General features: G+C 51.5%; 2 protein-coding genes and 1 long non-coding RNA gene across 4 annotated transcripts; 2 read left to right on the forward strand and 1 right to left on the reverse strand.

Annotated features, from left to right (window-relative positions):
• Positions 1 to 8,350: 8,350 nt before the first annotated feature.
• On the reverse strand, positions 8,351 to 102,387 carry TDRD9 (tudor domain containing 9). The gene is made up of 36 exons (XM_066276422.1): positions 102,280 to 102,387; positions 86,350 to 86,456; positions 81,869 to 81,966; positions 80,395 to 80,616; positions 79,225 to 79,347; positions 77,886 to 77,966; positions 74,435 to 74,599; positions 70,421 to 70,524; positions 58,888 to 58,952; positions 58,209 to 58,263; positions 57,966 to 58,050; positions 56,732 to 56,789; positions 54,281 to 54,385; positions 51,006 to 51,103; positions 49,607 to 49,738; positions 47,840 to 48,005; positions 47,698 to 47,761; positions 47,133 to 47,196; positions 46,851 to 46,895; positions 46,195 to 46,248; positions 37,955 to 38,071; positions 36,168 to 36,275; positions 35,330 to 35,430; positions 30,977 to 31,150; positions 27,888 to 27,996; positions 26,927 to 27,139; positions 26,541 to 26,630; positions 25,844 to 26,104; positions 24,578 to 24,733; positions 23,912 to 23,982; positions 21,989 to 22,098; positions 21,369 to 21,465; positions 16,856 to 16,994; positions 11,534 to 11,652; positions 10,211 to 10,283; positions 8,351 to 9,001 (listed from the first exon to the last, which is right to left on the reverse strand). The coding sequence occupies exons 1-36, from the start codon at positions 102,372 to 102,374 to the stop codon at positions 8,900 to 8,902; spliced, it is 4,026 nt and encodes a 1,341-aa protein (XP_066132519.1). The 5' UTR covers positions 102,375 to 102,387; the 3' UTR covers positions 8,351 to 8,899.
• RD3L (RD3 like) lies at positions 95,641 to 98,578 on the forward strand. 2 transcript variants are annotated; one of them, XM_066276433.1, is made up of 3 exons: positions 95,641 to 96,095; positions 96,488 to 96,793; positions 97,146 to 98,578. In XM_066276433.1, exons 2-3 carry the CDS (start codon positions 96,495 to 96,497, stop codon positions 97,438 to 97,440), a joined length of 594 nt encoding a protein of 197 aa, XP_066132530.1. In that variant the 5' UTR covers positions 95,641 to 96,095; positions 96,488 to 96,494; the 3' UTR covers positions 97,441 to 98,578. The 2 variants fall into 2 exon arrangements, with proteins under 2 accessions (XP_066132530.1, XP_066132529.1); XM_066276432.1 differs by lacking the exon at positions 95,641 to 96,095 and having other exon boundaries at positions 96,390 to 96,793.
• A 12,843-nt stretch (positions 102,388 to 115,230) lies between the features above and the next one.
• Positions 115,231 to 120,493, forward strand: LOC136335830 (uncharacterized). The gene is made up of 2 exons (XR_010731317.1): positions 115,231 to 115,354; positions 120,367 to 120,493. It is a non-coding gene; the product is annotated as an uncharacterized lncRNA (long non-coding RNA).
• Positions 120,494 to 134,033: the final 13,540 nt, after the last annotated feature.

Here is a 134,033-nt window from a genome sequence, read left to right on the forward strand (position 1 = left end):
GATTGCTTTCTCATATATGCCTTGACCGCAGGCCTTCAGCAGACCAAGTAACCCCTTGCTCGAGCCAGCGACCTTGGGTCCAAGCCGGTGAGCTTTGCTCAAACCAGATGAGCCCATGCTTAAGCTGGCGAAATCGGGGTCTCGAACCTGGGTCCTCTGCATCCCAGTCCGACGCTCTATCCACTGCGCCACCGCTTGGTCAGGCAAAAGCAGGGTCTTGAGGACATATTCGCACACCATGCTCCCAGCAGCACTAAGTCACAATGGCCAAAAGGTGGAAGCCATGCAATGTCCTTGAAGGATGACTGGATAAACAAAAACTGGGGATGTGTTGTCCATACAATGGAATATTATTGAGCCTTTACAAGCCTGTCACGTGCTACCATGTTGGTGAACCTTTAGGTCATTACACCGGTCACAAAAAGCAGCTGTTTAATTCCATTCATATCAGGGACCCTAGAGTAGTCAAAGTCAGAGACAGGAAGTCGAAGTGGGGTGCCAGGGGGCAGGGGAGGGCTGAGAGGGAGGTGCTCTTCAACGGGACAGCATTTCAGACTTGCAAGATGAAAGAGGTCTGGAGATTGGCTCACAGCAATGTGAACACACGTAACACGTAAAAATGGTTAAGATTGCCTGCCCTGCGGTGGCGCAGTGGATAGAGCATCGACCTGGAACACTAAGGTCGCCGGTTCGAAACCCTGGAATTGCCTGGTCAAGGCACATATGGGAGTTGATGCTTCCTGCTCCTTCTCCTTTTCTCTTTCTCTCTCCTCTCTAAAAATGAATAAATAAAATCTAAAAAAAAAAAATTGCTAAGATGGTACATTCTATGTGTTTTTACTGAAATAAATAGGTGAGGTAGACTGGGAAAATATATGTTCACAGAACAGATCTGACGAAGAGCTTGTATCCTGAATGAACAAAGAACTACAACTCAACCCTGACTTGCAGGAGGTGCAGAGACTGTGGTCGGGGCAGCGGGACACCGCCCCCTGCTGGCAGAAAAGCAGGAGGAGCCATAGGGCCCCCTTAGCCCTGTTGCAGAGTCCTCCGGTGCCCTCTGTTGGCAAGTTCTGGCACTGCACCCGCTCCCCAGGAAAGAAATGTTTGTATGTCCACCACCATGACCAGGGCCAGCAAACAACAGTGGGTTGGGAACCAGCAGGGAGCGGGTAAGGGCGACAGCCACTTTGGAATATGTGCTAGCTGCCCATAAAGTCAAACCGCCACTCACTCGACCCAGCAATTCCACCTCCCGGGTCTGTACCCGAGAGAAACGAGAAACAAAAGCATCCTGCTCGCCTGACCAGGCGGTGGCGCAGTGGATAGAGCGTCGGACTGGGATGCGGAAGTACCCAGGTTCGAGACTCCGAGGTCGCGCGCAGGCTCATCTGGCTTGAGCAAAGAGCTCGCCAGCTTGGACCCAAGGTCGCTGGCTCCAGCAAGGGGTTACTCGGTCTGCTGAAGGCCCACGGTCAAGGCACATGTGAGAAAGCAATCAATGAACAACTAAGAAGTCGCAATGCGCAACGAGAAACTGATGATTGATGCTTCTCATCTCTCTCTGTTCCTGTCTGTCTGTCCCTGTCTATCTCTGCCTCTGTAAAAAAAAAAAAAAAAAAAAAAGAAAAAAGCATCCTGCTCATAGCAGCTTTGTTCACCATGGGCCCAACCTGGAAACAAGTCAAGTGCCTACAAGGAGGGGAATGGAGAAAAAGAATAAAGCTCAAAAACCTGATGTTGAGCAAAAGCAACCGGACAGGAAGGAGAACGTGCCGCCGGAGTCCGTTTCCCTGGGCTTGTACAAGAGTCAGGACGAGCCCGCAGTGGAAGGGGTCGTGGTGGGGACTTGCTGTGGGACAGGACGTTGTCCTCAGAGGCTGCTGTACGGGTGTGTGGGTTCATCAGAATGCACCGAACTATGACTCAGACCCACACGTATATAAATTAGACCTCAAACAACTTGAAAAGGAGGAAAGGAACCCCCTATTTAGAGCTCCATGGAAAAGGAGGGGCCTTAGGAAGACCTGGTGATAGTCTTCTGGTTTTGTATTAAACCACAAGGTGTTCTAGAATAAACCTCAACATCCAATAACACGTATACCACACTGATGTAACAACTTCCAACTGGTTTATTAAAATGCTCTGCGAAGTTGGAAGTTCTGCTTTGTCGCAGTTTATCACCAGTATTTCCAACTTTTTTCCCCCCATGTTTACCACTATTAATAGTTCACAGGCTAACATTGAGACAAGCTTCCAGTTTGGCTGCAGTTCTAGGAAAAACAGGCTAGGTGGCAGCGTGTCACCATACCCGAGAGGACATCTCGATTGACGAGGAAAAGAACCCTCCCTGCACTGGAATTGCTTTACTGAAACCCCAGTATAAGGAGCACATTCTGAAAAGCAAGTTAGGCCAGAAAAGGTTACGTAAGAGCTGAGACGCAGTTTCTAATTCCGGGTCTTCACAAACACACCCTCATTAGAGATTTTTCTCCCCTCCAAAAAAAAGATTCTTCTCCTGGCCAGTTGGCTCAGCGGTAGAGCGTCAGCCCAGCGTGTGGATGTCCGGGGTTCAATTCCCAGCCAGGGCACACAGGAGAAGCGCCTATCTGCTTCTCCACCCCTCCCCCTCTCCTTCCTCTCTGTCTCTCTCTTCCCCTCCCGCAGCCAAGGCTCCATTGGAGCAAAGTTGGCCCGGACACTGAAGATAGTTCCATGGCCTCCGCCTCAGGTGCTAGAATGGCTCCAGTTGCAATGGAGCAATGCCCCAGATGGGCAGAGCAGTACTTCCTGGTGGGCATGCTGGGTGGGTCCCAGTGGGGCACATGTGGGAGTCTCTCTGCCTCCCCACTTCTAACTTTGGAAAAAAAAAAAAAAAAAATTATCCAAAATACCCATCTTTTCACAATGAGGTACTGCTTCTGTTAATAACATTTTTCTATTTTGCTTAAAAATGATCTTCTCAAGTTAATGGTCTAAGGTAATTACTCCTATACAAAGTGAGTGTGGGGCACACTCTGGAGCACCATGTCCATCCACACGGGCGGTCACACTCGGCTCCCGTGCGCCGGCGTCTGAGTCCTCTCACTTGCTGTTGGGACTGGGTCAGGGGCGTCTTTCGTTAACATAAAGCAGAGGAGGCCCCAGGCGAGTAGCCCAGTTGGTTAGACTAGAGCATCATCCCGATATGCCAGGGTTCCCGGTCAGGGCACATAGGAGAATCAACCAATGAATGCATAAATAAGTGCAACAGCAAATTGGTCTCTCTCTCTTTTCTATCTAAAGTCAATTAAAAAAAAGAAAGCAGAAAAGTAACTTCACAACTTCACAGTGGAGAGAAGAGGCTTAGTGACATCTACCTGAATGCTAATGACCTGGAAACTGTCCCAGCTTCTATGAGGAAGCCTGGATTTCCGGGCGAATGCCCACAACCACACAATCGGGGATATTTCCATCTCCTGTTGGGATTTTTAATGCACCTTCTGCAACCTTGCACTTTGCCCATTGAACTGGTATTCTTTTCCTTTTTAACTCTTTAAAAAGTATATACTGGGCCCTGGCCGGTTGGCTCAGTGGTAGAGCGTCGGCCTGGTGTGCAGAAGTCCCGGGTTCGATTCCCGGCCAGGGCACACAGGAGAGGCGCCCATCTGCTTCTCCATCCCTCCTCCTTTCCTTCCTCTCTGTCTCTCTCTTCCCCTCCCGCAGCCGAGGCTCCATTGGAGCAAAGGATGGCCCGGGCGCTGGGGATGGCTCCTTGGCCTCTGCCCCAGGTGCTCGAGTGGCTCTGGTCTCGACAGAGCGACACCCCGGATGGGCAGAGCACCGCCCCCTGGTGGGCGTGCTGGGTGGATCCCGGTCGGGCGCATGCGGGAGTCTGTCTGACTGCCTCCCTGTTTCCAGCTTCAGAAAAATACAAAAAAAAAAAGTATATACTTGATCAAACATAGCCACTACTTTGGCTGCTTGTAACAGACTAGAAATAACAGAGGCTTTACAAAGTGCATTTCTCTCTCAGAAAAGAAGTGTGGAGGCAGGCAGCCCAGGAACGGACTGTAGGGATGGCAGCGTGGCTGAGCGGAGCCCAGACTCTGCCGCTGCTCGTGCGTGGCGTCCACCACCGAGGTCCTCCCAACGCTGGAGATGGCTGCTGGAGCTCCTGCCACCGTGTCTGCTGTCTGTTCCAGGACAGCAGCAGGAGTGCGGCTGAAAGAAATGGGTCCACACCGCATCTCCACCCAGGGGACACAGGTCATTATCACATCCTCCCACACCTTTCTCTGTGCTCATATCCCATCCAGACAAGCCTGAGCATGTATGCACATCACACCTGTACAGGGGGTAGGGGTGGCTACTGAATATTTTGGAGATTTTTTTTTTTTTTTAGCAAGAGACAGAAACAGGAAGGGAGACAGATGAGAAGCACCAATTCATAGTTGCATCACTTTAGTTGTTCATTGATTGCTTTCTCATATTGGCCTGAATGGGCAGGGGAAAGGGCCCTTGCTCAAGCCAGCCAGTGGCCCTTGCTCAAGCCAGCAACCTTTGGGCTCAAGCCAGCGTCCATGGGGTCATGTCTATGATTCCACACTGAAGCTAGCGACCCTACACTCAAGCTGGTGAGCCTGTGCTCAAACTGGCAACCTTGAAGTTTCGAACCTGGGTCCTCTGCGTCCCGGTCCGACGCCCCGTCCGCTGCACCACTGCCTGGTCAGGCGGTTGTGGTGTCCCTTGTCAAACCAAGCTTTCTACTGCAGAGTCACATAGGTTTGTATTTTTTGGTATAGATTTCTGGCTTCCCAGCCTACGTTAAGAGTCCCTGAAGTCTATAGAATTCTGTTTATTCACCCAGATCAATCTTAAGATATTGCTATCCAATTCCAGAAATATACTTTACTAGGATCCTAACTGAAATTGTGTTCATTTTGGGGGGGGGGTGTAAAACCTCCCCGAGCTACAGTTTGCCATCTGTTTCCATCTTAGTGAGATCAGAGTAGGTCTCCTCATGAGGGTGTCGGTCCAGTGCTCTCGTTCTAAAGCATTTCTCCTCACACAGGGAGCATTTTCCAGGTTCTTATGGCCCCAGTGGGGAGAGCCAGTGACTTCTGTACCTTCAGGTTGTACTCAGGAACCACAGCACAGCTGACTTAGGCTAGGGTTAGGAGCATGGACCCCACACGTGCAGTCAAAAATCCACGTGACTCTGAGTGCCCCAAAATGCAGCCATCCCTCGGCATCTGAGTGGGGTAGGTTCTACGACTGACTCCCTCCCATCACCCTGCAGATTCTGAACTCCGTGGATGCTCCCACTGTATGCAGCAACGCATACAGTCGTCCCTCGGCACCTGGGGACTTCCAACCACGGATGGAAAGCAAGTACAGGTATTTATTGAAAGAAAAACCTACGTGTAAGTGGACCTAGGTCGTTTACACCCGTGTTGTTCAAAGGTCAGCTGCATCTTATTACAGCAGAGGGTCTCCAAGGAGGTGCAGATGAGCGTTCACCCAGCGGGCCTGGCCCCGGGCCCTGGGAAAGGCCTGCTGGCTGGGCTGGCCCTCGACTGGTGTCCGGGAACGTGGCTGCCAGAGGGCTCCCGCCTTTCCCTGATGAGATGACTCCTTGTGCCTGAACACAGTGTAGTTTATGCTGAACCAGGAACCCAGCGTTTTGATACAGGCTAGCAGAAGGTGCCCTGTGACATCGTGGGGGCAGCCCCTGGGAGGGTGCCCCCGTCTTTTTCTGGCCTTCACCACTGCACCTAGGGCCTGTGCTGACGTCACGTGGTATCCTTCGTTGTATCAGATATCAGCTGTGAGGACAGCCACACTGCGTCCTGCCAGTACGTCCTTCCTTCTCGTGAAGTACCAAACCTGGAGGTGGTTCAGGGACCCCAACACCCAGGTACATGTAGTGGCAAAAGAAGCACCTTCTTGTCTGGTGTTACATCCTGTACTTCATCTCCCGAGTCTTCCCTGCACTTGCTAGAGCCTTCAAGTAGTTGCTAAGAAACAGTGATGGTGGGACACCCCTGACGGGTTCTTCGTTTTAACTTGTGTGGCTTTCATGGTTTACTATTTAAGACCACATTTACTGCCGGTTTCTGGTTTGCACTAGTCTCCCAACCCCGCAGTTCAGATGTGTCCACCACAGCTGGTGAGCTGTTACTGCTCAGAGCTCAATCCAGCTGCTGTCTGCTCTGCAGCCCACAAGTCACTGCCAGAATGACAGAGGCACGTGGTCAGTGACTGGTAGGGTCACTCTTGCCCCCCCCCTTCCCAATAGTCACTTCTTTCAGTGACGGGTAACCATGCAGCACTCTAATCTCTGCATCCTTCCCTAGGTGGCCTTCTTCTGTGTCCTCTGATTGTCTTTCAAGGATGCTTCTCATTGGCTTTGGCCCACCCAAAATCCAGGTGACAACTTCATCTCCAGATCCTTAACTTAATCACACCTGCGAAGACCGCCTTCCCAAACAAGGTCCCATTCACAGGGGACTTGGGCATTTAGGATGTCGATTTACCTCTTGGGGGACCACCACTCAGCCCACTACACCGGTGCCCCCAAGAACGCTCCTCCTTTCTGACTGGTCGGACCTGAGTCCCCCACCCCGTGTCATCCCCTCCCCCCCACCCCGTGTCATCCCCTCCCCTCCCCTGCCCAGCCTGGCCACCTGCCCTCAGCCACCGCACCTGTCCCGGGGCCCACGCAGCAGCTGGATGGGTCTCTCTCTCAAGGCCAGTCGGCACGGGAGGACCATGCTGGCGTCCCTCCACCGGCTCCGCCTCGCCTGCAGCCAATGATGGCCCAGGGCTGGGCCTCCCTAGATCACCCCCGATGGGTCTTCACACCTCTGGGGCTCCACCGCTGTCCCTGCCCCAGGAGGCCTGCCCCGGCCGCTCTTGAGGAGACAGCGCCGGGCCCGGGCGAGTGGTCGTGGGGCTGCAGGAGACCGGCAGCACGGCTGACACTTGTTCCTGCCGAGCGTGGCTGGGTGGTAGCCTCACTCCCTCACTCGTGTGCTGGCTGTGGCAGCATCCGAGCTACAGCTGCAGGGTGACACCAGGAGCAGGGATGCCGTGTGGCCCTGACAGCACCCACTCCACCCTCCTCTCCCCCCCCCCAGGGCCAGCAGTCACGCATCTCACTGCCCCCCCCAGCAAGCACTGTCCAGGAACCCCAGTGGCACGCAGGAAGCCCGAGGCGGGTGGGGGTGGGACGAACTGTCACCACACACCCTTCTAAGTTTTCATATCGTATCACGCCCACATGTCACTGAGACCACAAGTAACTGTTTAAAAACAAACGTGAATAAAGAATTACATCCACGGAAAACAAGGGGCTACTCTCCCACCCAGTGATATAGGAACGGTGGTGCAGTTGGGTCCACTGGGGTTCTGCAGAACCGTGTGAAAGCCTTCAACTACCATTGCCGAAATCAACCATCTCCAGGGCAAGGACAAAGCACAGCTTATGGGACAAAAGACCAGCGAGACAGTGGCAACTCCAGAAAACGCAGGGGAGAGAAGGGTTTCCCCAGAGGGCTGGGAGCAGAGAGCGGAGGTGCTGGGTGCCCCGTCTTTCTTAAACCAGCACTGGGAGCTATCTGACCTCCGTGACCGCTCACATAACACTGAATACAAAACAGCCAGCAGAGCCCCAACGGCCCGGGACTGTCCTGTCTCTGCCATCCCTGCCAGCACCTCGGACCACTGCTCACACCCACCGCCGGCCAAGCAGAGAGCGAACGTGGGGTTGCCCACCCTGCTCCCTTCCGGAATAGTGGCTGAGATCTTAGGGTCGAGGTGACCGCCGCTGCGGCTGCACAGAGCGTCGCGAAGGACGGGTGTTGTGCTGGTAGCAGCACCGCCTGAGGCCGGACGCCCAGCACCCAGCTCCCCCAGAGCTGGCCCAGAGCAATGGTGGGGGCACAAGCGAAACAGAGGCGCTGACGCTCAGAGGGTTACGACGGGGCCCCGGGACCCACACATGGAGCCGTTGGCTGTCTGAGCTGCACGGATGACCACAAAAGCCTGGCAGAACACCTGACAGGCCCGAGTTCTGGTCATGACCCCACACGGGTGACCCAACGGTGTGCTTCTCCCGTTTTCTCACAAGCACAGATGAACAGCTCCGACCCTCCCCCTGCCCCGCCCACGGCCCTGCAGGCAAGCGCCAGCTCAGGCTCTCTCGTCACCATGGCTACCGGGCTCCATCTTCTGACAGGAGTTGACTTTTAAAGGGAGGTCTACATTTATTTGTCAGTTTTATACATCGGAATGTTTTAGGATAAAATACACTTCAGTCTCCTGACTAAAAACTGTCTGAAACAGACACTTAGTTCAATGCTTTTATTGTCTTAACTGTAACAGATATTCTAGGTAATCTCTCTGATTTCTAAAATGTGGACTAATAAATCTTAACTCAAGTAAAAACCTAAAATGTACAAAACTGAAGTACTTTTACCAAAAAATTAGACATTTTTCCTCAAGGAAAAAGAATGAGAAAATCCCACATGGTTTTGCCATGTGGTCGTGTGTGTGCGGGTTAAATCACGGTAACAGAACAGGACGTCCCGGCACATTCTGGACTGTACACAGAAGGTGGCTACTGAGATTTATCTTAGTATGTTTAAAGCAAAATATGGCTCTTCTGTCCAAAGTCTTTCAGACCATCTCCCAAATGCGTAACACACTGATTTTCTGCTTCTAGAAAAAAACAGGCTTTCCAACCTTTCGCACTGGAACAAAGACCGCTACCCAGCCAGCACCAAAGAGAACCGGAGCCAGGATGGAGATGCCTGCTGCGGCGAGTGGGCTGGCACTGGGAGGTGGGGACTCGGGCATGCCACCTGCAGACAAGGCCCTGGTCCTCGGTGCTGCTGGAGCACGGGCACCGGCACAGCTAGGAGCTGAGCACGGTCAGTCTGTGGAGCTGGAAGAGGAAGGTGTTCCTCCCTCTGCTGCCCTCCCAGTCCGCCTGCTCCATGACCAACTTCGGGTCCACCTAAGGGGCACAAAAGGGTCCGTCAGGCTCAGCACTGTCACATAAAGTAGGACAAAATGAATAAATAAAATTATATGCACACAAACACAGGTGTGTAAAGTAGCAGAAAGCACTCTGAGTTTTCCAAAAAATATTTACAGAACACCTCTCTACTCTCACAACACTTAAATCTATAGATCTGATGACTTGTCTTCAAACTCATTGCGACAATAAGTAGTCTCTACTCAAATCTCACCCCCTTCCTTCCTGTGTGGACGTGACCAGAACCTTCTATATGGGCACACTGATCAACCTCAGCATGAAACACCGCTACCAGCTCCAAACATGGGGAGCCTGCAGGAGACCCAGCAGCACGCCCTGGGGTAACCCCGCCTGGCACAGCAGACCGGGCTCCAGCTGGTCCTGAGGGCTCGGGACCAGCAAACCAGTCAAGGGCACGTGAGGTGAAGGGCGCTGCAGCAGGGACAGTCTTCAGCCTCGGGACGGGAGAACCACCACTTGCTTAGATTGCTGAAGGACAAAGAACTACCATCTGCTGCTGTTTATAAAGACACACCTGGCTCTAGAAGTAAAGCTTACAACCCTCCCTGGTACCTTTCCTTGAAATCACATTTTATCCCATTTTCTACAGTTTACAGCTAGGAAATGTCACGGTGCCCCTGATGAGCCCCACCCTAGTCCACAACCACTATGGGCTGAACTGGGTGGGTCCCCAAGTTCCTGTGTGGAAGCCCTGACCCGCAGTGAGATGACACAGGGATGGTGATCAGGGTTAGATGAGGTCATGAGGGTGGGGCCCCAGGATGGGGTAAGTGCCCTTATTAAGAACCGGAAAAGGCCCTGGCCGGGTGGGTCCATGGATAAAGCACTGTCCCGGCACATTGAGGTCACAGGTTCAATCCCCAATCAGGGCACGTATGAGAAGCAACCAACACATGTACAACTAAGTGAAGTGGTGAGTTGATGCCCCTCTCTCTCCCCTTCCCTTCCTCACTCTTTTTCCTTCTCCCTTCCTCTCTTTCCCTCTTCCTTCCTCTCTCTCTCCCTCCCTTCCTCTCTCAAAGAAGAAAAAAAAAAACCACAGAAAAAGACCAGAGCTTTCTCTCCCTGCCACACAGCAAGACGGTGGCCATCTATGAGCCAGAAACTGAGTCCTCACCAGAACCTGACCTCATTTCTAACTTCCAGCCTCTAGAACTGCTCACTCACCTGGTTCCACTCGTATGGCTTTTCATACCACTTAGGGACAATTCTCTGTCTAGGTTTCAAACGACAGAACAAACTGAAATGAAGGAGAGAAGTCATCCTGATGATGTTAGTAATGAGAACACCACTGTGACAGTCTAAGAAGACATACCCCACGCACTTCCCTCAGAACTGTAACTACAATGAGTTTAAAAGGTCAAAACACAGTACAGTTATGATCAGAGGACATTCAAATCCATGTACATTCAAAACCAAGCTAAAGGGAGTGGGCAGGTCCCAAGGCCAAGTGCTCTCAGCTCCCACAGCCACCGTGGAGGCTGCCCCACCCCCCGTCAGTGACAAGCTGGGGACATCACCAGCTTTGAAGCATGCTAAGTGTTTACAGCACTGATTCTGTAAGGTGCCAGTCATCGGGCCTGTTCGCTTAGTGCACACACACGGGTGTGACCCGTGTAACTTACGTATGTTAAATGTCAACACAAATGTGAAGTATTTTATGGAGGAAAACAAGGAGAGAAACTAACATCAGCCTTTCTCACAGCTGCTAAGATAGCTGTGTACACTGAACACCTTCTCAAAGCACTGTGCCGCCCTGAGAAGTCAGGCACAGCGTGTGTGCGGGGGAGGGGTGCTTGTGCGGCCCTGAGAAGTCAGGCACAGCACATGCGGGGGCGGGGGGGGGGTGTCAGGGCGGACAGGGCCGATGCCATCAGATGCCACCTGCTCTTGCACAGCTCGAGTCCCAGCCGCCTAGGACGCTATGCTGAGCACGGAGGAACGGCAGGCACGCAGGCCTAGGTGCGCTGGGGCCTATTTGCTCCTCAGTGACCACCACCTGCTCTGCCACCTCCTCTGAGCCCCCAGGAGGACGTGGGCTCACAGTGGCCCCCAGGAGACCTGCCCTAGGGTCCTAGCTGGGTCGGGCCTCGGGAAGTCCAGCCAATGCTGATGGAGGGATCAGGATGCCTGCCCCCACCTCCTTCCCCGGGGTAGCCTCCACAGAGGCCTGACTCTCAGTCCTCAGCCCCCACCCCCGGCCACCAGGGGCCCCATGGCTGAGAGTGAGCACTGCACCCACGGTGGCTTCCCTTTGTTCCATTATTCTCAAATTACCCATTTGAGAGTGCTCACTTGCTCCTGCCTGGGCCCTACTGACACACAAAAGGGCTGCCCCACAGTGAACTGGCACCACCGATGGGCACCTCCTGGGTGCCAGCCCAGCCCTGGACTGTCACAGCAATAATCAGCCTACCCCGCCCCCTGAACACTGGAAACACGCCCAGACAGCTAGAAGACGGAGGGGGGTGCCCCGGTCACCACACTCACCCCAGAAGCTCCTGGCGTGCACCATCCTGCAGCTGTGCGACCCTCTCTGGCCCCAGGTACTTGAGCCCGTTTGGTCCGTCGCACACTAGCTTGTTAATAGCAGCCCTGAGGATGTTAATCTGTAAATAAATGGCAAGAGAAATACTCATGGCTCTACTCTTGACCGAATTTCACTCCACTTTGAATGAGGAACAGTGGAGTTCGTGGCTATCACCTGTGGGTCCCTTCCTCCCGTCTGCTCTTTGCCCATCTAGTCACCCTTACGGGCTGACGCCTCGCCCAAGCTGCAACCCAGCCCCGGCTGTGTGCCGTGCCCTGGCTCTGGCCCTGTGCCCGTGACGCCCCCATCTATGAGGGTGCCTTTCCTCCCTGGCACCCCAGGAAGCTCCAGGCCCATCGCCCCGTTGCCCTGCCTGGCCCTGGAAAACATGTCCCTTAAGGAGCTCTGGTTCCCCGTGCGGAGCAATCCCTCCGGAAGCCAGTCTGGGCAGGCTTGTGCACATCCCCGGGGCCCTCGCTCTTGGCACATGCTCTTGGCCCTCGTGGCGCTCGCTCACCCATGTACAGACAGGACTCCTGCAGCTCAGCGTCCATCCGTTCAGCAGAGACCACACTGACTGGCGTCAGACCCTGCATCACAGGGCCCCTTCCAGCCTGCTCCCCGCTGACCCCGCAATGAGAAACCTGCCCCCACGTCCAGCCACGTGTTCCTCCGCGGCACATGGAGAGCAGCGCCGGAGCCACACGGCACTCCCCGAGAAGCTACTGCACCCACAGCGCATGTGTCTGCAGCCTGTTTCCCATCAAAACACGGTTTCCAGAGCTCCCTTTCCCGTGCCTGCAGGCAGCCGCCATGGTGCGTGTGCATGTGTGAGTGCACACACATGCACGCTCCCTGCAGACACTGGTGTTCGATCTCTGAAGAGGGACGGTCTGCAGGGTGACAATGTGCAGTCACGCATCTGCCACCAGCCTCCACACGGCAGCTGCCCCACTCAGTGCAGTCGGTCACTCCCCGACCCGTGTCCTGGTCCATGTGTGTCCCCAGAGTTCAGCTCTGCCATAAAGTCACGTGCGTCAAGTCACAACAGGAGCCCGAGCACTGGTGTTCTCACTGTGTAATGTGTGTGTCACACTCAGTCCTCTTCTGGCTCAAAAGGGCCTGTTGTCCAGCCCGCCGGTCTGTCCATCCCCTGCAGGGGACCAGCAACAGCTTCCGGCTTTAGCAGTGGTGAACTGTGCATGCTGCGGTCAGCAGTCAGGGGCTCCGTGCGGGTGGTGAAGTGTGAGTGCCGTGGTCAGCAGTCAGGGGCTCCGTGCGGGTGGTGAGGTGTGAGTGCCATGGTCAGCAGTCAGGGGCTCCGTGCGGGTGGTGAAGTGTGAGTGCCATGATCAGCAGTCAGGGGCTCTGTGAGGTGGTGAGGTGTGAGTGCCATGGTCAGCAGTCAGGGGCTCCGTGCGGGTGGTGAAGTGTGAGTGCCATGATCAGCAGTCAGGGGCTCTGTGCGGGTGGTGAAGTGTGAGTGCCGTGGTCAGCAGTCAGGGGCTCCGTGCGGGTGGTGAGGTGTGAGTGCCATGGTCAGCAGTCAGGGGCTCCGTGCGGGTGGTGAGGTGTGAGTGCCATGGTCAGCAGTCAGGGGCTCCGTGCGGGTGGTGAGGTGTGAGTGCCATGGTCAGCAGTCAGGGGCTCTGTGCGGGTGGTGAGGTGTGAGTGCCGTGGTCAGCAGTCAGGGGCTCCGTGCGGGTGGTGAGGTGTGAGTGCCGTGGTCAGCAGTCAGGGGCTCCGTGCGGGTGGTGAGGTGTGAGTGCCGTGGTCAGCAGTCAGGGGCTCCGTGCGGGTGGTGAGGTGTGAGTGCCGTGGTCAGCAGTCAGGGGCTCTGTGTGGGTGGTGAGGTGTGAGTGCCGTGGTCAGCAGTCAGGGGCTCCGTGCGGGTGGTGAAGTGTGAGTGCCGTGGTCAGCAGTCAGGGGCTCTGTGCGGGTGGTGAGGTGTGAGTGCCGTGGTCAGCAGTCAGGGGCTCTGTGCGGGTGGTGAGGTGTGAGTGCCATGGTCAGCAGTCAGGGGCTCTGTGCGGGTGGTGAGGTGTGAGTGCCGTGGTCAGCAGTCAGGGGCTCTGTGCGGGTGGTGAGGTGTGAGTGCCGTGGTCAGCAGTCAGGGGCTCCGTGCGGGTGGTGAGGTGTGAGTGCCATGGTCAGCAGTCAGGGGCTCTGTGCGGGTGGTGAAGTGTGAGTGCTGCAGTCAGCAGTCAGGGGCTCTGTGCGGGTGGTGAAGTGTGAGTGCCGTGGTCAGCAGTCAGGGGCTCTGTGCGGGTGGTGAGGTGTGAGTGCCATGGTCAGCAGTCAGGGGCTCTGTGCGGGTGGTGAAGTGTGAGTGCTGCAGTCAGCAGTCAGGGGCTCTGTGCGGGTGGTGAAGTGTGAGTGCCATGGTCAGCAGTCAGGGGCTCTGTGAGGTGGTGAAGTATGCGTGCTGCAGTCAGCAGTCAGGGGCTCTGTGTGGGTGGTGAAGTGTGAGTGCCATGGTCAGCAGTCAGGGGCTCTGTGAGGTGGTGAAGTATGCGTGCTGCAGTCAGCAGTCAGGGGCTCTGTGTGGGTGGTGAAGTGTGAGTGCCATGGTCAGCAGTCAGGGGCTCCGTGCGGGTGGTGAAGTGTGAGTGCCGTGGTCAGCAGTCAGGGGCTCCGTGCGGGTGGTGAGGTGTGAGTGCCATGGTCAGCAGTCAGGGGCTCCGTGCGGGTGGTGAAGTGTGAGTGCCATGATCAGCAGTCAGGGGCTCTGTGAGGTGGTGAGGTGTGAGTGCCATGGTCAGCAGTCAGGGGCTCCGTGCGGGTGGTGAAGTGTGAGTGCCATGATCAGCAGTCAGGGGCTCTGTGCGGGTGGTGAAGTGTGAGTGCCGTGGTCAGCAGTCAGGGGCTCCGTGCGGGTGGTGAGGTGTGAGTGCCATGGTCAGCAGTCAGGGGCTCTGTGCGGGTGGTGAGGTGTGAGTGCCATGGTCAGCAGTCAGGGGCTCTGTGCGGGTGGTGAGGTGTGAGTGCCATGGTCAGCAGTCAGGGGCTCTGTGCGGGTGGTGAGGTGTGAGTGCCGTGGTCAGCAGTCAGGGGCTCTGTGCGGGTGGTGAGGTGTGAGTGCCGTGGTCAGCAGTCAGGGGCTCCGTGCGGGTGGTGAGGTGTGAGTGCCGTGGTCAGCAGTCAGGGGCTCCGTGCGGGTGGTGAGGTGTGAGTGCCGTGGTCAGCAGTCAGGGGCTCTGTGTGGGTGGTGAGGTGTGAGTGCCGTGGTCAGCAGTCAGGGGCTCCGTGCGGGTGGTGAAGTGTGAGTGCCATGGTCAGCAGTCAGGGGCTCTGTGCGGGTGGTGAGGTGTGAGTGCCGTGGTCAGCAGTCAGGGGCTCTGTGCGGGTGGTGAGGTGTGAGTGCCATGGTCAGCAGTCAGGGGCTCTGTGCGGGTGGTGAGGTGTGAGTGCCGTGGTCAGCAGTCAGGGGCTCTGTGCGGGTGGTGAGGTGTGAGTGCCGTGGTCAGCAGTCAGGGGCTCCGTGCGGGTGGTGAGGTGTGAGTGCCATGGTCAGCAGTCAGGGGCTCTGTGCGGGTGGTGAAGTGTGAGTGCTGCAGTCAGCAGTCAGGGGCTCTGTGCGGGTGGTGAAGTGTGAGTGCCGTGGTCAGCAGTCAGGGGCTCTGTGCGGGTGGTGAGGTGTGAGTGCCATGGTCAGCAGTCAGGGGCTCTGTGCGGGTGGTGAAGTGTGAGTGCTGCAGTCAGCAGTCAGGGGCTCTGTGCGGGTGGTGAAGTGTGAGTGCCATGGTCAGCAGTCAGGGGCTCTGTGAGGTGGTGAAGTATGCGTGCTGCAGTCAGCAGTCAGGGGCTCTGTGTGGGTGGTGAAGTGTGAGTGCCATGGTCAGCAGTCAGGGGCTCTGTGCGGGTGGTGAGGTGTGAGTGTCATGATCAGCAGTCAGGGGCTCCGTGCGGGTGGTGAAGTGTGAGTGCCATGGTCAGCAGTCAGGGGCTCTGTGCGGGTGGTGAGGTGTGAGTGCCATGGTCAGCAGTCAGGGGCTCCGTGCGGGTGGTGAGGTGTGAGTGCCATGGTCAGCAGTCAGGGGCTCCGTGCGGGTGGTGAGGTGTGAGTGCCATGGTCAGCAGTCAGGGGCTCCGTGCGGGTGGTGAGGTGTGAGTGCCATGGTCAGCAGTCAGGGGCTCCGTGCGGGTGGTGAGGTGTGAGTGCCATGGTCAGCAGTCAGGGGCTCCGTGCGGGTGGTGAGGTGTGAGTGCCATGGTCAGCAGTCAGGGGCTCCGTGCGGGTGGTGAGGTGTGAGTGCCATGGTCAGCAGTCAGGGGCTCTGTGCGGGCGCCAGCTGGCCACTTGTCCGGACGCATGCTCAGCAGTGGGGTCGCTGGGTCTCGTGGCAGGCGTGTGGTTAACTTTAAAAACTCCTTCTCTTGCAGAAGAGCCGTCCACTCTGTATCCCACGGCCATGAACAGAGCTGGGGCCGCCCGCACCCTTACCAGCAATGCTTGCTGTCCACGGTTTACATTTCAACCACTCTGACAGCTATGTCATTGTATTTTTAAGCCTAAACTCTCTTTATGTGAAAGAGCAATTAACTTAAATCAACAAAACACAATGCAGAGGATTTCGCCAGCCCTGCCTGTGGAGTCAGGACAAGCACCCTGTGCCCTCCCTCGTGTAGCTGTGCCAACGTCACCTACTCCCCTGGCCCTGCACAAGAGAAAGGCGTCTGAGTGCCCAGGGCAGAGCCTCTCAGATCGGCCAGCAATGCTGTCCACAGTGCAGTGAAGCCAGACCACCAGAACACGAAATGTAAAGGCCAAAGCACACCAGCTGGAAGCCCAGACCCTTCACTATTAGGGTTAAAGGCCATGAAATTGCCTGGCACCTGCCGCACAGGTCCGAGTGCTTCCCCTCCCTGGCAGTGTGGACAGCGCGGCTACAGGGCTGCTGCCCCCGTTGGCTCAGCCAGCCCACCTGCCCACTGCCCGGGAGGGCAGCGCCTGGCCCACTGTATCCCAACGTGCACTACCGAGATGTGCGGCCAGGCCTGCCTTGGGAGGGGACTGGAACAGAGACTCACAGCTGTCCTGGTGTTCACCCACCGCCAGGCCTGCTTACCGTACCAGGGGACACTGACACAAAACCCGGGGCAACATCTTGGCACACACAGTGCAGTGAGACAGGCAGGTCAGGGGGAGCCAGCAGCCCAGGCCCGGGGGGCACGTCTGTGGTTCAAGTCTGTGTCAGACCCTGTGCTCACTGTAGACGGGTGTCCAAGTAGAAGGAGAGCGAGGAATGCCTCCCAGCCAAGGAGGAACGCGTCGGCCTCACCTCTACGATGTCCTCCACGCTGAACTGAACGTCAAACGCGAGCTCGATGTCATGCTCTGGCAGGATAGGGAACCCTGTGGTTGGATTCCACCCCAAGCCACAGAGAACTCCAGTGTAGCATTTTCCATCCTGATCAACCCTAAATGAAAAGTTTTGAGAAGAGTTAATATTTCAAAGTTGGTAAGCCACCGTTTTAATGTTATGGAACTGAACAGTGAGATCGTCCAAAGTTCTGCCAACCCTTTGCAGCAACTAACTGCTTTTTTGCATTTTCTCTTCCAGTTTTCATATTAGAAATAATGGAGTATATATACTGCCCATAAAAATTAGGGGATATTTGCCTGACCTGTGGTGGCGCAGTGGGTAAAGTGTCGACCTGGAAATGTTGAGGTCGCCGGTTCGAAACCCTGGGCTTGCCTGGTCAAGGCACATATGGGAGTTGATGCTTCCAGCTCCTCCCCCCTTCTCTCTCTCTATCTCTCCTCTCTCTCTCCCTCTCTCTCTCTCTCTCTCTCCCCCTCTCCTCTCTAAAATGAATAAATTAAAAATTTTTTAAAAAATTAGGGGATATTTCGAAATGAATATGAAGCAATACAAAAAACAGTTGATTTGTTTTTTACTAGACAAGAACATCAAAAAGCAAACAACAAGTCAAAGAAAGTTGTCTGATTATGCAAATGAGATGCAAAACCAATTTTTATTTCGTTGGTGAAAGTGCACTATACAAAAGGCTGAAAGTACTAGAGTATCTGCACCTTCCCTGATCCCCTCATTTTTGTGAGTGGTGTAGTTATAAATAAAATATTTTCATTAATCAATAATTTAGAGTCCAAATTCTCACTGCAGCAGACATGACAATGTAAGGAGTATTTACATCACACAGTTTTCCCACCTGTGAACTCCTCCACGGGCGGCACTCTCAGGGAGACTTGTGGAGAAGAGGCTGCATATATTCACGACTCATGAACACAGTGCAGCACTTAGCAAACGCTTACATGTTCTCTGCGCACCTTCCATCTGAAAACTACACAACTTACATACAGAGCGTCGGTCGAATCCCTGTTCACCAAAAACTCATCTCCCCCTCCAAGCACCAGCACCCCGTCCCCCCAAGTCTCTGGGTGTCCCTAAGTTAGGTCCTCTCCTCTCCAGTGCCACACCTGTCCACACCACCACTGCCACACACCGACCCTCGTGCACGCTCACCGACAACTTCCCAGTTTACCCTGCTTCCTCCGATCCACTCTCCCGGTGAGCTTCAGATTTCCACACAGACTCGCCCACCGGCCGCGCTCGCTCAGGGCACCCGTGGCCTCCTCTATGCTGAGCACCAGGCCCCACGAGCCACCACAGTCCCGTCCCTGCCGCTCCTCCATGCTGCCTCGAGCCTCCTGTGCTGTCCCCGCAGGCTCCTGCCTCCCTAGCAGGAGCCCCCCAGAGCCTTGTCAAGCCAGGCTCCTGATGAGTTTAATGCCAGTACCATGGTCCACCATGGGTTCAACAAGTCATTATAAAATGAGGACACAGACATGAATATTGACTCCTTTTGAAAATATTTTGCTAATTTTGACTCTTAACTCAGACATTTTTCTCCTCATCTAGATCAATGGAGTTTGATGAAATAATCCAGGCAAAAGCAGATTTCTTCTTAGTCCTAAAGATATACATGCCTACACACACACATACACACTTCATTTCACTTTAATGAAAATGAAAAAGAATCCCACTTTACATAAAGTGGGTTTCAAAAAAAGAGACCAAAAATCATATTATAAACTTGGTGCTGAATATGTCCTTTACCAAACAGTCACCAAATGTATCTTTAAACAGTAAACTCCCATATGTTATTAATAGCATATAATTTATTATTATCTCACATTACAGAAACCTTTCCGTAACAGAAGCAATACCCAGGGCTCACCCAGATTATTAAGAGCACTAGTTACTTCATCAGTGGGAGCAAGGCCCCTATGGCCCCCAGGCAACTGACAGGTGCTAGGGGACACAGAGGGACTGCTCGCTCCTGACAACCCACGCTTCTCAACAAGGACAGTCTGGGGACCCAGCCTAGAACCGACCACACTCGGGTAATAACTCTTTGCTCATCTGCTCTAAATCTTAAATCAATAAAAGTAACAGAAGCACGGGGTTATTTCTTTCCTAGGGATTCTAAATGCTCCTGTGAACCAAGGCGCAGTCCTTCAGACACAGAAACAGGTTCCTTCCTCCGTGAGCAGCGCAGGTCCACAAAGTCCGCAGGGCGGGCGCAGACAGGTCCCCCACTCTGGAAGAATTCTCACACAGGCGCCAGCTCTGCTGTGAGGAGGCCTAAATGCTCTCCAGACAGCTGTGTTTAGAATAAATACCACTGAAGAGGCGCTTCCACTGCAAGCTGACATTCTAGAACTGCCCAGATGAGCAAAGAACTCGACTTTGTCCAGAGCAGCGCCAGGCAATCTGAAAATCCCGCAGCAGAACTCCGTGGAATGTCCTGCAGTGTGCATGGTGTCCGTCTGCAGAGTGCTGCCCAGCAGCAGCTGTCAGACCTCAGTGTATCCACAGCCTTCAGGCCACCCCGTGAACAGATAGATGCTCCACGCCCCACCCCACCCCCGCCACCAGGGTGGCCAGCACAGGACCCACCACGACCCGAGTAGCTAACAGGTGCAGGTGCGCCCCTGCTTCCACACCCCCTGCACTGGGCCCGACACACCTCACTGCTCCCCTGACCGCCCTCGTCTACAGCAGGGCCCTCAGGTCCGGGGGATGCGGCAGTGCCCGAGGGCAGGCCCGGGTCAGTCCACCACGGCCTGCCCCTAGACTTGAGCGTCCCTTTCTTAACAGCCTCATCCCCTCTCACTTCTAACACCTAAAAGGGACCTCTGGTTTACTCTTATTTTCCAAGGCTTTTTAAACTATGGGGTATAAATACATCGAGGTATTCTTTATTGCAAAACCAGGACATTTTAACTCTCAGGCAAGGTGTTGGCACAGAGTGTGGCCGATAGCAGCCTCCAAAGGTGGCGACACAGTAGCTCCCACCCTCCCTGCTATCCTTCCAGGGAGAAGCAGGGTCTATGGTTCCACACCTGGAGTCTGGGAGGGACTGTGACCATGGCAAATCCCATGACGTATCACTTCTGAGGCTGGTCATAACGGGACACAGCCTCCAGCTGGCTCTCTCAGGACACCACCAGGCTAGGCTGTGAGGAAGCCTACAGGGGCCCTGTCGAGCCATAAGGGAAGCCCTCGTGAGGGGACACTGAGGCTCCAGCCAGAACCAGCCCCAGCCTGCAGGTGCTCCTGCTGGAGACCCTGATGCCACAGGGCAGAGACCCACTGTCCCTCGAGGACTGTCTGCATTCGCCCCCCAGCATGAAGAGAGCTGTAGGGGGGTGACTGTCACGCAGCCACAGCAACGGGAACAGACAGGAGAAGTGCAAGTGCCCTCAAACACACTCACTTCCCCTTTAGCCGCTTCACCTGACAGGGCCTCTGGTGGTTCTGAAAGACTCCACCTTCCCGGTCAGCTGCCTGAAAGCACCAGCTCCTGAGGCCGGTCTGCAGCCCTGCAGGGGGCCAGCGCCTGAAAGCACCAGCTCCTGAGGCCGGTCTGCAGCCCTGCAGGGGGCCAGCGCCTGAAAGCACCAGCTCCTGAGGCCGGTCTGCAGCCCTGCAGGGGGCCAGCGCCTGAAAGCACCAGCTCCTGAGGCCGGTCTGCAGCCCTGCAGGGGGCCAGCGCCCGGAGGAGGGAGGGCAGCGCCCGGCAGCCGGTCCTCAGCGCCTGGCAGCCCATCCCGGGAACACGAGCTTGCTCTCTCATCCTGTCACTTGCGCAGGGACCAGCTCCCGTTGGGTGCTGACGCTGAGCCCCCTGGGGAGCAGCACCACCACGCCCACGCTGGCAGGAGAACACCAGGATGGTGGCCAGGAAGGCGGCTGGCCTGGGTCGGGCGGGCGGGCAGCTCCACAGCAAAGGTGGGGACCCCGGCGCCTGAGCTGACAGCAGAGCACAGAGGCTCAGGGTCCCCGGCTCACTGGGGAGAGTGAGCACTTGCCAACAGCAGCTGGCTGTCCCAGCCGGGAAGACAGGGGACAGTGGCCTCTCCTTGCTAGTGGAGGGTGACACAGACCTCCTCCTCCTTTTTAAATGTAAACAGCACGTAAAGCTCCCATTCTTCACTTATCTTCCTTCCCCCCACACTGCAGCTCTCCAGCTGCCAGCAGTGGGACAGGATGGTGACAGAGCTGGAGGGAGAACTGACTGCATGGACCCAGAGGCCGCAGGCTTTGTGTCCACAGAGCCACCTGGAGCTCCTGCTGGGCTGAGCAGGGCAGAGCCCCTGCAGGTGGGCACCAGCACGGGGCTGGGCCAGCAGACCGCCAGGCGCAGTGTGGTACAGTCTGCGGTGACGGCTTTCTCTCCCGAAGGAGGGGGGCCTGGCAGGCGCCCTTCCTCTCACCCGGTTCTCCTTTTGCACAAGCCTGTGGACAGACGGAGGGCCGGCCCTACCTTAACTCCATCACCGGGGCAAACAGCATGCTGAGCAGGGCCGGGAGTCCAGGGATGTGCGGCAGCAGAGAGGTCTCCCTCAGCAGCATGGTGGAACCTGGGAGACAGGCCCGACGAGAGCGGCGTCAGGCTTGGGAGTCACACAGGGCAGATCACTCCCCCGGAAGCTCCCGTCTGTGGACCTGGCCCCACAGACACAGCCCCCAGGAACAAGGGCTCCCTGCTGCCCGTGCCCATGGCACCCTGCTGATGCCTCCACACAATGCTCAGCCCTCACACCCTCGCGAGACCTCTACTTGACTCCCTTCACTCGCTTCCTGCTCATTAGGTTCCTAGGTCCGTCCAGAGCCGAGACCTTGGACTTGACCCCTTGTGGCCCAGCACGGGGGAGTGGGTGAATGCAGCGTGCAGCACAAACAAGGAGCGGCTGTCCGCGTCCTCGTGTGAAAGGAAGGGGCAGTGCTCCTGTCTCACACCCGCCCCAGCCCATCGCTCAGCAAGCGGCCCAGACGCAGCCCAGACGCACACAGCCACACAGCCGTCCACGAGTTCCAGGACAGACAGTGCCAGAGCTGAGGCAGAACTGAAGAGAAGAGCCCTGAGAATGGACAGCCGCTCACCGGTTGCATTGACTGACAGGGAAGCTGCCACCAGCGCCCTCTGGTGGAGGTCCTCTGGGTTGTCGCTGATGGCCACAGAGTTGATGCTCTCCTTCTCTATCCAAACGCGTCTGCAAGGAGTCACGCAGGCGGCTGCAGTCGCCCGCTCAGGCCCAGACCAGCGGGATCCCACCCCATGGCGCAACATATCCTCTACAAAGACGCGGTCACATGCGCCAAGGCAGTAGCCAACAGGGACACATTACCATCCATGCCTTCTGCACGCCCTCTTCCCCCTGGACACTGGAGTCCTGGAGTTGCTCCCTTCTCCCACCCACTCCCCCATGTGACCCCACCCACTCCCTGCCTTGGAGTGCTACCCACATGCTGACAGCACCCCAATCTCTACTTCCCCACAAGATTCTGTCCCTCCATCCAACCTGCGGCACCTCCACCTCCATCCCAGGCAGGCCACCGGAGGGGGACGCACAGAAGGCACTCCAAGCGGCCCACTCGCCCCGCCCTCCCGTCAGCAGAGGCCCTGCAGCAGCCGAGCCAGGGCGTGCTCTGTGCTTCCTGCCCACATCACCCTGCTGGTCCACATCCCAGCACGAGGGAGCAGCCGTCTCTGCACCCTGCCCTGGACTCAGTGCAGTCCGTGACGTTCACACCTGGATTACAGGGACCAGCCTCTCACGATGCCCTTGCCCGAGAAATCCAGTGCCAACTCTGAACACTACATGTCACCTGGAGATCTGTGAACATGCAGGCTCCCAGTCAGCAGGTCTGGGTGCTGGAGCTCTGTATTTCTAACAAGCGCCCAGGGGACACCTATGCTGCTGGTCCTAGGGCACTGAAAAGCCAGGGTTGGCCCTGGCCAGTTGGCTCAGTGGTAGAGCATCAACCTGGGATGTGGATGTCCTGGGTTCAATTCCCAGTCAGGGCACACAGAAGTGCCCATCTGCTTCTCCACCCTTCCACCTTCTTTCTCTCCCTCTCTCTCCTCTTTCTCTCTTCTCTTCCTGCAGACATGGCTCGATTGGTTTGAGCACGTTGGGCTGGGCACTGAGGATGGCTCCATGGCCTCCTGTCATGCACTAAAATAGCTCAGTTGCCAAACGATGGAGCAATGGCCCCAGATGGGCAAAGCATCACCAGGTTGGGGGGGAGGGCTTGCTTGCCGGGTGGATCCTGGTCAGGGCACATGTGGGAGTCTGTCTCTCTGCCCCCTGCCTCTCAATAAAAAAAGGGAGGGAGAAAGAGGAGGTATGGAAGGAGTAAGGCAGGCAGGCCAGGGTTTACCTGCAGCCCAGGTGACCACAGTAAGATGCACACAGTAAGGATTCCCACTGCCACCGCCACCTGGCACCAGCTCTGCAGTCCCTCTGCTTCCCACCGGCTCTCTACCCTCCACCAGTGCAGACTCTCCTCAGAAGGCCCCGCCCCTGCCGCACGACCACTGCCCCCGCCCCTTACCTCCTCCCACCCATGGCTCCCCTGCAGCCTCAGGATCCAGTTTCTCTGGAAACCGAACAAGGGTGACCACGGGCCCTCCCCAGGGCTTTCCAGATGCTCTGTGGTCCCATCAAGACCGTGTCAGCCTGCCACTTTCCCTTGCGCACCCCCACATTATACCTGTAACTTGGGAGGACACTGACTGCTCCCCCAAGTCTGTGCAGTTCCCAGAACACAGTGGGCCATCCCAAGTGTGAGTGAATAACAGTGATAATAAGACAGAAAAAATGGAGTCTTTGCTGAAAGATACTCAAAAACGTCTTACATAAAATGGCTTTTAGATAAGAAAGTATCTCTGATTTGGAGCTAGGAGAGAGGCTGGAAACAGCCAGAAAAGGGAGAGAGTGCCCACACTTTAGACACAAGAAGGTTCGCTCTGTAAACACAGGAGCGAAGAAAAACTTCAGGGGAAACGTCAGTGAGTCATACCTGAACTTGGAGATTCTGGTCAAACTGTGACACTTCAGCTCATAAGGGTTAAAGGGCCCATGAAGTGTTGCCTGTACACACAAAACGTTACCAAGAAGCAAGGTGTCATGTGACATACATCTTTAAAATCCAAAGGTCAGCTCATAGTTTAAAAAAGGGGAAAAGCTACATCTTAAGTCATCACGTTTTCAAAATTCGGTAGGAAAATACCTTAAAGAAGGTATTTTCCTGGAATCCACGGTTTCACTAACCCCCCCTCACCACACACACACACACACACACACATACACGTAACAGAGACCACTGTTGTTCAGGTTGTCTTCTGGCTGCAGCGCACCAGCCCGTGGACTGCAGGCAGGTCGGGGCCACAGCACAGGCGGGTGCAGGAGAAGCAGAGTCCCCAACAGGGCAGGGGGGGAACACCCGCTCCAAACGGGCGGGCAGGAGGGAACTAGGCTTGTCCTGTTTCCTTCCTCCTGATAAACAAGCCAGCTTGCCTTCGGAAAGTGTGGTAAAAAACGGACCAGACCACACAGTTCTCTACAACAAACCCCGGTTTCCCTCGTTAGCCCAGGCCTCGTGAGACAGGTCCCAGCACTAGGGCGGAAGCGCGGCCATGCCCGCGGCCATGCACAGACGTGAGCAGAGTGAGCTGGTGTCAGGTACCTTGTGGTTTGGGGGGCCGAGCTTGTTGGAAAAGAAGCTGTCCAGCAAGACCTGGAGCAAGTGCTTCTCCGTGTCCTTCATGGGGGACGGCACGTGCATGTTTGCCACACTTCCTACTGACTTGGAAAAGAGACTCTTGAGAACTTCATGGCTTTGCTGAACAAAATAAAGAAAGTTCACTTTACTAAAAGAAAAAAAAACTGTATTAAAGCCCTTTATTCCAATCTAATCAGACTACCTCTTAGGCACAACCTATTCCTCGGTAATCTCTAGGGCATTCAGGTGTTAGGAGGCAATTTTATCAACTACACTTTAAATTCAAACAGAAGCGAGGACAGACTTCGTATGGGCTCGGTTCATTACCTTTCCCTGCAGTCCGCCACCGGAAACCTGAACCGTAAGAATCAGTTTCTGAAGCCATGACGATGCTGCCAGGACCCCGCAGTGTTTCCACATGCGGAGCCCACAGCAAGCAGCTCCGGGTGCACGTCCGCCCACCCCCACGCCCACCCGCCGTCCTGGGAACAGGGAGTCACAGAACAGACACCAGCACCCTCAGCAGCAGCTTCTGGGTTGGCACCTCTGAACCCTCAGACCAAGAGAAACAGCTGCAGAACCCATTTAGAAAGTAATAGTTGAAAGAGTTTGAAATGTTTGAAATATTTGTAACAAATACGTTATTACTTACACTAAGGAAATAAATCTTGTAACCCATTTTTTTTTTTTTAGAGACAGAGAGAGGGATAGATAGGGACAGGCAGGAACGGAGAGAGATGAGAACCATCAATCATCAGTTTTTCGTTGTGTGTTGCGACACCTTAGTTGTTCTTTGATTGCTTTCTCATATGTGCCTTGACCATGGGCCTTCAGCAGACCGAGTAACCCCTTGCTCGAGCCAGCGACCTTGGGTCCAAGCTGGTGAGCTTTGCTCAAACCAGATGAGCCCCACGCTCAAGCTGGCGACCTTGGGGTCTCGAACCTGGGTCTCTGTATCCCACCCAGTCCGACGTTCTATCCACTGCACCACTGCCTGGTCAGGCTGTAATCCATTTTTTAAAAACTCCCCAAATAGAGAATGTTTTCACATCTCATTTCCATTCCAAGAAGGAAAAAAAAAACAGCTTAATAACAGGACACCAGCAAGCAGCACCCAGTCACCATTACCTGGCTGTCCGGTCCTGACAGGGGCACACACTGTCCCAGAGTGCCCCTCCACACCCACGCACACAGACTGCCCCACAGGGACGGACGGCCACGCATGCGCACCTGGGACTCGTAGCACTCCTCTGCCAGCTCCGCGTGGCCCTCCTCGATGAGCACGTCCCTGACGTTGATGAGGTCGTGCACCCCCGAGGACAGGTACACATCCACGTGCAGGATGCTGTGCACCACGGAGAAAACCCTGACGAGCAGCGTCTGGCCACTGACCAGGCTGGCAAAGCGCTGGCTGGCCCTGGCGCTCCAGTGCCTGCCGCACACCAGGGACGACGCAGACGGGCGCAGCCTGCAGACCTTGAACTCCAGTGCCTGCGGGCAGAGGGCGGGGCCCAGGTCTGGAAGCCAGCTGGCAAAGGCCCCTGGGGTCTCCCATGAGCAATCACCTGAGCTGAGTGAGGACCAGGACTGCTCAGGAAGGGGCCTGCACTTGCTCCTCGTCAATCACAAACATGCAGAATAACTGTCCTCATCCCCACTAAAGGCCACGTGTCAGCATGTCCCCGGCCCACTGAAACTGTCTGGTTTCAACATGACCAGACACGTTTCACTATGTGTGGAACCCTCCATATAGCTTAACTCAGTCCAAAACAATAGCGGCCAAAATATCTACAGCAGTATGTTTTTAGAAAAGAGCAGAAACCCAAGTTGTCTAGTGTGACAAAAACAAGGCCCTCCCCACCCTGGGCCCAGGGCCCACCCACCACCATCGGGCTTTGATGTTCACAGCACAGGGACTCCACCACACCTGAAACGGAAGTTCAAGAAACTGGCAGGGAATCTCCATTAACAGATCCAGGTCTATGTGAGATTTGTTGCCATAGTCAACAAAAAACACCTAGAGAGTAAAGAACGTGCACATGTTAGTTACCACAGGGTCAAGAGCCATGTCCATCCCGGGTCCCACCTAACCCTCGCCCCCACCAGGCACCGGACTAGGCCATGCAGCTGTCTACTCCATAATTGCAGGATCCCCGCCCCCTCCCCGTGACTGAGGGAGAGACCTTTGCCACCCGCCCGCTCGCTTTCCTAAATGAAACTATCTTGAACTTAGTTTGCACTTGGAGTTGGAAGGAGCATGTGGTCTGCGCCGGGCCGGCCTCACCCCGAGGGACGGCACACACACACGCGCACCTCAGCCGACTTCCCAGACACATACAGGATCTGCGCGCGGAAGTAGCACTGCTCTCTGGAGTCGGCGAAAGGCGCCAAACAGACCAGGTCCGGATGCGGGTGGACAGCCAAGGGCACCAGCTGCAGGCGGTTTATCTCCGCGGCAAGCTTCCTGAGAACCGCTGCGTTCTTTTCATCCATCCTGTACCCCCAGAAGTGCCCCACCTCAACCACCTAGGAGAGGAGGAACAGAGGTGAGGTCGGCGGGGTTTCTGTGAGAACACCAGCTCACAACGAGGCCAACGCACCGCAGCTGCCCTGTTTCCTGCTGCCCAAGCGCTCCACAGGGTTCCAGCGGGCACATGGGAACAGTGCCCATCTACTGCGGTCACCAAGACGAGGATGGCGGTACTGTGTCCCTCTCCTGGAAGTGCAGGCCTCGCCACGACAGCAGCACGGGGGTCGAGGCAGGGACGGCGTGCGGGAGCTCTATGCAGAGACCCCGCCAGGCAGCCCGCCCAGTGTGGCCACCAGGCTTCCCAGCTACCCTGCGCCCAGGTTCCCACAGGGCATCTCCCAGTGCAGGTGCAGGCTCACCAGGAGGCATGTCTGCGCTTCAGCTGAAACTTTATTTCACTTGTACCCTAAAGAATAATGTGCTGATGCTAATTTTGTTGACATAAACTGAACTATACAGGCATATACCATTATGCCTATTAACTTTTTTACATGTATCTTGTGGCTAAAACTGATTTTTAGTGTTTTAAACATACCGAAAATTTTTTAAAGTTCAACTTTGAATCCCGAGTGAATACCTGTGTTTCATTTTGTGTCCTAGCCACACGTCAGCTGAACAAGTAAAGTGATCCCAGCACACCCACGTGCCAGGTGACTACGGTGTGCCACTGTGTGTGTCTGCTGTGCGTGTCCTGCACACACGGCGGTTCTAGATGGAGGGGAGGAATGCTCTGATGCCTCTTACCTCCGTAACATCAACCGTTAGGAGGAGATGTGAAACCATCTGGGATTGGTCTGCGTTAAATGACACGTGGATAGGATCCACCGTCTGCTTCTGGAAGTCCACATTCACCCTATTTAACAGGATTTTTTAAAAAGACAATAAATTCAAGTGTTACAAGAAAAACACATTTACAGTGACTGCCTGAACTCGCCACTGTCTCTATGGTGAATCTAAACGAGACATGTTACCAAAGTGCCCGTGCCAGAGAAGACGGATTTGATCTCATCTCCGCCTGAGTTTCCGGAGACTTCCTGAGCGGCCCTGGAGGGGTGTGCACCCGACAGTCACACCCTCCAGGAATACAGTCTGAGGGTCAAGACATAGAGTCTCTATTTTCAAGGATACAAACTCTAAATCTAGAACCTCAATGTTTTCTAACTTGTGGTTTCAGAGGTGAGTGACTGACCTTTAGAAAACTACAAGAATCCAGGCCTGGCTCAATATTACTAGAAACACACACACGTGATTTTTCTAATAAACCCAAGAACTAGCACTCATCCTTTCAAGCGGTAAGATACTGACTGCTAAGTCCAAGGATATGAAATACAAATCTGGTAAAAATAAAAATTTTCCTTCCTAATGCTTTAATTCTAAAATGAATTAGAATGATAAAAGACCCTGGTCCAACTCTCAATTTTCAGACCTATTTACTAAAGAGTGGGGTTTCTCTGAACTACAAACTGACCCCACTGCACCCTACACTCTCAGAACCAAGATGGCCCAGACCAGACGGCGCTCCACAGAAAACATACCGTCACTGAGTCTGCCAATTTCTCATAGAACACAAACTTTCCAAACAAATGATAAAGAAATCCTACATACAGACTGTGAGAATATCCCCCAAAGGCAAAGTGATCTTTACAAATTCTGAAGGGTGAGTTAATTTGGTTCAAGAGCAGAAAGTCCATGTGCTCAATGGCAGCAGCCAAGTGGAGAGGTCCACAGCCTGGGCCACACAGACCCAGCAGCCGCCCACCCCTCCTCCCACAGAGCACAGGAAGGGCCAGCCTGTGGGCGAGCACCAGACGCACCAACACACTCCACTGTGTCCACTGCTGAGCACAGAGACCCCTACTTTGCTCAGAAAGAAGAAATGAACAACCGTAGGAGGAAAGAAGGAACCTGACCTCAGGTCCAATCCCCACTCTTTACACGGAGCATCACGTGACCGAGCCCGCCCTCCATCCTGCGGCGCTGGACCATTGGCACTGATGGCTCCGTATTACAGAGCCGCAGCTCAGAAGCAAGAGCAAACAACCCAGTTAAGACCTGAGGAGATAGTTCTTCAAAGAGGGACAAGTACACAGAGGTGCTCGACATCACAATTATCAGGAAAACACAAACAAAACTGCAGTGAGCATCATGCCACACCCGTCAGAATGGCTGTCGTCAAGACGAGCTGGCGCGGATGTGGAGAGAACGAAACCCTTGTGCAGTGCTGGTGGGGCTGTTGGTGCTGCCCCTGTGGGAAATGCATGGAGGGTCCTCAGAAACTTCAAGACAGAACGATCAGATCACGACCCAGCAACCCCCTCTGGGGACGTAGCCAATGGAAATGAAATCACTGACTGGAACCAGTATCTGCACCCTGTGCTCACACCAGTCAAGGCAGGAACAACCTAAGTGTCCCTGATGGGTGAACGAGGAAAGCAGCTGTGAGATATATACACACGTCGCATTTCCCCATGTATAAGACTCACCCTTTTCCACAAACTCTGGGGTCTAAATCCTGGGTGCGTCTTTTGCAGTGGTTATGGTTCTTTACTTTGCATTTCCTGCCTTTCCATGCAGATGAAGCGTTGTATGAATTTTATAATGAATAAAACTTGAGTTAGCCTGACCAGGCAGTGGCACAGTGGATAGAACGTCAGACTGGGATGCAGAGGACCCAGGTTTGAGACCCCGAGGTCACCAGCTTGAGCGTGGGTTCATCTGGTTTGAGCAAAGCTCACCAGCTTGGACCCAAGGTCGCTGGCTCGAGCAAGGGGTTACTTGGTCTGCTGTAGCCCCACAGTCAAGGCACATACAAGAAAGCAATCAATGAACAACTAAGGTGTTGCAACGAAAAACTGATGATTGATGTTTCTCATCTCTCTCCATTCCTGTCTGTCTGTCCCTGTCTACCCCTCTCTCTGACTCTCTCTGTCTCTGTAAAAAACAAAAAAACAAAACTTGAGTTAAATAACTTTATGTAATACTTTTTTTTTTCAAATTTCAGGCCCCAAAATTAAGGTGTGTCTTATACACAGAAGCGTCTTATACATGGGGAAATACGTGTGTGTGTGTGTGTGTGTGTGTGTGTGTGAGAGAGAGAGAGAGAGAGAGAGAGAGATAGATAGATTCAGCCATGAAAACGAGTGGAAAGCCTGTCATCTGGGACAGCATGGATGGGCCTTGAAGGCATCACACTAAGAGAATAAGACAGAAAAGGACAAACACATACGATCTCACTTAGATGTAGAATCTAAAACAAAAAAAGACAAAGACCAAACTCATAGAAACAGAGCTCAGACTTGTCACCAGAGGCAGAGGCTGGGGGAAGGAAAACTGGAGGGAAGTGCTCAAAGGGTACAAGTCCAGTTCTGAGACCCCAAGGCCTAGAAATGTGGTCCAGCACACGAGAGCTAGCACCGCCGCACACCACAGGGCGGGTGCGAGGAGTAAGGCCAGGAGCTCCCCTCGCGAGCAGGAAACTTTGTTCTTTTCTTCTCATAGCATCTCTCTGGGAAGCTGGACGACAGGTGAGCCCGTGTGGGGACCACATCACAGTACACATAGACCAAGCCATCCCGCTGTGCGCCTTCAACTTACACAGAGATGTGTTTTCAGTGAAACGGGTGGGGGATGGAGAGCTCTGAGCTTCAGAGAGGTGAGTCATGCGCCCAAGGACACACAGCTAGGAGAGGAAGCCAGGACCCAGATGCAGCGCTGCCTGGCTTCACAGCCAGAGCTTTTAGTGGGAGCGCAAGCAAGGTTGGTCATTTGAAACTATTTGAAAATGTGGAAGCAGATGGAGAGACTCCTGCCCGCCTCCCTCTGAGTGAAAATACCTTGTGTTCCTGAGCTTGGAAACAGCCCTTCCTGGCACCCTGCCCTCAATCTCCTCCGCAGAATGCACACTGAGCTCCAGAGGAACTTTGAGCTGAGACATCTTAATCGCCATGTACACCGCAGGAAGAGTCTTAAATCTCTCCGTCGGGTTCCGGGAAAACTCCACGAAGGCTCTGCTCCGCAATGTAAATTAAAAACAAAGTTATCAGCATCTGAAAACAAGAACTAAGTGCATATTAGTTTCTCTCTGGGCCCTGGCCAAGTTGGCTCCGTGGTAAAGCATCAGCCTGACATGTAAATGTCCCAGGTTCAATTCCCGGTCAAGACACACAGGAGAAGTGACCATCTGCTTCTCTGCCCCTCCCCCCCCCTCTTTCTCTTCCTCTCCTATAGCCACAGCACAGTCTGTTTGAGCACATTGGCCCCAGGCACTGAGGATGGTTCTATGGAGCCTCTGCCTCAGGTGCTAAAAATGGCTTGCTTCAAAGCATGGCCCCAGATGGGCAGAGCATCAGAGCCAGCCTGGGCTTGCCAGGTAGATCCTGGTTGGGGCACATGTGGAGTCTATGTCCCCTACTCTCGCTTGGAAAAAAAGGAAATTTCTCTCTGGATAAAAATATTCATCTATACCACTTCTCAAAACACCAGTGACTCTTCATTTACTTGAAAGAAATAAAAATTACAATGACATATCATTAAACTACTATCAAGTATTCTACATAATATGCAATATTATATGCAGAATAAACTGAGTTTAAATGGAATTTTCAGTTAAGAAATCTTAAAGAAATCTTAATTGTCATGATTAGAATGGAATAGCAGATTTTTGGTTTTTCTTTCTACTTTATTATAAAATAAAACACAGATAAGCAAAAACCACACACGAGTAGTTGGGGGATCCTCGCGGTCTCCCTCCAAACACTAAGCTCATCAGCCAGCAGAGCTGAGGGACGCGTCCCACCCTGGGGGGAGCCGACGGAATCAGGTTGCAGTGGTGCCTGCTCGAGGGGTGCCTGCCCGAGGGGTGCCTGCCCGAGGGCCCGAGGGGTGCCTGCCTGAGGAGTGCCTGCTAGAGGGGTGCCTGCCCGAGGGGTATCTGACGAGGAGTGCCTGCCCGAGGGGTGCCTGCCGGAGGGGTGCCTGCCTGAGGGGTGCCTGCCGAGGGCCCAAGGGGTGCCTGCCTGAGGGGTATGCCTGACTGAGGGGGCCTGACTGAGCGGGGCCCCAGGCTTACACTGGTTTGTATCAACCGCACAGAGCACGGCCCCAGGGCTGGAGGCCTGAGCTGGGGCAAGGGTCAGGCAGGCACAGAATGTCACCAGGAACGCATGAACAAACAGGAGTGGCCTGTTCCAGGCCTCTGCAGGGGACACCTCAGGAACCCCCCCACTGCCCTCCTGCCCTCAGCCGCTTCGAGCCCCCTGACTGACTCCTGGGCAGGGTGCCAACCACGGGCACTTCCCTCCTGCCCTCAGGCCACCACACTCCATTCCTGTCACCTTTCTCCAGAGACTTCCTGGGTGCCTCCTCAGAAACAGTCTCTCTCAAATGCTAGACCATGCTTCCCATATTCTTACAACCCAGGAGTGTATTCAGGGGTGACTTTCCCACCCAGCCCAGACCTCAGCCTGCTCCAGCCCAGCCTCTGCTCCCGGCCGCGGCCCCCCTCTGGTCCCTCTCTCCTCCGTCCTCCACCAACAGCTGCCAGACCCAGCCGGCCCTCCCAGTGCCCAGCTCCTGCGCACTGGCCTGGACGAGACTGCACAGACCCAGCCGGCCCTCCCAGTGCCCAGCTCCTGCGCACTGGCCTGGACGAGACTGCACAGACCCAGCCGGCCCTCCCAGTGCCCCGCTCCTGCGCACTGGCCTGGACGAGACTGCACAGACCCAGCCGGCCCTCCCAGTGCCCAGCTCCTGCGCACTGGCCTGGACGAGACTGCACAGACCCAGCCGGCCCTCCCAGTGCCCAGCTCCTGCGCACTGGCCTGGACGAGACTGCACAGACCCAGCCGGCCCCCCCAGTGCCCAGCTCCTGCGCACTGGCCTGGACGAGACTGCACAGACCCAGCCGGCCCCCCCAGTGCCCAGCTCCTGCGCACTGGCCTGGACGAGGCTGCACAGACCCAGCCGGCCCCCCCAGTGCCCAGCCCCTGCGCACTGGCCTGGACGAGACTGCACAGACCCAGCCGGCCCTCCCAGTGCCCAGCTCCTGCGCACTGGCCTGGACGAGGCTGCACAGACCCAGCCGGCCCTCCCAGTGCCCAGCTCCTGCGCACTGGCCTGGACGAGGCTGCACAGACCCAGCCGGCCCTCCCAGTGCCCAGCTCCTGCGCACTGGCCTGGACGAGACTGCACAGACCCAGCCGGCCCTCCCAGTGCCCAGCTCCTGCGCACTGGCCTGGACGAGACTGCACAGACCCAGCCGGCCCTCCCAGTGCCCAGCTCCTGCGCACTGGCCTGGACGAGACTGCACAGACCCAGCCGGCCCTCCCAGTGCCCAGCCCCTGCGCACTGGCCTGGACGAGACTGCACAGACCCAGCCGGCCCTCCCAGTGCCCCGCTCCTGCGCACTGGCCTGGACGAGACTGCACAGACCCAGCCGGCCCTCCCAGTGCCCCGCTCCTGCGCACTGGCCTGGACGAGGCTGCACAGACCCAGCCGGCCCTCCCAGTGCCCAGCTCCTGCGCACTGGCCTGGACGAGACTGCACAGACCCAGCCGGCCCTCCCAGTGCCCAGCTCCTGCGCACTGGCCTGGACGAGGCTGCACAGACCCCGCCAGGTCCGCATTCGGTTCCCCACACGGAGCTCAGATCAAATGCTCGGGGTCCCCTCACTCCCATACAGTCACAGTCCCACGGGTCCGCTGGAAAAGACGATACAAGACACCACTCCCACCTCCCAGCCTCCCGACAACTTCACAAAGTCCACACAGGCTCCCACCGGACCCATCCTCCACCAACCCCAGACCTCCTCCTCCCCAACGCCACCTCCAACGGTGTCTGAGCAGCCACCAGCCTCTCCACGACGTCTGGGGAGCCCCGAGCCAGGCACACGTGGGGGAGGACTCAGTACTCTCGGCCTCACACAGACTCTGCACTCCAGTGGCCCTGCCTGACCCCAGAAGGACAACTGCCACTGCCAACACGACGTCACGTCATTCGCTGTCTTTAAACACCCGAGGCACTAGGGCTGCTCCTGGTAAAGCAGAACACCATCAGTTCCCACATGGCTGAAACGACCCTGGTGCTGCGACCAGAAGCTGGGCGACACGTAACCCCCATGGCAAGGCCCAGACCGCGGGGCCGGAACACACGCAGAACGCAGCCCAGGGTGAGGATGCACAGAGGCCGCTGCAGCCCCCGCGAGGCCAGACCACCAACCGGGCCTCAGCGCACCCGCGTGACTGCCCCCCCACGAGCCTGCCCAGCGTTCCAGGACAGCGTGGCTGTGCAGTCTGCTTTAAATAAGAGATCTTACATGTGGGATGAAGAATCTGGCTGCCACCTCTATGAGGATGTTTAAGAAAAGCTGAGACACAGTAGGCTGCGTGAGTTAAATCTGTGACAGTAGTTAAGCACCTAAGAAGACCCTGCTGTGCAGGGTTATAAATTTGCCACATGAGACAATTACATGCTCAAAAAGTCCTAAGATCAGAATTTAAAATGTTTGACAAAAGTCAAATACAAAATGCGTTTAATATGTCCAACTGTAACTTGAGTTATTAGACATTAACCCAGAAAAAAGTAAGAATGCTTCTCCTTTACTGAATTTACAAACGACTATAAATTAAATAAAATTTATAGACTACTAGTAAAAAATGTCTAATTTTAAAAATTAACTTAAAATTATTAAGTCTCTTCTGTGTATAAATACTCCCTCTTGGAAATAAAAAGTTATACTACAAAACATGTCATTTGCTCCTTATCTCCAGGTACAGTAAGGTCAACGTAATTGCTTTGTAGTATTTGTCTTCCAGAAACATCCACGCATGTGTCCTAGGACACTACAGCAGGGTCTCTTCTCAGCCACCACGGATGTGCTGCCAGTGGCTCCCGTGGAAGTCTAGGGACAGCGGCTCCAGCAGGCCTACTGCTGGAGCGTCAACCTGGACACTACGTCACGTCCTCCAGGCACCAGGCCCTGGTCGTGCGGCTCACGCCGCTTTAAGGGAGCCAGCTGAAGGAGAAGACGGACCACTGCTGACAGGGAGCCGGCTCCGGTCCAGAGCTTGGGCAGTGGCCCCACAGAGGCCCGTCTCCACACGCGCTTGCTTCTCAGGGCTGGCTCCTGTCACCATGAAAACATCTGATGGCCCTTCCAAGTTGCAGGGCATGACCAGCATCCGACTTACTTTGCACCATCGAACATGATGGACTTGACTTGGCCGCACTGCCTGAAGAGGGCCTGGAGCTGCTTGTAGTAGAGGAAGCCGTAGGGAGGGGTGTGTTTCAGCTGCAAAACACAGCAGACACCGGTCAGAGCCCGCAGGGAGGGCGGCAGCGCCCGCACAGGGCCGCCACCCGCTCTCCTGACACACGTGGTCACAGCAGCTAACCAGACGCAGACGCTATGGACACAAGTACTTAAAAACTAACAACTTTTAAATTGCCAATAAGCTTAATAATAAATATATATTAAACAAAGGCTAATTCTTTCACTGGTAAAACAGCCCAAAAGTCCAGTACAGAGAGATTAAGATTTGCTCGTCAGGGACAGAAGGAAAGCTGCACCACTCTGCTTGGAGTGCACACCCTACCCCCCGCTGTCCTGGTGACACACGTTCCAAGCTCTGGCATGAAGCAGGAGTCCCCTGTCCTGCGACCAGGTCCTGTTTGTCACAGGTCCACACCAGCTCCGTGAGAAGCGGCAGGTCTGAGTGCTTAAATGAACTCACAGAGAAGTGCCTTCTTAAACCCTTCAAAATGGCACATGGCGGATCAGCATTAGCCATGAGCACATGACTTCCCAGGCTTCAAGGCCAGGTCTGCAAAACAGCACGCCTGAGGGAGAGCCGACACCTGTGCCGTACCAACAAGCCAGGGTGCCCAGGCCGGGAAAGCCCGCGGAGGATGCGCACACACGGACCCCACTGAAGAACAGAAGTGCTGCGTCAGCCACATTGCTGCGAAGCCCCTCTGACACCAGAGGCCGGCACTCTGTCCGGGGAGGGCAGCCTGTCCCCCACCTACCACAACGGTCGTCTTGGGGTCTGTGCCGGCCAGCTCCCTCACCGCCATCTCCTCGTCCAGCTGTCCGAAAGTAAAGTAGTTTGGATAGAAAGCACCTGCCAGCACGACCTGGAAGAGAGACTGGTTCCCATGAAGCAACAGCATGACTTTCATCAGTCTGTCTCACTCTTCCCAAACGGACATGACATCTGTGATGGAACAGATGCATTTATATAAAAACTAGACCTTGGCCCTGGCCGGTTGGCTCAGCGGTACAGCGTCGGCCTAGCGTGCGGAGGACCCGGGTTCGATTCCCGGCCAGGGCACATAGGAGAAGCACCCATTTGCTTCTCCAACCCTCCGCCGCGCTTTCCTCTCTGTCTCTCTCTTCCCCTCCCGCAGCCAAGGCTCCATTGGAGCAAAGATGGCCCGGGCGCTGGGCATGGCCTGTGGCCTCTGCCTCAGGCGCTGGAGTGGCTCTGGTCGCAATATGGCGACGCCCAGGATGGGCAGAGCATCGCCCTCTGGGGGGCAGAGCACCGCCCCTGGTGGGCGTGCCGGGTGGATCCCGGTCGGGCGCATGCGGGAGTCTGTCTGACTGTCTCTCCCTGTTTCCAGCTTCAGAAAAAAGAAGAAAAAACAAACAAACAAAAAAAAAAAACTAGACCTTAACTACGAGAGCAGAGTCACAGTTCTGGTTACTTCACCAGAACAGAAGCACACAGAGCGTCATCTTTCCTCAAAGGAGCTTGAATATGTCTCACCTGAGAGTTAGGGAGGGCGGGGAGCTGGGCCAGCGTGCAGGTGAGGGACCTTCACAGCCCGCAGGCTGCGTGTGCTCTGACTCCGGGCACTGCCCAGGGCTGGTCGAGGTTCAGCTGCTCCCCTGACAGCGGAGCAGCAGGCTCCACCCAGAACTCACTGTGAAAAGCACTCTGCAGAGTCCCTCCCTCAATAGAAATGTACTGTTTAAAGAACACTCCAGCCCTACAGCAAAGCTGGCGCCCACAAACACGGCCCCTTCTCTGTGTCGCCCCAGAACCCGGCTCCTGCTACCTCAGTGGGCGTGCCAACACATGCAGATGTCCTCCCCGATCCCCTGGTGGGGGCTCAGACACCTTCAAGGGACACACCACCCTCTACACCAGAGGCAGTCAACCTTTTTATACCTACCGCCCACTTTTGTATCTCTGTGAGTAGTAAAATTTTCTAACCGCCTACCGGCTCCACAGTAATGGTGATTTATAAAGTAGAGAAGTAACTTTACTTTATAAAATTTATACAGCAGAGTTACAGCAAGTTAAAGCATATAATAATAATTACTTACCAAGTACTTTATGTCGGATTTTTGCTAAGTTTGGCAGAATAAATCTTTATAAAACAACTTAATATAGTTAAATCTATCTTTTTATTTATACTTTGGTTGCTCTGCTACCGCCCACCATGAAAGCTGGAACGCCCACTAGTGGGCAGTAGGGACCAGGTTGACTACCACTGCTCTACACAGTCCCTGTAAGGTCCCCTCTAACCAGCTCCTCAGACCACAGCCTTCAAAGCTGTATGATATTTTCAGTGTAAGTAGCTACATATGTTGAGCCCCATTAAGAGCTAAGGAAAAAAAGGCTCTGTCCTGAGCAGTCCTACCAGCTGTGCTACAGAAACACTCCTCTGGAGAGAAGCAGGTCTGGGTGACCAAGCCAATGCCCGGGAGAACCCACATTTTGCTGTACACAGCCTGCATCAGTGAGAAGGGGGAAGCACCTGCCCACATCCTAGCCCCGGCAGCAGACAGACCCGTAGACGCGCACCTGCAGGATGAAGCGCTGCTTGTACACGTACTCCTGGTCCAGGACAGGCCGCCGGGAGCCAACAGTCATGTTGAACTGTGCGACTCTACGCTTCAGATCTTCGTACAACTCAGCCACCTAAGCCAACACAGGGACATGTTGGTGTCTCAGCACGTGCACGCTTAAAATAGTGAAAACGCCAGTGCGCCACAGAAAGAGTGCTATGAGGATGGTGCCACAGGGAAAGCACCACAGGGACAGTGCCACAGGGAGGGCGCCATGGGGAGGGCACCACGGGGAGAGCATCACAGGGACAGCACCACAGGGAGGGCACCACGGGGAGAGCATCACAGGGACAGCACCATAGGGACAGTGCCACAGGGAGGGCGCCATGGGGAGGGCACCACAGGGAGAGCATCACAGGGACAGCGCCACAGGGACAGTGCCACGGGGAGAGCATCACAGGGACAGCACCACAGGGAGAGCACCACGGGGAGAGCATCACAGGGACAGCACCACAGGGAGGGCACCACGGGGAGAGCATCACAGGGAGGGCGCTATGGGGAGGGCATCACTGGGAGGGCGCCACGGGGAGGGCATCACAGGGACGGCGCCACGGGGAGAGCATCACAGGGAGGACACCACAGGGAGAGCATCACAGGGACAGTGCCACAGGGAGAGCACCACGGGGACAGCGCCACGGGGAGAGCACCACGGGGACAGTGCCACGGGGAGAGCATCACAGGGACAGCACCACAGGGAGGGCACCACGGGGAGAGCATCACAGGGAGGGCGCCATGGGGAGGGCATCACAGGGAGGGCGCCACGAGGAGAGCATCACAGGGAGGGTGCCACGGGGAGAGCATCACAGGGAGGGCGCCACGGGGAGGGCGCCACGGGGAGGGCATCACAGGGAGGGCGCCACGGGGAGGGCGCCGGGGAAAGCATCACAGGGAGGGTGCCACGGGGAGAGCATCACAGGGAGGGCGCCACGGGGAGAGCATCACAGGGAGGGCGCCACGGGGAGAGCATCACAGGGAGGGCGCCACGACGGCGCCACGGGGAGAGCATCACAGGGACGGCGCCACGGGGAGAGCATCACAGGGACGGCGCCACAGGGAGAGCATCACAGGGACGGCGCCACGGGGAGAGCGCCACAGGGACAGTGCCACAGGGAGGACACCACGGGGAGAGCGCCACAGGGACAGTGCCACAGGGACAGCGCCACAGGGAGAGCACCACAGGGACAGTGCCACAGGGAGGACACCACGGGGAGAGCATCACAGGGAGAGCACCACAGGGAGAGCACCACAGGGACAGTGCCACAGGGAGGACACCATGGGGAGAGCATCACGGGGACAGCGCCACAGTGAGAGCATCACAGGGAGGGCACCACGGGGAGAGCATCACAGGGAGAGCGCCACAGGGAGAGCATCACAGGGAGAGCATCACGGGGAGAACATCACAGGGAGAGCGCCACAGGGAGAGCATCACGGGGACAGTGCCACAGGGAGGGCAGCACGAGGAGAGCATCACAGGGACAGCGCCACAAGGAGAGCATCACGGGGACAGTGCCACAGGGAGGGCAGCACAAGGAGAGCATCACAGGGACAGCGCCACAGGGAGAGCATCACGGGGAGGGCACCACGGGGAGAGCATCACAGGGACAGCGCCACAGGGAGAGCATCACAGGGACAGCGCCACAGGGAGAGCATCACGGGGACAGCGCCACAGGGAGAGCATCACAGGGACAGTGCCACAGGGAGGGCAGCACGGGGAGAGCATCACAGGGACAGCGCCACAGGGAGAGCACCACAGGGACAGTGCCACAGGGAGGACACCACAGGGAGAGCACCACGGGGACAGCGCCACGGGGAGAGCACCACGGGGACAGTGCCACAGGGAGAGCATCACCGGGACAGCGCCACGGGGAGAGCACCACGGGGACAGTGCCACAGGGAGAGCATCACGGGGACAGTGCCACAGGGAGAGCACCACGGGGAGGGCGCCAGAGGGACAGCACCACAGGGAGAGCATCACAGGGACAGCGCCACGGGGAGGGCGCCACAGGGAGAGCATCACAGGGACAGCGCCACGGGGAGGGCATCACAGGGACAGCGCCACGGGGAGGGCGCCACAGGGACAGTGCCACGGGGAGGGCGCCACAGGGAGAGCATCACAGGGACAGTGCCACAGGGAGGGCACCACGGGGAGAGCATCACAGGGACAGCGCCACAGGGAGAGCACCACAGGGAGGGCATCACAGGGTCAGTGCCACAGGGAGAGCATCACAGGGACAGTGCCACAGGGACGGCACCACAGGGACGGCATCACAGGGAGAGCATCACAGGGACAGTGCCACAGGGAGGGCACCACGGGGAGAGCATCACAGGGACAGCGCCACAGGGAGAGCACCACAGGGAGAGCATCACAGGGACAGCGCCACAAGGAGAGCATCACAGGGACAGCGCCACAGGGACAGCACCACAGGGACAGCACCACAGGGAGAGCATCACAGGGACAGCACCACAGGGAGAGCATCACAGGGACAGTGCCACAGGGACGGCACCACAGGGAGGGCATCACAGGGACAGTGCCACAGGGAGAGCATCACAGGGACAGTGCCACAGGGACGGCACCACAGGGAGGGCATCACAGGGACAGCGCCACAGGGAGGGCACCACGGGAGAGCAACACAGGGACAGCACCACAGGGACGGCACCACAGGGAGAGCATCATGGGGACAGTGCCGCAGAGAGGGTACCATGGGGGGCGTGAAGCCACAGGGAGGGTGCCACGAGGGAGCACCATAGGGACAGCGTCACAGGGACAATTCCACGGGAAGGCGCCATGGGGAGAGAATACGTCTACCTGGGGGAGGCATTGCTGAGCTTGCAGTCACCTTATAAAAGATTAATTAATAATAGAGGAAATACTCCGCACAATACCGACAAGAAATGCTGGGACACAAACTCTACACATCGTGATCTCAATATCCTAACACACACATGTACAGAAAACCACAATCAACTGCAGGTACCAAAAGAGCAAGTGACCATGACCATATCCTCTGCTTTAAGTCCTTTAAACCAGTGGTCCCCAACCCCCAGAGCGTGGACCAGTACCATCCGTAGGCCATTTAGTACCAGTCCGCAGAGAAAGAATAAATAACTTACATTATTTCTGTTTTATTTACATTTAAGTCTGAACGATGTTTTATTTTTTAAATATGACCAGATTCCGGCCCTGGCCGGTTGGCTCAGCGGTAGAGCGTCGGCCTGGCGTGCGGGGGACCCGGGTTCGATTCCCGGCCAGGGCACATAGGAGAAGCGCCCATCTGCTTCTCCACCCCCCCTCCCCTCCTTCCTCTCTCTCTCTTCCCCTCCCGCAGCCAAGGCTCCATTGGAGCAAAGATGGCCCGGGCGCTGGGGATGGCTCCTTGGCCTCTGCCCCAGGCGCTAGCGTGGCTCTGGTCGCGGCAGAGCAACGCCCCGGAGGGGCAGATCATCGCCCCCTGGTGGGCAGAGCGTCGCCCCTGGTGGGCGTGCCGGGTGGATCCCAGTCGGGCGGCATGCGGGAGTCTGTCTGACTGTCTCTCCCCGTTTCCGGCTTCAGAAAAATACAAAAAAAAAAAAAAAAAAAGACCAGATTCCTTGTTACATCCGTCTAAGATTCACTCTTGACGCTTGTCTCTCGGTCACATGATACATTTATCTATCCCACCCTAAAGGCCCATCCGTGAAAATATTTTCTGACATTAAACCAGTCCGTGGCCCAAAAATAGTTGGGGACCACTGCTTTAAACAGTTCCAAAATCTCTGCCATGAACGTGTACTGATTTTGTGGTTAAAAACAACTGAGTAACCCAACAGTCACTCTGGACAAAAACTACCTTGCTGCAGTAAAACCAGTTTAGACTAAACATCAAACTACAAGTATACACTTACTTGTAGACTAAACAGTTTAGACTAAACATCAAACTACAAGTATACACTTACTTGTAGACTAAACAGTTTAGACTAAACATCAAACTACAAGTATACACTTACCAGTTTAGACTAAACATCAAACTACAAGAACACACAACTCGCCTAACCAGACGGTGGCGCAGTGGATAAAGCGTCGGACTGGGATGCAGAGGACCCAGGTTCAAGACCCTGAGGTCGCCAGCTTGAGTGTGAGCTCATCTGGTTTGAGCAAAAGCTCACCAGCTTGGACCCAAGGTCACTGGCTCAAGTAAGGGGTTACTCAGTCTGCTGAAGGTCCGTGGTCAAGGCACATATGAGAAAGCAATCAGTGAACAACTAAGGTGTCACAACGAAAAACTGATGATTGATGCTTCTCATCTCTCTCCATTCCTGTATGGCTTTCCTATCTATCCCTCTCTCTGACTCACTCTGTCTCTGTAAAAACAAAACAAAAAACCCCATACAACTCCAAATACTGCTGGCTATAAGGTAACACAAAGCTATCTCAATAAACTACAGAAAATAAAAACCATACAAACCACAAGCATGACCATAACTGGAGAAAAAATAAAACTATAAAGAACTGCAAAGAAAAACTATGGGGAGAGAGACAAGGCTGGGCTGAGGACAGCATGCCCCCACATGCAGCATGCGCATTTCCAGGTGACTGACCTCCTTCCTATCCGCTGCATCACACGAAGCCTCCCTAATTAAAAGTCAATTTTAAATCATCCAAGTCACTTACTCTACCAAATGCAGTAAAATCTGAAATTAACACACAATATCTAAAAATATTTCTTTCTCCCTGGAAACTCAAAAACTCTTCTTAAAAACCCTTGTGTGTCTGACCAGGCGGTGGCACAGTGGATAGAGCGTCAGACTGGGATGCAGAGGACCCAGGTTCAAGACCCTGAGGTCACCAGCTTGAGCGCGGGCTCATTTGGCTTGAGCAAAGAAAAAAACTCACCAGCTTGGGCCCATGGTTGCTGTCTTGAGCAAGGGGTTACTCAGTCTGCTGAAGGCCCGCGGTCAAGGCACATATGAGAAAGCAGTCAATGAACAACTAAGGTGTTGCAACGAAAAACTGATGATTGATGCTTCTCATCTCTCTGTTCCTGTCTGTCTGTCCCTATCTATCCCTCTCTCTGACTCTCTCCCTTCTGACTCTCTCTCTGTCCCTGTAAACAAAAACCCAAAAAGTCCTTGTGTTGCGTGACCTGTGGTGATGCAGTAGACAGATCGTGGACCTGGAATGCAGATGCCGCTGGTTCAAAACCCAGGGCTTGCCTGGTCAAGGCACATACAACAAGCAACCAATGAACAGCTAGAGTGAAGCAACGACTTCTCGTCCCCACCCCCTCCTCTGCAAAAAACAATAAATAAAACCTTAAAAAGAAAAAGACAAAAAACTCTTGGGTCAAGGAGGAAACCAACACTATCAACTTCACAGAGAGGAATCCTACACATCACAAACCAATAGGATAGGGTCCAAACAGTACACACAGGAAAATCCATGGCTGCATATGCCTTTAATTATAAATACTTCAAGTACAGTAGTAGTGAATTAAATACTCATCTCAAGAAGAGTAAATAAACTCAAGAGGCATGGAAGACTAAATTAATAAAAAGCAAAAATCAATCCATTAAAATCCTCCACCTTTCCCCTCTCCCCAAAAAACCTACAAAGTAAGTTGTCTGAAAAGACAATAAAACAGGATAAGCATCTTGTAACTTGTGCACTAAAAGATCAGCTCAGCAGGCCCGGGTGGCCACGCCCTACACGTTCCAGGACAGCTGTGGCCCCTGGGGTGGAGCCTCTAAGCCAGTGGTTCTCAACCTTTCTAATGCCGTGACCCCGCAATACAGTTCCTCATGTTGCGGTGACCCCAAGCCAAAAAATAATTTTGGTGGCTACTTCATAACTGTAATTTTGCTACAGTTATGATTCAGAATGTAAATACCTGACATGCATTATGTATTCTCATTGCTACAAATCAAACATAATTTAAACATAGTGATTAATCACAAAAACAATATTTAATTATATATTGAGAAATATTTATTACTAATGGACCTCCTTACCTAGTGTATTGGGGCTACCATTCTGTAAATAGCTGCTCAACTAATGGATCTGTTTTTTCCAGATTAGTGGCAAGTTTTCTATATAGAACAGTGTGAACTACGTCATAGGATACACTGCAGTTTCTGCACAGCATGGTATCTTTCAGGGCTCTTTCACACTATAAAGCAGCGGTTTCTGCGGTGGAATCCACATCTCATTTACTTCAATGGGAGACCCGTGGATTTCGCAGAAGAGAGATCCCCTGTACGGCAGAAACGCAGTTCAGACACATTTCTTCCTCTCCTATTCAAGTCAATGGGAGGCCGCAGCAGGTTCCGCTCAAATATAGAGCATGTTGCTTAATTTTTTCCACGCTAGAACTTTTCCTAGAGCAGAAAAATTCCAAAGGTGGAATCCGCCACCCCCAATAGACTTCTATAGGAGGCAGATCTTTTACACTGCAGAATCCGCACAGCAGATTCCTCGGTGTGAGGCTTCTTTCAGTCTGTTGGGGGGGGGTGGATTCCACCTTTGGAATTTTTCTGCTCTAGGAAAAGTTCTAGCATGGAAAAAATTAAGCAACATGCTCTATATTTGAGCGGAACCTGCTGCGGCCTCCCATTGACTTGAATAGGAGAGGAAGAAATGTGTCGGAAACTGTCATTTCTCCGCCTCTTATTGAAATCAAAAGGAGGCTGCGGTGGATTGTGTGGTAACCCGAGATTCTCGGGAGCTCTCTTCCACAAAATCCGCAGCACTCCCAATGAAATCAATAGGAGGCGGATTCAATGCCGGAAACCGCTGATTTCAGCAGTTTCCTCATTCAGAATATGGGAAAATAGTGGGAGATATGGGAGATAATTATACACTGGGGAACAGTGTGAACTACATCTTATAGTGGTCTCATATAGTATAAGACCAATGTAGTTCACACTGTGTAAATGTATGGTGCTTTGTGTAAGTGTAAGCTGCTTTGTGTACTGTGTAATGATTACACACAAAGCACCTTACACTTACACAGTATTGTGTGTATGGTGTGTGTACTGTTTTTACATTATTAACCTTTTTTACACCAGCAGGCTGTCTCGCAGGCTCTCTTGGCTCTCGGCCTCTTGCTTCTGTCCTCCGGCGCTTGCTGCACCTGCCCACTGATGACGTCAGCAAGCGCCGGACACACGTAATGCGCTGCTATGGACTGTGGAGCGTTCCTCCCGCTTCCCCTGCCCCTTAGGCCCCAGAGAGATGATGCAATCACGTCTGCGCATGACCGCAGGCATTCAGTTTGGAACGCACGTCCTTAACAGCGTGCATTCAAGCTGAATAGCGCTGCTGCAGATGGTAGCATGGCCTCTCAGCAGCTAAAGCCATCGGAAATATGTATTTTCCGATGGCTTCTGGCGACCCCTGTGTTTTGGTCATTCGACCCCCACCGGGGTCGTGACCCACAGGTTGAGAACCGCTGCTCTAAGCCCTCAGAGTGTCCCTCTTCATGTCTTTGTTTAGCTGTGGCTGTGGCTGGACGCAGCAGCTTATGGTAGCAGTGTCATCTATGTGTGGTGGGTGCCTTGAGCCATGTGGTCTCCTGTGACCTCTGGAGGGGCTAAAAACTAAGCAGCTCAGGCCAGCCATGCAGGCGCCCCATGCCTGCCTAGCCAGCCCTCAGTAAAACCCTGGGCCGCCAGGCTGGGTGAGCCTGGTCCTGCCGTCACACTCTGCTGCTGGGAGGACAAGTCCCGTCCACAGTGTCCACTGGGAGAAGACAGCTGGAACCCTGCACCGGGTCTCCCGGCCTTCTCCCCACGTGCCTTTGACCTTTGCTGATTTCATTCTGTGCCCTTCAGCTGTAATGAACCGTAATCACGAGGGTAAACTTTTCTGAGTCCTGTGAGTCTTTCTGGCCAATCCCTAAACCTGATGGTGGTCTTGGGAACACCCCCCCAACACACAAATCTAATCAAAAACAAAGAGAGGACACAAGTATCCAACATTCAGAATAAGAAAGCTGATAAATCATTTTGAAATTATAGAACTACCATGTATAGCTGTCTGTAACTGTATTACATATTACATGAGTATGTATAATTAACTAACTACATATGAATTATATAAAGTACATATGTTGTCTTACATGAACCTACATATAACATACATGTATATAAATATTCTACTGAAGTTGGAAACAGGATGTACTTCTTGGAATATTCATTACTGCCCTGTACATTACAACTTACCTCTCTAATTCTCTTGATTTGAATGTAATTTAACCGTCCCCAGTCAAGTTCATCCTTGAAATACATAAAAGCATAATACTCAATATTAATGCAGCAAAGTAGAACTAATTTGACCACTATAATATACACAGCTCATCCAAAAATATATGCCAAAAAGAATATAAACCAACAAGAAAAATAGTATGGCTGCCTCTTCAAAAAGCAGCTTTTCCAGGTAACTCAGTTATTGCAAGGATACAGCAAGCAAGGCACGGTAAATTTACACCCACAGACAGATCCACCAACAGTCCTGTGAATTAGTTTAGAAGAACAAAACCTGGTCAAAAAAGGGGGACAAGGGAGCCAGCAGGTTGAGTTCTTTTAAGCTCGTTATCTAAAAACAACAGAAGAACAGCCTCAGGGTCTCAGAGCAAAGGCAGCGGGTCCAGGCGGCCCACAGCGACTGAGCGCCAGCGGGGAGAGGACCCAGACACTCAGGAGGCCACCACTGCTCAGGGGAAGTGCCTACAGCAAATGACAGGCCGGTTGGCCGCTCTGCGAAAGGACAGCTGGGTCTGCTCGGCACTCTGCCTGCTGCCACCGGACTGCTCAGTGACCTTGGCTGGGCACAGGCTCCAGGTGTCATGGCTCCCTCGGGCTGAGCTGCAGAGACCCACCTTTGGGTGCCGCAGCTCCCCTCTCTGTCTGCAGGCCTGCCACATCTAAAAACAAATGACCCAGAGTTTCAAAACACTTCACTGGTTACTCAGTTTTTAAAGTACCACAGAAAATTTACAAATTTAACTTTCCATTCAACTCCATAAAATTCAACTCCCCCCACCACTTCTCCCGACATGGTTTATCTTCGTGTTGGGCAGGAACAGCCCAGACCAGCTTGCAACAGGAAGTCTGCAGGGCAAGCAGCCCCCACAGCCCTCCCACCTGCTCAGAGCACTTACTCGAAATGCCTCGAGCAGAGCGATGCAGTCACTCTTACTGTGGCCGGAGAAATACACTTTACTCCTGCACACGGATAACAGACAGTGTCACTCAATGACAGTAAAACAAAGTGGCTTTTTTTTTTTTTTTTGTATTTTTCCGAAGCTGGAAACAGGGAGACAGTCAGACAGACTCCCGCATGCACCCGACCGGGATCCACCCGGGACACCCACCAGGGGGTGATGCTCTGCCCATCCAGGGCGTCGCTCTGTTGCGACCAGAGCCACTCTAGCGCCTGGGGCAGAGGCCAAGGAGCCATCCTCAGCTCCTGGGCCATCTTTGCTCCAATGGAGCCTCGGCTGCAGGAGGGGAAGAGAGAGACAGAGAGGAAGAAGAGGGGGAGGGGTGGAGAAGTAGATGGGCATTTCTCCTGTGTGTCCTGGCCGGGAATCGAACCCGGGACTTCTGCACGCCAGGCCGACCTCTACCACTGAGGCAACCGGCCAGGGCAACAAAGTGGCTTTTTATTTTTTTTATTTTTATTTTTTTAACAAAGTGGCTTTTAAAAATACAAACGTTAAGTACCTGTATCCGTTAAGGTGCTGCCTAAAAGGCATCACAAAGAAATTCTTCAAAGACAGAGCGGCGGCTGACAAAGGAAACAAAGGGCACAGCTGGTGAGGGCAGCGCTGGGACACTCGGCAGCAGCTCCTATCCCCACACTCACCTATGATAAGACATTCCTCCAGACAGCCGAACACGTGGCCCAGGACGATCAGCTTCCCAAGCTGCTGGTTGACGGGGAGCTGGGCGAGCACCCGTCCTAGGAAAGTCAGCTCACCATCATGGGGGTTCTCGTCCTCCCTCTGCCTGCTCATGGCAAGAGCGCCCACCTTTGAAAACAAAGGAGCCATGTGCGCACTGAGCATCCCCGCTGTCCTGACGGCAGGGGTCTGAGCACGAGATGAGGACCGGATCGAGAGACGGGCTCTAAAACACAGCCGGGTCGGCTCAGGAAAGACCGACACCACCAAAACTATACTCCTAATTTGCTTCCTGGAACTCAAAACACACGTGTTATTTTTAAGAGGATGGCACTGGGTGGTAACAGTTCGAGCCAGGCCCACAAGCACCCATGTAACTCACAGTTTAACACTTGGGGCCTGCACAACACTAACCAAACGGCCCACTAGTACATGGCGCTGGTCTCTCACAACAAAACAGATTCACTGTGTGCAGAAAAAACTCCCTTAGCCTGACCAAGTGCATTTCATGGAAACCCAAGCTGACATTGAAATTAAGGTAAAACACCAGAGGCACCACCAGCCTGGTGGACAGAGTCCCAACAAAGCGCTGTCAGGCCAGGCGCACCTGGCCTGGGGACCAGAGTCAGAGAGCCCGGGACAGACAGGGAGAGCCTCCAGCCAGGACAGGAGGGAAGAAGGAGGCCAGAGGGAGGCCACCGGGCAGGACTGCAGGGTGTGCAGGCTGAGAGGAGACTGCCGCAGGTAGGTGCAGGCGGCTGCCCCAGGGGTCCTGTTTCAGGTGATAGTTAGAGCCCTTAGACACGTGTCCAGCTGGCCTCAGACACCATCCAGCCAGCCTTCACAGGAGGAACATTCACACGCCATTCAGCACTAATTACTTCGACATTAGCATAAAGACATAAGAATAATCAATCAATGGTGTCAAAGCTGTCTCATCTCAGAACTTCTCCCCAGGCTAGATGCTCATTTGATTAGAGTATCCAATACGCCAAGGTTGCAGGAATCCAGTCAGGGCACACACAAGAACGTTTCTCCTTCTCCCTTCCAAGCTCTCCAGAAAACATCAATTAAAAAAAAAAAAGAAGACGACAGCGGTAGAGCGTCGGCCTAGCGTGTGGAGGACCCAGGTTCGATTCCCGGCCAGGGCACACAGGAGAAGCGCCCATTTGCTTCTCCACCCCTCCGCCGCGCTTTCCTCTCTGTCTCTCTCTTCCCCTCCCGCAGCCAAGGCTCCATTGGAGCAAAGATGGCCCGGGCGTTGGGGATGGCTCTGTGGCCTCTGCCTCAGGCGCTAGAGTGGCTCTGGTCGCAACATGGCGACGCCCAGGATGGGCAGAGCATCGCCCCCTGGTGGGCAGAGCGTTGCCCCTGGTGGGCGTGCCGGGTGGATCCCGGTCGGGCGCATGCGGGAGTCTGTCTGACTGTCTCTCCCTGTTTCCAGCTTCAGAAAAAAAAAAAGAAGAAGAAGAAACTCCTCAACACTGTGAGGGAGGACGATGGGGAAGGTGGGGACAGGAGAAAGCGGTGCTGTTTTGGGGAGATGACTAACAGGCCATACAAGTAACATGCGGAACCAGAAGTCAATAATTAGTCGTCACACAAGCCACTTACACAAGTGCTGGTTATTTACGACAAAGTACCCTACAGACAGCCTCTTCTGAGACATTTCAAATCAGTCACTATGGCCTCCCCACGCCCGCCCGCCCAGCACACAGGAGCCCGCCTACCTCCTTCAGCAGCAGGATGGAGCGCTCGATGTCCCCCAGGCTGGGTGGGGACAGCGCCGTGGCCAGCAGAGCTCTCGGCTCGCCCATGTCCAGCAATTTAACTTTCAGAATCGTGCTCCCTAATGGAGAGCGCTGAAAAGAACAGAACCTCCATGGAGACATAACGAGTAACTACATCCATTAACCTGGTCATACGAGCAGTGCTGCAGGGAGCAGGGAGCGGAGGAGGAGGGTGAGAACAGAACAGGTGAGAGAGACAGAATGGGCAGAAGCAGGAGGGGACGGGAGAACAAGAGGAGAGAGGGAACAGGAGTGGGGAGAGGGTCCCGGAAGAAGATGCAGACAGCAGTCTCGCAGCAACAAGGGAGGGCACAGAGCGGAGCTCGTCACAGCGGAGCATGTGAAGCCCACATGGCAGCAGGCGCTCAGTCAGTGAGCAGACACTGCGGCTGATAACCACGAGTCAGATAGTGAGTTTTCCGGAATCTAGATCAGTGGTCCCCAACCTTTTTTGGGCCACGGACCAGTTTAATGTCAGAAAATATTTTCACGAACTGGCCTTTAAGGTGGGACGGATAAATGTATCACGTGACCGAGACAAGCGTCAAGAGTGAGTCTTAGACGATGTAACAGAGGGAATCTGGTCATTTTTAAAAAATAAAACATCATTCAGACTTAAATATAAATAAAACAAAAATAATGTAAGTTATTTATTCTTTCTCTGTGAACTGGTACCAAAAGGCCCATGGACCGGTACCGGTCCGCAACCCAGGGGTTAGGGACCACTGATCTAGATGATAAACGCTTAAAATTACATCACTTAAGACTTTCTATAAGAAATGAACTTTGAGGCCTGGCCGGATAGAGCGCCGTCCCAGCACACCAAGGTCACAGGTTCCAGCCCCAGTCAGGGCACAGATGAGTATACAACTAAGTGGAACAGTAAATTCATGCTTCTCTCTATATACATATCACAAATCAATGGAAAAAAATTTATTCTTTTTCATTTTTTATTATTATTATTAAGTGGGAGGCAAGGAGGCAGAGAGACAGACTCCCACATGCACCCCAACCAGGATCCACCTGGCAAGCCCTCTATGGGGCAATGCTTTGCCCATCTGGGGCCACTGCTCCGTTGCTCAGCAACCAAGTTATTTTAGCGCCTGAGGCCATGGAGCCATCCTCAGCACCCCGGCCAACTTGCTCAAACCATTTGAGCTATGGCTAAAGGAGGGAAGGGGTAGGTAGGGAAGCAGATGAGCACTTCTCCTGTGTGCTCTGACCAGGAATCAAACCTGGAACATCCACATGCTGGGCTGATGCTCTACCACTGAGACAACTGGCCAGGGCTGGGAAAAAATTTTTTAAATAAACTTTGAAATTGACCCAAGCGTATTACCAACATCTCCGGAATGACGTTGTCGGGGATGACATTGTCCCAGAATTCCCTGTGTATCAAGCGGTAACAGTAGCCTTTAGACACACGTCCAGCACGACCTTCACAGGAAAAACATTCAAAGTCCATTTAGTGTTAATTACTTCAATATTAGCATAAAAATATATTTAATAATAATAATTAAATATTAAGAAAAACATCTGTTATCCACTAGAAGACTGGGACAATAGAACCTGAGAACACGTTAGTGTTAGAAGTCATCTTTTTTTTTAAAAAAAAAACAGAGAGAGGAATAGATAGGGACAGATAGACAGGAACAGAGATGAGAAGCATCAATCATTAGTTTTTCGTGGAGACACCTTAGTTGTTCATTGATTGCTTTCTCATATGTGCCTTGACCGCGGGCCTTCAGCAAACCGAGTAACCCCTTGCTCGAGCCAGCAACCTTGGGTCCAAGCTGGTGTGCTTTGCTCAATCAGATGAGCCCGCGCTCAAGCTGGCGACCTCAGGGTCTCGAACATAGGTCCTCGGCATCCCAGTCCAACACTCTATCCACTGTGCCACCACCTGGTCAGGCCAGAAGTCATCTTTACATACAGACTAAGTGCTGGCTTCTTGGTCACCCACAAGAATAAACCCAGCATATATTTCCAGAGGAAGCAATCTTGGCCCCAACACACAGTGGAAATCAACACATCTTGAACATCACACATTTCCTGCCAGGGCACAGTTCATACTAGAGAAAATATAGGTCACCGAGAGTAACACGCTGTGCATCTCCCAGGAAATGGCTGCGCCACCAGGCGTCCAAGGAGGCAGTGACCATGGCCTTCTGCCCTAGAACCCCCTCAAAGGCAAGACGCTGCTGCATAGTAAACGAGATCACATACACAGAGCCCAGGCCAGGCCTGGGGAGACCACCACAAAACAGCTATTCTCTTGAGATGTGTGGCCTGTGGAGTTAAAACTCATTTATCCCAAAACATAATAAAATCCCCCAAGAGAGAGGGGAGAGTGGGGAGACATACCAAATACCCAGCATTTCCCACAATGGGGCAGCAGCTAGGCAGGTGCTCCCCATCCCCACGTGTGTAGTCAGGAGGAAGGTGGGGAGTCTGTGCTCCTGCCCTCCCTGCGCCCCAACCCTGTCCCAGTAGCTCCCCCAATCAGGAGGTTGGGTAGAGAGTGCAGACTTCCACCACCACCATCACCCTCACCCTCACCCCCGCCTTACCTGAAAATGACGAGATTGTCTGAGTAGGAAATCCCACGGTAATGACAAAAAACAAAACCAAAAAAACTCCTAGAACTGATTAGTGAGTTCAGCAAAGTCACAGGACACAAGACCAGCACACTAAATCAATCACGACTCTATGTAGAAGTGAACACGAGGAACAAAAGTAAAATGCAATGCCATGAACAGTCACTGCAGATGAAATTCAGTGCTCAGGAGAGGATCTAACACAGCAGGCACAGGACCCTGTGCTGAAGAGTGCCATGCTCAGGAGACGTCAGCGGGACTGAAGTGTGCAGACACGTGCTCAGGGCCTTGACACTCGACACACTCCTGCTCCCCCAGCCTGTCTGCAGCACGCGTCTTCTCCAAAGGCCCAGGGCAGTGGCGAACACACTCGGAAACAAGGAGCAAACCGGGAGGAACGGGCGTGCTCCGTGTTCAGACTGACCACAGAGTCAGCAGGCCCTGTCTGAGCAGACGCAAAGATACATACTAACAGGACATGCAGAACCCAGAAAGAGAGCTACAAGCTCACCCAGGGACACCACCACATGCTGAAGCCATTCAGTGGAAGGGGGACCGTGGGGCTGGAACTAGACATCCACTGGTGAAGAAATGGACCTCGGCCCAAAGCTTGCCTTATACAACCACCAATTCCAGGGACCACGGACTCGGCGCAAACGCAGACCTCCGGTGCTTCCAGAGCTGAGTGCAGGCGGCAGCGCTCTGCAGTCTAGGACGAAGCAAAAGGCACTTAAACACCACACCAGATGCACGGTCCCAAAGAGGAAGAGCTGGTAAACCAGATCTCATCAAAATGTAAACCATTTCCTATGAGAGCCGGTTGTGGGGATGAAGAGATAACACAGCTCAAGGTGGAGAGCCACCTGTGTGTCACAGTGCAGCACAGGCCGCGTGCAGTCGTGAGAGCTCTGAGCTCAACAGGAAACACACAAAGACCCTGGTCAGGCAGGGGACATGTGGGTGACAAGTAACACAGGAAAACGTTTCACCTCCTCAGCCATCAAGCCCAGGCAGCCTGGACGCACAGAGCAGCATCCTGACGTGCTCTGTGGGAGGCTAACGTGACACGAGCAGTGACAAACACGACACAAGCAGTGACAACACACACTGGCGAGGCTGTGGAGGGAACGGGCTCACACAGCTGGGAAGAACAGAAACGGCACGCCCCTCGCACGTCACTGGGGCCGTGCTCACACACCGAGCAGCCTCACTCGTGACCCAGCAAGTACACTCCTGGGCTGGGATCCCAGAGCAATGAAGCCATGTCCACGCAAAACACCCTGACACATGGCAGCTGTACTTGTGTCGCCGGGCACTGAAAACCACTCACAGGCCCTCATCCTGCTCGATTCAACAGTGAGAAGGAATGAACAGCTGACACGTGTAGCAGCTCAGATGGGGCTTAGGGATTATTACGGGGATAAATAACACCAGTCTCCAAAGCTCACATCCTGTGTGACCCTGAGAGCCCAAAACCACAGATCCAAAGAACAGCTCCATGGCTGGCAGAGGGCAGAGGGCAGTGGACGCTGTGTGGCTGGGCAGCACATGGAGGCCCTTCTGGGCATGGACCATCCTGGGTGTGGTGAGGACAGGAATGCACATGGCACTGAGCTGCACAGAAACACACGTGGGCCGGCATGTAAAACTGGCCCTGAGCAGCCAGTGCACGGAAACTAACCCCAGAAAGACCAACACTTGAGAGCGGCCAGAGGAAGGGTGACCAACACTAACAAAGCGATCCATGTGGCTCCTGACCCTATGCAGCAGACATCTACAGATGCACTGGGAAAAAGGACAGCATGGGAGATGATGGTGCTGTCCACTATGTATGCAGAGACTGTCACCTAGTTCTAAGGACAGACAAGGGTCACAGGTTTAAGTGAGGAGGAGTCTGACAATAGATGTTGCTTAAATCTTAAAACTGGTTCCAATAAAGGAAGCACCTAAATAAGAGTAAAAACACAGAAAATTCCATCCTAAGAGGACGCCTGACTGAGTGTGCGGACACGCTTACCTTTCCTCTGATTACAGCTGGTTTTCGAGGCCCAGTTCAAGCGCAGACTCTGATAATTGGTGTCTTCATCACAGACCAAAGTTCTAGTCAAACAAAAGTCTATAACTGTCATTTAAAAAAGGAATGTAAGCACAATGCTGACAAGAAACAAGTGTAGTAATCAGTGCACACCGATAAAACAAGGGGACCCAGGAGGCTCTGGAGAAACGTGGCCAGCCGGGCGGCGTGGTCACGGTCTTCCCGCTGAGGACTGGGAGTCTCTGGGCATAAGGGAGAGGTCCCATGGGCCCAACGTGTCACAGGATGAGCCCATCAGGGCTGCACCCGAGAGCCCATGGCCCTTGGGGTGCAGGGCAGGGCACAGGAGCAGCCAGTGCTGGCTGCCAGTTTAGAAGCCAGGGCTGGGGGAGGGGTTGGGGCCAAGTTGTTCAGCCTCTCTGCTTTGGTGTCCCCATCTGTAAACCTGGTGACAAGCTCCTGCACTCTTCCTGGACAGACCCTCCATCCCGGCCACAGAAAGTGCCGTCCCTGCAGCGGGGCCCTGGGGGCTCTCCTGCACCCTTGCCCTCCGGCCTGAGCAGCCTCGGGCCCTTCTCCAGAACAGACTCCTCGCCGATGCCCAGCAGCCCACGGCTACAGCGTCTCCTGCCACAGCTCCCTCCCAGCGCACGCACGGCACAGCCAGACACCCCCTATTCCATGCCAGCATCCCTGACAGGTCTGTCCATGTGGCCACCTGCGGCCTGGCCCTCCCTGGCACCCCAGCGGGGCACAGTTACCCAGCCCACGGGGTTGGTCTATCCTAGCCCTTCACATCCTGCTCTGCCCATCTGGCTCAGCGCAGCCCTACTCAGTGACAGTGGGCCCCCCACACCGCACCCGAACCAAAGCGGCCAGAAGGCTGCCTGCCCCTTCACCTCCTGGTCACCAGCCTTAAGTGGCCCTCAGAGAGACACCCCTAGGCCATTCCCTGTCCATCTCTTTAGGGACCCATTTGATGACTTCTCCTCAAACCTCTGATGCCTGCCCCCTCCTCACTCTCAGCTGAGACCATGCTCCCGAAGAAGCAGAGGCCATCAGTGCTGCTCTCGGCCCTCCCATCCTCACCCGCCGGCCTCCCCCACGACCCGGGGCACACCCCGTGCCCTCCATCGCAGCCTTGTCCCCTTCACAGCCAGTGGCTCTCTTCCATGCAGACTCCCATCACCCAGCAACAAAAAGTGCTGGGTCCCCTGCCATTAAATAGGTCTCTCTGGTCCACTGTCCTCGGCCTCTGCCCCATCTCTCTGTTCCCCTTACAGCCAAGTGTCCAAGCATGCTGGCTGCCTGGCTTCTGTCTCCATCCTCTCCCTGCCCCTCCACGAACCCGTTCCGAGCAGGTTCTCCCTCCACCAAAACTGCACGGGAAGGTCACCAACAAGGCCACGTGGCTACACCCCTCTACCCATCTCAGTTATCAGTACTGACCTGTCATCAGCAGGACGCACCTGCCCACTGACCTCCTGAAAGGCTTCCAGGTGTCCAGGCCCCACTGGCTGCCCCGAGCAGCTCCTCGTTCCCTGCCCCCCACACCATCCCGTCTGCCCCTCCACCCCGGTGTCCAGACTCACACAGCCACTGCTTCCTCCACGTCCAACTGCAGGCCCCTTCTTGTCCTGCTGCACCCGGCCCTCCAACCTCCACCCTGTTTTGAGGCCACGGTGCCAAGAGTCACCCTCGAGTCCCTCACAAGCCTGTCAGACCGTCCGCAAACAGTGACCCTTGAGGCCCTCACAAGCCTGTGTCAGACCCTCTGCCGAGCCTTCAGAATCCACCCAAAACTGGCTGCATCTTGTCTTCCACTGCGCCTGTGACTGTGATCCCACCCAGCCGGGTGGGGGGGGGGGAGCTCACGTCTCTCTTCTCTCCTGTGCTGTGAGGTCTCACCCCAAGTGGCTGTGATAAAGGACTAGTTACATCACTCTTAGTCTCTGAACTCTCCAATGGGACAGTTCTCCACCTCAGTAAAGGCCAAAGGTTTTTATTTTTTTAGAGTATTCAGCAGAACTGAACCACGTGTTGATCTCTAGTCCTAACACTGCCTCCCTCCTCCTTCTCAGGCACACCTCTACTGACCGTGTCTGCGTTTGTCTCACTCACTGCCTCTCTTCCCAGCTCCACGGAACGTCTCCCGAGGGCACGGCTCGTGCTCAAGTCTCCTGCTCACGGCTCCTCCCCAGCACCCGGGCCACTCAGTACCAGGACAACCCATCGCCCCTTGTCTGTCTGTCCCAGCCACACCACCTTCCTGCAGCTCCTCAGACTGGTCCCTGTGCCAGAACCACAGCTTTCCACATCCTGCAAGCAAGTCCTTTCCAACGTCACCTCGTCAGAGACCTGTTCCCACAATTCTGGGCAAATAAGCTACAGGTACTGCAGCTTACGTCGGAGGAAAACAGACAAATATCTTACCGTACTTGACATCTGGAACTGTGACAGAACTCTCTGCAATGTTGGTGGACAGAATAATCTATCAAACATCAAAAAAAGAATCTGACGTTCTTACTACACGTGGGAATCAATAGGCTAAGTCAAAAAAACAAAAACTCAAACTCAAAAATTATTTAAAAGCTTCTTCAGGTAAAGACTGGACTAAAATTTTGAAGTTCGTCATTTTGTATTGTATCCATGTCACAACTAATCAAGGGTCTTGGTGGGGGTGGGGAGGAGAAGTCAGTGTAGCGCAACCTCAACAGGCAAGCCTGCCCTGAACCCCAGCTCTGCTCCACAGTGTGGGACCTCAGGCCAGTGACTTACCTGGTTCTTCTCCTAGGTACAATGGAGATGATGACACCTACCCTCACAGAGCTTCTGTGACGATCACACAAGGTAATAAATGTGAATGCTTAGACCTGCGCCTGGCCTGAGCCCAGTGCTCAGTAAGCAGCAGCTCCTGACCGTGGTGTGAGCATCCTTTATTGCACGCTCACCTGTGTCAGGCACTGAGGTGCCATGATGTAAGCACAAGCATAAATCACTGTAATTCACCTTTCTGACAGCAAATATCATTGACTCAGCCTTCCCACGATAAAGTGGAGTCTTAGAGACATGACCTGCTCAGAGTCACCCCAGCACGCGTGAGAGCCCCCATCACCTGTCCAGGCCCACACACTCCACACCCTGCACCTCAGTGCTGCCCCACCTCCTCCCCGGGGGTCACTCGCAGGAGTCCCAGAATAACCCAGGGGCAGAAGGGGCGACCAGGCTGGAACCCGAGGGAGGGCCACGGCTGGAGCAGTGGGGGTCGCCAGCAGGTCTCAGCTGCCCCGGAGGCTCAGAACACCCCTGGAACCCAGGGAGCCCCACCCCGTAAGCCACTCCAGAGGGCTATGGTGAGACCACCCTGTCGTCCCTGCATGACCTGAGAAACCCTCCTAAGCCAGAACTACAGAGGGGCAATCTCACCAGTCTCCAGAGCAGCGCAGGGACACCAGGGCAGTCCCACACTTTGAAAAATGTCAACAGAAACTAAAACTCTAGCAAACTGACTTAGAAGATCAGTGACAATCGTAAATCGGCCCTGGAGCCTCAGGCCGGCACCAGCTCTGGAGGCTGACTCTGCCACAGCACACCGGCACAGGGGCTAGGCCGCCAGCACCCTCACCCGCAGGGGGCCCTCGCCCACAGAGGCACCCACATCCCCTACCTTCCTGTACCCAGGGACTGGGCTCAGAAACACATTGTTCTGCTCCTCCAGAGTCACACTTGAGTGCAGGGGATACACCTGCAGCCTAAGAAACAGCAGGATGGAATACAACATCCATGAGGCACAGGTACACATGAGGACATACAAAATGAACAACTGTTCATTGCAATGATTAAAATTATCTAAGGCAGAAACAATACAGCTGCTTACAAGTAAGAACTCAGCAGCACCATTTAAACACACCTTTTCTGAATCATGTTGGTGAGAAGTTCGTGCATATAGTTTATTTCACTCAGACCTAGGAAAGAAGAAAAGGGGAGGGAAGAGAAAGACTTGTATTTATTGCTGAAAACCAACCTTGCAATGACAGTGACATCTTTTTCAAAGCAGGCCCTGCCCCTCATTTCACTCCCTTCTTTACCCTCTTGGCCTAAGCACAGCAGGATGAGAAGGGAAACCAGATGGCGGCACTGGCGACCAGACACCCTAAGGGGTGAGAAAACAAGGTTCTTCCCATGTGTCCCGTCTACAGCGGCGGCTGCCTGGGCATGCTGGCCCTGGGAGCAGCTTCTCTTTCTGTTTTCTCCCACTGGTTTTCCTGATTTCCTCCAAGCATGAAAAATTTTACAACCAAAAAATACTTTTAAAGTATTAGCTATTACTACTATAAAAAATTATTACTATTAAATATTTAAAAAGAAGAGAGACAGGATGCCACATGACAATGGAGACACAGCCAGAGGTGACGCAGCCCCAAGCCAAGGATGAGGACCAGCAAAACCGAAGCTCACACTTGCTCACGATCTCAGGGTCTAGAAAGAATAAGCCTACACAGAGAAGTCCCTTCTTCATAACAGGTGCTAGACAACACACTGAGCCCATTCAGGCATCGTAACTCCAAGTCATGAAGGCGGGCACTCACCTGGCAGGAACACCAACACACTGCTCCGCTCCCACACACACTGGGCCCCCGCGCCGGTCTGGTTCCTGTGGAAGACAGGAGGCATACAAGCAGTCACTAGGGCACAGGCAGCCGCTGCTGCTCCCGAGCCCTCATGCTGCAGCTTCCGGGCTTAACAGCTCCTGTGACCATGCAATATAACTCCTTTTTCTGAGGTCAGGAAACGCAGAGTCCCAAGGATAAGGCCCAAGGCCCCAAACTCAGAGGGACTCTAAGCCTCTTGATTCCAATTATTTTCTCCTATAGAAACTATCTGTAAAAGTTTTCCTTGGGAGTAGTAAGACACCCAAAACCATGTTAACACAATAAAATAAATCTTTTTTCTATTTTTCCTTGAAATTTAGCTATTATACTCCAGAAACTCAAATACAAAACATTTAACATACATGTGGTAGACTATAAGTGGCAAAAAGCCTCTGTAAATTCGAGGTTTAGCAAAAGGCTAACTTCTCCCCCGCCCCACCTCCATATTGGCTATGAAGCTGAGTATTTGCACTCATCCCATAGCCCCAATTCACTTGCTTGCTTAAGTTGCTGGAAGCATTTTACATGCCCTTCCTCTCACCCTTTGTTTGTTCAGATGTTGGTTGATTTCACTTATGCATAGTGGGGGGATCCCTGTTTATGCCTGAAGAGAGTTCCTGTTTTTGCCTCAGATGTGTGACTTTGTATCAAAGATTTCCTTATTTGCATATGGCTATATAATAAAGCAAACTGGGGGTATTGCACTCTCAGATATTGCCATCAGCATTGAGGAGGCCTCCCGATCCCATCCTTTTTCCTCAGTGAGTCTATTTTTTTAATTCCACACCATTCTCAGGACCCAGAACTACTAGCTGCGCTGGTCCGCAGCAAGCAGCACCCAACGTGGGGCCCGGGTACGAGAAACTAAACTAAAGGCAGGTGTTGGAACTCCCCAAGTGTGCACAGTGAGTTTTTGGGAAGAGTATAGTTGGGAGTAATAGATTATGGGACAGCTAGGATAAAAAATAAGGGACCTTTTTGTAGAAATGTTTCTGTATGAGGACAAATCGTTGTCTGAAAAGTATCAGGGTGAGCTGGAAACTGAGAGATGTGAATACGAGAACAACTTGGAGTCTGAGGATGACTTGAGGGATAAAAATTTCGTGTCTATGGCTGCCTTAGCCGCGGGGCCTCCGCTGCCCTCGGTCCTTCCTACGTTCAACCCTCTGCTTCTCCGTACCCTTATCGGGCTGATTCCGGAGTCTATAGCTCAAAATCTGGGAAATCCCCTCTCCAACAATCTATAGACCAGGCTTGAAATGTAGGGAAAACAATAAATGGCCTTACCTGTTTTCCTGTTGTAGAAAAACAGGACTATGAGGGGAAACTAGTGTGAGAACATGAACCTGTACCTGTTAGAACTCTGAAAGAATTTAAACTTGCTTGTGCTCAGTATGGGCCTACTGCCCCTTTTTCACTTGGTTTATTAGATACTATTAGTGCAAAGGCTCTTCCCCCAAATGACTGGAAGGTGATTGCTCATGCTTGTCTCTCCGGGGTGATTATTTGCTGTGGAAGTCAGACTTTCATGAAAAGGCCATGGAGCAGGATGAGAAAAATCAGCAAGAGGAGATCGCTGCTACTGTAGATACGTTAACTGGAGAAGGACAATATGCCCCTATGGCAACTCAATTAGAGTATTAACTAACTACTTGTAATATAATTAATCAGACAGCCACAAAGGCATAGAAATGCCTGCCTACTCCAGGGGCCAAAACAGAAGAATTTGGTAAAATTCGACAAGGCGCAGACGAGCGATTTCAAGAATTTGTTTCAAGGCTAATTCAAGCAGTCGAAGAATAGTAGAGGATAAAAATGTGGGAAGAGTTTAATAAAACAATTAGCCTATGAAAATGCTAACTCTGCTTGTCAGGCTGCACTTCGGCCTCACCGCAAGAAGGGAGATATAGAGGACTATATAGAATATGCGCCGATGTTGGGACTTCATACATGCAAGGTCTTGCTTTTACTACAGGCATTAAGGCAAGATTTCCAGGACGATGCTTTAATAAAGGGCAGAACAAACAAAAGAAGGAAGGTCAGGGAAGTACTTCTGCCCGTGGATATTGCTTCCAATGTGGGGATTTGGGGTATTTTGCTAGAAACTGCCCTGCTCCCCCTGGATATCAGTCTCAGCTTCTCCCTCAAAAAGAGCCAGCCCTTAAGGCTCCGGACCTCTGCCCACGTTGTAGGAGAGGGAAACATTGGGCGAATGAGTGTAGGACTAAATATACTACCGGAAGGCAAGTAATTCAGGGAAACGGACAATGGGGCCCTCCCCGGCCCCATCAAACAATAGGGGCGATGTCGGTGTTTCCTCAGCAAACCCTGATTCCAGCAGGCCAAACATTGCCCAACTATCCCGGGCAACAGCAGGCAGCGCAGGACTGGACCTCAGTCCCACCTCCCAATTCGTATTAACTCCAGAGATGGGACCTCAAGCTATACCCACTGGAATTTTGGGGCCACTTCCCAGTAACACAGTAGGACTATTGTTAAGCAGAAGTAGTTTAAATATGAGAGAATTCTCTGTTCTTCCTGGAGTAATAGACTCAGATTATACAGGGGAAATTAAAGTAATGGCTCACACTCTGAGGAATATAGTCACTATCTCCCCTGACATGAAAATTGCTCAATTAATCCTCTTACCTCTTTTAAGACAAGGCCAAAGCCTGCAAAAAGGACCCCGAGAGAATCAAGGATTTGGCTCCACTGATGCTGCCTATTGGATTCAAAATAGGTCAGGAAAGCCCTGAAATGGAGCTAACAATACAAGGGCATAAATTTAAAGGACTTCTAAATACTGGAGCTGATGTACCTGTTATTGCTAAGCTACATGGCCTCCTTCTTGGCCCACTCATGAAGCAGCCACAGAACTACAAGGTATAGGGCAGAGTAAATCCCTTCAACAAAGCTCTAGTTTTTTACAATGGGAAGATAAAGAAGGTCATTCTGGATTCTTTTAAGCCTATGTGCTCTCTGGATTGCCAGTTAATTTGTGGGGTAAAGATGTTTTGAAAAATATGGGAGCGTTGCTTGTCAGTCCTAATGGTTTAGTCAGTACTCAAATGATTGATCAGGAATTTTTGCCCACTAAGGGACTAGGGAAAGAACAGCAGGGAATTCTCACCCCCATAAAGTGGCACCCAATACCAGAAGGCATGGATTAGGATATCAAAATTTAGCATAGAGGCCTTGGTAGCTCCTGCTACCCCAATAATGCATTGTGCCGACCCAATTACTTGGAAATCAGATAATCCTGTATGGGTAGACCAATGGCCCCTTCCTCAAGAGAAACTTAGGGCAGCTGCTTGATTGGTACAAGAGCAGTTACAGCTTGGGCACATTGAACCTGCTAATAACCCATGGAATACGCCTATATTTGTTATTAAAAAGAAATCAGGAAACTGGAGACTATTACAAGATTTGAGAGCAATAAATAAGACTATGGAAATTATGTGTCCTCTCCAGCTAGGACTCCCTTCTCCTACTGCCATTCCATGGAATTATCACCTTGTAATTATTGACCTGAACGATTGCTTTTTTACTATTCATTTAAGCCCTCATGATTGCAAGCGTTTTGCATTCAGTGTTCCTTCACTTAATTTCAAGGCTTCAACGGAGATATACCAGTGGAGAGTTTTGCCTCAAGGTATGGCTAACAGTCCTACCTTGTGCCAAAAATATGTTGCTCTGACCAGGCGGTGGCGCAGGGGGTAAAGAGTCGGATTGGGCCCGACCAGGCGGTGGCGCAGTGGATAGAGCGTTGGACTGGGATGTGGAAGGACCCAGGTTCGAGACCCCGAGGTTGCAAGCTTGAGCACGGGCTCATCTGGCTTGAGCAAAAGCTCACCAGCTTGGACCCAGGGGCGCTGGCTCCAGCAAGGGGTTACTCAGTCTGCTGAAGGCCCGCGGTCAAGGCACATATGAGAAAGCAATCAATGAACAACTAAGAAGTCGCAACGCGCAACGAAAAACTAATGATTGATGCTTCTCATCTCTCAGTTCCTATCTGTCTATCCCTCTCTCTCTCTCTGTCTCTGTAAAAAAAAAAAAAAAAAAAAAAAAAAAGAGTCGGATTGGTATGAGGAAAATATGTTGCTCAAGCTATCTCTCCAGTATGAAGGCAGCACCCTAAGGCGTACATAATTCATTATATGGACGATATTCTTATTGCTCATCCAGATAAAGACACTGTGTTGATGATTTTGCAACAACTAGAATATTCTTTGAAAGAATCAGGACTTTATATAGCTCCTGAAAAAAGGTACAGCAATCTTTACCTTTCTCTTATTTAGGACAAATTATTGAGGGACAACAAATTCCTCCACAAAAACTAGAAATCAGGACAGATCATTTGCAAACTTTAAATGATTTCCCCAGAAATTATTAGGAAATATTAATTGGCTTCTAGGCATCCCCAAACTTTTTACACAGGGGGCCAGTTCACTGTCCCTCAGACCGTTAGAGGGCTGCCACATACAGTGCTCCTCTCATTGACCACCAATGAAAAAGGTGCCCCTTCTGGAAGTGTGGCAGGGGCTGGATAAATGCCCTCAGGGGGCCGCAGTTTGGGGACGCCTGGTTAGACCTTCCTTGAAATTAACTACCAGGGAACTGAAGCCACTTTTTGATATTCTTTGAGGCTTGGCTGAACCAGCTTCTCCTTGGCTACTTACAGCTGCGGGACAGCAAGTTTTAAAGCTTGTAGAAAGAGCCTTGCAACAAGCACAACTAAAAAGCATAAATCCTGAAGAATCAATTGCCTTACTAATTTGTCGAGTTATACTCCAAAAGGACTATTGTGGCAAGCTTCAGGTCCTATTAAATGGATTCAGTTAGCTGTTACTCCTAAGAAAGTTTTATCTCTGTATTTTGATCTTGTCGCCTCCTTGATTATCAAGAGACGCATGCGACTCTTACAGTTTATAGGTTTTGAGCCTCAAATTATTGTTGTTCCTTTTTCAAAGGATCAACAATGGCTCTGGGAAAATTCCACTAAATGGCAAATTGGCTTTGCAAATTTTACAGGCCAAATTGATTCTCACTACCCAGCTGATAAAATAATTCAATTTTCATTAATTACTACATTAGTATTTCCTAAGATAATTGTTAATGAGCCCATTCCTGAAGCACCTACAGGCTTTACTGACAGATCCAGCTCAGGAATAGCAGGCTTAATAATCGATGGACAAGTTTATACTGAAACAGTCTCCTTAAAATCAGCTCAAAGAGTAGAATTACATGCCATTATTATGACTTTTCAGCATCTGCCATGTTCCTCCTTTAATCTGTATACAGACAGCAAATATTTACTTATGGTTGTTTCCACTATAGAGACTAATGTCTTAGGGACAACTGCTAATGAGGAACTATTTCAGCAATTTCTCCTTCTTCAAAGACTCATACGTCAACATACAGCTCCATGTTTTATAGGACATATTCAAGCTCATTCCATGCTCCCTGGAGCTTTGGCATAAGGGAATGCCCTTGTTGATCACACTACCCAAAAGAAAATTATTGGAGCAACCATGACAGATCAAGCAATCCAGTCTCACACTATTCATCACCAGAATGCTGCAGCCCTAGGTAAACAGTTTCAACTTTCTCGGGAAGCAGCACGGCAGATTGGGAAATCCTGTCCAAGGTGTCCTATACTACAATCTATCCCTTCATTTGGAGTTAACCTTCGAGGATTCCTACCAGGACAACGTTGGCAAATGGATGTTACTCAGATACCTTCATTTGGCAAACAGTCCTTTGTCCATGTTACAGTGGATACATATTCTAGATTTATAGTAACCTCTGCCAGAACAGGAGAGGCTGCTAAGCATGTTATAGCTCATTGTTTGTATGCATTTTCTATTACTGGACTTCCTAAACTGATTAAAACCGACAGTGCTCCTGCATATGCAGGAAAAGCATTTACTACATTTTGTCAGACGTTTGGACTTGACCTAAAGACAGGAATTCCTTACAATTCCCAGGGTCAAGGCATTGTAGAGCGTGCACATCAAACACTTAAAAACCAATTGGAAAAAAATAAAGAACAGGGACTTATACCCTCAAACTCCCACAAATCTTCTCTGTCATGCTCTTTTTACTTTTGTTTTGAATACTGATGTACAGGGTCATTCAGCAGCTGAGAGACTCTGGAATCCTACAAGGAAAGCCTTCCCTGAAGTGCGATGGAGGGACCGGCTCACAAGAATCTGGCAAGGGCCAGACCCTGATCTCTATGGGGTCGAGGATATGTGTGTGTTTTTCCTAGGTCTGCTGAAGCTCCTTGGTGGATTCCTGAATGACTGGTGAGACACCATGATTCTGGATGACTCACTTCACAAGAGCAATTGTATGAGGCTTATTTTACTATGCTCTCATCCCTTTCTCTGTTGAGAATGATTAGAAGACTGGAATGCTTTTTAAAGTTGTATTATTATCTAATTTTCTTTAATGTTTTAGATCATTTTCTTTCTTTCCTGTTTCATGCCTAGAAAGAGGGCAAAGGGGGAACCTGTTTGGATGTTGCTAAACAGAAATCTCATATGGCCATCTTGAGATTTTTTTTTTTTTTTTTTTACAGGGACAGAGAGAGTCAGAGAGAGGGATAGATAGGGACAGACAGACAGAAACGGAGAGAGATGAGAAGCATCAATCATCAGTTTTTCATTGCAACACCTTAGTTGTTCATTGATTGCTTTCTCATATGTGCCTCAACCGCGGGCCTTCAGCAGACTGAGTAACCCCTTGCTCGAGCCAGCAACCTTGGTTCCAAGCTGGTGAGCTTTTTGCTCAAGCCAGATGAGCCCGCGCTCAAGCTGGCGACCTCAGGGTCTCGAACCTGGGACCTTCTGCATCCCACTCCGACACTCTATCCACCGCACCACCGCCTAGTCAGGCCATTTTGAGATTTTTTTGAGAGAAGATTTCTGTTTGGTATTTATCCTTATTACGTTCCTATTAAAATAGCCTTACATAAGATCAAGTAGGCCACATTCTAATCTCTAAAATCCCGGGTTTCACTCTTGATTTGTGTAATTGTATGTGAAGTCTTTGTTTAATGTCTAAATGTATCTGTTTTTAAGGCCTGAATTAAGTTCTTGCATGCAAAAATTTGGAAATGCCAGCTCTAATATTGAAAAAATAAAATTATTTCTTCCCTACAAATATATAATCTTAATTGGAATAAGTAAAGTATGCTCATTTAAATTTAAATAAAATGGAATATGGATCCCTAAGACTTGCTAATTTAGCCAGGCTGCTCCAGGCTGCAAGCTGTAAGCTGAAAAGTTTGAAGCAGCCTAGATTTGCATAATAAAAGTGTAAAGGTCTTTTTTATTTTTATACTATAGGAAAATAATGAAAGTCACACTGGAACTTTCCAGCTTTAATATATACTCTATAAATTGCCTATTAATTAATGTTAAGGAACTGTTTTAATAAGTATGGGAATATTGCTTGAAAATGCATTTACTATATTTTGTTAGAAGTTAACATAAGACAAGTATCTCTTACGATCTTCGAAGTCAAAATATTATAAAGTGTGCTCAACAAATGCTTAAAGGTTAATTGTAAATAATATAAAAAAATGGGGGAGAGAGTCATATCCTGGAACTCCTGCAAATCTACCTTTATCATGCTTTTTACTTTAAAAAATCTCTTTTGAATGCTGATGCACAGGAGATGCCAAACCTCTTTCTTCTGCACACTTCTACCCGCTTTTATTTGATCCAGCCAATAATGCTGTTTTGTCTTTTTCCAAATAGCTCCAGACATACGGAAAAAGTTTATGTAGGTGGATGAGGACCCTCAAACCCCTCAGTGAGATCTTCTGAGCATGGCTTTTAAGGTGTATAATGACCAAAAGGCAGACAAAGCCCAAAAGAGATCAGGTAAAATATCAGCTCTTGGCATATGCACTTAAAGGCTCCAATTCCCCAAAGGGGCCTCATAGGACTCCATCTGGGCCCTGCTTCAATAGTGGAAAGGAAGGTCATTGAGCTAAAGCCTGCCAGGTTTACAAGCCTTTGCTGTAGGGAAAAAGGGACACTGGAAGGTAAGCTGCCCCCTTACTCCTCTAAGGGAGGGTTCTCTTCCAGCCCTGCTCCAGCCACCTGTGACCTTGCCCAGCTTGCTAGGACTTGCCACTGAAGGCTACAGGTGCCCAGGGCTGTCAACTCCATCTCACATCTCTGTGAACGAGTCTAGGTTATTTCTTCCAAGTAGCAGGTAAACTGATCTCATTTCTTATGGACACAAGGGCCACTTACTATGTCTTGCCTGAATATTCAGGTTTTTATTCATCCCTCAAAGATCTCTGTTGTGGGTATTGATAGTCCTATTTTCTGCTGTTTTGTCTCCTTTACTCCTCTTGCCTCAATGCCCCATGCCTATCTTAGACTGAGACCTGCTCCTAATTTAGATGAATTTACTTCTGCCACCCAGCATAGTGTATCCCAAGGTTCTCCTCACCACCTCCACAGCTACAAAACTCCAGGAAAGGACCCCCTGGTCTCATCTCTCCAGGCTGAAGAAAACAGGGGCTCCATTTCCACACATGCCTGCAGATGGCTTTTCCAGTCTACCTGAATCGTTACCAGCTAGAAGCAGTGGTCACTGGGACTTGGGACACTAGCTGCAAAGTGTAGAAATGTGACAATTCCAGTGCCATGTGGACTTTTCCTGGATGTGTTCCTGGACTCCTAGACTTTTCCTGAATGTATTTCCTGAACTCCTGCTCCTTGTGACAGTTCAATGGAACTGAAGTGGGGTTGGGTTGCATCTGCAGGGATGTGGAATGATGATGGTGCCAACATGGACTTGGTGAAATTATATTAACATAATAAGGACATTTAAAACAGCAAAAACTTATTATAGATCCTGCTGTATTAGCTAAAAATTTGCTTGATAATTTAAAAGGCTTTAATCCCTTTAATGTATTAGAATACTTGTTTGGATATCTGTTAGCATTAGCAAACTAATTTTGTGTTTATTCTGTATTTTTTCAGTCTGCCTCTGAATTAGAATCTGGGAAACTAGAAAATCAGATGAATGCAAATCTCAGCACACAATTAAAAATAAAAAAGGAGAATATGTGGTAGACTGCAAGTGCCAAAAAGCCTTTATAAGTTCAAGGCTTAGCAAAAGGCTGTTCTCTCTCCCCCCCCCCACCTCCATATTGGCTAAGAAGCTGAGTATTTGCACTCATCCCATAGCCCCAATTCACTTCCTTGCTTAAGTTGCTGGAAGCAATTTACATGCTCTTCCTCTCACCCTTTGTTTGTTCAGATGTTGGTTGATTTCACCTATGCATAGTGGAGGAATTCCTGTTTATGCCTTAAGAGAGTTCCTGTTTTTGCCTCAGATGTGTGACTTTGTATCAAAGATTTCCTTATTTGCATATGGCTATATAATAAAGCAAACTGGGGGCTATTGCACTCTCAGATATTGCCATCAGTATTGAGGAGGCCTCCTGATCCCATCCTCTTTTCTCAGTGAGTCTATTTTCTTAATTCTGCACCGTTCTCCCTCAGAACCCAGAATTATTAGCCGCGTTGGTCCGCGGCACACTCTAAGGAGTCCAGACCGTTAGGAAGCACTTTTGCAGAAACAAGATCTCAGCATGTCCACTCACCGCCCCACCCCCATGCCTGTCAGCATTTTACTTTGTGGGAAATGAAAACCTTCCCTTGCAAACCTGGCAGACACCTGAGGCAAACCCCAGTTATTTGAAAAGATCAACAAAACTGACCCCCAATCTACTGCTGAGAAAGGATACCTTGAGCCCAAAGCAAGAGAACACCAGGTATCAAACGACACAGGAGCCAGCTTTCAAAGCCCCCCCACCCCGGGCCTAATTTTGGACAATTAATCATCAAAATAAAAAACTGGTGGCCCTGGCCAGTTGGCTCAGTAGTAGAGTGTCAGCCCTGCATGTGGAAGTCTCAGGTTTAATACCCAGTGAGGGCACACAGGAGAAGCGCCCATCTGATTCTCCACCCTCCCTCTCCCCTTTCTTTCTCTCTTCCCTTCCCACAACCAGTGGCTCGATTGGTTCAAGAGCCGGCCTCAGGTACTGAGGATAGCTCTGCTGATTCCAGCATCGGCCCGAGACAGGAGTTGCTGGGTGGATCCCGGTCAGGGCACATGCAGGAGTCTGTCTCACTATCTCCCCTCCTCTCACTTAAAAAATAAAAATAAATTAATGAAAACTCAGAGTTTTAAAACAGAGCTAAACTAGTCACCTGCACAGAGTTGGAGGAGTGACTGGAGTAAGGTCCCTTGTCCTAGGAGTTTCCAGAAGGGCGCAGTCTGTCTACCTTTCACAACTGGTGACAGCAAAAGGAGCAGACAGATGTGAGTGCCTCCATAGCCCATGGGGATGGAACCCCAGCCACGGGAGGTGAGAGCCACATGCTCATCATCCACTGCTCTGATGCACAGACTACACGTGTGAGCTGAGAAAAGTTTCAGAATACAGCATTCTGCTGTAAAAACGACAGACTCTGACCACCGCTTACAACCTAAAATTGTTTCTAAGGGAAATGTGCTCCCGGTTCCAACAGGACAGCTGAGTGAGCGCACGTCTGAACAATAGGAGACTCGGGTCGGGAACCTACTTTGTAAGAGATGGAAACAACGGAGAGAAGCACTGTCTCCAGTCTGTCCTCGCGGCTGCGGGAAACAGCCCGCTGCAGGTCTGGAAAACTGTTTACAGGCTGTGGCTCTAGCTTTCAAAATGGTCAGTCCTAAAACTTTACTTGGCATGGTCTTAAATACTTTAAGATGGAAATATACAGTGAAAAATTTGCAAGATGTTTTTTTTAAAGATTAGATTTTTTTTTTTTTTTTTTTTTTTACAGGGACAGAGAGTCAGAGAGGGATCGATAGGGACAGACAGACAGGAACAAAGAGAGATGAGAAGCATCAATCATCAGTTTTTCATTGTGGCACTTTAGTTGCTCATTGATTGCTTTCTCATATTTGCCTTGACCGTGGGGCTACAGCAGACTGAGTCACCCCTTGCTGAGTGACCTTGGGTTCAAGCTGGTGAGCTTTTTTTTTTGCTCAAGCCAGATGAGCCCACACTCAAACTTGCAACCTCGGGGTCTTAAACCTGGGTCCTTCCATATCCCAGTCCGATGCTCTATCCACTGTGCTACTGCCTGGTCAGGCTGATTGATTTTTTTTAGAGAGAGAAATGTGGTAGGAGGAAGTATCAACTCAGAGTAGTTGCTTCTTATGTGTGCCTTGATGGGGCAAGCCTGGGGTTTCAAACCAGCAACCTCAGCACTCCAAGTCGACACTCTATCCACTGTGCCACCACAGGGCAGATGAAAGATACTAACTTTATTTTTAAATGTATAGAGTAACTACTGGAGAAAGTCTCAACAGGTAACTCCTAACATTATAAAAACACAAAACCTCCGGCCGAGCAGTCTGAGCGCACCACCAGCCAAATGCCCCTTACCTGCTCTCTTTTGCATCCATGTCGTCGAACATCTGAACGAGGGAGACAGCAACTTCGTACATGTCCTTACTTATCACCGGGTCCTCCAGGACGTGTGGAGACAGCTGGAACAGGAAGAAGGGCTGGAATACCAAGCAGGTCACTAGGGAATCGGGATGGGATGGCGGCTCTCCAGTCAGCACGTCACTGTGACAAACACCCCAAAGGAAAGTCCAACACTTGCTGCCAGTATCTGAGCTCTTGCTGAGTGTCTCTCACACACACACAGAATGCACTGGGACACTCCCGGGCTCATCCCTAGAGCAGGGGTGAGGTCCAGGCTGAACACTGAAGTGAAGTGTCTGACCCTGGCTGGTTGGCTCAGTGGTAGAGCGTCGGCCTGGCGTGCAGGAGTCCTGGGTTCAATTCCTGACCAGGGCACACAGGAGACGCGCCCATCTGCTTCTCCACCCCTCCCCCTCTCCTTCCTCTCTGTCTCTCTTCCCCTCCCGCAGCTGAGGCTCCATTGGAGCAAAGATGGCCCGGGCGCTGGGGATGGCTCCATGGTCTCCACCTCAGGCGCTAGAATGGCCCTGGTCGCAACAGAGCAACGCCCCAGATGGGCAGAGCATCGCCCCCTGGTGGGCGTGCCAGGTGGATCCCGGTCGGGTGCATGCGGGAGTCTGTCTGACTGCATCCCCGTTTCCAGCTTCGGAAAAATGCAAAAAGAAAAAAGAAAAAAAAAAAAAAAAAGAAGTGTCTGGCAGGAAATCTCTTTAAAGACAGAGTAAGTTGTCCAAAACGTCTATATAGCCTAGGCGAGTGTGTGACCCCAGAGTCAGTGCTGTTGCCTCCTGTCAAACCCCACCTCCAGGAGTCCCAAGATGTTAACCTCGTCATGTGTGGCAAGTAGTCCTTAAAAATGCCAAGTCCCGGGAAAGGGAAACACCCCACCTGCCCTAGCCAATTCACAATAACATCACTGTGTCACCATCTGTGACCCAGGTTTGGGTCGCTATGCCCAGGTCACAGCTGACTGCCCTGCAGCCACCTGTCAGCAGCAGACCCTAGTGAGCTGACAATCCTGCTTTGAGTCTCTCTACAATCTCAGGATGACAGTTATGCCATGACTTTCATAAAACCTATTTTACTGAGTTTTTTCTACCAAGAGTAAGAAAACTTTGTTTTTAATAATTTTACTGACCACACACTATAAGATGTCACACCTGATTCTGTAAAGGACACCTCAGAAGAGCCCTTCAGGGGATGAGACTTTACCACAGATGCAAACATTTTCCCCAACTTCTATATAACTCAGCAATTATTCAATACTTCTGAAAAAGCATGTCTAATAAGTCCATTTTTGGTGTCAACCTTTACCTTAGTTTTATACTTTATCCAAACAATAATCAGTATTTATCATAATACACTGTACAAAAAGAAATAGAAACGATAGTTTTTGCAAACTCCAACCATGTCATCCAAACCCATCTAGAATTGTTCTCCAACAAATAAGCCATGGAAAAGCATGTCATCGATTCACAGGTTATTTCACTGGGTTCTGGAATCCAAGCACAGAGAACACTGTAGATACGTAGCTAAGACACCAAACACAGTCATGCTGTCTCTGTTCCGGCCTTGACACGGTGACAAAGGATGCACGTGGGTCGTGGGCCCCTCTGTATACGGAAACCAGGAGAACACCCTGCTTAGTCAGAGGACAGACAGGCAGATGAGTGGCGTGCAGCGCTGTGACGAAATGGAGCAGGGAGCAGGACAAGGAAAGCAGAGGGAGCTCTGTCATGCCCACAGGTGGAGTGAGCGGAATTGTCCTGGGCTGAGATCTGACTGCCTTGCAAGCAGCCACGTGCCCATAAGACTGTCACACCAGGCCAGATGGCCAATGAGAGTCAGCAGCAAGCCAGAGGCCAGTGGCCAGTGCCAGGGCACGGGCCCAAGCACAGCTGAGCAGGACCCCAGATCTCCTAAGTCGTGCCCCGGCACTCAGGTGCATAGTTACGGCTTACATACTGGTCTAAGCATGGGTTTTTTTTGTAATATAAAGTTAAAAAAAAAAAAGATGAAAAGGACTCTTCACAGGACACTGAAAGGACAGCCAGCGTTGGCAACAGAAAGACCAGGAGGGCACTGTGAGTCCCAAGGGCAGCGTGACCTTCAATGAAATGCAAGGGGCCAATAGTGTGGAATATTACAGGGTCAGGCAAGTTCAAGTTCAGGGTGGAGATCTGTGGGCGCAGTGAGGTCCCAGGTGAGCTCGGCAAGTGGAGGCTGGCTGAGTGGAGTGGGGCTTGAGAGGCAGGGCAGGGAGTGACAGAACAGGGAGAGCAGGGGTTGGCGCCGGGAGTTCAAAGTTTGGCAAAAGCTACAGGGAAACATGGGACCTACGAGGGGCTTTTATTTATTTATTTATTTATTTTTCTACAAGGGGCTTTTTTTTGGGGGGGGGGCTTTTAAAGATGAAACAGACACAGTTCTGTTGAAATGCGGACAAGAAAACACACAGAGGAGCTCGTGAAGCAAGGAGAAGAAGTGGACAGTGACAAAGCCGCTCAGGAGGTGGCGGGATGACATGTGAAACAGCAGCAAGGTGGTGTCCCAGAGGGCAGGCCGTCCCCTGGTGGCAGCAGACAGTGCGCCCAGGCCAGATGGCCAAGGGAGCGAGGACAACAGGAATGGGACCGTGACAAGGGTCCTCTGGTGAACACTACATAACAGGACCTGTATGACATCGTCTTAAAATTAATGTGTGTGAAGTCTAGAATATTCATTCCCTGGAATACTTACTGAGCAACTATCACATCCCAATGACAAGACGTTTTCTCTAGCCTGCTGATCACAACCCACAGGCTCAGGGGGCAAGTGCCCAGGCCTGAGCTCCACCCTCACCCGTCCACAGCCGTCCTGTCAATGTCTGAGTCTTGACACGTGACCCAAAAGAAACTTCAACGGGAAATAGTGAGACTCTGGCTGATGGGAGACTAGGAAACCCTTACTCTCCCATTCCAAAATGGGTTAGAAAATGCCAACTGTCCACGTGCTCTCTCCCTCCACCCTGAGGAAGGACTGCACCTGGTGACTTATTTCCAAAGAGCACTGGAAGGAAAGGACAGACATGTCCCTCCTGAGCCTACTGACACCATACTGGGTGACAGACAACAAGCAAACACAAAAGAAAATGGGGGACAGTCATGTCACTGTGGGGGGAGGGGCCTGACAAACAGGACCCAGGGGTGGAGGCCAACAGTGTCAGCGACAAGCCCAGCTGGTAAGTGACAAGTGACGGGACAAAGTGGCACTTCACCTCTGTGGTTCCTCCCCAAGCCCACAAGCCCAGTCCAATCATGAAGAAAAGCACAGGCCAACCCCGAGAGCAGGACACTGCAGAGACCCTGAGCAGTCCTCCCAAACACTCAGTCACCCAAGGTAAGGGAAGCCTGAGACAACCCCCTACCCCGCCCCATGAGCCTCCGAGCGGGACAGAGCAGCCTGGGCCCTGGGACGGAGAAAGCCACCTGGGCTAGTCCTGTGTGGTCCACACAAGCTGCAGGGTGGGCTTGCTGCATACCTGTGCCAGCATCCCCACTCTGGCATTTGAAGTGTCAGTGTTAACTGGAAGATCCAGGTCAGTGGTTTTCAACCACTAATCCATGGACCCATGCCAGTCCACCAGAAATTTCGTGCTGGTGTGCGAAAGAGTTAACCACTGACCTACATGATGTGGATCTAGAATTTGTACTACAAAATCTTCTTACTTTTCTGTTCTTCTTAATTACCGTCATTTTAAAAGTTGGGGGAAAAATACTACATTTTAATGGCCATCACTGGCCTCCCTCTGACATAATCTGACAAAACCTATCTTCCTACATTAGGTAAAGCCTAGTAGCCGCTCACTGTAGCAGGGCGACTGCTGACTCTAACATCACAAGCATCTTTAATGCAAGTCCAACCCCACAGAGCCGTCCGGGGCACCCTCCACACCCCAGCCCCTACAGGGCGCCCTGCGGCGTGGCCTACCCTGCAGTGCAGCACGTGCGCCAGGTCATTGAGGTAGTACTCCTCGATCGAGTGGGGCTGCCCGGCCACCTCAAACACGTACGCGGGGTTCACCTTGTCCTGAACCGGAACGGCAAAGTAATCGGCAAACTCCTTGCAGTTGATAGTGGCAGACATCAGAATGACCTGCAGGGTGAGGGCCGGGAGAGGGACAGAGGAGTGAGGATGGGGAGAACGGGAACAAAACGCTCTGCAAACTCAGGGCTCGTCCTCTGCGGTGTGTCTCTGAGACGCTAACAGAGCATGCTGACTGAATCTCCACCATGGCTCTCATCACTGCCCTTCAAAGCATGTTCGGGGATACCAACTTGTACTATTTCTCTCCAATTATTCTATCAAGTGAGAAACTACGTATTTCCAAAAAAAGCTATAACCCTTCCCCTAAAAGGAAACAGCATCAGAGAAAGAAAAAATTTAAAACAGAGCAAGTGGCGAGAAGATTCTTTCCAGGACAAGGAGGGAGTGAGCAGCAAGAGGAAGACAGGATGGCCGGACCCGGCCATGCAGCAGCCAAGGGGCTGCAGGACCCAGCAGACTGCCATGGGGACTGCGGCGTCCTGAGGAGACGCAGCCCAGACTCCAGAGGCAGCCCAGGGCACACCACGGAGGGTGCCACCGCTCGCCAGCCTCCAAATGCCCGGCCAAGGGCTAACACAGCTGCTTGCTGGCTACCGACTACCCCGTGCTCCTGGCAGGATTCTGTCATGTAACCCTTAGGGGAAAGGTAAAACGTAGGCACCATCAGTACAGTTACTGAGTAAACCAAGTATCTGTATTTTCCCCTTTAGCGTTCAATACAAATGGCAAAAACTGTGTTGACCAGAACTCACTCTGAGATGACAGGCCTAAGGGTGGAAAGGGACACACCCCATCACAGGAGGTGATGGAAATGTGAGCCCAAACCTCGACGGCTCAGACGGCTCAGGGCGCAGAGCCAGCTTTGTCCCAGCTCCCACCTCATGCGTGCTCCCCACCCACTGGTGCTCAGCTCTCCTCACACAGACCAGCTGGCAGCTGCCAGACACCTGCTTGTGCAGGGGGCCCACCTGAGTCTGTCAGCCAGCAGTGCCAGCAGGTGCAGTGGGGGTGGACAGAGCCAGGGGTGTCCACAGGTTAGTGTGAAGGCCCTGCTCATGTTCCGGCACCTGGATCCCTCTCTCTCTCTCCCTTTTTTTTTTTTTTTTTTTTTTTTTTTTTGCAAGAGAAAGACACACAGAGAGAGAGACGACAGGAAGGGAGAGAGATAAGAAGCATCAACTCATAGTTGCAGCACTTTAGTTGTTCGTTGATTGCTATCTTATTTGTGCCTTGACCGGACCAGCCAAGCCAGCGACCCTGGCCTCAAGGCAGTGACCAAAGTGATCATGTCTATGACCCACACTCAAGCCAACAACCCTGCGCTCAAACCAGATGAGCCCATACTCAAGCCGGATGAGCCAACACTCAAGCGGGCAACTCAGGGTTTCAAACCTGGGACCTCAGCGTCCCAGGTCAATGCTTTATCCACTGCGCCACCAACAGTCAGGTTCTTTTAAAAAAGTAATTAAAAAAGAATTTTTGAGTTTCAAAAAACTGATTATAAAACCACCTAGAACCTGACTTCTGATTCCTCGGCCCCACTACACACACCCTACCGAGGCTCTGCCCTTAGAAAAGACTCTGCTCCCGTATCTGCAAACGAGAGAGGAAGTGCTGACGCTGGGAGACCGGCTCCAACCACTTCTACGGCAGGTAGATTCCCGGCCACCAGTCAGCAGGGGCAACTCCTTGAAAACCCATGACACTTTTTCCTCTCTTTACTACTGAAAACTTAAAAAAAATAATCAAGTTATTATCTAAAAACAAAAGAGGTCTTAAAAGTGACCGTCCCCAAAATGCTCCGATATGTTGAACAATCTTTAATGTCATCTTTAAGTTAAAATTCCAAAAGGAGCGTAATGGCCTGACTCTCCCGTCACCGCAGAGTCACCTCAAGCAGTAAGACAGTGTCCGCCTGTCAGCCCCCCGCCGTGAGAACACCTAAGGGACAGTTCCCACGGTGGGGGTGGGGAGTGGAAAAACACTTGGAGACAAAATACAGTTTAGAAAGCACCTGCTTGGCCCTGGCCGGTTGGCTCAGGGGTAGAGCATCAGCCTGGCGTGCAGGAGTCCCGGGTTCAATTCCCGACCAGGGCACACAGGAGAAGCGCCCATCTGCTTCTCCACCCCTCCCCCTCTCCTTCCTCTCTGTCTCTCTCTTCCCCTCCCGCAGCCGAGGCTCCACTGGAGCAAAGATGGCCCGGGCGCTGGGGATGGCTCCTTGGCCTCTGCCCCAGGCGCTAGAGTGGCTCTGGTTGCGGCAAAGCGACGCCCCAGAGGGGCAGAGCGTCGCCCCTGGTGGGCGTGCCGGGTGGATCCCGGTCAGGCGCATGCGGGAGTATGTCTGACTGTCTCTCCCCATTTCCAGCTTCAGAAAAAAATAAAAATAAATTTAAAAAAAGGAAAGCACCTGCTTCCCGTGGGCAGTCAGTCCTTTCACAGTCCCTGCACCATCATCGCTCCTCTGTCACGGCCAGCAAACCCGGCAGGCCCAAGTCCAGACCGTGTCATCACTAACACCGTGCACCGCTGTGGCCTCCCTCACACCTTCCTTTTTGTTCACATAAGATGTAAGCAACACTTCCCATTCTCAGGACTTTCCGTTAACTCTTCACTTAACTCTAAAACATTAGTGCAGGGGTCCCCAAACTTTTTACACAGGGGGCCAGTTCACTGTCCCTCAGACCACTGGAGGGCGGACTATAAAAAAAACTATGAACAAATCCCTATGCACACTGCACATATCTTATTTTAAAGTAAAAAAACAAAACGGGAACAAATACAATATTTAAAATAAAGAACAAGTAAATTTAAATCAACAAACTGACCAGTATTTCAATGGGAACTATGCTCCTCTCACTGACCACCAATGAAAGAGGTACCCCTTCCAGAAGTGCGGCGGGGGGCCGGAAAAATGGCCTCCGGGGGCCGCCTGCGGCCCGAGGACCGTAGTTTGGGGACCCCTGCACTAGTGCATCTAACTGTTCTCACACTCCCGTGTGCTTTCAAGATGCTTCCAAACCAGGGGCTGCAGACACATTTACATACCTTTATACTGTGGTGCTTATTCAACCAAGGGTGGTGCTCTAACACTTCATGAGATCATTCTCTACAGGCTGGAGAAAGTTTTACAATTCAATGCAACATAACCACCAAATAGTACTGCATACTCTGACCCTAAGAGTATGCCCTCTAGCCGGCTTACCAGTAAGATCTAGAGTACTACACAGGACAGTAAATTTTAAGTCACTGTCAATGTTAAAACAAAGAGAAACAAAACTAAACAGTAAGGCTTAACCCTAACTACTTCTGTTATTCATGAGATCAAGTTTACCTTCACAAAACGGGAATTTGTTCTTAGAAGCTTGCGGACTACCAGCAGCAGGAAGTCCATCTCCTCCGTGCGCTCGTGCACCTACAACATGAGAAGGGCACCCCCACGTGGCGTCAGCAGCGCCCCCATCACTGCTGAATGAACAGGGAAGGGCGGTCAGAGGTGTGTGAGCTCTCTCCACTAAATGCGCTTCCTCAGGGACTGCTGTCACTCGTGGTGTCAGTGCTGGCTAAGAGGAAGCAAAGACCAGGGACCCACAAACCAGAGAGCCTAAAAGAGGCCATGTGGGTTCCTGTCCTCAAGTGTTTCTCTTTCAGACCCAACTGGCATTTGGGCAGAGTGATGTTGAGCATCCTTGGCCCTGTCCACTCAATGCCAGCAGTGCCCCCAGGTCTCGGTGACAACTAGAATCATCCCCAGCTATCCCCAGCATGGAGAAGCACTGCACCACCCTCACACCTCTGCAGGCCACAAGTTCCACTGTAACGCCAGTGAAGGGGTGCAGGGTGGGAGCTCCCCCAGGATATCAGTGCACGGCCTGACAGGACGTGTCCCCCGCCTCGCAGGACTGAGGGTCCGCAGCTGGGCAGGCCGGCCGAGAAGCCGGCTCAGTGAGGAGAGCTGCAGAGCTCTCGGGGACTGCCGCTGCTTCCTGGCCCTGCTCACACAGAGGCCGTCGGGCTGCGCCACCCGAGGACCCAGCGTCAACCCAGCCACCCTGGCCTGCCTTGGCAGAGAACCAGGACATCAGACTTTTCCTATCGCTTGGTCAGGACACTGTGACACACGGGACAGTAAGACTGTACTGCGCAACACTTCTGTAACCATGGAGAGATTACTGCTGCATGTGAAAGCAGAGGCCCTCTGCTCCTCCTCTGACAGGCCTGGGTACAATTCGGGGCAGTCTTCCCAGTGCCACCACCCTCCTGAGTCCCGCTGAAGCAGAGTGTGGGGAGTGCAGGGAAAGAAGGAAGCACCAGCCGCCAGGGGACGAGTGTCCAGAGACAAGGGGTGGCAGTTCTAGCAGAACACTATGATAAAGTCTCATTTAGTCCACCCACAGGCTCCAGCACCAGAGCCTCTTACCTGGGAAGGAGAAAGAAAGACGCTCATCGCTGAAAGCCCAAAGTGGCCTCTCCTCAGCACTGTCCCTCAACATCTGCTCTGGAGTTCTAATGTGACACAAGCCGGCTTCCCCCAGGTCTCCAGGATGGCCCTGCCCCCCCTCCTGACCCAAGGACCCCTCAGAGGGCGCAGGCACGAAAGCCTGCCCCCCACTGCGTCCCCTGCGAGCTGGGACATGAGCACAGGCGGAGCCAGTGAGGACAGGAGCTCCCACCTCATCGATGAAGATGTGTGTGAACTCCACTAGACTCTTGGCGCTAACAATCTTCTGCAGCAGGACGCCCGTTGTCATATAGATTAGCTTGGTGTCCTCCGTGGCCATTTTCTCCAGCCCAACCTAAAATTGGGGGAAGAAAAGGGAAAGCAGAAAGTTTTCAGGTTTAAATGTCTGTACTTAACTCCCAAAAAGGACCATTTCTATTTTTCATGGAGGTAAGAAAGAGAAAAAAGTACAACTGTGGATCACAGAAAATACAGAGGTCAAATTAAAGCTAAAGTTCCACTGATTTTTTTCCATATTTGGGTGGGAGGGGCTTGCTTATCTAGTCACAGTGCCTATATCATTTTTACATTAAGACAATTGTGTATGAAGACATCTCCATACAAAAATATAATTAAAAGGTTAAAATTATAAAAGCCATGAGCCTGAGAATTCTTACTTCTTTCTTATTCAACTGGGAAGGAAATTAAAATTATTTTCAAGAAATTCAGCCCTGGCTGGTGACTCAGTGGACAGAGAGCCATTCCAGCATGCGGAAGTTGCGGGTTTAATCCCCCTGCATAAGAGAAGCACCCAGGCCCTGGCCAGTTTGCTCAGTGGTAGAGCATCGGCCCAGCATGTGGAAGTCCCAGGTTCGATTCCCAGCCAGGGCACACAGGAGAAGCGCCCATCTGCTTCTCCACCCCACTCCCTCTCCTTCCTCTCTGTCTCTCTCTTCCCCTCCTGCAGCCAAGGCTCCACTGGAGCAAAGTTGGCCCAGGCGCTGAGGATGGCTCCATGGCCTCCACCTCAGGCGCTAGAATGGCTCCAGTTGCAACAGAGCATCGCCCCCTGGTGGGCATGCCGGGTGGACGCTGGTCGAGTGCATGCGGGTGTCTCTCTGCCTCCCTGCTTCTCACTTCAGAAAAATACAGAAAAAAAAAGAGAAAGAAGCAATGAATGAGCACACAACTAAGTGGAACAAGTCAATGCTTCTCTCTCAAATCAATGGGAAAAGAATTTAAATAAATTCAGAGTTTTCTTATTGTTTAAATTATGCCACAGTTCTGGTCTATAGGCACTGGACTCACTTGAACTCCCAGCAGGAAATCATCGGACCCTTCCATCAGGTCACACGGGACACAACACACACAGGAAAAAGTGGCTCTCTCTGGCCCTCCTCACCTGGTAACCCACCAGGCCCCCCAGCGTCCAGGCCCGCTCTCGGCTAATCCACCTGGCCATGCTGCTGGCCCCGATCTTCCGCGGCTGGGTGACGGCGATGTGGCAGTAGGCAGAGTGCTGGGTGCAATGGTCCAGGATGTACTGCGGCAGCTGGGTGCTCTTCCCGCTGCCGGTGGTACCATGAATAATCACCACAGAATTACTTTCTATCAAAGAAATAACCTAGAATTGAAAAAACATCTTTCAAACTTGCCTCAAAATTAGCAATGACACAAAGTATTACCTATGAACCAAAAGCTTTATCTTGAGAAGACTTTCAGGATTTACTTTCCTTTCATCTTTAGAAGTTAAACTCATAACCACCTAAACATCACAAGAGAGCGAGAAGGTTACAATGCGCTAAGTTTGAAACCAGTGTGGCCCTTATGAACAGCAACGGCTTCGCTATGGAAAACCAGGCCGGCTTCCGCTCTCTAGTCTCAACTTCTTCATCTTTCTAGAAAAATAAAAACATCCAACTGGGGTTTCTACAGCTCTTCAATTTCTATTATATTTAAGTTTCTAAATAATTCTAGTGAGAAACATAAAATTCTAGAGAGAAAAACATGAAAACACAGCTGTTACCACACTCAAGTGGTTTTAAAATTCCATTTGAAACTCTTCAGTCACATGTTTAAACAACCAGCTTCGTCACTGCCGCTGACAGTCCACAAGAGGCACTTGAACACCAGCTCCTGCGCCACCCTGGACTGCAGTGAGCTCATGTCTTTGGCGAGCGCTACTGCTCAGAGAAGACCACTGAGCGTGAGTGCTGGCCTCTAAAAACTGACAAAGCGTATCTGCTCTAACAACCTTGTGCAAAATGAAAATTAAATCTGGAACATTTTGCTTTATCTGTAACTGCTTCTTTCACTAGAATAATGAATAAAGGTTCCAATACACTTACTTTTATCTGTGTTTAATAACAGGTAATTAATTTAAAAGTAGCTGTACATGCTGCCATATCTGGCCCCGCATTGCTCATACATGACCTTTCAGTGATGCAGCAAGTCAACCACGAGGCAGACGTGCACTCAGAGCAGAAATGTGAGGAAAGCCCCGGGGACACTGGAGGACTGGGCGCCACACCCGCTTTATGGAATGACGGGCAGTGAGCTTTCAGTAGGAAGCTCTCCCGGGGGTGAGCAGGTATGTACTCAGAGCTACTTCAGGGGATGACCAGACTACAAACCAAATGTCTGTACCGTGTGGACCAGCTTGAATGCCGAGAATTAGGCACAGCCAAAGGAAGCCCCCTGCCGTGGTAATCACACACATCACCTGCCACCCACCACCTGGGCATCCCCTCTGCTGCCAGAGCCTCACGCACGCCACGGCGCTCACCTGGCACCGTGACGCTTTCAGATTATCAACCAAAAGTGTTGGGTCTTGCCACTTATTCAGCAAAATTATGTCATAAAAAGGATACTCTTACCTCTTCCCTATATCGATTTATAGGCAAATCGGGATATTTGTAAGTTGTCTCTGGGATGCATGTCATGTTGCTTAATTTAGCCAAAGGTGTCCTTGGACCTGGATGCAGATAAAACAAACAAATACAAGGCTACTTCCTATCTGAAGAAAGACAAGGTAAACAACCCAATATTATTTCTAATCTACATCTACACATTTACACACACATACATAAATACAAAAACACATATTCTACAGGCAACACTGTGAACACAGTAGTTTAACAAGTTCCCTGGTCCCCACTACCCATGATCCGCCCCAGCGGGGCCTTCTCCCACCCTCCTGTGCAGCCACTGATGCCACGGGCTCAGCACTACCGTTGAAGACACAGGGCTCAGTGCTTGTCACTTGAAAATGGTACTCAATAAACAAATATTTATTTGAAATGTCAATAAAACACACCATTTTATTAAATGTTCGTGTTCACTCCTTGCTACTAAAATAAATGGTAGCAACCCTGGCCAGTTGGCTCTGTGGCAGAGCTGCAGACAAAAGGCAGCAGCTGAATTTCTGTTGCCGGAAGGCCTGGTCCACTGTTGTGGTCCCTGCCAGCCCTGAGAGACTGGTGCTCCCGGACTGCAAGCATCATGAAGGCTCCTATTCAGGACAGAAGTTTTACAAACAAAGAAAACAGAAGCCCTAACTGGGCTGTCCAAACCATGGCCCTGCCCTTCCGTGTAACACAAAGGCAGTCTGACGTTTTCAGGTCACTGACTGAAGCAGACCGAGCACAGACCAAGCCTGCCTCCAGGCCCAGCGCGGGGGGGGGGGGGGGGGGGGGGGGGGGGGGCAGGAAACCAGAGGGCATTCGTGCCTCCGTGGTCTCTCATCTGGGTGTCAGCAACAGACCAAAGGCAGGTGGCAGGGAGAGCATCACAGGTACATTCTCAAGGAAAAGAGGGTGGATAATTTAAGGCAAATCAAATGACACACGGCAAAGTGCAGTCCCACGGTGACTGAGAAGTACCTCCACCTCGCAATTCCGCTACTTACTGTCCTGTTGCCCCTTTACACGAAGTTATTATCATTAAAGCATTTTACATAAACTGGAAAAAACTGGAAACCACAAAGCATATTAGTTTCTGTTCACGAAGCTACCCCACTACGAAGTCTAGCCAAAAAATTCAGGGGTTAGGAGTTCCCAATAGGATGTGATAGATTTTAACTGGAGAACATATTTATATTAATATTTTTTATCCTAAAACCTACACACTATACCTTATAGAAAATAAGTTTATTACTGAATTATTGATTTAACCATGAAACTGAATCTTCAAAATAAGTATCTACATTTCATTTTCTCCAAGTGTGGGATAGTATTCTGAACACAAAATTAAACAACTAGAGTGTTTCCCCTTTGAGTTCTTATACAGGGGGCAGGCAAAAGTAGGTTTACAGTTGTGAGTATGTGCAAGTTTTTTCTTTATTACTATTTATTAATTACTATATTTATTTGTATTATAACCATAAACCTATATTTTTGCCCATTCCTATATATTCAACATAGGCCATTCTCTTAAAACCAGAAGAGCTACAAATACCAAAAAGAACCAAATTAAAAGGGAGGGAGCAGCCTGGCCAGTGGGATCAGTGGATAAAGCATCAACCCAGTGTATGGACGTCCCTGGTTCTGTTCCCAGTCAAGGCAGACAGGAGAAGTGACCATGTGCTTCTCTTCCCCTCCCCTCCCCCTTCTCTTTCTCTTCTCTTCCCACAGCCAGTGATTCAATTGGTTCGAATGGAGCCCTGGGTGCTGAGGATAGCTCTGTTGGAGCACATCAGCCTTAAGTGCTAAAAATAGCTTGGTACTCAAGCATCAGCCCTAGACTGGGGTTGCCGAATGGGTCCCAGTCGGAGCACGTGCAGGAGTCTACCTCACTGTCTCCCCTCCTCTCACCTTAAAAAAAAAAAAAAGATTTACCTATAACTATGTATGATATGATTCTAATGAGACCTATAGAAACTCACTAAATATGTACTCCTGGATTTCTATTTAGAAATTATTTTATTATTTTTTAAAACATTTATAGAGTGTTGGTCTGTTGTGTAGAAGTCCCAGGTGAGGGCACAAAGGAGAAGCACCCATCTGCTTCTCCATCTTTCCCCCTCCTCTTTCTCTTTCTATCTTTTCCTCTCCTGCAGCCATGGCTTAATGGTTCAAGTGAGTTGGCCCGGGTGTTGAGGATGGCTCCATGGCCTCACCTCAGGCACTAAAATGGCTCAGTTGCCCGGCAACCAAGCAGTAGCCCCAGATGGGCAGAGCATCGCCCCCTAGTGCACTTGCCAGGTGGGTCCCAGTTGGGGCACATGTGGGAGTATGCCTCACTGTCTCCCCTCCTCTCACCTAAAAAAATAAGAAAAGGAAAAGAAAAAAGAAACCCTGAGGTTGGTAGCTTGAGCTCCGGGTCTCCTGTTTGAGCATGGGATCCTTGACATGATCCCATGGTCACTGGCTTGAGCCCAAGGTCTCTGGCTTGAGCAAGGGGTCACTGGTTCAGCTAGAGCCCCCAGTCAAGGCACATATGAGAAGCAATCAATGAACAACTAAAATAACACAACTACAAGTTGATGCTTCTCATCTCTCTCCCTTCCTTCCTTCCTCCCTCTCCCTCTCTAGTTCTCTCTCACTAAATAATAAATAAAAACAAAAGGCTATGGGAAACGGGTGGTGGAGGGAAAAGAGGGTGTAGAGGGGATAATGGGGAGGGAAGGAGACTTGACTTGGAGTGGGGTACACACAATGTACAGATGAGGTATTACAGAATCGTACATCTGAAACCATATACTTTTATTAATCGTGTCACCCCAATAAACTCAAGTTTAAAATGTTAATCTATTTAAAAAGTGGGGCCTCAGAAAGAAGAGGAAACTGTGACCTGACCCTGACCTCTGTCCCTCCGGTGGCACATGTGCACACAGAGCGGGGCCCAGAGTGCTCGGCTCAGCTGGCAGGAAGTCTGGGTGGTCACCTGTTATGGTGCAGAAACCAAAAGCGGACATGCAGCATGTGACCAGGCCTGAGGCTAGTAAGACCAGCAGCTCAGGAAAGAAGCTGCACCCTCCTAGAAAGTGGTTCCACCCAAACTTTCAGCAGCCACACCTTTGTGGGCAGAGGGCTCAGCAGGACCTCGTACCTGCCATAGTATGTATTTATGCACTGTTTAAAACCTTGTTTTTAATTTTCCCATTGATATGAGGGTGGGAGAGGGGGGAGGGGGAAGAGGGAAAGAGAGGAAGAAAGAGGGAGAAGGAAGCAGAGGAAGGGAGAGGGAGGGGGAGGGAGAGAAGGAGGAGCATCGAATTTGCTCCATTTAGTTGTTCCATTAAGTTGAGCACTCATTGGTTGCTTCTCGTACCTGTCGTGACCAGGGATCAAACCCATGACCTTGGCACACTGGGATAATACTCTATTCACTGACCCACCTGACCAGGGCTAAAATTTTGTTCTAATTTGTCTATTCTTTTTTAAACTATTATAATTTTTAAATAAATTTCTAATTAATAGTAAGGTAAAGGACCATAAATAGTCTTCCAAAGAATAGACTATTTAGAAACTATATTTGAATTTTTCTTTTATCGATTGACTTTATAGAGAGAGAGGAAGGGAGGGAAGGGAAGGGCAGAGAGAGAGAGAGAAGCATTCATTTGTGGTTCCACTTAGCTGTGTGTTCATTGGTCACTTCCGTATGTGCCCTGACTGGGGATTGAACCCACAACCTTGGTGTCTCGGGGCTGAGTTACCCAGACAGGGCAGGAACTACATTTAAAAAAGAAGAAAAGTGATCAATTTAGCCCCCAAAACCCCAAATTAAGAAGCAGTATGAATTCTTTCTTGATCAAAATACATTTCTTTCTTTAACCTATACTAGTTTATTTAACAGAAGTTCAAAGTGAAAATCCACACAACTCCATTTCTTCACTGTGGTGAGCAGGGGTGGTAGAGGGGCACATGGGAGCATGCAGCCACTCTCTCTGCTCACACCAGGACTCCACCCCTGACGGCCCTTCCTTGTGTGACCACCGCTCCACATGGCTCTGCTGCCCACTGGTCGCCCTCCCCACACCCCCACCTACCACAGGACTCCTGAAGCGATCAGATCCCCTTACCAGTCCCTGGACAAGTCTGCTACCAATTAATTTCAACAATAACTTCTCATCCATAAATCTTTTCAGCTCAGGAGAACGAGCTTTACTCATGGTGATCTCTCAGCAAGCTCAAAGATCTATTTCTTTGACTTTTAAGAATTGAATGTTTTTAGGAGACTTGACTTGGGGTGGTGAACACACAATACAACATACAGATGATGTATTGTAGAATGGTACACCTAAAACTAGTATACTTTTATTAACCAATGTCACTCTAATAAATTCAATTAAAAAATAACAATGCTTTAACATGTGAACAACTCACACATCCTATTTTGCAAATTAATTTCCTGTTACCTGGCCTGGTGGCCGAATGGTCACTGCCACGCAAAGCGGTCTCCTGTGCTTCGAGCTGCCTGTACTTGTTAATATACTCCAGCTCCTCACTCTTCTGGCTAAGTGGCCTGCAAAGAACATCAACAGTTAGTATACTGTTTTCAGAAAGCCAAGGAATCCCTACACGCTAAAGGAATTTTTGAATACTTTTACATTGTCATAGAAGAAATGCAAATGGTCCATAAACAAAAATACACTCAAATTCACAGTCACTTACCAAGTAGAAACAAATTAAAATGATGAGAAACCATTTTTTCATCCTTCCAATTGGCAAAAAAAAAATTCTTAGCCCTGACCAGATAGCTCGGTTGGTTAGAACATTGTCCCAAAGTACAGAAGTTGCTGGTTACGCCACATACAAGAACAGATTGATGTTTCTGTCTTTCTTTTCCTTCTTCTCTCACTATAATCAGTAAATAAATATTTTAAGGAAAAAAATTCTTAGCTCATAGGAAAGGGTAATAACTGGGCCTGACAGTTCCTCTGAAATTTCCTGTCCCCTTGCTGTTCCTTGGAGCAGTGTTTGCACGTGCAGACAGAGCCGGGTTCCCTCTGCGAAGTGGACCGTCACCAGCACATACGAGGCACTGTCTTGGACACAGAGGCACAGCAGTAAAAAAAGCCAGAGCTGGCCCTCGTGAGCCCGTCACCCCATCACAGACCTTGAGGATACACCATAGTGACGTGGAGTGTCTAAGGCAGCGATTCTCAACCTGTGGGTCGCGACCCCTGTGTTTTGGTCGTTCGACCCCCGCCGGGGTCGCAACCCACAGGTTGAGAACCGCTGGTCTAAGAGATTCCAGGCAGAAGGCTACCTTTCCATCATATCTGTCACGGCTAAAATCTGAAAAAAAGGTCTAACAGAGGGAAAAGCTGCATTAAGGTATACTCTTATTAATCTGTACCTTTTTTCTTTTTTAGCAAGAGAGAGGACAGATAGAGACAGAAAAAGAGATGAGAAGCATTAATTCTTCATTACAGCACTTTAGTTGTTCATTGATTGCTTTCTCATGTGCCTTGACTGGGGGGCTACAGCAGAGCCAGTGAGCCCTTGTTCAAGCCAGCAACCTTGGGCTTCAAGCCAGTGACCATGGAGTCATGTCAATGATCCCACACTCAAGCTGGTGAGCCCGCACTCAAGCCGGTGATCTTGGGGTTTCGAACCTAGGTCCTCAGTATCCCAGGCCAACGCTCTATCCACTGCACCACTGCCTGGTCAGACAATCTGTATCAGTTTTAAAGAATGCCATATGGGGCCCTGGCTGGTTGGCTCAGTGGTAGAGCGTCAGCCTGGCATGCAAGGGACCCGGATTCGATTCCCGGCCAGGGCACACAGGAGAAGTGCCCATCTGCTTCTCCACCCCTCCCCCTCTCCTTCCTCTCTGTCTCTCTCTTCCCCTTCTGCAGCCGAGGCTCCATTGGAGCAAAAGATGGCCCGGGCGCTGGGGATGGCTCCTTGGCCTCTGCCCCAGGCGCTAGAGTGGCTCTGGTCGCGGCAGAGCGACACCCCGGAGGGGCAGAGCATCACCCCCTGGTGGGCAGAGCGTCGCCCCTGGTGGGCGTGCCGGGTAGATCCCGGTCGGGCGCATGCGGGAGTCTGTCTGACTGTCTCTCACCGTTTCCAGCTTCAGAAAAATACAAAAAAAAAAAAAAAAAAAAAAAGAATGCCATATGGAACTATATTCATACTAATAGATAAAAATGTCCAAAATGTTCAGTAAAACCGCACTGTGACATGCAAACAATGTATCATTATAATTAATTAGGGTTTTGTTAGCAAAGTCTAACCTGAATGCAAGACTATGACACCAATTTGGTTTTGTTTTGTTTTTTTTGTATTGATTTTAGAGAAAGAGGAAGGAGCAGGGTGAAGAGAGAGAGAGAGAAACACTGGTTCGTTTTTCCACTTATCCATGCATTCACTGGTTGATTCATGCATGTGTCCTTGTCAAATAAACCAGGAATCAAACTTGCAACCTTGTCATATCAGGATGATGTTCTAATCAACTGAGCTACCTGGCCAGGGCCTCGATGCCAATTCTGGAAATCTGAGGTTTACTTCAATAAAATGCTATTTGCATTAAAGTTACCTTTTGTCTGATCCTAATAGCCCTATCAGCGTTCTCTTCTTTTTTTTTCTTTTTCTTTTTTTTTTTTTAAGAGACACAGAGAGTGAGTCAGAGAGAGGGATAGACAGACAAAAAAAGAGAGATGAGAAGCATCAATCATCAGTTTTTTATTGCGACACCTTAGTTGTTCATTGATTGCTTTCTCATATGTGCCTTGACCGTGGGCCTTCAGCAGACCGAGTAACCCCTTGCTCGAGCCAGCGACCTTGGGTCCAAGCTGGTGAGCTTTGGTCAAACCAGATGAGCCCGCGCTCAAGCTGGTGACCTTGGGGTCTCGAACCTGGGTCCTCCGCATCCCAGTCCAACACTCTATCCACTGAGCCACGGCCTGGTTAGGCATATCAGCGTTCTTTTGTTTGCTGTTTCCCTAGTTTTTACTCACTAGTTCACTCAACAAAGTAACCCTAAAGGCTGCCTCTGCAGGGCACTGTCCCCAGCACAACCACCCCTGCGGAGCCTGCAGTCCTGCTTCAGGAAGAGAAGTAAAGCCTGGAGTGTGTCAGACAATGACAGGTCCCCAGAGGAAAATGCAGCCAGCAGAAGAGGCACAATGTTAACAGGATGACAAGGTGACATTAAGCAAAGGTCAGGGACAACACTGAGCGGAGCGTGCAAGTCTGCAAGGGGGCACAAGGAAGCAGAAGCCCGGAGGCTCCAGCAGAGGGAGCCTGGAGGGGGTGGTGAGGGCACTGAGACAAGCTGGTGAGAAGGACTGGCAGGAACTGATGATGGTGTGGCTTTTCCTCTTTTCCTCGCAGAGGGATGGTTTTAGCAAAGAGGGAGAAATCAGACACTTGGCTCCTATTTTAAAGGGTGGCTCTGACCAGGTAAGGGGTGGCGGGTGATGGAGCACCGACAGCAGAAGCAGGGCGACCCCCTAACAAAGGACGTCAATAACCAAGGCCAGAGCGACGGGGTTTGGACAAGTGTGGCAGCAGTGAGGTGGCACCCACAGAATATGTGGGCACATCAGACCTAGGTGTAAGAAAGGAGTCCAGACTGCCTGCTAGGTGCCAGGCCCAGCGGGTGCAGGTAGGCACACACACCTGTGTCCCCACAGGATGAAGCTGTGGCCCAGGACAGACCACCAGGACTCTAAAAGAGCACACAAAGGTGGGGGGCATGGGGGACAGGGCATCAGCGACACAGTGATGTCACCAACCTTGACGCTGACATGCCCTGGCCTGCACCCACATAACACAAGCACTGACACTGTGCCTCAGGAGCCAGAAAGGGGGCTCCCAATGCTCAGAACGGGCAGTCCCCAGTTCGGGGGTTGTCCCTGCCTTCTCCACATTCCAGAGGCAGCAGGAGCTGAGAGACTGGCCTCCCCTCCTTTCTGGTTCCCTGTCCTCCTACCGCAGGTTGTGGGTTTGATCCCCGGTCAGGGCACACACAGGAAGCAACTGATGAATGCATGATTGAGTGGAACAACAAATGCTTCCCTTTCCCCAGGTGGCAACGGATAGAAGCAGGCACAAGAGTACAAGGCAGAGCAGGGTAACAAAGGACCAAAGAGGGGAGCCCCAGTGTCAGAAAGCGCCTGGGAACCCACAGACCCCGAGACTGGCTAGGACCCCAGGCCCACCCAGGGCCAGGCCGACCCGATGGCTCAGTGCAGGACAGTCCAGGGGGGCACTGCAAAGGCTCTGGAACCTGGGGCCCTGACCACACATCCTGAGGCTGACGGGACCTAGGCCTGGGCATGGCTGGCCAGCTGTGCTCCCCAGTATCAGCCAGCAGCACGCTCCCACAGTCCTAGCAGCTCATGTTCAAAATGCCCAGGACACACCAGTACAGCGAGGACCAGGAACACCTCCCAGCTGGAGCAGTGACTACATATTTTGCACACTGGCTACCCAATCTGGGGGCAAAATGTCTGACACCTACACCTCACCCCAGTTCCACACCAACCTCAAGACAATTCCAAGCCAACACCCAAGTACAGTACATACTTTCTTAAGCCTAGAAAGCTAATATTTTTCTGTATGTTATAACTTTAGAGTAGAAAAGGCCTTCTTAAACAAAAGCACAAACAAGGAAACCTCAGAAAGTATTAATAAACTATACAGCTCACAAACATTAGGAGATATTTCAAAATGAATATGAAGCGATAAAATATCCCCTAATGTTTGTAAGCAGTATATAATTTAAAACTTACGAACAATGCCCTGGCCGGTTGGCTCAGCGGTAGAGCGTCGGCCTGGCGTGCAGGAGTCCCAGGTTTGATTCCCGGCCAGGGCACACAGGAGAAGCGCCCATCTGCTTCTCCATCCCTCCCCCTCTCCTTCCTCTCTGTCTCTCTCTTCTCCTCCCGCAGCCAGGGCTCCATTGGAGCAAAAGATGGCCCGGACGCAGCCCTGGCCGGTTGGCTCAGCGGTAGAGCGTCGGCCTGGCATGCGGGGGACCCAGGTTCGATTCCCAGCCAGGGCACATAGGAGAAGCACCCATTTGCTTCTCCACCCCCCCTCCTTCCTCTCTGTCTCTCTCTTCCCCTCCCGCAGCCAAGACTCCATTGGAGCAAAGATGGCCTGGGCGCTGGGGATGATGGCTCCTTGGCCTCTGCCCCAGGCACTAGAGTGGCTCTGGTCGCGACACAGTGACGCCCCGGAGGGGCAGAGCATTGCCCCTGGTGGGCGTGCCGGGTGGATCCCAGTCGGGCGCATGCGGGAGTCTGATGGTCTCTCCCCGTTTCCAGCTTCAGAAAAATACAAAAAAAAAAAAAAAAAAAAAAAAAGATGGCCCGGGCGCTGGGGATGGCTCTGTGGCCTCTGCCTCAGGCGCCAGAATGGCTCTAGATGCAACAGAGCGACCCCCCAGAGGGGCAGAACATCGCCCCCTGGTGGGCGTGCCGGGTGGATCCCGGTGGGGCGCATGCGGGAGTCTGTCTGACTGCCTCCCCGTTTCCAGCTTCGGAAAAATGAAAAAAAAAAAAAAACTTACAAACAATGTCTAGAAAAGTTAAAGGTCACAGGCAAGAAAGCGTTTGTAGCGCATGACACAGGAAAGAGACCTGTAAATCAAAAAACATGTACAACATAACAGAAGTGTGATCCTTTAACAAGTACACACAGCATTGCCTGGTTAGCTCGGTCGGTTAAGAGCTTTGTCCCAAAACAACAAGGTTGTGGGTTTGATCCCCGGTCAGGGCACACACAGGAAGCAACTGATGAATGCATGATTGAGTGGAACAACAAATGCTTCCCTTTCCCCTCCCCTCTCTCTCCCTTCCTGTCTCTATCTCTCTAAAACTCAATCAAGCAAAAAAAAAAAAAAAAAAATGTAAGCCCTGCCAGATAGCTAGGTTGGTTGGAGTGAACCATCATCCCAGACCACAAATGTTGCTGGTTTGATTCCCTGGTCAGGACACATACAGAAGCAGCCCAATGTTCCTGTCTCTCTCAAACAAAAGAAATAAAAGTACACGTTTTAATGTATTTTAATTAAAACAGTTTAAAGAGGAAACAATATTGGGGGGAAAATTATCATCATGGTTTTTCCTGAAATACAGAATGTCCGTAAAGTCATGGTGCCCTTTTGACTGGTCACAGGAAAGCAACAAAAGATGACAGAAATGTGAAATCTGCACCAAATAAAAGAAAAACTCTCCCAGTTTCATACCTATTCAGTCAGTTTGATGTGGGCTCACACACAGATTTTTTAGGCTCCTTTAGGTAGCTATCCCGTATAGCCTCTACAGACTCCTCACTGACTGATGGCCTACCAGAACAGGGTTTCTCCACCAAACTGCCGGTTTCCTTCAACTGCTTATCCCACCAAGTAATGTTATTCCTATGTGGTGGCGCTTCGTTATAAATGTGCCGATATTCACATTGCACTTTGGTCACGGATTCGAATTTAGTGAGCCGCAGAACACACTGAACTTTCCTCAGTACCGTCCACATCTCGACTGGCATGGCCGTGGGCCGCTCTGCTGTATACACGGTGTTACGTCATCCTCTGCGCATGCGCACATGCTGCCACATCATTTTACAGAAACTGGGAGGGTTTTCCTTTTATTTGGTGCAGATTTCACATTTCTATCATCTTTTGTTGCTTCCCTGTGACTGGTCAAAAGTGCACCATGACTTTACGGACACACTGTATTAAGTGCATCTTTAATAGCCAAGAAAGGAGAAGCAATAACCGGAAACTCTTCCTTCAGAAGCCGTGCACCAGAGCAGGAAGGGTGCGGGCCCCTCGCAGTGTGGACGCCCTCCCTGCTGTCAGAGCCCTGCTGCAGACACGTCACGCTGCACTGTGGGGTCCCTGCTGCCCTTCCAGACTCCAGCCAGGTCTTCCCAGGTGTGTCTATGTACTTCCTGACCCACCTTAACATTTTCACACCACACACACACATGTATCATGTATGATACGGTCCTATTTCACATCAAGTTATGAAATTTTGTACCATTTAGTTAACAATTCATAGCTTAAAAACCATGACAATGACCAAAAAGAAACTGACCTACTTGTTTCATAGTTTAAGCTGTATGTGTTCCACACAAAATACCTAACGAGGTTGCAATTCATTAGCAGCAATTTATTCAACTTACTAACGTGTTTGATAAAAACCCAGAATTCTCATTATAGCGATACACAGGAAGGATTCATGCAAAGGTGTGTCCCCTCCTTATCTACAATTCCCTGTGTTCTCTACCTACAAAGTGGTAAGGAACTACTGTAATTAGAATATTTGGGCTCTATATCAATCTAGCACTCAGGAGACAGAACAATGTATAACACAAGCAGTACACCCTAAGTACCAGAAAAGCTGACTGACACTAACAAGATCAAAGGAAGGTGCGCTGGATGTGGGCTGAGGTGGCAAGAGAAGCTCTGTGACGTCAGACTGAGCACCCATCTCAATAGCAGTGACCCTGGGTCAAGGGGCAAGGGGGACTGCCTTCAGGAAGCTCGGCCTGTGGCCATGTGGCCAGCTCACTGATCAGGAGACAGCCCCTACCCAGAAGGGCCCTGCCTGTCCCCCCATTTAACAGGGGGAGGCAGGTATGAGGGTGGGGGAGAGGGAGGCCCTGGGTATGCTGACCAGTGTGGAGAGCCCTGCTGCCCTTGCTGGGCAATTCCGTGCTGGCCTCTGCCTTCCCCCAGCAGGTGGTGCCCCTGCTCTCTGCTGCATCCCCACTCCTAACCCACATCCAGGCAGCAGCACCAAAGACAGACGACCGCTGGGTGACGAGAAGCTGGCAGCTGCAGGGAGGACAGGACAGAAGCCATCCAGAAAGGACTGGAAAACGTTGAGGAAAGCACAGAAATGCAGACCAGTGACCCTCTAAGTGTAACAGTAAAAGAGTCGGACCCAGAGGACAGGGGACAGCCAAAGACGTGATGTCGGTGTTTTCCCGCAGAAAGAAGAAAAAAATGAGCGGGTATTTAAGCTGGGCCCTGGAAAGAGTGTTACAATGTGGGCCCATGGAAAAGAGAAAAGGTGAGACTCTCGGGAGACAGAGTCAGTGTGGCGGAGGCTAAAGAAGAGACAGAGGGGCTCGGCAAGTGTCAGACAGTCAGGCCTGCGGGGGACAAGTCATGCTCGGGGCAGAGCATGCAGGGGCCGGCAGGTAGGGACGAGGAAAGACTGCGGAGAGCCTGAGCAGAACTTCCAAGTCTGCTCCACATCCAGTGCATTCAGAGACTTGACCACAACTGAAGTGGACTTGACCAATTACAGCAAGCAAAGGAGGTCGTTCACGGGAAGAAGCGGCAGGATCATCTGACAGGACAGTCCTGTCAGGACGACTTTCCGGAGCACCACACACAACGTGATGTGAAGACCTTGCAGTTGAAGATAACAAAGCCCGACGTCTGCCTCTTCCTGCCTGTGAGCAGCAGGGGCTGCCGACTCCTCCGTGACATGTGACACGCAGGCCTAACATGAGCCATCACGGCTGTGTTCTTCACGGTTCGTGTGAATGGAAAGGCCAGCGAGAAATATTCTTAAATATCACAGAATGAAAGCCACTGCCAGTACCTAACGCAGACTGGAGAGTAAGAGCCCCTCTGCCCCTTAGCGAGAACCCCCCACCAGGTGAGGGCAGTGCTGCAGAGCCCTCTCATGCCAGTACCCGCCCAGCAGGGGGGGCGGTGTTCTTCAGTGAGTGGCATGTCCTCCCAGCCCTGCTTTTCCTGACCTTAATCTATCAATAGTACTGCCTTATCACTACATTTTTTTTTTTCTGTATTTTTCCGAAGCCGGAAACGGGGAGAGACAGCCAGACAGACTCCCGCATGCGACCGACCGGGATCCACCTGGCACGCCCACCAGGGGGCGATGCTCTGCCCCTCCGGGGCGTCGCTCTTTTGCGACCAGAGCCACTCTAGCGCCTGAGGCAGGGGCCAAGGAGCCATCCCCAGCGCCCGGGCCATCTTTGCTCCAGTGGAGCCTCGGCTGCGGGAGGGGAAGAGAGAGACAGAGAGGAAGGAGAGGGGGAGGGGTGGAGAAGCAGATGGGCGCTTCTCCTGTATGCCCTGGCCGGGAATCGAACCCGGGACTTCTGCACGCCAGGCCGACGCTCTACCACTGAGCCAACCGGCCAGGGCCTTATCACTACATTTTTAAAGAGATTACAATGTGTACTTTACAGTTATCTACATATGTACATATAAAATCCTCTAGCACTACAACCTGCCTAAATATACAAAGCACTATTTAGAAAGAAAAACAGCCTGACCTGTGATGGCGCAGTGGATAGAGTGTCAACCTGGACACTGAGGTCACTGGTTTGAAACCCCAGGCTTGCCCAGTCAAGGCACATACAAGAAGCGACTACTGCTAGTTAATGCTTCTCACTCCTCCCCCACCCTCGCTCTCTCTCTGTGTCCCCTCTCTAAAATCAATAGATAAACAATCTTTAGAAAGAAAAACAAGGACAGATATCATATTCACTAAATGGTTCACACATGACTGATGTCTCAGCACTCTTTGCCTATTTTACTCAATTACAAAGAGCTTTCTCAAAACGTGTATTTTGCAAATAGTCAAGTCTGATCTATTTTTCCTGCTTTTACTAGAGAGGACAGTGACCTGGCTTCTAAATGGCCTGGAAGTTAAGCTGGAGAATCAAAGCAACATGGTTATTTTTAGAGCTCCAGAGGCACAAAAATACAGCTCCAAACTGTGACCTGCAGTGCCGCACAGCAGGCAGCGCGTTGGGCGACAGTCCCCGCGGCGCTAGGAGCACATCTGCGGTGCCCGGCCGCTCGCTCCACTACCCGCCAGGGCTGAGGGCACTGAGGACCAGACCCCACCACTGCAGGCCTCTTTTCAGATGACTGGGCAGCATTCAAAAGGCAGACGGTTATATAATTTGTGAAGATTCAATAGTGAGTTATTTCTGTCATTTCTTCTAGCTCGCTTACAAGGTGAATTAATGAGCATTCTCTCCACATGGAGACATCACAACCTCATTCCTAACATAGGAAGCTATTTATTTCAAATACGGTTTCACGGGTAAAAACGGAGGCTCATTCCTACAAGGGACACAGCCAGAAGCCAACATGCCTCTCCACCAGTTCAAGTAAACTGGCAACCTCAGCACATCAGACCCATCAACCTAACAGGTATGCTCTGAACCTTTCCCCTATAAAACCTAAGAAACAGTACGTTTCCAGGTAGCACTCTACTGTACATTAGGATTTAAAACCTCTTAAGAATGTTTAAGAATAAGTGTTAGGTGTTACTTTCAGTAAATGTTCAGTCTGCAGACTGCCTCTAACTTTGTATATTTCATGTTTGTTCAGCTACTTAAACGTATTCTCAAAGCTTGGTTTTCGGCACTGACCTAGTTAGAAATGAAAAGACTTTAATCCGTGTCTAATATTGCTTTGACCTGTATATCTAAACCAGTGGAAAACTTATTCCTATTCTGGCAAATTCATCATGAAGAAACAAATATTTACTAATCAGAACCATAGCACTTTATGCAAATAAACGAGCAACAATTTTTCCACAGGTCAGAAATGCCACTGTTTGGCTGGATGAAATGGCCAAAACGCAATGCCTACAAACCGACACACTGCCCCGGCTCAGCGGCGGTGACCAAGACACTGCTTCGGGAGTTACAGTGGCACCTGAGTGAGCGAGAGAGATTAATCCAAGAGATCGAAAATGAACAAAAAGTGAAAAAAACAGGAGTGGATTACAACTGGCTGAGGAACGACCAGAATGCCCACACGTCCATCCCAGCTACTGAACAAAGACAACTTGAAGCCCTCTGCTCGCAAGTGCAGCCTTGCCAAGCAGGAGCTGTGCTCAGCAGGTAGGAGCCCCCCTTCCCGTGCCGCCTGTGCCGTCACGTCCGAGCACCTCACACATGCAGGCCGGAGACTGTGCCCACCACACAAGCTCTTTCATCATCTGAATCACACTCCCAGCAGCTGAGATGCCTAAAAAGAGGCTAGAGAGAAAGATCTGCTGATAGCTTACTGGCTAGGAAATGTTTTTAAATCACATTCAAATTTCTTTGCTAGACATATAATGTTAAAGCAGTGTGCAGATCGCTCAAAAGGTGGGTAACCACTACACGTTCACATTAGATAAGCAGCATTTTACAGATCAAGGGAAACAGCAAAAGAGACTGAGTTGAATACTCATTACTGCTTTCCCTCTAGATTTCGAGAAGTTTTGGCAGAAAATGATGTGCTGCCCTGGGAAATCGTCTACATCTTCAAGCAAGTTCTTGAAGATGTCCTGGGTAGCCCCGAGGACAGCGGGCAGCCGGGGGGCCTGGCAGCAGGAAGCACCGGTGGCCTCACTCACCCTGTGCGCCCAGGGGACAGCGCCCGGAGCTCCGACAAGGATGAGATTCCTACTGTTTCCAGTTACGTGGACAGAAGCACAGAGAGCAGGCTCCCATCATTCTCCCGCAGAACGTGGAACCTGCCATACTATTACCCGTCCAGCTAGGCTGCTTGTGGCCAGAGGCAGTGTGAGGACCACCTCCGTGTCAGGGCGCTTAGTATTAAGAATAAGAAAAGGTGATGTGACTTCACACTTCCCTTTGTCACAAGGTCAGAAGTTAAAATTCCTATGGATGTGTCTTATGTTTTAAACACTGTTCCTTTTTGAGCCTCTCTAAAAATGTAATGTTTCTTAATAACTAGAATCTTTCCTAAATATTTTGAAAAAGAAATGTTTGAAGTATTTTCTTATACCTTAAAACATCTCACAGGAACTTAAGGCATTTATTTACACTGCTCACAAAAATTAGGAGATATTTCAAAATGAATATGAAGCAATAAAAAAAGCATTTGATTTTTTTTATTAAACAAAAACATTAGAAAAGCAAATGATGCCTGACCTGTGGTGGCGCAGTGGATAAAGCGTCGACCTGGAAATGCTGAGGTCGCCGGTTCAAAATCCTGGGCTTGCCTGGTTAAGGCACATATGGGAGTTGATGCTTCCAGCTCCTCCCCCCCTTCTCTCTCTCTGTCTCTCCCTCTCCTCTCTAAAAAAAAAGAATAAAAAAAAAAAGAAAAGCAAATGACAAGTCAAAGAAAGTTGTTTGGTTATGCAAATGAGATGCAAATCCAACTTTTATTTCATTGGTGAAAGTGTACTATACAGAAGGCTGAAAGTACTGGAGTATCTGAACCTTCCCTGATGCCCTAATTTTTGTGAGCAGTGTAATTAAGAAATTTAACAAATTCTGTGTGGAACTCTGATGTTACTTTGACTTTGATTCTAAAAGGAAGCCACACACAGAACAAAATAAATGAGTGGTGTGAGCCCTCCCGCCCTGTGACACTGTCTTCCAGAGCACCTACCTCAGCCGCGCAGCGTGAGGCAGTAACGTGCAGTGTGAAGACAGAGCTTCGCCCTGATGTTCACATTCGTTTTTAACATCAGCTAAATTAAGGGAAGGTATAAAAACATGGCCCTGTGCCACATCAGTAAAAAGAGATGGATGGCCTGGTTTAACATTAGTAACTGTTGCTCTCAAAGAAAACAATGCTGACATATATGTTAACTAGGTCATCTAAAATAGCAAATATTTAATATTTAGAATCAACATTTCATAATTTCATTAAAGTGGAAAACTATTCATCAGTCATTTATTTTTATAAGTGATAGAGCTTTACTATTCTTAACGGCAACTCCAAAGAACCTAGTGTCTGCAACTTTACGTTTGGAGATTTGCTGGGGGGCAGGGGAGGCGGAATTCATCTAAAAAAAAACAATCCAAAGCCCTGGCCAGGTGGCTCAGTTGGGTGCAGACAGAGAAGATGACAGGAAAGCTTCAGGTATGCTTTGTAGAGAGAAAGCATTGGCACAGAAGCTACGAGTGCCCGCTTGGGAACAGTGAGAAGTAAATACACCACCCGTGGAAAAGCATCCTGCGAGCCTGACATATAGTAAGCTCTCAAAAGGTAGCAGTGTTGACCAACCCAGCCCCTTCTTCTCCATACCAGACACTGTGCTAAGCACTGTATGTGTATTTTCATTTCATCCTAACCTTGACAGTAGGTCACATCACTCCCATCTGGTGGGTAAGCAAGACGGCTCAAACCCGTTCTGCAGCCATGCACTGTCAGAGACAGTCAAGGATAGAGCTCGACTCACATCAGTGTCAGGTCGGACAGACTACCTCCAGCCTCAACTTACCTGCTGAGCTAGCTCCAAATGCAGATAGCCATTTCCTACTTGACCCCTCCTCCTGGATGCCCTAAGCCTTGTTCCGCAAACTGCGGCTGGAGCCACATGCAGCTCTTCGGCCCCTTGAGTGTGGCAATTCTGCAAAGGATACTCCACCCTAATTAAGTTAATAACAATGTACCTACCTATATATGATAGTTTAAGTTTAAAAAATTTGGCTCTCAAAAGAAATTTCAATCATTGTACTGTTGATATTTGGCTCTCTTGACTAACGAGTTTGCCGACCATCAACCTGCTCAGACCAGTCATAGAGCTATGTTTTCTAAAAGGATAAATAAAATTTAAGATAAAAACAAAGGAATGGGCCCTGGCCGGTTGGCTTAGTGGTAGAGCATCGACCTGGCGTGTGGGGGACCCGGGTTCGATTCCTGGTCAGGGCACATAGGAGAAGCACCCATTTGCTTCTCCACCCCCACCCCCTCCTTCCTCTCTGTCTCTCTCTTCCCCTCCCACAGCCAAGGCTCCATTGGAGCAAAGATGGCCCAGGCGCTGGGGATGGCTCCTTGGCCTCTGCCCCAGGCGCTAGAGTGGCTCTGGTCGCGGCAGAGCGACGCCCCGGAGGGGCAGAGCATCGCCCCCTGGTGGGCAGAGCATCGCCCCTGGTGGGCGTACCGGGTGGATCCTGGTCGGGCACATGCGGGAGTCTGTCTGACTGTCTCTCCCCGTTTCCAGCTTCAGAAAAATACAAAAAAACAACAACAAACAAACAAAAAAAACAAAGGAATGTCGGTTGGCTCAGTGGTAGAGCATCAGCCTGGCGTGCAGGAGTCCCGGGTTCGATTCCCAGTCAGGGCACACAGGAGAAGCGCCCATGTGCTTCTCCACCCCTCTCCCTCTCCTTCCTCTCTGTCTCTCTCTTCCCCTCCCGCAGCTGGGGCTCCATTGGAGCAAAGTTGGCCCGGGGGCTGAGGATGGCTCTGTGGCCTCTGCCTCAGGCGCTAGAATGGCTCTGGTTGCAACAGAGCGATGCCCCAGATGGGCAAAGCATCGCTTCCTGGTGGGCATGCTGGATGGATCCTGGTCAGGCGCATGATGCAGGAGTCTGTCTGACTGCCTCCCCGTTTCCAACTTCAGAAAAATACAAAAAAATAAAAAATAAATTTAAAAAAACCCAAAGGAATGAAAACAACACACACAGTAGCAGTTAACACTTCAGGGCCTGGCAGGTTAGATTGGTCAGTTTGGCACCTGGAATGCCAAGGTTGCGGGCACATACAGGAAATGACCAATGAGTATACAACTAAGGCACAACAAGGTGTAACAACAAATAAATGCTTCTCTCTATCCCTTCCTCTCTCTGCTACTCTAAAAAGCAATCAATCAATAAAAGAATAAATCAAATTCAAGACAGGAACAAAGGGCCTTGGCCAGTGGCACAGTATATAGAACGCTGTCCTGGAGACCCAAGGTTGCCTACTTGATCCCAGGGTCTCTGGTTCCATTTCAAGGGTGCAAACTCAACCCCAAGGTCACCAGTTTGACCTACAGTCAGGGCACATATGAGAAGTAATCAGTGGGTGCAGAGCTAATTGGAACAACCAGTCGATGCTTCTCTCTCTGTCTCCCTCCCCTCCCCAATCCTTTCCTCTCTCTCAAAAATCAAAAACTCAAATGAGGAAAAAAAAGACAGAAACAAAGGAAACAAAACAACACACACACTAAAAGTGTAACCCTTCAGGCCCCGGCCAGGCAGCTCAGATGGTTAGAGAGTCATCCAAACATGCCAAGGTTGCAGGTTCAATCCCTAGTCAGGGCACATACAAGTATCCACCAATGACAGCATGCATGAGTGGAACAACCTATCAAGGTTTCCTCTTTGTCTCTCTCCCTTCCTCTCTATGAATCAAATAAAAGATAAATAAAAGTGTTAACTCTTCAAACATTTCAACTCAAGTTTCTATCTCAGGCGATGACATTACCTATCCATCCAGCTCCACAAGCCAGAAATCTCAAAATCATTCTGGTCCCCTTGGGGTGGTGTCAAAAGCCTATGACAAAAAATGACTCGGGGTGTGTGATAAGTGCTTTAGAGAAAAAAAACATTGAAATGGACTAGAGACCAAGGAAGAGGGTGGGGAGGATTTCTGTCGCTGTGAAGTCCTAGAAGACTTCTCTAAGGAGAAGACATCTGAAGAAGATCCCCAGTCGGAGCACATACAAGAAATCAATGAACACAAAAAGTGGAACAACAAGTCAACGTTCCTCTCTCTCCCCCTCAAAAAATTAAATAAATCAGTAAAAAGAATTTATTCATTCAACAAATTAACTGAGCATCTACCTCAGGCCAGGTTGTCTTCTAGGGGCTAGAACAAACTCAGAGACAAGGAGGGAAAGCCAGGAAACCACAAATAAAAGGATGTGCGATCGTCCAGGCCAGAGATGGTGGCAGGTCATTCAGGCCAGGCCATGCAAACAGTGTGACAGTGTAAACAGTGAGACACACTCTTATTCCAGAAATATTTTATGGTACAGTTGCCAGGATCTTTTTTTTCTTTTGACCGATGGTACACACACACACCTCTTAGGGAAATCAATGGTGGTAGAGGAGCAAGGCAGATTCTGTGATTTGATCAAGGCAGCAGTGGATGCGGAAGCCAACTCTGATCACTCCTAGAATAAGGACCCGACACATAACAAGCCCTCAATAATCGGGAACGCTCCAGGCCTTTCGTTCATCCTAGCAAACACCTAGCACTAAGAGGTGGAAACTGGGGGTAACCTGTCCCCTCCAGAAGTGCTCAGGCGGGCACACAACACACAGAGCCTTTCCCTAAAAGCACTGGGAGGCGCACATGCGAAGCGCCAGCAATGCATGGTCCTTACAGGGGCTCGCTCACTCGGTGCTCCCCTGAGCCTCCACCTGTCCCTTCGGTCTCCTTGGCTCACGATCCAGCTACCAAGTCCTTGCCTCTGTCTTAGAAAAATATCCCCAATCCCACCCCCGCTGCTACCCTCGGTCTAAGCTCCCATCTTATCTCTTGCTTGGATGATGTATTCACGAGGGTTCTCCAGATAAAGAGGACCAACAGGATTTGTGTGTACACACACACACACACACACACACACAGTGTCTTTAAGGAATGTGCTCACTTCGGTGCCTTGAATTTGTAGGTCCGAGGCCCCATTTCCTGACTCGCCAGGATCGAGTCCTTGTCCTGTCCTGCAGTGACTACATCCCTCCTCATGCTGCCCTGTGGCCCCCCTCGAACAATGACCAGTGAAGTCCCTCCTGGATTTCAACTTCCTGACTTGTCAGAGAAAATGTCTTCTTAGGGTGCATGTGGTTAGATAATCCAGGTAAGCTCCCTATTTTAGGATCTCTAACCTCAATTACATCTGCAAAATCCCTTTGCCATGTAACACAGTCACAAGTTCCAGTGGACAATTTTGAGGGGGGTCATTTTACCTCCCACGAACATTTATTGCAGGAAGTTCAGCAAGCCACTTTACCACCCAAGTCTTTTCACTCGTGTATACTCAAGAATGCCATCAACCTCAAGGGGTTGTTAGAGGATAAAATGATAGTTATATTTAATTGTATGCCTACCACATGCTAGAGGCTCTGGTATTAAATACACATGTGTTAGGGGTCTCAGACAGCACTTTCATAAGGGCTATAAGAGACAGACAAATGTCAACATTGCCTGCCACTGGTCAACTACTACAGAAGTTGAAACTTCTACGGCAGTTTTACAAAGTAATTTTACATACATTGATTGTAGTAATTTTTAAACTGGGGTTTGTAGTGTCTTTTCATGGCTCTGAAAATTCATTTTTATTGATTTTACAAAAGTCTCAGCCCAAAAAGGACTGGAAATTTAAAAAACTGGTCCTCAGGCCTGACCTGTGGTGGCACAGTGGATAAAGTGTCGACCTGGAAATGCTGAGGTTGCCGATTCGAAACCTGGGCTTGCCTGGTCAAGGCACATATGGGAGTTGATGCTTCCGGCTCCTCCTCCCTTCTCTCTCTCTGTCTCTCCTCTCTCTCCCTCTCTGTCTCTCTATCCTCTTTAAAAATGAATAAATAAGATTTTTATTTATTTCTTTTTTTTTTGGTATTATTCTGAAGCTGGAAACTGGGAGGCAGTCAGACAGACTCCCGCATGCGCCAGACTGGGATCCACCCGGCACGCCCACCAGGGGGTGATGCTCTGCCCATCTCGGGCATCGCTCTGCTGCAATCAGAGCCATTCTAGCGCCTGAGGCAGAGACCACAGAGCCATCCTCAGCGCCTGGGCAAACTTTGCTCCAGTGGAGCCTTGGCTGCGGGAGGAGAAGTGAGAGAGACAGAGAGGAAGGAGAGGGGGAGGGGTGGAGAAGCAGATGGTTGCTTCTCCTGTGTGCCTTGGCCGGGAATCAAACCCGGGACTCCTGCACGCCAGGCCGACGCTCTACCACTGAGCCAACTGGCCAGGGCCTAATAAAATAAAATTAAAAAAAACAAAAAAATAAAAAAACTGGTCCTCAGCCCTGGCCAGGTGGCTCAGGCACACCAAGGTCGTGGGTTCAATCCCTAATCAGGGCACATATGAGAAGCAACCAAAGACTACAAATTACATGTAACAACTAAGTGGAAAATTGAGTTGATGGTTCTCTCTCTCTCTCTCTCTCTCTCTCTCATCGATGGGGAAAAAATTTTATTTATTTTTTTTGTATTTTTCTGAAGTTGGAAACGGGGAGGCAGTCAGACAGACTCCCGCATGCGCCCGATCGGGATCCACCCGGCATGCCCACCAGGGGGCGATGCTCTGCCCATCCGGGCTGTCCCTCTGTCGCAACCAGAGCCACTCTAGGGCCTGAGGCAGAGGCCACAGAGCCATCCTCAGCGCCCGGGCAAACTTTGCTCCAATGGAGCCTTGGCTATCGGAGAGGAAGAGAGAGACAGAGAGGAAGGAGAGTGGGAGGGGTGGAGAAGCAGATGGGTGCCTCTCGAGGAGGGGGTGTAGCTCAGTGGTAGAGCATTTGACTGCAGATGGGTGCTTCTCCTGTGTGCCCTGGCCAGGAATCGAACCCGGGACTCCTGCATGCCAGGCCGATGCTCTACCACTGAGCCAAGTGGCAAGGGCAAGGAAAAAAATTTTTTAAACTGGTCCTTAGTAGTTAAAAGGACATTTAAAGCTATACTTTCAGTTTCTGACAAAGTTAATAATTTGCTTCCAATATCACATCACAATGAGTTATTTAGAAGCAATACTGGTCTGTCCTTCAAATCTAGGGACCAAGTTTGCAGGGGGTTGGGGGGAACAGTAAGGAGGAAGGCCTAGAGGACCATTCAGCAGAGTAATTCAAGGACACAAAGTCCATAAAAACAGCCACTCTAAAGCTGCACAAGGGTCTCTTTGTCCCCTCCCTGCCTTCAGGAAACAAGTTTACCAAAGATCTCACATTGAAGTTGACCCTGCAGAGGCTTGAAACAAGCCATGAAAACTTGACCCACACTATATCAGATGGAACTTAAACAAAATTTAAAAACACAAAAACTACTCTCACAACTAGAAAGAGTGTGGCACTTAGGGGAGGGGACCAGGCAGTGATGCAGATAGATACTCCAGGCTAGAGGGGCTTCCACACTGGCCTTCAAAGAGGGAGCTGGTGTTTCTACTCACTGGATCTAGGTCTTCTAAAAACAGAAGGTGTCCTCTTACCTTTTTATTTCCACCCAAATCACAGGAACAGAAAAACTGACAGCAGCCACTTACATCAAATAGTGGGAGGCGGAGTGTTAATAAAACTGAACCAAGATCCAGCATGAATGTTCCTTAGTGTTTATCCAATTGTGTTGAAAATGTTGACCCCAGGCCCTGGCCGGTTGGCTCAGTGGTAGAGCGTCGGCCTGGCGTGCAGGAGTCCCGGGTTTGATTCCCGGCCAGGGCACCCAGGACAAGCGCCCATCTGCTTCTCCACCCCTACCCCTCTCCTTCCTCTCTGTCTCTCTCTTCCCCTCCCGCAGCCAAGGCTCCATTGGAGCAAAGTTGGCCCGGGCGCTGAGGATGGCTCTGTGGCCTCTGCCTCAGGTGCTAGAATGGCTCTGGTTGCAGCAGAGCGACGCCTCAGATGGGCAGAGCATCGCCCCCTGGTGGGAGTGCCAGGTGGATCCCAGTCAGGCGCCTGCGGGAGTCTGACTACCTCCCCATTTCCAACTTCAGAAAAATACAAAAAAAAAAAATGTTGACCCCATAAAAACCTGCATATGGACGCTTATGGCGGTTTTATTCATAATTACCAAAACTTGGAAGCCACCAACATGTCCTTCAGTAGGTGAACGGATAAATAGATGGTGGTACGGCTGCCAGATATGAAATACTAGAAAGCCCGGCAGTCATACGAAATGACCGCTGTTCTAGATATTATAAATTGTAATTAAAATGATTTGTGCAGCCCTGGCCAGTTGGCTCAGTGGTAGAGCATCGGCCTGGTGTGCAGAAGTCCCGGGTTCGATTCCTGGCCAGGGCACACAGGAGACGAGCCCATCTGCTTCTCCACCCCTCCCCCTCTCCTTCCTCTCTGTCTCTCTCTTCCCCTCCCACAGCGAGGCTCCATTGGAGCAAAGATGGCCCGGGCGCTGGGGATGGCTCCTTGGCCTCTGCCCCAGGCGCTGGAGTGGCTCTGGTCGCAGCAGAGCATCGCCCCCTGGTGGGCAGAGCGTCGCCCCCTGGTGGGCATGCCGGGTGGATCCCGGTCGGGAGCATGCGGGAGTCTGACTGTCTCTCCCCATTTCCAGCTTCAGAAGAAATACCAAAAATAAATAAATAAATAAAATGATTTGTGCAAAGGTGTCTGCTAATTCAAACTGAATTACCCAGGGCAGATGGCGAGGACGCCCCTTTGCTTAGTGCCCCACGGGGTTTCCCCCTTCTACTTGCTTAACTGATTAAAGTAGAGTGCAATGAAGGAAACCACTGGCGGTACATTTCTTAAGAGCCACCGCTAGCTCAATAAATAAAGGTGATTTAAATAATAAAATGTTAATTCACATGTCAAAGATCTCTTTGTACACAACATTTCTTGTGTAGATCTTTCCATCATTTTTAAGCTGGCCTTGCAGAGGACCATCAATTATTTTTAATTTTACGTCCGTTCTTTCACGAACTCTTGAACAGGCAACAACATAAAGTTGACCGTGTCCAAATGCAGGCTCAGGTAAAAAAATGCCAATACGCTTAAGCGTTTGGCCCTGAGACTTATTGATGGTCATAGCAATGGTAAGTTTTACAGGAAATTGTCTACATCTCAATTGAAATGGCAACCCTGTTTGAGATGGAGCCAAATCAATTATTGGAATGACATGTATTTCACCTTTAGAGGAGCCAAAGACTTAGCTATTATGACATTATTTTTCAATTGGAGAACCTCTAGTCTTGTACCATTGCAAAGACCCCTTCTGGTGTTAAGATTTGTCGAGAAAGCCGTTTTTGTGCAGCTTTAGCTCCTTTTCTCTCCTCTTCAGTGCTGTATTTTCTAGGAGGCATTCTTAAAAGAAATTACGTTAAGACGTAGTTTTTATGTAAAACAGATGATTGCCAATGCAAACAAATGTTCACCTTCCCCCTGACCTGCTCAATTTGCGTTCAGCCTTAAATTGTTTCAAAAGCAGATGATTGCCAATGCAAACAAATGTTCACCTTCCCCCTTAACCGCTCAATTTGCGTTCAGCCGTGGCAACTTCACCCCATTGGCTAGTACAGTTACGCAAGCAACCAATAAGCTTTCGGCGACAGACACTTAAGCCGCATATAATAAAGATTACTGAGTGCTTAAAGAAAAAATGAGCTATCAGGCCATGAAAAAACATGGAGGAAACTTAAAAGGCATACTGCTAAGTGAAAAGAAACCAATCTGAAAAGTCTACAATACCTGTGATTCCAACGCTAAGACATTCTGAAACATGCCAAACAAGAGAGACATTTATCCTTTTGTGTGTGTGTGACAGAGACAGAGAGAGAGTCAGAAAGAGGGACAGATAGGGACAGACAGGAACGGAGAGAGATGAGAAGCATCAATTCTTCATTGCAGCACCTTAGCTGTTCATTGATTGCTTTCTCACAAGTGCCTTGACCAGAGGGCTCCAGCAGAGCGACTGACCGCTTGCTCAAGCCAGCGACCTTGGGCTCAAGCTGGTGACAAAGCAGATGAACCTGTGCTCAAGCTGGTGACCTCGGAGTTTCAAACCTGGGTCCTCTGCATCCCAGTCCGCTGCTCTATCCACTGCGCCATCGCCTGGTCAGGCAATAGAGACATTTAAAAGGTCGGTGGTTGCCAAGGATGGGGGATGAACAGGCACCGTAGAGGAATTTCTAGGGCAGCGAAGCTACTTTGTATAATACAATAATAAATGGTGAATACATGTCATCATTGCACATTTGTCCAAACCCACAGACTGTACAACACCAAGAGCGAACCCGCATCTCAGCTATGAACTTTAGTTATTAATAACGCATCCACACCGGTTCATCGGTTGTAACAAATGCAGCACACGAAAGCAAAATGTTAACAATAAGGGAGAATGCTGAAGGTGGGGGGCACACACGGCACTCTATATTTTCTGCTCAATTTTCCTGAAAACCTAAACTGCTCTAAAAAGTAGTCTATTAATAAAAAAAAGTTTTTAAGTCTGCTTCTGGCAGGAAAAAGCCTGGTGCAGGTGGCAGGATGGGGTTGGTCTGTGGCCCACTTACTTCAGGACACCCGGGCACGTGCCAGTGGGACCCGAGTCCTTGTGGTCCAGGCCCCGCACCCACCCTCAGCCTCGCCCAGCCACCTACCTCCCCGACGGCACCTGACGCGCCTGCGCGTGGGCCTCGGCCTGGGCCGGGGCCGAAACGTGGACTTCGGCAAGGGTGGCCGGATGGGTGGCACCAGGGTTCTCGTCCCTGGCCACCTCCACTGGGAAGGCGGGCGGCGAGCCCAGCAGCTCCACATCGGTCACCTTCTTGCCGATGGTGAACCAGTCGTTGATCTGCTCGACGGTGAGCTTGCGCAGCATGCTTGCAGACTGGAGTACTCACCACCTCAACCGCCCGACAGAGTGGTGGGAACTGGCGACGGAAGCCACGTGACACGAAGCCGCCTTGCCCTGTGACCCCGCCCCACTTCAAGCCCTCCAATCAGAGTGTGCCTTCGCCCTCATGGCCTGGCCCTCCTGCTGTTGGCTCCGCCCCTCCTGCCGTGGGCTAGGCCTGCCGGGAGATTGGTTCGCCGGCTCTCACGCAGCGACCTGCGCTCTCTAACTCAGAGCTTCGCAGGAAGCTCCCTCTGCGGTGCTGGGAATGAGCGAAATGTGACCCACAAGGACCCTCAGCCTGCTAGACAGGAGTGAGGCGTCAACGAACCAGGATATGCAAGACCCTGGCCTCTGGTTTCCACCCTCCCGCCGAGGGTTCATACGTGAGGCTTCAGGCCTAGGAGCCACAGCATTTATTGAGCACCTGCTGTGTGCGCCTGGCCTGTGCAGTGCCTGGGGTTACCATGGTGACGGAGTAGGGTGTGGGGGATTTGGAAAGCAATCCAGGGAAGGGATCTGTGGTTGTCTTGCAGAACTGAACAACTGGCTGCAAAACAGGGACACCTTGCACCTATTTTGAGGAAGAGGAGCAAGCAAAGAGAAGGTCAGGGAAGGCTTCTTGGGGCCCGGTGACATGTAAACGGACACCTGCAGGATAAAACCAGGCACAAATCAGACCGAAGATAACTAAGAGAGAGAGGATCTGCCGGGAAAGGAACACCCGGTGAAGGCCTGAAGGGTATGCAGCCCTCATGACTGAGTTGAGGAAAAAGTTCTGTGGGGGCAGAACGTAAACTGAAGTCTTCTTCTTCCTTCCTAAAGCTGCTTATCAGGTGCACTGCTCTCCCCACGGCTGGACAGGTGGTGAGAGGCACCGGTTTGGAGGTGGTTAGCAAACGGACCGTGGTTAAAACCCCAGAGCCGCCGAAACAGCCGGGTGAAGTAAGGTGGAGAACAGAACCCTAGGAAACAGCCTGACGGGAGGAGAATCCAACAAAGGTATACAAAGGAAGGAAGGCGCCAGCGAGAACCAGAAGTGACGTGACTGCCTGCCCACAGTCATACTGTCAGTGCCCCCCATGCACTGTCTGGCCCAGTGGGGGCTCTCAGGAAAGAGCCGTGTGAAACACTACGTACAGGGCGTCAAGATCATGGTGCTGACCAACAGTGTGAAGTCCGATCAGTTAAGGACTGGAATATGCCCCTCAAAATGCCCAAAGAAGAGGTCAGCTTGAGAAAGTGCAGAAGTCAGAATAGATGGGCTTGATCTATGTGTCTCAAAAAACAAAAACATAAAATGGAGCCCAGCATGGTACTGAGCTGGGAGTCCCAGGTCCAAATCCTGGCCACACCTCTAACTTCCATTATGAACTAACTCTGGGCCTTGTATTCTGATTATTCCAGATACTGCAGCCTCCAAAAGGTGCCCTGGCACATGTTTCTTGGCAGGGGAAAAGAATTGGTTTTTTAATAAAGAAGAAAACATGTCATCACAAAGTCCCTGGGACTCCTAGTATGTCATTGAGCATTGATTGGTTTGGGAAATCCTGCAACTTCACACTGTATGTGAAATCTAGCCCATATTCTAAATTTCACAAACTATTGAAACCAAGCAATTCTGGAACTCACAAACATTTGTGTTTCCTAGTATGTTACTGTTTCCACCTGCTATTATCTTTTGCTAATGTCACGTTGAATATGAATATGTTTTTAAATAGAAGTTGCTATTTTTCTAGAGGGTTCATTTCACACATTTTCTTGAGCACTTTTTCTGTGTTCTTTGATGCTTTGGGGCTACTATCTCCTTCAGTCCTCTTGACTTTTGAGTTTTTAGCTGTGGTTTAAGGACAGTATGTTCATGACTTTTCATTGTGGAAATTTGTTCTCATTTAACTTCCATTTTTCTTACTAAATACTAGTTAGCATCCTGTGTCATCACAGACTGACTGGCTTTGGGCTCCCTTCCTTTGGTTTAGTAGGCCTTGGTGCTCCATACCCCAGCTCATCTTGCATTCCTGTCTAAAATTCTGAGTTGAAAAGAGACAGCTTGACAATTGTCAATAGGCTGGTAGACATCTAGGCCAAAGCAGGTGGGAAGGCTGCTGAAGTAGGCCTTGGAGGTTTTGCATCTTTGCATTCCCAGAGCAGCAGGAGCTGCTGGGAAAACAGCTGACAGCAATTACAAGTGCTGTGGGTAGCACTCTCTTACAAGGAGAAGCCAAACTCAAAGTGCCTCCATGTCTTTGCTGACCTTCTCAACCACAAAATGCAGCATCTGCATTTTGACTAAATCTGCTGGGGTGGGGGGCTTTCTTGAAACATTGTTTTCTTAGAAGATGTGTTTTTCATAGGATGTGTTAGGTTTGCACCTAAAACATGAAAAATCTGTTAAGTCAAGTTTGAAGTTCAAAAGCTCTGTCTTAAAATAGTTCACAATGGGCCCTGGCCGGTTGGCTCAGCGGTAGAGCGTCGGCCTAGCGTGCAGAGGACCCAGGTTCGATTCCCGGCCAGGGCACACAGGAGAAGCGCCCATTTACTTCTCCACCCCTCCGCCGCACTTTCCTCTCTGTCTCTCTCTTCCCCTCCCGCAGCCAAGGCTCCATTGGAGCAAAGATGGCCCGGGCGCTGGGGATGGCTCTGTGGCCTCTGCCCCAGGTGCTAGAGTGGCTCTGGTCGCAACATGGCAACGCCCCCTGGTGGGCAGAGCGTAGCCCCTGGTGGGCGAGCCGGGTGGATCCCGATCGGGCGCATGCGGGAGTCTGTCAGACTGTCTCTCCCTGTTTCCAGCTTCAGAAAAATGAAAGAAAAAAAAAAAAAAAGTTCACAATGATGCTTCTCAGGTTCTCCTTAATGTTTCTTGTCCTCAGCAGTTTTTCTAACTTATTATAAGTCTCAACTATTCTTTTTCTAAGGCAGTGGCTCTCAAACTTGGTCCATGTCTCAGGATCCCTTTACACCAGTGGTCCCCAACCTTTTTTTGGGCCACGGACCGGTTTAATGTCAGAAAATATTTTAGGGTGGGATGGATAAATGTATCACGTGACTGAGACAAGCGTCAAGAGTGAGTCTTAGATGTAACAGGGAATCTGGTCATTTTTAAAAAATAAAACATCGTTCAGACTTAAATATAAATAAAATGGAAATAATGTAAGTTATTCTTTCTCTGTGGACTGGTACCAAATGGCCCACGGACCGGTACCGGTCCACAGCCTGGGGGTTAGGGACCACTGCTTTACACTCATAAAAATAATTGAAGAGTGTCTGATTGGGACATGGAGGACCCAGGTTCGAAACCCCGAGGTCGCCAGTTTGAGCGCGGGCTAATCTGGTTTGAGCAAGACTCACCAGCTTGAGCCCAAGGTCACTGGCTTGAGCAAGGGGTCACTGGGTCTTCTATAGCTCCCCCACCCCACCTCCAGTCACAGGCCAATCTATGAACAACTGTGGTGCCGCAACAAAGAATTGATGTTTCTCATCTCTCTCCCTTCCTGTCTGCCTGTCCTTATCCCTATCTGTCCCTCTCTCTGTCTCTCTCTGTTCCTGTCACAAAAAAAAAATAAAACAATTGAAGACCCAGCCTTGGCCAGTTACAGAGGCAGATTAAGGTTGGTTAGGACCTTGGGCACAGAAAAAAATATTGGGCCAGGCCCTGGCCGGTTGGCTCAGCTGTAGAGCGTCGGCCTAGCGTGCGGAGAACCCGGGTTCGATTCCCGGCCAGGGCACACAGGAGAAGCGCCCATTTGCTTCTCCACCCCTCAGCTGCGCCTTCCTCTCTGTCTCTCTCTTCCCCTCCCACAGCCGAGACTCCATTGGAGCAAAGATGGCCCGGGCGCTGGGGATGGCTCTGTGGCCTCTGCCTCAGGCGCTAGAGTGGCTCTGGTCGCAACATGGCGACGCCCAGGATGGGCAGAGCATCGCCCCCTGGTGGGCAGAGCGTCGCCCCTGGTGGGCGTACTGGGTGGATCCCGGTCGGGCGCATGCGGGAGTCTGTCTGACTGTCTCTCCCTGTTTCCAGCTTTAGAAAAATAAAATAATAAAAAACATATATATATATATATATATATATATATATATATATATATATTGGGCCCCTTACATTAGAAAAAAGTGTAAACTTGGGGTTTCACGGGGCCCTTCAGAAGTTGAGGCCCAGGGTGCGCGCCTGGTGCGCCCGCTGTTAAATTCACCTCTGGCCAGTTAGCTCAGTCAGTTACAGCATCATCCAAAAACACCAAGGCTGTAGGTTTGATCCCCGGTCAGAGTACATATGGGAAGCAGCCAATGAGTGCTCACCTAAGTAGTACAACAAATGAATGCTTCTCTCTCTCTCTCTCTCTCTCTCTCTCACTCCCTCTCTTGAAAATCAATCAAATAATAATAATAATAATTGGAGACCCTAGAAAGCTTTTGTTTATGTGAGTTATATCTACCTTTTTAGGGATTACAGCTGAAAAATGTAGATTTTTTTTACTTTTTATTTGTTTTACAATAATAAAACCACATGATATTAAAGAGAATATTTTTATGAAAAGTGCATATATATATATAGAGAGAGAGAGAGAGAGAGAGAGAGAGACAAGAAGGACGAGAGATGAGAAACATCAACTCATAATTATGGCACTTTAGTTGATCATTGATTGCTTTCTCATATGTGCCTTGAACTGCAGGGCTCCAGCTGAGCAAGTGACTCCTTGCTCAAACCAGAGACCTTGGGTTTCAGGACAGCGACCTTGGGACCCAAACCACCAAACTTAGGCTCAAGCCAACAACCTTGGGTTTCAGGCCAGCAACCTTTGGGCTCAAGCCAGAGACCATAGGATCATGTCAATGATCCCACACTCAAGCCAGCAACCCTGCACTCATGCTGGCGACCTCAGGATTTCAAACCTGAGACCTCCGCATCCCAGGTTCCACTGCACCACCACTGGTTAAGCGAAAGTAACTTTTTTTAATTTTTATTTTTCTGTGTGAGAAGAGTGACACTTTAACATTTTCAAAGATCTCTTAATGTCTGCCTGATTGGAAGACAGCTGGATTCTCTCATACCTGTCTCTATATTCATTCTCTCATGACACCACAAGTCACATAGCCTCAGGAAAACTCCATATACACTTATGAAAGAATTCAAGTGAAAATGACAACATCTTACCATTATTATGAAAATGGTTTTACCACCAAGGGACCTTGCGACCCCACCCCCTACCCACACTTTGAGACTCACTACCCTAAAATGGCAAGCCTTTCAAGTTTTGCATGCAGCTTCCCTCATCCCCATCCTTCCATCTGAGCTCATTTCTTTCTGCCTGAGTAACTAATGTTGACATTCTTTTCTTTCCCTTTTTTTTTTTTTTTTTTTTTTTAGTGAGAGAGAGAGAAACAGAGAGAGGGACAGACAGGCCGGAAAGGAGAGAGATAAGAAGCATCAGTTCTTCATTGTGGCACCTTAGTTGTTCATTGATTGCTTTTCATATGTGCTTTGATTGGGGGGGGGGACTCCAGAAGAACAAGTGACCTCTTGCTCAAGCCAGCGACCTTGGACTCAAGCAAGTGACCTTGGGCTTCAGGCCAGCGACCTTTGGGCTCAAGCCAGCAACCATGGGGTCATTCTATGAGTCCACGCTCAAGTCTGCGACCCCGTGCTTCAAGCTGATGAGCCTGTGCTCAAGCCAGTGATCTTGGGGTTTCAAACCTGGGTCTCGCCTGACCAGGCGGTGGCACAGTACATAGAGCGTCGGACTGGGATGTGGAGGACCCAGGTTCGAGACCCTGAGATCACCAGCTTGAGTGCAGGCTCATCTGGTTTGAGTGGGTCTCACCAGCTTGAGCCCAAGGTCGCTGGCTTGAGCAAGGGGTCACTCGGCCTGCTGTAGCAGCTCCCCCCCGCCCAAGGCACATATGAGAAATCAATCAATGAACAACTAAGGAACCGCATGAAGAATTGATGCTTCTCATCTCTCTCTCTTCCTGTCTGTCTGTCCTTATCTGTCCCTCTCTCTGACTCTGTCTCTGCCACAAAAAAAAAAAAAAAAAAAAGAACACCTGGGTCTCTGCATCCCAAGCCAATGCTCTATTCCCTGTTTTAGTCTGAAATGTCATTTCATCTTGTTCACTGAATGTTCATTTCCTTATGCACTGAAGTCTAGATTGGCAGTTACTTTAAGATTCTCTGTTTTCTTTGGTTCTCTATGGTTTTATTTTAAGGTTTCAGGTTATTCATTTATTTTCATTTACCTGCCTGCTTGGTCTCCATAAGGCTTTTTGAATCTGTGGTATGATTTTTCTTTCAGCATGTTTGGAAAATTCTTAGCCAGCCATTTTCTACTACCTCTGTCTGCCTCGTCTCTGATTTTCTTCTAAAATGCTAATTACACACGCGATGGACTTTCTTGATGTATATCCTCTCGGATATTGTCTCTGTTTCTGAATACCTTCTTCTAACCTCTCTTCTAATTCAACTATCTAATCTGCTGCTAAACACATCTAATTTCTATTGGGCTCCGTTTTAAGTCGGCTGAGTGATTTCCTTTTGTCCTTTCCGTCACAGTTGTTTTTCCTGAAATGTTCAGTCTTGTTTTTATTTCCTTGCGCATAGTGGTGAACATGGTTGTTTTGAAAGCCGATGTCTGTTAGGCTCAGTGTCTAAAGTCCCTGTGGAAGTCTTTCCAGTGGCGACTGAGCAGAATTACTGTGCACAGAATAGATGCATAAAAATATGCAAAACAAAAAAATGTTAACAATACAAAGAGAAATGGCAAGAAAACCACAAGGACGGGGGACTCGACTTCATGAGCTTTAACATAGCAAGTAAAGACGGTCCCTTTTTCAGGTGGATCAACTCGACTGCTTTGTCCAGGTCCTTCCCGGTTTCAGCACTCAAAAGTCCCAAGTCCGGGACAAATGCCGACAGTTAGTCACCGTTCTAGGGCGCGCGCACACACACCCTAGCCCCGCGCCCAGCCCTCCGGCTCCAAGCCTGCGGCATCCGGGCGGCCGCTGGGGGCGCTGTGGTGCACAGGCGCGGCCTGGGAAGCGCTCTGGCTTGGGGGCGCCGCTGCTCCTTCCGCCTTCCCAGCAGGCTCTGCGCGGCGCCTGCGCATTCGGTGACCTTCCCGAGACGTTACTTGTGCGGGTTGGGGCGGCCTGAGCCATAGATCCTACGGCGCGGTGAGTGCGCGGACCCGGGTCCGGTTCTTGACGCGGGAGAGCCGGGACAATGGAGGACGGGACGGTGGCCGGTGGAGGCCCGGGGACTGGATGTGCCCGCGGAGGGAGCCGGCGACGACCGAGACCCCGCAGCCCCAGCCTCACCGCAGTCCCACCTCAAGCTCCTCTGACCTTGGGGCCCAGCCCCATCTCTGGCGACCCTTTCCGTCCCGGGGTTGGGGCTAGTGCGAGGCACTCGGCCCTCGGCTGTGCGGATTCAGCCTCGGAGCAGAGGTCACGCCGCGGGCCGGCGGTGGAGCCCGAGTCCTTACCGCCTTTAGGTCCTTCTTCCCCGTGTCCCTTCGGTTCCCGCCACCTGCTTGTCTCCAGGCTATACCGTGCGTGTGACATGGGGTGGGGAAAACAGGACCCACACAGGGTCAGAAGCGATGACTGAAATTGTAAAGGAACTCAGCCTGTGAGCCCCGACCTGGGGTTCCGCGGGTCAGACGTCTCCTCTGGTCCACAAGGTCAGGGGATGGTTTGCTGTTCGTTTGCCAAAGCCATTTCAGACTTAAAGGGACATGGTGGACACCCATTTGACTTTTGAGCAGGATGGGCCTTTGAAGGAACGATGCTTGTAAAACCCTCACACAGAGCTGGGAAATGTGGGTGGGCGGAGTGGGCTCGGGCAGAGAAAAGGGGGGGGGGGGTTCACGTTATTAGATGTTGAGAACATGTCACTTGTCCAGCCCTGTATGGCAGTTTGGTTAAAAGAAAAGTCGGGAGGAAAGGTGAATATTCCAGTATACTAATAGCAGACCAGGATAGTTGGAGTGGAGGAGACAGTGCCTGGGCCCTGAGCAAAATCCTGTTTCTTTGGTTCCTGCTTCTCTGTCTCCTTGGCACCCTCCCAATCCTCCTCTGACCCCCACCTGACCTGTCAAGAGCATCTTCTTTAGACCTCCCTGTTGGAATCAGTTATGTTGCTGTCATGAACGTTTGTAGCCTTTATTTCACTATATCTCTGACCATTTACTGAGTTCTTACTCCACTCCCATGCACTAGGCTGGGTTTTGGGTCTCAGATTGCACTGAGCGCCCTGTGAGGCAGGAGGAGATATCCCTGTTTCACAGAAAGGGAACTCTGAAACGACAGCTTCAGGGACTTGCCAAGGTCGGAAACAGAGAGCAGGCAGGGCTGGTTCCCGCAGAACCCAGGATTCCAGGCTTCTGATCCCTTGGTTCTCTGGTGCACCTTCCTTCCCACCCATTGCTGGGTGCAGAGAGGAGAGGTGTTCACTCGGTGCCTCTGGACTCTGCCTGTTGGGGCTTCCAGCGGCCTCCTTCGGGTCCTGTTTGGATCCTCTCAAGTGTTCCTTAGGTTGTTGGTTTCTTGGAGTCTCATGCTGACAGAGCGTCTCAGTACAGCCTGGGGACAGGAAGTGTGAGAGCTTCCAGGAGGAGGACACAGCCACATCCTCCAAAGATCAAGCTTTAGGCTGAGTAAGTTCTCTCCTGGGAAGAAGTGGAAGCCAGGCATGGCGGCAGATTCTCATAATAATGAGGTGATCACAGGCAGCTTTCTCCAAGTACCCACCTGTAGGACTTGGGGAGTAGTGCAGCAGATAAAATGTGGAAAGCACTTCGTGAATGCTGTTAAATTTGAAGTACATTCTAAAAGCTGAACTCTTGCCTGGCCTGTGGTTGCACAGTGGTTAGAGCATTGACCTGAAATGCTGAGGTTGCCAGTTTGAAACCCTGGGCTTGCCTGATCAAGGCACATATGACAAGCAAGTAACAACTAAAGTCGAGCAACTATGAGTTGATATTTTTCACTCCCCCAACCTCTCCTCTCTGTAAATTCAATAAGTAAAATCTTTTTTAAAATAAAATGTTGAACTCCTTACCATGGCATGAAGGCCCTGAATGACTGGCCCATCTTGCCTTTTATAGTCCAGCCATGATCTTTTATATAACAAGCACTCAGTATAGGACACTGTACACTAAATATATACCTGACGCAGAGTAACTCTTCTTCATAACAACCCTTTGAGGTGGGTGCTGTCTTTATGCCTGCTTTACAGACGAGGAAACTGAAGCCGTTGCACTTAGCTGGAAAAGTGGCAGAGCCAGGCCTGACCAGGCGGTGGCGCAATGGATAGAGCGGCAGACTGGGATGCAGAAGACCTAGGTTCGAGACCCTAAGGTCGCCAGCTTGAGTGTGGGCTCATCTGGTTTGAGCAAAGCTCACCAGCTTGGACCCAAGGTCTCTGGCTAGAGCAAGGGGTTACTCGGTCTGCTGAAGGCCCACGGTCAAGGCACATATGAAGAAGCCATCAATGAACAACTAAGGTGTCAAAATTAAAAATTGATGATTGATGCTTCTGGTCTCTCTCCTGTCTGTCTGTCCCTATCTGTCCCTCTCTCTGACTCTATCTCTGTCCCTGTATAAAAAAAAATAAAAATAAAAGTGGCAGAGCCATCGCAGTGGATAAAGCATCGATCTGGAATGCTGAGGTCGCCAGTTCAAAACCCTGGGCTTGCCCTGGTCAAGGCACATATGAGAGTTGATGCTTCCTGCTCCTCCCCCCTTTCTCTCTCTCTCTCTCTCCTCTAAAATGAATGAATGAATTAATCAATTTTTAAAAAGTGGCAGAGCCAGGATTTAAATCTGGGCAGCCACAGAGGTCTTCTTCACAGTCCTCCCCACTCCAAGTTCATTCGGACCTCAGTGTCTTGGTGCATACACTGCCACCTAGTTGCTCAGTGCACGTTTGCTGAACAGTGATCACATGGTTCAGGTTGCCGTGGTGGAAGATGAGAGAAAAGAGACACAGTTCTGGGAAGTGTGAGTGGGAAAGTGGAAGGACATCAGAGGGGGAATGAGGCTGTATCCCCAAATGAAGCCAAGCAGTGTTTTCAAGTAAAATGGGAAGGACTAGGTCTAGTGGTGCCTGACAGTGGTTTGAAGGACTATAGGCAAAAAAAACACATGTTGCAAAGCTCATTAAAATGAAAGTGAGGGTGTCTAATAAATTATGGACATCATCAAAAGCGTTACTTTGAGACCTGAACATAAAAGCAAACTGTGGAAGTTCAGAAGTTGATGGCTTTTACCGATCAAATATAGTAGTTGGTTAAATATTTTTATTCATGAAATAAGCTGTGCCATGATTGCAGCTCTTGGGAAATAATTTTGTCGTCTTAAGCTGTCGGCTTTGTATTTAGCGTTAGACTTCAAGACTGAGCCACATGTAAAACTTTACAACTACTGTTAACACTGTATTATGATGTATGGTTGAAATTTGCTAAGAGAATAGAAATTAAAAGTTCTTATCAAAAACAAAAAAGAGGCCCTGGCCGGTTGGCTCAGTGGTAGAGCGTCGGCCTGGCGTGCGGAAGTCCCGGGTTTGATTCCCGGCCAGGGCACACAGGAGAAGCACCCATTTGCTTCTCCACCCCCACCCCCTCCTTCCTCTCTGTCTCTCTCTTCCCCTCCTGCAGCCAAGGCTCCATTGGAGCAAAGATGGCCCGGGCACTGGGGATGGCTCCTTGGCCTTTGCCCCAGGCGCTAGAGTGGCCCTGGTCGCAACAGAGCATCGCCCCCTGGTGGGCGTGCCGGGTGGATCCCTGTCGGGCGCATGCGGGAGTCTGACTGCCTCCCCCTTTCCAGCTTCAGAAAGATTAAAAAAAAAAAAAGATGTGGGGTGGTGGATGTGTTACTTAACTATGTGGGGGACATAATATCTCACCATTTTATATGTCAGGGAAACATTGATACAGCTGACCACTGTGTGCTGCAGCCTGGTGTTAGTCTCCCAGGAGGTCTGTGCGTAGCCCATGTTCCTTTTTTTTTTTTTTTTTTTTCTTTCCTTAGATGAGAAGCGCGGAGACAGACAATCTCCCACATGTGCCCGACCGGGATCCACCCAGCATGCCCACCAGGGGGCGATGCTCTGCCCATCTGGGGTGTTGCTCTGTTATGGCTGGAGCCATTCTAGCACCTGAGGCCGAGGCCATGGAGCCGTCCATCCTCAGCACCTGGGCCAACTTTGCTTCAATGGAGCCTCGGCTGCGGGAGGGGAAGAGAGAGACAGAGAGGAAGGAGAGGGGGAGGGTTGGAGAAGCAGATGGGCGCTTCTCCTGTGTGCCCTGGCTGGGAATCTAATGGGGGACTTCCACAGGCCAGGCTGGAGCTCTACCACTGAGTCAACCGGCCAGGGCCTGGGCTGTGTTCTTTTTCAGTTTTTGTTTTTTTTTTTCTTCTTTTCATTCTTTTTCCGAAGCTGGAAACAGGGAGAGACAGTCAGACAGACTCCCGCATGCGCCCGACCGGGATCCACCCGGCACACCCACCAGGGGCAACGCTCTGCCCACCAGGGGGCGATGCTCTGCCCATCCTGGGCGTCGCCATGTTGCGACCAGAGCCACTCTAGCACCTGGGGCAGAGGCCAAGGAGCCATCCCCAGCGCCCGGGCCATCCTTGCTCCAATGGAGCCTTGGCTGCGGGAGGGGAAGAGAGAGACAGAGAGGAAAGTGCAGCGGAGGGGTGGAGAAGCAAATGGGCGCTTCTCCTGTGTGCCCTGGCCGGGAATCGAACCCGGGTCCTCCGCATCTTTTTCAGTTTTAAATGCCAACAGTTCCTGCATGATGCTGCAAACATGGCTAGTTCTCATTTTAAAAGTTTGTAAAAGTAGTATGTGATATGCTGAGGGGCATACTGTTAATGGAGGGTGGCCTTGGGGGACATTCGATGACTCCGCAGGACGGCACAAGCGTGACAGGTGACCGACTGAGTGCCGCAGTGGCCAAGGCTGGGCCATTGAGGGGAAAGGAGCTAGAAGAGCCAACAGCAGCCCCCCCCCACCCCCCATGTGGGTGCCATGGGGTGGGCTGGGCGTCTGGCATCGGAGCACATCCCTGATGAGTAGTTGTAGGAAATAGGGTAAACTTACTGAGTAGGTAACAGTTGCTTGTCAGTTGATTTAAAGTCATAGTCCTATTCCTACTTATCTCTGCGTTCCTTTCCAGATGTTTCAGAGCCTCATGAAAAATGTCTGGACCCCCATGAAGCCCTACTACACCCAGGTTTACCAGGAGATCTGGGTCGGAATGGGGCTGATGACCTTGATCATTTACAAAATCCGGAGCGCTGGTAGGTAGGCTTTCATGCTTGATTCGTTAAAGGTCAGGAAGAGAATTACTTTCTAAAGGAATCGCAGTCCACATTGTAAAGGACCGTGGTACTTTTATCTAGGAGTGACCGTCAGGATGCCTGATGTCCCTGCACATGTGGCAGGGACATGTCAGCCAGGGGATGTTTGGGGGCTGCTGGGAAATTTGAATAAGACCTGGATATCAGGGAACTCTCTTGGATATGCAGTGGTATTTTAAATGCACAGGACATAGCCTCAGGAGTTTGTTGTTGTTTTTGCTGTTTGTTTCTAATTGATTGGTTTAAGAGGGAGGGAGGGAGGGAGGAAAGGAGGGAGGGAGGGAGGGAGGGAGGGAAGGGGAAATTGTTCATTTACTATTCCATTCCACTTAGTTGTGCATTCCTTTGTTGCTTCCTGTATGTGTCCTTCCAGGGGTTGAACCCACAACCTTGCTGTTTTGGGAGGATGCTCTAACCAACTGTGCTGACCTGTCAGGGCTGAGATATCCTTAGTTGGGGTTTTTTTTTTGGGGGGGGGGTTGTTTTTTTTTGAGATATCCTTAGTTTTAAGAAACGCAGTCTTGCCTGACCTGTGGTGGTGCAGTGGGTAAAGTGTTAACCTGGAAGGCTGCGGTTGCTGGTTTGAAACTCCAGGCTTGCCTGGTCAAGACACAGACAGGAAGCAACTACTAGGAGTTGACAGTTCCTGCTCCTTCCCCACCTCCTCTCTCTAAAATCAATAAACAAAATCTTAAAAAAAAGAAATGCAGACTAAACTATTTGGGGAGTAAAGTCATGGTATATTGTGTTTTATGTTTCTTTTCCATTGTTCTGAGTGTTTGAAGTATTTTCACACTACAAGTTATGGCAGGGTAACCATCTGGTTCTCAGTGGAGCAGAGGTGGGACCTAAATCATGTATTAATAAACGATTGGTTAAAAGAGGAAAGGGGCCCTGGCCGGGAGGCTCGGTGGGAGCACCATCCCAACGTGCCGAAGTTGTGGGTTTGATCCCCTGTTGGCCCGTACAAGAAACAACCAATGAGTGTATAAGTGGGACAACAAATCGATGTTTCTCTCTCCTCCCCTCCTCTTTCTCCTTCTCTAAAAATCAATAAATTAGGCCCTGGCCGTTTGGCTCAGCGGTAGAGCGTCGGCCTAGCGTGCGGAGGACCCGGGTTCGATTCCCGGCCAGGGCACATAGGAGAAGCGCCCATTTGCTTCTCCACCCCTCCGCCGCGCCTTCCTCTCTGTCTCTCTCTTCCCCTCCCGCAGCCAGGGCTCCATTGGAGCAAAGATGGCCCGGGCGCTGGGGATGGCTCTGTGGCCTCTGCCCCAGGCGCTAGAGTGGCTCTGGTCGCAACATGGCGACACCCAGGAGGGTCGCAACATGGCGACGCCCAGGATGGGCAGAGCATCGCCCCCTGGTGGACAGAGCGTCGCCCCTGGTGGGCGTGCCGGGTGGATCCCGGTCGGGCGCATGCGGGAGTCTGTCTGACTGTCTCTCCCTGTTTCTAGCTTCAGAAAAATGCAAAAAAAATAAAAATAAAAAATAAAATAAAATAAAATAAAAATCAATAAATTAAAAAGAGAGAAAGGAACTTTAATTGCAAGACTGGAGTTTGGGGTGTGGCGGGGAGTAAAGAGCCCTGCGGATGCGGAAGGGCTGTTAGCCGCTCACAGCACATCTGCGATAGGAATTTTACCACTTCTTGACTTTTACCACTTCTTCACTCCTGCTTTCTGGAAGCTACCTGTGTCAGCTTTACCCAAGCTATGAACTCTTCCAGCCGATGTTGATTTCCATAATGAATCTACTGTAGGCTTTTTGTGAAGCACTGATATGATCGATTTCTCTTTCTCTTTATTTTAGATAAAAGAAGTAAAGCTATGAAAGGTAAGATTTTTGCTTTTTAAATGGGTGGGGGCATGAAAAAACCATCACACTGTCTCAGGACAGGATGTGTCAGCGCCCTGACTTGATGGTGACATGTGGTTCAGGACATGTAGGAGCCTTCAGTGAGGGTCCTTCCAAACGTGAAGTTCCACTTGTGGTCTGAACATTAAAAACCGCTGCTCACCCCCCTGGGCCAAGTAAAGCTCCTGCTGGCAGGGTGCTAGAGTGGACCGGTCAGGCAGCTGACGCCAGCAGAAGGGAAGCCAAGGTCGCTGGGCCAGCATGCTGCCCTCCCAGTGTGTTTGCAGGAGAGTACCACGTGGACTTGGGCCCGGGCTGGGACAGGTCTTTGCTTTGTTTCCCATGCTACGGAAACTGTGGTCATTCGAGTCCTGCACATCAGGGCTGACCTGACCTTTGGGGAGAAGACATTTCCCCACCCCTCCATCTTTGTGCCTGCAGGTGAGCAGCGTGCACACACACCCGTAAACTCAGACTCCCAGGCGTTCCACATAGAAACAGCCTCTATCCGTCTTCATAGCACTGAACGTGGTTTACACTTCCTGACTTGCTAACGCTTGCACAGTAAACTGCATTCAGCTTGTCTTTCCTAAATCATATCTGTATTACGTTTCTCAAAAGGTTCGAGCCCCGCACCTGCTCATGGTCATCACTAACCAGCTGAGCCTGGAGCGCACAGCAAGTGGAGCGTCCGTCTGGCTGTAAATCTCAGCTCTGTTAGGTGGGAACAGGGGACACGCTGTATGTTGTGGAAGTGCCGTCGCCTTGCTGGCATGAATAAATGTACCTGTAAGACACCACGGCCTGCTCATGTTCCTCCCTCCCTCGTGTGTGCCCCTCGGACCTCAGCGAGAGCTTTGTCACGCACCAGGTGCAGTCCAGCTCTCACTGAGCAGGTCCGTCCTTAGGAGTCCCGAGGAACTGAAGAGTCAGCATCTCGGTGGTCATAGGAGTCAGAGATCAGGGTTTCGCTCACCTGTCTGATGTCCTGTGTTAATAAATTTGTCACACAGGTGGTTCTCCTAACTTACTCCTGTGACCTGTGCGCCTCTGTGTTCTCCTTTGGGAAGTGGATGTGATAATTTGGGAGTTCTAACTTAGAATTATGGTGAGGATAGCACGGGAAGGTACGGAAAAGCATTAGAGCGCTGGCCAGGTCACTCAGCTGGTTTTAGCATCGTCCTGGCATGCTGAGGTTGCAGGTTTGGTCCCCAGTCAGGGCACTTATAAGAATCAGCCAATGCTGGCCCTGGCCGGTTGGCTCAGCGGTAGAGCGTCGGCCTGGCGTGCGGGGGACCCGGGTTCGATTCCCGGCCAGGGCACACAGGAGAAGTGCCCATCTGCTTCTCCACCCCTCCCCCTCCTTCCTCTCTGTCTCTCTCTTCCCCTCCCACAGCTGAGGCTCCATTGGAGCAAAGATGGCCCGGGCGCTGGGGATGGCTCCTTGGCCTCTGCCCCAGGTGCTAGAGTGGCTCTGGTCGTGGCAGAGCGACGCCCCAGAGGGGCAAAGCATCGCCCCCTGGTGGGCAGAGCGTCGCCCCTGGGGGGCGTGCCAGGTGGATCCCTGTCGGGCACATGCGGGAGTCTGTCTGTCTCTCCCCGTTTCCAGCTTCAGAAAAATACAAAAAAAAAAAAAAAAAAAAAGAATCAGCCAATGCTGGCATGAATGGGAGGAACAGTGAGTTAATGTCTCTGTCTCTCTCTCTAATAATAAATAGCCCTGGCCAGATGGGTCAGTTGGCTGTTTAGAGCATCATCCTGAAGTGCAGAGGTTGCTGGTTTGATCCCTGGTTGGGGCACATAGAGGAACAGGTCAGTGTTCGTGTCTTGCACACAGTCTCTCTTATTCCATCTCCCTACCTTTCTTTCTCTAAAATCAATAAATAAGACAATTTTAGAAATAAGGTCGTATTAGATCACATGATAAAATTTCATCAGAAAGTCTATTAGAAGGCAAAGTACACGATATTTTAAAAGTCACTTGCCCTTGCCTGACCAGGCGGTGGTGCAGTGGATAGAGCGTTGGACTGGGATGTGGAAGGACCCAAGTTCGAGACCCCGAGGTCGCCAGCTTGAGCGTGGGCTCATCTGGTTTGAGCAAAAGCTCACCAGCTTAGCAAGGTCGCTGGCTCGAGCAAGGGGTTACTCGGTCTGCTGAAGGCCCATAGTCAAGGCACATATGAGAAAGCAATCAATGAACAACTAAGGTGTTGCAATGCACAACAAAAAACTAATGATTGATGCTTCTCATCTCTCTCCCTTTCTGTCTGTCCCTGTTTATCCCTCTCTCTGACTCTCTCTCTCTGTTAAAAAAAAAAAAGTCACCCTTCTAGTTTGGCTAATATCAAATACAATACTTTATAATAGTTTTGTTCGTCTAAAACAATGACCAAAACCTCTAGAAATGTATTTTTTTAAAAAAATTCTAAAGCAGTAGGCTTGGATTAGAAGTGAGTCCAATTTGAAATCTGGTTGTGGCCCTGGCTGGTTTGCTCAGTGGATAGAGTGTCGGCCTGGCATGTGGACATCCAGGTTTGCTTCCTGATCAGGGCACATATGAAAAGCAACCATCTGCTTCTCTCCACTTCCCTCTCCCCCTTTCTCCCTCTTCCCCTCCTGCAGCCAGTGCCTCGATTGATTTGAGTGTTGGCTCCAGGCACTTTGGATAGCTTGGTTGATTCAAACATCAGCCACAGATGGGTTGCTGGGTGGATCCTGGTCAGGGCACCTGTGGGAGTCCGTCTCATTATTGCCTCACTTTAAAAAAATAAATCTGGGGCCCTGGCCGGTTGGCTCAGCGGTAGAGCGTCGGCCTGGCGTGCGGGGGACCCGGGTTCGATTTCCGGCCAGGGCACATAGGAGAAGCGCCCATTTGCTTCTCCACCCCCACCCCCTCCTTCCTCTCTGTCTCTCTCTTCCCCTCCTGCAGCCGAGGCTCCATTGGAGCAAAGATGGCCCGGGCGCTGGGGATGGCTCCTTGGCCTCTGCCCCAGGCACTGGAGTGGCTCTGGTCGCAGCAGAGCGACGCCCCGGAGGGGCAGAGCATTGCCCCCTGGTGGGCAGAGCGTCGCCCCTGGTGGGCGTGCCGGGTGGATCCTGGTCGGGCGCATGCGGGAGTCTGTCTGACTGTCTCTCCCCGTTTCCAGCTTCAGAAATAAATAAATTAAATAAATAAATAAATAAATAAATCTGGGCCCTGGCCGGTTGGCTCAGTGGTAGAGCGTCGGCCTGGCATGCAGAGGTCCTGGGTTCGATTCCCAGCCAGGGCACACAGGAGAAGCGCCTATCTGCTTCTCCACCCCTCCCCCTCTCCTTCCTCTCTGTCTCTCTCTTCCCCTCCCGCAACAGGGCTCCTTGGAGCAAAGATGGCCCGGGCGCTGGGGATGGCTCCTTGGCCTCTGCCCCAGGGGCTAGAGTGGCTCTGGTCGCGACAGAGCGACACCCCGGAGGGGTAGAGCATCGTTCCCTGGTGGGCATGCCGGGTGGATCCCAGTCGGGTGCATGCGGGAGTCTGTCTGACTGTTTCTCCCCATTTCCAGCTTCAGAAAAATAAATAAATAAATCTGGTTCCTTGCAGGTCTGTGAAGGGTCTGGCTGTCAAACAAATGATGGCCTCTGTCCCAGTGTCTGGCTGTTTCCTTCCCTGTTTTTCCCCTCTATCTCCAGTGTGTAATGACAGGTCTGGTGCTGACACATGGTCGGTGCCTGACAGATGACCACCACCTAAGGGTGACATTGGTGTTTTTTGTTTAAGATTTTATTCTACAGAGAGGGGAGAGGGAGCAAGAAGTATCAATTCATAGTTGCTTCACTTTAGCTGTTTGATTACTTGTCACATGTTCTTTGACCAGGTAATCCCAGGACCTTGAAACTGGTACCTCAGCATCCAAGTCGATGCTCCATCCACTGTGCCACGACAGGTCAGGCCCTGTGGGGTTTCTGGGCCTCTGTTTTTTCTTTTTTTTTTGACAGTGACAGAGGAACAGACAGACTGGAAGGGAGAGAGATGAGGAGCATCAATTCTTTGTTGTGGCTCCTTAGTTTCTCAGTGATTGCTTTCTCATATGTGCTTTGACTGGGGGGCTACAACAGACCGAGTAACCCCTTGCTCGAGCCAGTGACCTTGGGTTCAAGCTGGTGGGCCTTGGTCAAACCAGATGAGCCCGTGCTCAAACTGGCGACCTTGGGGTTTCGAACCTGGGTCCTCAGCGTCTCAGTCTGATGCTCTATCCCTGCACCAGCACCTGGTCAGGCATCTGTTTTTTCTTTTATGCAGTGGGATCAATGTCAGCCTCGGTGATTACCTCACTTCGTTGGCTCAGGGAAGAATTCTGAAAGCATGGATAGCCCCATGGGGCGTTGTTGCAGGTGGGGAAGGATCTTCTTTGGATGAGTGTTTGGCCTCCAGGAGGTAAATGGGCGCCATGGTTCAGAAAGACCCTGTCTTAGTAATCAAGTGGGCCATCTGTTCTCAAAACGACCTTCCTCAGAATCACCATGAGGGCTGCTAACAAGGCCTGGTGGGCCCCAGTCTTGCCAACTCTGTTGGTCTGGGCGGGGCCTGAGAACTAGTATTTCTTTTTTTTTTTTTCAGAGACAGAGCGAGAGTCAGAGAGAGGGATAGATAGGGACAGACAGGCAGGAACAGAGAGAGACATGAGAAGCATCAATCATCAGTTTTTTGTTGTGGCACTTTAGTTGTTCATTGATTGCTTTCTCATATGTGCCTTGACCGTGGGGCTACAGCAGACCAAGTGACCCATTGCTCAAGCCAGCAACCTTGGGTCCAAGCTGGTGAGCTTTGCTCAACCCAGATGAGCCCGTGCTCAAGCTGGCGACCTCGCGGTCTCGAACCTGGGTCCTCCTCATCGCAGTCCGACGCTCTATCCACTGCGCCACCGCCCGGTCAGGCGAACTGGTATTTCTTATAAGTTCCCAGGACATGCTGATGCTCAGGGACCACACTTGGAAAACCACTGATTGTACAAAGAACAGCACCCACCAGAGCCCCACATCCACCATGATGTTCCAAAGGTCACCCAGCCAGAGCTGGGCAAGGACTTGGGACTCCGGGAGTCTGAATCTAGTGCAGAGGGGAGAAGGTGAAGATCAGGGGAAGTGGCCCTGGAAGGTGACAAAAGGGGTGGTGTGTCAGTCCCAGGAGCGTGTCCCCTTATTACCTGCGGGTTCCTGCAATTGCAATCACCTGGGTTAATAAAAATTGTCAATAAAGGTGGTTATCGCCCACCACGAACTGGTCAGGTGCCTGTACCACACCTTGAGAAGAATGGGGCGAAGGGTCTTTGGGATTTCTTTTAAATTTTATTAATTAATTGGTTTTAGAGAGAAATCAATATGTTCTTAGTCATGCATTCATTGATTTTTTTTTCTTCTTTGATTTGAGAGAGAGAAGCATCAACTCGTTCCACTCAGTTGCTCCATTTAGTTGTGCACTCATTGGTTGCCTCTCATAGGTGCCCTGACCGGGGATCAAACCCCTGACCTCAGCGCGCTAGGCCAACAGTCTGTCTACTCAGCCATCTGAGTGGCCAGGGGTTGATGCTTACAAGTGTTCTGACCAGGGAACTGACCCACGACCCTGTGTATCAGGACGACGCTCTAACCAGCTGAGCTGGCCGGCCAGGTTGTCTTTTGGGATCTCCCTTGTGAGGGGAACTTAGCTGAGGTTGAGGGTTCTGGCTGCCTGATGCAGCAGCACTTTGCAAATAGTGACCCACGGCAGCTGGAGGATGTCAAAGATCAACCCACCTACCCCCTGGAGATTTTGCCAGGGACCAATCGTGACTCAAGACGTGGAACAAATCAGTTGTCCTGCTGCACCAAGTGACTTCCTGTCCTCAGAACACAGTCAAACTCCGAATTCCTCTGGGATTTGGGAACAAGCAGGTTGTGTCTCAGGGTGGCCAGTAGGTGGAGCCAGCGTTTGCTGCAAGTGGATTGTCACAAGGCTGCCTGTGGATGACAGCACAGATGTGGTGCCTGTGCCTGGAACTGTGCTGGACACGGGCGTGGAGGGGACCTGTTCAAAGGAGCGTCGGGGGGCAAAGAGGAGGGACAGGAGGCGGGCTGCAGCAGCAGAGAGGCCCTTTGACCTTACCTGCAGGAGGGAACCGTCTGTTTCTGGAAGTCCAAGCAGGATTTTGGTCCTAAAAGCCATGCATTCCTCCCGTCCTGGCCTCATGCTCCGGAGGACCAGAGAGGCGGAGGGAGGAGAACATGGCCGGGCAGCTGAAGATGTAACTTACAATGTGCTTTAACTTAGCCTCAAGGGAGCCTTCTTGTGACTATGTCCCAGGGATCCCTGTGTCCCACTTGGAGCTCTGGAGGGTATGGCTCCTGCCGCCCTCGGTGGGGTTTTGTCTCTACAGCCTGCAGGTCCTGAGTGCCCTGTGCCAGGCCCTGGTCTGCTCAACACCCACTTAACCTGCCCCCTACCCTGTGAGCTACTGACACCCATTTCAGAGATGAGAAGTGGCGGCCCAGACAGGATGATTAACTAGCTTGCATTAGAGGATAACTAGCTAGTGACCAAACTAGTTAGCAGAGAGCCAGGGTTCAGAATCAGGCAGTCTGCCTTTGAATGGGGCCTGTGCATTAAAATTGGGACCGTGGAGGTGATGGGCACAGTCCTCTAGCTGAGTCGAGAACAGACTGAACATGTCCCCACAGTGCAGGCAGCACGCACCTCCGGGGACCTCTGTGCCCTTCTCTCCTGGAGCAATTCACAGTCTGCGCCCCCCCCCCCACGGGGATCTGGCCACCACACCTGTCCTGGCAAAGCACCTCCCTCCGGTGACTTGATATTCCCAGCCTGTGGCTTGGGAACGTCACGATGGTCCTAGTAGTGTCCTGAAGTATCCAGGAGACGAGCAGGAGGCCCGCCAACGCCCCACAAAGGGCCGGCTGTGGGGATGGCCTCGCTGCTGTGCACAATGGCAGGACTGAGCACAGACTCCGCTCTGAAGGGCGGGCTGTCTCTACTCTGAAATGGGGCAGGGAGGAGCCTCGTTTGCATCTCTAGCCTGACACCGAGTGGCTTTTCCAGGGAAACCAGCACCGTGGCCTGCTGTGCACCGACCCAGGGGCCTGAGCGGCAATGAAGTCCACCCTGAGCGTGGAGGCGCCACTGGCCACCAAGCCTCTGCCCACTACCTGATGCGGGGTCCCCACTCGCTAGGCCCTGCACCCTGCCAAGACCCCCTCCCCACAGGACAGCTCTGCCCCACCCCACCCCCACAGGAAGGAAGCGGGAACTCTGGGCTCACAGCACAGAGCCTTTCCGGAGCCCGAGCACCACCCGCCAGCGTAGTCAGGAGAGGGGCTCCCACATGTCCCTTCCCAGGACAGAGGGTTGCTCAGTTCTCAAGGTGGGATCCTGGGGCTGCAGCAGCGGCTGCAGGTGGGGCTCAGGGCCTGAGCTTTCAGGAGCCAACCCGGAGAACTGACCACACCCAAGTTCAAAACCCACCGTCCCGTCCCGGAAGAGCCTGCCTCTCAAGGAAACTGGGAGCAAAGTCTCCTGCAAAGCGGTTAGCCGCCTGCAGCACCATCGTTGGTGAACCCGAAGTGGGCACAGCAGGCTCTCCTAGTACAGTTTCCCAGTGCACAGCAGGCTCTCCTAGTACAGTTTCCCAGTGCACAGCAGGCTCTCCTAGTACAGTTTCCCAGTGCACAGCATGCTCTCCTAGTACAGTTTCCCAGTGCACAGCATGCTCTCCTAGTACAGTTTCCCAGTGCACAGCAGGCTCTCCTAGTACAGTTTCCCAGTGCACAGCAGGCTCTCCTAGTACAGTTTCCCAGTGCACAGCAGGCTCTCCTAGTACAGTTTCCCAGTGCACAGCAGGCTCTCCTAGTACAGTTTCCCAGTGCACAGCAGGCTCTCCTAGTACAGTTTCCCAGTGCACAGCAGGCTCTCCTAGTACAGTTTCCCAGTGCACAGCAGGCTCTCCTAGTACAGTTTCCCAGGGCACAGCGCGCTCCCTCAAACAGAAAACCCTCCTGTCCGCTTCAGACCATCAGGAAACTGCATCTGAACACTCGCCTCCCTGCCCTCCCCACCTGCTAGGCCCACCGGGCCCCTGATAAAGGCTGGGAGCATTCCAGCGGCCCCCCTCCACCTGTGCCTGCGGTGAGAGCAGGGAGGGCTCGCTGCATGCCAGCTGCCCGTGTGTCCAGCCAGCAAGCTGAACTGGGCATCTGCCTGGGCATCAGGGGTCCTGCCTTTCTGCAGGAAACAGGCTCTCTTTCAGTCCTCAGTTGTGGTCGAATGTATATATTAATGAAGATGTCGCTAATATCAGCAAGGACCAAAACTGCCCCTGTGTGCTTCCCCCACATGAACTGTCCCTGTGTCACCAGGCCCCTCACAGGAGACTCACTTTCTTCAGGAGCCAGGCTTCTCCGCACCCCTCCCCACCCCCACCCCCACCCGCCTGTCGACCAACAGCCAGGCCCCAGCACCCCTGCCGTTCACCCAAAACAGACGTCTGAGCACGCTAGACTCGCGGCGGAAGGCCATCCTTTCCCTGTGCAGGTGACGCACCCACCCCGCCGCCACCCCTCCTGTTCCCCGCCTGCCTGTGAACCGAGGCCGGCCGGAAGAGGAGTGCACTCTGGTTTCCACAGACGTCCATCCTGAGATGTTCTCACATGGCTTGTCCACTCACATCCGCCCAGGCAGGACAGAGGGTCCCCAGGGAACTGGAGGAAGTCACATCACAGATACTGGGCCTCCTGGAACCCAGAATTGGGTCAAAGAGATGGTGGCTTTCCCTGTCCCTCCGGGGCCACAGGCCTCCCCCTGCCAGCATTTGTCCTCCCTCCTGCCTGTCCCTCTGCCCCTGCCCCTGCCCCCACTCTCCCCTCCCTCCTGTCATGACCTCATGTGGGACCCCTGTGGCTCCTATGGGATGTTTTGCTGCTGTTACATTCCTCTCATGGGCATTTATCCTCCTGGTCCGAATACCTGAGGGGGACATCGATTAGCCCAGCTGGTTATTTGCTTGTTTTTTTGTTTTAATTGATTTTTACAGAGAGAAGAAGGGAGAGACAGAAACAGAGAGAGAGAGAGAGAGAAACATCAACTTGTTCCATCCATTCATGCTGTCCTTGGTTGATTCTTGTCTGTGTCCTGACCAGAGATTGAACCCGCAACCTTGACACATCAGGACAAACGCTCCAACCCACCGAGCTCCCCGGGCCTGGCCCAGCTTCTGGTTTGCAGCTGGCTGTAGGTCCTAGCCAGCCTTGAGCTGCCTTTGGGCCAAGTGACTGTCCACCCTTGACCAGTCGGCGTGACCAGTGGGGACTGTGGGAGCCAGTTTCCCTGCATGACACTCTGATCCTATCACGCCCTCCCTGAAATCCCATCTGGGTTTCCAGTTTCGGTTTGTCAAGCCCCAAGTTCTTAAAGTTTCATTTAACCTTTCAAGATGGACGTATCCTAGTATGTCAGCCCGGCGAGTCTGACCTAGAAGTCCAAGGTCTCAGGGGCAATGCTGTGTGCGTGTGAGCTGGGCCCGGTCGTCAGGGTGCCCCCTTCCTCCCAACAGGAGCCCCAGAACTGGTGTTATTTCAGAGGGGAAACTGAACAGACAGGTTTCTCACCTCACAGAAGAAAACAACTCTGAAAGCCTCTAGTTTCTCTGCCCTCCCACAGTTGAGGATTCACCTTCAGCTCTGCGGGTTTCTTCAGGGAGGGCTGAGGGTCCCCCCGCCCCGGGACTCGTGGGTTCTCAGGGCAAACTCGGGTCCCAGGGACAGCAGCACACAGCTTCTCCCTGACTGGTGAGGGGGTGCCTGATAGACGCCTGGTGGGCTGGCGGTAGGAACACCCTTCATCCCAGGAAATTAGTTCAGGAGAGCTTGGTGGCCTGGATCAAGTCTCCTGTTAAAGAGTAACTTACACCCCATATTACATTCGCGTCCGGGAGTAAATATCCAGGGGAAGTGTTTATTTTAACAGGTGAACAAAGCATCCTTTGTTGCTGACTCTGCCTGTGCCAGGCTCTCCTTTGATAGGGACGGACTGGCACAGTCCCCTGGGAACCGGCTGCCCTGTGGTCGACCAGTTCACCGCTTTCCGGGTGGGTTTACCCTGTGGGGGTTTTTGCCCTCTCTGGAGCACAGGGTTGACAGCCATCAGCACCCCTTTCTGGAAGACCTCTCCCCCACGGAACCACAGGTCAACAAGGGTGGGATCTGACTCCACGGGGGATTTCTCTTCTTGTCTCGGGTGAAGGTGGGGCGTGCACCCCTCAGAGTGGGCTGTGGCCGCCCCCGCCCCATGTGCCCAGCCCCTCTGGAACCTCACCATGTCTCCCCTGTGCTCCTGGAGGAGGCACCCTAAGTCTGCCAGCTCTGAGCGCTCCCTGGCTGCACCTCCCCAACTGAAATCCACTTCTTCTGGATCACCGCCTGGATGACTCAAATTCCTGGGTGTGAGAGTCTGGCTTTTGTACTTGAAAAGAAAAAAAAAAAAAAAAAACTTCCTTGGGTCAATTCAAAACAATCCAGGAAGAAGGAACTGGGTAGAGTCTGAATGAAACACGGCTGGGCCGGAGCTGGTCCCCAGCCCAGGGACACAGAGGTGCGGTAGAAACCCCGTCTACTTGCTGTGAAGAGTTTATTTAGCACCTGAAGCATCAGTGGTGTTTGACACAGCGAAAGTCTCAATGCAACCACGTTGAGAACCCCAACTGTGAGTGAGCCCCACAGAATGGGACGGGGCAGTTGGCTCAGAAAGCAGGGGCACTGCTGCACCCCAGAATGACAACCACAGTCAGCACCGCCCAGCGGCTCCTGTCTGACCCAGGTTCACAGGGGAGGTAGGCGTGAGGGTCTCCGCTGCACGGGGTTCAAGGCCTGGAGGACCAGAGGCAGCCTGTCAGGGCCCCACGTCCTGGGGCACCGGGTGGGGCGGGGCGGGGTGGGGACTGCAGACTGAGCCCCCAAGGCCCTGTGGGGTAGTGCGCTCCTCCCTGGGACCCTTTGGGATGGAATGTGGGCAGCAGAACCTGCTGGCATTGGTGCCTTTTAGCCGCTGGGCGTAAGTGGCCTTGTGAAAAAGCCGGGCACCTCCTAGGAGACAGGCACAAAGTGGTGAGGTGGGGCACAGCACTGGGGAAACCAGGCCAAGGACGCTGTTCAAGCATTGGCACCGTGAACACACACACCCAGGCCGCGCCCTCCCCACACTGACCCACCCCACCCCCACCCTGAGCGCTGCCCTGGCCTCTCAACCAAAGCAGAGGGGGGGTGGGGGGGGGTTGTCAGCTGAGAAAGGCCCATCCAGGGACAATGGGGTGAGGCCCGTGACCGGCAGGTGCCCCTAAGCTTGGAGTAACTCGGTCACTTCTGGCGAGCCCGTGGGCAGGCCAGCAGTGAGTCAGGAGGAAACAGCGAGTGAGGAGGCTGGAGGCCACTTCCTCTGGGCTTCCTCTTCCTGTGAAAGCTGCCCTGATTGAGACCTTCTGGGATGCTCAGCAGGTCACATACCCGCAGCCTGCCCAGGTGGCCCGGCCTCTCTGGCATGTGCCTTGCCCTGACCCAAGTCCTAGGGGACAGGTGCCCAGCAGAGACCACCCAGAGCTGGTGTCATGGCTGA

The sequence above is a fragment of the Saccopteryx bilineata genome, chromosome 4 (assembly GCF_036850765.1).
Source record: "Saccopteryx bilineata isolate mSacBil1 chromosome 4, mSacBil1_pri_phased_curated, whole genome shotgun sequence".
NCBI lineage: Eukaryota > Metazoa > Chordata > Mammalia > Chiroptera > Emballonuridae > Saccopteryx > Saccopteryx bilineata.

Coding starts and splice junctions, on each gene's coding strand:
- RD3L (XM_066276432.1), top strand. CDS start 96,456: ATGCAAATAAACGAGCAACAATTTTTCCACAGGTCAGAAATGCCACTG. Junction 96,794..97,145: donor GCAGGAGCTGTGCTCAGCAG/GTAGGAGCCCCC, acceptor CTTTCCCTCTAG/ATTTCGAGAAGTTTTGGCAG.
- TDRD9 (XM_066276422.1), bottom strand. CDS start 102,374: ATGAGGAGGGATGTAGTCACTGCAGGACAGGACAAGGACTCGATCCTG. Junction 86,457..102,279: donor TACAAATTCAAGGCACCGAA/GTGAGCACATTC, acceptor TGTTCTTTGCAG/GCCACTTAGCCAGAAGAGTG. Junction 56,790..57,965: donor CAGTCCCTGGGTACAGGAAG/GTAGGGGATGTG, acceptor GATGTTTGATAG/ATTATTCTGTCCACCAACAT.